General features: G+C 39.0%; 1 protein-coding gene across 2 annotated transcripts; it reads right to left on the bottom strand.

Moving 5' to 3' along the window:
• Positions 1-27,429: 27,429 nt before the first annotated feature.
• On the bottom strand, positions 27,430-127,105 carry PLOD2 (procollagen-lysine,2-oxoglutarate 5-dioxygenase 2). Of its 2 annotated transcripts, XM_008266286.5 has the most exons (20): positions 126,430-127,105; positions 83,974-84,065; positions 81,297-81,433; positions 68,368-68,531; positions 63,876-63,988; positions 60,665-60,728; positions 58,522-58,619; positions 52,685-52,786; positions 49,236-49,361; positions 47,243-47,364; positions 45,674-45,778; positions 40,837-40,962; positions 37,769-37,910; positions 36,012-36,074; positions 34,968-35,081; positions 31,675-31,740; positions 30,629-30,733; positions 29,263-29,409; positions 29,038-29,163; positions 27,430-28,871 (listed from the first exon to the last, which is right to left on the bottom strand). In XM_008266286.5, the coding sequence occupies exons 1-20, from the start codon at positions 126,548-126,550 to the stop codon at positions 28,716-28,718; spliced, it is 2,289 nt and encodes a 762-aa protein (XP_008264508.1). In that variant the 5' UTR covers positions 126,551-127,105; the 3' UTR covers positions 27,430-28,715. The 2 variants fall into 2 exon arrangements, with proteins under 2 accessions (XP_008264508.1, XP_008264509.1); XM_008266287.5 differs by lacking the exon at positions 36,012-36,074 and having other exon boundaries at positions 126,430-126,956.
• Positions 127,106-144,179: the final 17,074 nt, after the last annotated feature.

The following is a 144,179-nucleotide window of genomic DNA, read 5'->3' as shown; positions in this document are numbered from 1 at the left end:
CTCAGAAATAGACAGATCAATAGGACAGAAGATCAACAAGGATACAGTAGATTTAAACGACACTATAGCCCAAATGGATCTAACAGATATATACAGAACTTTCAATCCTACAGCTAAAGATTTTACATTCTTCTCAGCAGTACATGGAACCTTCTCTAGGATTGACCACATACTAGGCCATAAAGCAAGTCTCAGCAAATTTAAAAGAATTAGAATCATACCATGCAGCTTCTCAGACCATAAAGGAATGAAGTTGGAAATTAGCAACTCAGGAATCCCTAGAGCATACAGAAACACATGGAGATTGAACAACATGTTCCTGAATGAACAATGGGTCATAGAAGAAATTAAAAGAGAAATCAAAAATTTTCTGGAAGTAAATGAGGATAACAGCACAACATACCAAAACTTATGGGACGCAGCAAAAGCAGTGTTAAGAGGAAAGTTTATATCAATAGGTGCCTACATCAAGAAATTGGAAAGGCACCAAATAGATGAGCTTTCAATTCACCTCAAGGATCTAGAAAACCTACAGCAAACCAGACCCAAATCTAGTAGGAGAAGAGAAATAATTAAAATCAGAGAAGAAATCAACAGGATTGAATCAAAAAAAAAAACATTACAAAAAATCAGCCAAACGAGGAGCTGGTTTTTTGAAAAAATAAACAAAATTGACACCCCATTGGCCCAACTAACTAAAAAAAGAAGAGAAAAGACCCAAATCAATAAAATCAGAGATGAAAAAGGAAACGTAACAACAGACACCACAGAAATAAAAAGAATCATCAGAAATTACTACAAGGACTTGTATGCCAGCAAACAGGGAAACCTATCAGAAATAGATAGATTCCTGGACACATGCAACCTACCTAAATTGAACCAGGAAGACATAGAAAACCTAAACAGACCCATAACTGAGACAGAAATTGAAACAGTAATAAAGGTCCTCCCAACAAAGAAAAGCCCAGGACCAGATGGATTCACTGCTGAATTCTAACAGACATTTAAAGAAGAACTGACTCCAATTCTTCTCAAACTCTTCAGAACAATCGAAAAAGAGGGAATCCTCCCAAATTCTTTCTATGAAGCCAGCATCACCTTAATTCCTAAGCCGAAGAAAGATGCAGCATTGAAAGAGAATTACAGACCAATATCCCTGATGAACATAGATGCAAAAATCCTCAATAAAATTCTCGCCAATAGAATGCAACAACACATCAGAAAGATCATCCACCCAGACCAAGTGGGATTCATCCCTGGTATGCAGGGATGGTTTAATGTGCGCAAAACAATCAATGTGATACACCACATTAACAGACTGCAGAAGAAAAACCATATGATTATCTCAATAGATGCCGAGAAAGTATTTGATAAAATACAACACCCCTTTATGATGAAAACTCTAAGCAAACTGGGTTTGGAAGGAACATTCCTCAATACAATCAAGGCAATTTATGAAAAACCCACAGCCAACATCTTATTGAATGGGGAAAAGTTGGAAGCATTTCCACTGAGATCTGGTACCAGACCGGGATGCCCACTCTCACCACTGCTATTCAATATAGTTCTGGAAGTTCTAGCCAGAGCTATTAGGCAAGAGAAAGAAATTAAAGGGATACAAATTGGGAAGGAAGAATTCAAACTATCCCTCTTTGCAGATGATATGATTCTTTATATAGGGGACCCAAAGAACTCTACGAAGAGACTATTGGAACTCATAGAAGATTTTGGCAGGGTATAAAATCAATGCACAAAAATCAACAGCCTTTGTATACACAGACAATGCCATGGCTGAGGAAGAACTTCTAAGATCAATCCCATTCACAACAGCTACAAAAACAATCAAATACCTTGGAATAAACTTAACCAAGGACGTTAAAGATCTCTATGATGAAAATTACAAAACCTTAAAGAAAGAAATAGAAGAGGATACCAAGAAATGGAAAAATCTTCCATGCTCATGGATTGGAAGAATCAACATCATCAAAATGTCCATTCTCCCAAAAGCAATTTATAGATTCAATGCAATACCAATCAAGATACTGAAGACCTTCTTCTCAGATCTGGAAAAAATGGTGCTGAAATTTATATGGAGGCACAAGAGACCTGGAATAGCTAAAGCAATCTTGTACAACAAAAACAAAGCCGGAGGCATCACAATACCAGATTTCAGGACATACTACAGGGCAGTTGTAATCAAAACAGCATGGTACTGGTACAGAAACAGATGGATAGACCAATGGAACAGAATTGAAACACCAGAAATCAACCCAAACATCTACAGCCAACTCATATTTGATCAAGGATCCAAAACCAATCCCTGGAGTAAGGACAGTCTATTCAATAAATGGTGCTGGGAAAATTGGATTTCCACGTGCAGAATCATGAAGCAAGACCCCTACCTTTCACCTTACACAAAAATCCACTCAACATGGATTAAAGACTTAAATCTATGACCTGACACCATCAAATTATTAGACAGCATTGGAAAAACCCTGCAAGATATAGGTACCGGCAATGACTTCTTGGAAAACACCCCAGAAGCACAGGCAGTCAAAGCCAAAATCAACTATTGGGATTGCATCAAATTGAGAAGTTTCTGTACTGCAAAAGAAACAGTCAGGAGAGTGAAGAGACAACCGACAGAATGGGAAAAAATATTTGCAAACTATGCAACTGATAAAGGGTTGATAACCAGAATCTACAAAGAAATCAAGATACTCCACAAGATCGAAACAAACAACCCACTTAAGAGATGGACCAAGGACCTCAATAGACATGTTTCAAAAGAGGAAATCCAAATGGCCAACAGACACATGAAAAAAATGTTCAAGATCACTAGCAATCAGGGAAATGCAAATCAAAACGACAATGAGGTTCTACCTCACCCCAGTTAGAATGGCTCACATTCAGAAATCTACCAACAATAGATGCTGGCAAGGATGTGGGGAAAAAGGGACACTAACCCACTGTTGGTGGGAATGCAAACTGGTCAAGCCACTATGGAAGTCAGTCTGGAGATTCCTCAGAAACCTGAATATAACCCTACCATACAACCCAGCAGTCCCACTCCTTGGAATTTACCCAAAGGAAATGAAATTGGCAAACAAAAAAGCAGTCTGCACATTAATGTTTATTGCAGCTCAATTCACAATAGCTAAGACCTGGAACCAACACAAATGCCCATCCACAGTAGATTGGATAAAGAAATTATGGGACATATACTCTATAGAATACTATACAGCAGTCAAAAACAACGAAACCCAGTCATTTGCAACAAGATGGAGGAATTTGGAAAACATCATGCTGAGTGAATTAAACCAGTCCCAAAGGGACAAATATCATATGTTCTCCCTGATCGGCGACAACTAACTGAGCACCAAAGGGGAAACTTGTTGAAGTGAAATGGACACTATGAGAAACAGCGACTTGATCAGCTCTTGTCCTGACTGTTGATGTACAATGTAATACTTTATCCATTTTAGTGGGTTTTTTTTGTTCTAGTACCAGTGGTTGAACTCTGTAATTAACACACAATTATTCTTAGGTGTTTAAATTTTAACTGAAAAGTGATCCCTGTTAGGAATTTGGAAAACATTATGTTGAGTGAAATAAGCCAATCACAAAGGGACAAATACCACTTGTTCTCCTTGGTAGGTGACAACTAACTGAGCACCAATAAGGAAACCTGTTAAAGTGAAATGAACACTATGAGAAACGGTGACTTGATCAGCCCTCACCCTGACTGTTGATGAGCTGCTTAATATGTTATCCCTCTTAGTATTTTTTTGTTTGTTCTACTTAATACTTTTGGTTGAATACTGTAATCAATACACAATTCTTCTTAAGTGCTGAAACTTAACTGAAAAGTGATCTCTGTTAAATGTAAGAGTGGGAATAAGAGAGGGAAGAGATGTGCAATTCGGGACATGCTCAAGCTGACTTACCTCAAACGGTAGAGTTAGAAACATACCAGGGGATTCAAATTCAATCCCATCGAGGTGGCATGTACCAATGCCATCTCACTAGTCCCAGTGATCAATTTCTGTTCACAATTGATCATAATGTTAGGACTAAGAACCAAAGGGATCACATAAACAAGAATAGTGTCTGCAAATACTAGCGGATAGAATCAAAAAGGGAGAGAATGATCCAACATGGGAAGTGAGATACACAGCAGACCCATAGAATGGCAAATGTCCTAACAGCACTCTGGCCTCAGAATCAGCCCTTAAGGCATGCGGATCCGGCTGAAATGCCCATGAGAGTATTTCAGGCATGGAAAGCCAAGACACTCTGGGGGAAAAAAAAACCTAAATGAAAGATCCCCACGAGTGAGATCCCAGTGGAAAGAGTGGGTCATCAAAGAAGGGGGTACCTTTCTCTGAAGGGAGGAGAGAACTTCCACTTTGACTATGGCCTTGTCTAAATATGATCAGAGTCAGTGAACTCAGGGGGCTTCCATAGCCTTGGCAGCTCATGACAAGAGCCTAGGGTGATTACTGAGGCCATAAACAAGAGTGTCAATTTGTTAAGTCAACAACAGGAGTCACTATGCACTTACTCCTCATGTAGGATCTTTGCCCTTAGTGTGCTGTACATTGAGATTTAATGCTATAACTAGTACTCAAACAGTATTTTTCACTTTATGTTTCTGTGTGGGAGCAAACTTGAAATCTTTACTTAATGTATGCCAAACTGATCTTCTGTATATAAAGAGAATCGAAAATGAATCTTGATGTGAATGGAAGGGGAGAGGGAGTGGATAAGGGGAGGGTTGCAGGTTGGAGGGACGTTATGGGGGGGAAGCCATTGTAATCCATATTCTGTACTTTGGAAATTTATATTCATTAAATAAAAGTTAAAAAAAAAGAAAAAAAAACCCATAAACTTTGCAAATTTGGATAAAGATATAAACTTACGTATTCAAGAAGTTCATCCAATCCTAAAAAGGATAAATTCAAAGGAATTCATTCCCACATATATAATCAGCAAACTGATGAGGGCAAGATATACAGAAAAAAAAATCTTGAAAACAAGCAGAGAAAAATAATGTATTACATGCAGGAGAATCGTTACTCAAATGATTGTTGATTTTTCATAAGAAGAATGGCAGTGGAGCAAAAATTTTGCTATACTGAAAGCCAGGAACTATCAACCCAGCATTCTTATCTAGTAAAAGCAACTTGTATTCACAAATGAAGATGAAATAAAGACATTCTTGGGCCGACCTTGTTGCATGGCAGGTAAAGCCGCCTCCTGCAATGCCAGCATGCCATATGGGCACCGGTTTGAGTCCTGGCTGCTCCATTCCAATCCCACTCTCTGCCATGGCCTGAGAAAGCAGTGAAAGATGTCCCAAGTCCTTGGGCCCCAACTCCTGACTCCTGGCTTCAAATCGACTCAGCTCTGGCCGTTGTGGCCAATTGGGGAGTGAACCAGCATATGGAAGAGCTCTCTCTCTGTCTGCCTCTCCTCTCTGTGTGTAACTCTGACTTTCAAATAAATAAATAAATCTTAAAAAAAAAGAAATAAAGACATTTTCAAATCTACCACCAGCAAATCTGCTATGAAAGAATTTCAAAAAGAAGGAAAAAGGTATCAAAGGGAAATTTGGAACTTCAGGAATAAAACAGAAGAAACACAAATGGAAAACATTTGCATAACATTTTCCTCATAAATTTTGTAATATATATATATATTTATGTATATTTATATATATAAATGTATATATCGTAAACTTTCCAGCAACCCCTGGAAGGATATTTAGACAAAATACCTATTCAAAAACCTAACAGATAAACCACAATGGAATACCCAATTGATTTAAATAATATAAACAAGCCACATATGGAATACACAATTGAGTTAAATAATCCAAAAGAATACACAGACAGTGAAAGGTAATGGTGGACATACAGCCTAATGTCTAAGATGCCCACATATCACATTGGAGCACCTGGGTTCCATATCATCTCTAGCTCCTGACTCCATGCAGACCCTAGAAGACAGTAGTGTTAGGTCAAGCTGTTTGGTTCCAGCCGCCCACTTGGGGGACCTGGATTGAGTTCTGGTCTCCTGGCTTCTCCCCCATCCACGACTACTGCAAGTATGTGGTGGAGTGAACCACCAGATTGGGAGCTCTCACTTTCTGTTTCTTTGACTCTCAGAAAACATTAAAAAAATTAAAAGGCACTACTACTCTTAACTATGCACACAAAAGTAAAGGAAACATATGCCACACAAAACATGAATCTAAACAGATTTATTCATGATTACTCAAAACTAGAAACAACCCAAATGTCCTTCAATAAACATGTACTGTAAATGGATTACTTAGCAATTAAATGAAATGATTTCTACATACAACAGCATTGATGAATCCCAAAGGTATACACGAAGAAGAAATCTCAAAATGTTACACAGTGATTGATTCCATTTATACATCAATTTAATTTTTTTTAATTATATTTATTTATTTGAGAGGTAGAGTTACAGACGGGGAGAGAGAGAGACAGAGAGAAAGGTCTTCCACCCGCTGGTTTACTCCCCAAATGATCGAGATGGCTAGAGTTGGGCCAATCTGAAGCTAGGAGCTTCTTCTGGGTCTCCCATGTATTAGCAGGGGCCCAAACACTTAGGTCATCCTCCGCTGCTTTCCCAGGCCATAGCAGAGAGCTGGATCAGAAGAGGTGCAGCTGGGACTAGAACCAGCTTCCATATGTGATGCTAGCACTGCAGGTGGAGGCTTAGCCCACTATGCCACAGCACTGGTCCCTATGCATCAATATTTAAAAAGGCAAAAATCTATGGAAGAAGAAAAGATGTTGCTGCTAGCAGTTAGGAATAGAAGGGAGCTTAAGCTACAAAAGGGCAACATAAAGGAATTGTTTAATATTATTTGGCTGTAGTATATTCTGATTATGTTGGTTTTTACATGAGTCTATATGTTTGTTAAAAGTTATAAAATTGTACCCCAAAATGAAGTTTTTTTTAAAGAAAAGCTTAAATAGATTGCACAAGATCATGTGATTTTCATGTAATATGTTAGAAAAAAAGACAAATCTTTTTCTGATAGGGCCTTCAAACATCTCCTGAATGATATGGATTCCTAAATTAAAAAATCACCTTACTAGCACATATGTCACAATACTAATTTAGTTATGCATTAATTAACTCTGAACTTGCAGTCATAATTTTTAGTGTAACTAAAAGACTTTATGCCTTTCCACAACATTTGCTGCTTCAAAACTTACCGCCATATGATATTTTTTGTTCCTCCTACTAAACGTTCTAAGTATATTTCTCCATTCTTTAATCTGGATTCAGCTTATGATTTGCCTAGGAAAAAGAATAAAGTGTAGGTGGTCATCTGCCAGTTCAAAGCCTGGACACTAAGAAGCCTTGTATGTTCTCATTTGCCATCTTCTACCTCTAGTACGGCCATGAAGAAAACATTTCTGGTGGGGTTGGGGGTAGGGAACAGCATTGTGGTGTAGTGGGTTGGGCCTCTACCTGCAATGCCAGCATCCTATGTGCATGCCAGTTCCAGTTTCAGCTCCTTTGCTTTCTGTACAGCTCCCTGCTAATGAGTCTAGAAAGGCAGTGGAGTATGGCCCTGGTGCTTGGACCCCTGTACCCACATGGGAGATTTGGAAGAAGCTCCCGGCTCCTGGCTTCAGTCTGGCCCAGCTCCAGCCTTCATGGCCATTTTAGAGATGAACCAGCAGAAATTCTCTCTCTCTCTCTCTCTCTCTCTCTCTCTCTTTCTCTTTCTCTTTCTCTGTGTGTGTATGTGTGTGTGCATAATTAATGCATAAATAAATAGTAGAGAGATGAAAGTTATATAGCAGAGAAGAATCTCACTAAGCAAAGTTTATTCAACCTGTGAGATTAAATTATTAGAATCTTAAGGCTCTGTGTATTGGAGGTGGCTTATTATGTTCTATTTTTGCACGTGGAAAAGGTTAACTGCTATCTTCAAGAAGCATATACTTGACTGTAGTCCATAATAGTATCCCCCATAGTAGGATGACAGCCATGAGAATCAAGATTCCTAGTAAAATGTTCAGCTGAAAGGAACAAAACAAACCCAGTTGTTGAAGGTAGGCTGTATGGCTTACCTATAGGTTCAAAATATACCTTGGTTGGCAGATATGAAGGGACAAAGTTAAATAAAAACAAATATCCATGCTGTCACCATATTTAACTTACTTGGGTCTTTAAGCACAGACAGAATTAGAACTCAGAGTCGAAAGCAAGACTAAATCTATAAGTAAAGGACTACTGTATACAGATCTAGAAAAAGATGATGGATAGACAGGGAGAGAGGAATAGCTTGGCAGCAAGTAAAGAGTTCTCTCTGTAGATAACCACAGTGTTACTTTTGGGTTGGCTGTCAAGAGAGCTTAATGATAAGTTTTGTATGCAATTACAACAAGCCTCTCTCACTGCTTGCTCTACATGTTTTCTGTCCTTTCTTAACTCCTGTTTCATAGTATTAACATTATCCCTTTGGACAATCTAATTCATCTTAAGTGGGTATGACAGATGCTATGAATTGAATAATTTTATCCATGAACTAGTGTCTTCAAAGCTGGACATCATGCTGTGGAGTTTCCTGAGTTCCTTGTATATTTTGGATATGTATCCTTTGCTGGATGAATAATTGGCAAATATTTTTCCCATCATACAGGTAGTCTTTTCACTGTTTATTGTTTGCTATATAGAAGTTTCTCAGTTTTATATAATCACATGTGTCTATTTGTGCTTTAGGTTCCTGTGTTTTTGAGGTCACACCCAAAATAACATTACCTAAATTGATGTCTTGAAGTGATCCCTCTAATACAATTTTAAAATGGCGAACTGCTCTGAATAGACTGTTATCAAAAAATATCCAAGGGGCCAAACAAGGATATAACAAATGCTCAGCATCCCTAACCATCAGGGAAATCCAAATCAAAGCATAATGAGATCTCATCTCACCCCAGTTAAAATGGCCTTAGTCAAAAGACAAAAAACAACAAATGCTGGCATAGATATGGCAACTTTCTTCACTGTTGGTGGGAATGTAAATTAGTACAGCTATTATGGAAAACAGTAAGAAGTTTACTTAACAACCTAAAAATAAAAGTATCACGTGACTCAGCTATCTCACTATGGAGTATATAATCAAAGAAAATGAAATCAGTGTATCAAAGAGGTGTCTGAACTCTCCTGTTAATTGCGGCACTGCTCAAAAGAGGCAAAATATAGAATCAGCTCAGCTGTCCATCAGTGGATGAATGGATGAAGTATGATAAAAACACAATGTAATGTAATATTATTAAACCATACAATGAAAAAAATCCTATCATTTGCAACCACATATATGGAACTGGAGATCATTGTATAAGTTGACATAAGGCAGGCACAGAAAGACAAACCATGTATCCCAACTCATATGTAAGCTAAAATACCGATTTCATGGAAGAAGAAAGTAACATAGTGAGTAAACAGAGCTTAGAAAGCATAGGCAAAAGGGGATAGAAGGAGCTTGGACTATGAGGACCAAAATAAATGTTACAGGATGATTAAGTTCTAGTGGTATACAGCACAGTAAGGTTACTATAGCTCATAGCAATTTATTATATATTTTAAAAAGAACTAGAAGAAGGAATTTGAAGATTCCAAACACAAAGAAAGGATAACTGCTTAAGGATATGAAAAGTACTAATTACCATGATTTGATCGTCACACATTTTATACACATAATGAATTGTCACTGTTTACTCAATAAATACATACAATTATTATATGTCAATAAAAATTGTACATCATGGTCATCATCAACAGTGAACTCAACATTCTAATAATAATGGGGAATACTACATGGGGGTTGCTCTTTGCTTTTTAAGCAAAGGGCTATTAACAGTGATTTTTATAAAACTCTATTCCCTAGGCAGTAATACTAAGGCAATGTTAACAACTTTGAAAAAAAAGAAGACGACTTTGCCAAATGACCCAGGGACTGAACTTTAAATCGTTGCAGTTGTTCTAATTAATTCTTATGCAATACAGTGATTAATTTTAGATGTGACAAAGTTTTCTGCCAAACTTGCTAAAACAACACTTATTTTAACAGCTGAAAGATATCAAAAGCCAAAAGAATTAAAAGTATTTTATTTCAATTATGGCCTAAAACTCCATGTTTTCAATAAAATGAGAATCAACTATCATGGCATTTCACTGTGTATGTGTACCATATTTTCTATTTTCCATATATCAGTTAATGGGCACTTAGGTTGTTTCTATCTCTTGGCTATTGTGAATGGTGCTACAATAAACGCATGGGAATCTCTTCAACAGAGTGATTTAATTACCTTGGAAATATAGAGCCAATAGTTGGATTACTGGATCACGAGGTAGTTCTAGTTTTAATATTCTGAGGAACCCAGAGGCTTCTCCCACTAAGGTTCTATTAGTTTACATTTCCACTAATACTGCATTAAGTGTTTCTTTTTCCTCTAAATCCTAGCTGGTACCTATTATTTTTTCTTTGTGGAAACAGTCATTTTAACAAGAATCGGGGGACATTTCATTGCAGTTTTGATTTATATTTTCCTGATGATTAATGAGTTTGAGTATCTCTGTATATCCATCGGCCATTTGTGTGTCTTCCTATGAGAATGTCTATTTAGATTTATTACCCATTTTATTTCAGCTATTCTATTTTTTACCATTGACTTGAGATCCTTCTATATTCTGGATATTGAAACCTTTTCAGACCTATATATTTTGCAAATAGTTTCTCCCATTCCACAGGTTACCTCTACACTCTATTGTTTACTTTGCTGTGTCTGTTTTTACTTTTGTTTCCTGTGCTTTTGGGACCTTATCTAAAGAAACAAACAAAAAATCCTTTCCTATTTCTATGTTCTAAGTTGAAATATTTCCCCTATGTTTTCCTCTAATAGTGTCAGTTTCAAGTTCACACCTAGATTTTCCATTCTTTTCCAATATTCCATATCATTTTAAAAAATTTACTGAGACAGAGAGAGAGAGAGAGAGAGAGACTGACTCTCATCTGCTGGTTCACTTCACACATACCTGCAATAGCTGGGATTGGGCCAGGATGAAGCCAGGAACTTGTAAATCAACCTCAAGGACCCAACTACTTGAGCCATCACCTGTTTCTTCCTAGGTTGTGCATTAATAGGAAGTTGAAATTAAGAGCAGAGCCAAGACTTCAAACCAAGGCACGTAGACATGAGATGTGGGCATCCTAAGCAGCATCTTAACTACTATGCCAGATGCCTTCACTATGTCTGGTTTTTTTTTTTTCCTTGACAGGCAGAGTTAGACAGTGAAAGAGAGAGACAGAGAGAAAGGACTTCCTTCCGTTGGTTCACCCCCCAAATGGCCGCTACAGCTGGCCCACTGCGCCGATCCAAAGCCAGGAACCAGGTGCTTCCTCCTGTCCTCGCTATGCAGGTACAGGGCCCAAGCACTTGGGCCATCCTCCACTGCACTCCCGGGCCACAGCAGAGAGCTGGACTGGAAAGGAGCAACCAGGACAGAACCGGCACCCAAACCTGGACTAGAACCCAGTGTGCTGGCACTGCCAGCAGAGGATTAGCCTAGTGAGCCACGGCACTGGCCTATCTGTTTTTATGCCAATACTATGCTGTTTTAATTTCTATAACTTTGCAGTATATTTTGAAATGTGGCACCATAATGCCTCTTTCTTTGTCTTTTGTTTTAGGGTGTTATGCTCTTGCTCAAGATTTTTTTGCCTAACCAGGGTTGTTTTTTTTTTTTTTTTTGCCTCTCCATATGAATTTAATGATTAATTTTTTTATTTCTGCAAAGAATGTCATTGATGTTTGATAACATTGAATCTGTGCATTGCTTTGAGTAGTATGGTAATTTTTTTTTAGTATGGTAATTTTAACAACATTGATTCTTCTAATTCATGAACCTGATATGACTGTACATTTATTTATGCCCACTTCTATTGTTTCTGTCAATATTTTGTATTTCTCATTGTAGAGAACATTCACCTTTTTGATTAAATTTATTCCTAGATATTGTGTGTGTGTATGTGTTTGTGTGTTCTCTGTCCATTATAAATGGACTTGCCTCATTGATTTGTTTTTCAGATAAGTTGCTATTATTTTAAGCAATGCTACTAATTCTTGCACGTTGATTTGCTATACTGCAACTTTTTTGTATTTATTTATTATTTTTAATAGGTTCTTTTTGGTGGTCTTTGGGGTTTTCTATATTCAGATTGTGTCATCTGCAAACAATGACAGTTTTACTCCTTCCGTTGCAATTTGGATGTGCTTTATTTCTTTCTCTTGCCTGATTCCTCTTGCTTGGATTTTCAATTCTACATTGAAGAAAAAAGTGGTGAAAGTGGGCATTCTTGCTTTGCTCCAGATCTTGGAGAGAAAGCCAGTACCTTTCTCCGATTCTGCAGGATGTTAGCTGTGGAGCTTATTTGTGGCCTTTGTTGTGTTGAAGTAGATTCTTTCTACCCTAAATTTGTTCAGAATTTTTATCATGAAGCAATGTTGAATTTGACCATATGTGCTTTCAGTATCTATCAAGATGATCAAATGGCTTTCGTCCTTCATTCTGGTGATGTAGTATATCACGTTTATTGATTTATGTATGTTGAATAATCCTTGCACACTTAGAATGAATCCCACTTAATCAGGGTGAACAATATTTTTAATGTGCTGTTAGATTGTTTTCTAGTATTTTGTTGAGAACCACTTATCTTTTAAGTCAATGTGGTGTGTTCCAGAAAAAAGAAGATAAAATCATAGGCTTCATTTCCAGAAGTGTGGTGATATCCAAGGAGATAATCAGGGCCAAATGGTTCTATCTTCAATTCTAGGCTAGTCACTTTGAACTGTGAGGTTGAAAAGGAGATAGAAGCAGGGAATCACAAGGGACAAACTGATGATATGATTGTGGAATCCTGAAATGTTTACCTTAAGGCACAGACTTAGGAAAATCACGATCTATTGCTAACATAGAGAAACTTACTCTGGGTTTCTCCAGGAGGCAGAATTAAAGTGAATGGGAAGAAGTTAGCAGGGCAACAGATATCTGCTTGATACACTGAAATGCATTCTGATAACAAGAGCTTTTCAACCACAGATGAACAGTCTACAAAATGTCCAGGCAGGGTCCATAGACATGGCAAAGAGGTGGAACCAAATGAAATGACATCTTCTTTCTCATTGTACTAATATTGTAAGAGAATATCTTTAAGCTTCATGAAGTTTATCAAACTGGAGTTTTTGGAACTAAAACAGAAAAAGTCCATGCCTGAAGGAACTCGGATTATTTGGTGGAATCAAGGTTGTTATGGGAAAGCTGGTTTTCTCTTGTGTGATTTCACTAGATCTAACATGACGTCCTCAGCACTGGTCAAGTCTCTGGAAGCAGCATACCTTCAGGGAGAAGTGGATGGGGTTTTTATTTGTTCTGCTTTGTTTTCTCTTTCAAAATAGAAATATACATTTCACTTTGATTGTTATTTAGCAACTGACGGATCAGATATTTTTCCTTTAGCATGATCAACTAATTAGCTGGAAACTCTCAAACAGTAAGCTCAGTGTAGGCAAGGAGTATTATGCAGTAATAGAAGTAATCATGGACCTTTGAGAGTTAAGTTAGGTCAGATCCTGCCAAGCTTTACTGCATATTAGAAGCATTTGGGGGCCAGCGCCACGGCTCAATAGGCTAATCCTCCACCTAGCGGCGCCGGCACACCAGGTTCTAGTCCCGGTCAGGGCACCGGATTCTTTCCCGGTTGCCCCTCTTCCAGTTCAGCTCTCTGCTGTGGCCTGGGAAGGCAGTGGAGGATGGCCCAAGTGCTTGGGCCCTGCACCCCATAGGAGACCAGGAGAAGCACCTGGCTCCTGCCTTCGGATCAGTGTGGTGCGCTGGCGCAGCGCACCAGCCATGACGGCCATTGGAGGGTGAACCAACGGCAAAGGAAGACCTTTCTCTCTGTCTCTCTCTCTCACTATCCACTCTGCCTGTCAAAAAAAAAAAGAAAAAAAAGAAAGCAAGCAAGCAAGCATTTGGGTAGTTTTTCAATAGCTGATGGCCCTGTGGTATCGCCAAAGAATGGAATTTAATAGGTCCAGGTTAGAATTCACAGTATTAAATGCTATAAAATTTTTCACAGCTAATTCTTAAAAAAATGTATTCACTTATTTAAAAGTCAGAAAGAGAGAGAGAGCAGAGAGAAAGAGAGAGCAGAGAGAGATCATCCATCCACTGGTTCACTCTCCAGATGCCTGCAACAGCCAGCACTGGGCTAGGATGAAATCATGAAATTGGAGCTTCCTCCAAGTCTCTCACACAGGTGGCAGGGGACTAAACACTTGAGCCATTCTCTACTGCTTTCCCAGACCATTAGCAGGGAGCAGGATCAGCAGTGGAGCAGCTGGGATTTGAACTGGGGCCACATGGAGGCAAGCATCACGGATGCCGACTCTACCCACTATGCCACAATACCAGCCCCTACCAGGTGATTCTAATAGAAGGGCATGGCTAAGAGTCACTAAACTCTTAATTCTAAGTTAACTTTCGAAGACTTCAAGGCTCAGTATTTTATTTTCATTTAACTGCAAATAAGTGTATTCCTTTAGGGGGAGGATATCCCCACTGTGGGAACTAGACTCTACTCCTACCGTGCTGCACTCTACTTGCTAGTTTCAACAGCGCATCATCCCATCCTTCACCTGTGCTTATGCTTAGTCAATGTGCTTCAGCATTGTGACTGTATGCTGGCTACACTGCTTGTTAGAAAGCTCTTTCTCATAAAAATAAATTGGTTTGAAATGACACTTTCACCATCACACACACACACACACACACACACAAAAAAAACTTAGTCATAATCAGCACTCTAAATCGAAAGTTTAGAAGAATACAGGAAGCAATTCCAATCTCGCTTCGTCTTTCTGAACAGTTTCATAAATTACCAAGATGTAGTTATTGGCTTACCCATCTTTTTGGGTGACGTGAGCTTAGAGAAAAATGTAAAATTCTGTTGAAAGAAAGAATCAGCTTTCACAAAGATTCCAAGACACTAAAATCGTAATTTTAAACCAATAAAAATAAAGTCTAATTTTTTAAATTTTATTTATTTGAAAGAGTTACACAGAGAAGAGAGGCAGAGAGAGAGAGAGAGAGAGAGTCTTCCATCCACTAGCTCACTCCTTAAGTGGTCGCAATGGCCAGAGCTGAGCTGATCTGAAGCCAGGAGCCAGGAGTTTCTTCCGGGTCCCTGACATGGGTGCAGGGGCCCAACAACATGGGCCATACTCCGCTGATTTCCCAAGCGCATGAGCAGGGAGCTGGATTAGAAGTGAAGCAGCTGGGACTCAAAGCAGCGCCCAAATGGGATGCCGGCACTGCAGGCCAGGGCTTTAACCCGCTGTGGCAGGACGCCAGCCCCTAATTTAATTTAATAGCATTCTACAGTTGACTTAACAAAAGCAAGAGAACAAGTCAGGGCACAACAGCTTATAATGTGAAGGAAAACACAATTTTACCTGACTACACACTGCTAGTACCATAATGTAAGAACAGTTGCGACGCCCCACCAAAAGTAATTGGATACTAAACTGTGTTAACAAAATGTGAAAGATGAATAACTCTTCTCTTCGTTTCTATACATAGATATAGCATATTGAATTCAGATCTGCCCGTCACGTTTCCATGTTCATACAGGCAAATGATTCCAAGGGGAGAAGAGTGTGCCTCAACAGACATTAACACGGAGTCCAGCATGCCACCTTCAAGGGCAGGAGCTTCCAAAGGTGGTCATACGACAACCAGTGAAGAACGACAATGCCGTAGAGGAACGCTTGTGATTACTGTGGATGAATACCTAATAAACCAACATCAAAATGTATTTTCTTCATATCATTCCCATGGGCACAAATATGAATTTGAAGTATAAACTGCAAAAACACTTCCACATAGTTTGAAAGCACTTTGCAATTCTGTATCAGAATGGATTGAATTGCCTGTAGTGGATTGCAATGATGTTTAGGCCACATTCATAATTTCATATGCACTGATGGGCATGTAACTGATACTTAATAAACAGTCACTAACTGAAGTTTACTTTATAAAATATTTATTTGTATATGTTTTTATTCGACAGGCAGGTTGACAGACAAAAGGAGAAGGAGAGAGAGAGAAAGAGCGCAAGAGAAAACCTTTGATCCACGGGTTCACTCCCCAAATGGCCACAAAAGCCAGGATCCAGAAACTTCATATGGGTCTCCCACATGGGCGGCAGGGGCCCCAGCTTTTGGGCCATCTTCTGCTGCCTTCCCTGGCACAGCAGCAGGGAGCTGAATCAAAAATGCAGCAGCCCAGACCTGAACTGGAGCTCCATCCTAGGATGCCCACATCACAAGTGGTGGCTTGACACACTGCAGTACAACACTGGGCCCCTCAATGAAGTCTTCAAGTGAGTCTGAATGCCTAATAACCACGAAAGTTTGAACAGCAATTTGTTTATAGTGGGGATAAGAAGAAATAGCTTGGAATATCTATCCTTGGATCCTACTATTAATTGCCACAAATTAAATCACAACACTCTGATAATTCTTATTTGAAAATAAACACAAACTGGCCGGCGCCGCAGCTCACTAGGCTAATCCTCCGCCTTGCGGCGCCGGCACACCAGGTTCTAGTCCCGGTCGGGGTGCCAGATTCTGTCCCAGTTGCCCCTCTTCCAGGCCAGCTCTCTGCTGTGGCCTGGGAGTGCAGTGGAGGATGGCCCAAGTGCTTGGGCCCTGCACCCCATGGGAGACCAGGATAAGTACCTGGCTCCTGCCATTGGATCAGTGTGGTGCGCCAGCCGCGGCGGCCATTGGAGGGTGAACCAACGGCAAAGGAAGACCTTTCTCTCTGTCTCTCTCTCTCTCACTGTCCACTCTGCCTGTCAAAAAATAAAAATAAAATAAAATAAAAAGAAAATAAACACAAACTGAAAACTACCTTTTCCAAATAAAGTATTATGGGAGTACTTCAAAAATTTCATGGATAAATAGAATTAAAACTATGGGTTTTAAGGTAGGCTCTTGGTCCAATGGGTAAGCTGTTGGTTTTAGGGCACCCAGGTCCCACATCCAAGTTTGGGTTTGATGTCCAGCTCTGGCTCCCGGTTGATTTCCTGCTAATGTGCACCCTGTGAGGCATCAGTCTGCCCACCCATGTGGGAGACTAATTAGTTCTCAGACCCCAGCTTTAGCCTGCTGATCTCAGAACCAGCAGATAGCAATTCACTCTCTCTCCCTGTCTGTTTCTTCCCCCACCCTCACCTCTCAAATAAAAATAATAATCTGTTTACTTTGTTGCAATTTATTTTCATTAGTATGTGGAAATGGATATCAAAAACAGTTCTGCACCAAAATAAATTCAATTCCCGTTTTCCACAACTTTTGAAAGTATCCTCTTATCTTTCCTCATACTTGTGTTTTTGTATTAGGTTAAAGTTAGGTGTCTTGCAGACTTAGAAATTTCAGTGGCTTAACATATAAACTGAGAGAAATATCTCTCTCACATAAAGCTGTTGTGGCCTGGCAACTCTTCAGGACAACTCCCCTCAAACTGATTCCAGGCATCTCAGTCCAAGCATATATACTTCAAAGTCTCTGACATGGATTCTTGAAGACAGATGTTTGGCACAGTGGTTAAGATACTGCTTGGAACACCCACATCCCATATTGGAGTATCTGGGTTCAAGTCCTGGCTCAGCTCCAGATTCCAGCTTTCTGCTTGTGAGCATGCTGGGAGGCAGCAAGTAATAGCTCAAGTATTTGGGTCCCTGCCACCAAGAAGGAAGACCTGAACTGAGAAACTGGCTCCCAGCGTCAGTCTGGCTCAGTCCTAGCTGATGTGGGCATTTGGGAAATAAATCTCAAGATGGAAGGTTGTTCTGTCTTTCCTCTTCTCTCTCTTCATCTTAATACATAAATAAGTAAATAAGAGCTCTAATGCTCAACTTTGGGAGCAAGCCACATCATTTCTGTCCATTGGACACTGGCCAAAAGCAACAGTATGACCCCATGAACTGTAAGTGGCAAGCGACTCTAGAGAGCACATGTGTATGCAGTGAGCAGTCCATCTACTGCCCCAAGAGAAAGCTACAGTGAAGAGTAAGATTCAGGGCTACGAGCAGAGGGCAGCCACACAGACAAGTACATGTTTGGTAATTCTTGTTCTGTTGTCATTTTAGGCCTTAAAACATACTATAATCTATAGCTAAATATTTGCAGTAGAGTCTGTTGGAGGATGAAACTATTTGAAATACATGGCAAATACCATACTGTCCAAAAACAATGTAATAATATGAAATCTTTTAAGTCTGTTTTAAAAAGTTTGCTTATTTATTTGAAACTCAGAGCTACAGATACAGAGAGAGAGAGAGAGAGACAGAAGAAGAGAAACAGAGATCTTGCATTCACTGGTTCACTTCCCAGATGGCTGCAATAGTCAGCATTGGGTGAAGCCTGACATCTTTTTTTTTAACCTACCCGCTAACATTTTTTGCTAAATATTTATTTATTTATTTGAAAGTCAGAGTTACAGAGAAGGAAAAGCAGAGACAAAGACAGAAGTGGTTCAGGGCCAGTGCCGTGGCTCAATAGGCTAATCCTCCGCCTTGCGGCGCTGGCACACTGGCACCGGGTTCTAGTCCCGGTCGGGGCGCCAGATTCTGTCCCGGTTGCCCCTCTTCCAGGCCAGCTCTCTGCTGTGGCCCGGGAAGGCAGTGGAGGATGGCCCAAGTGCTTGGGCCCTGCACCCCATGGAAGACCAGGAGAAGCACCTGGCTCCTGGCTTCAAATCAGCTGGGTGCGCCAGCCGCAGCGCGCCGGCCGCGCCGGCCGTTGGAGGGTGAACCAACGGCAAAGGAAGACCTTTCTCTCTGTCTCTCTCTCTCACTGTCCACTCTGCCTGTCAAAAAAAAAAAAAAAAAAAAAAAAGTGGTTCAGTCCCCAAATGGCTGCAACAGCCAGGGCTGGGTCAGGCCAAAGCCAGGAGTCAGGAGCTTGCTTGGGATCTCCCATATGGGTGCAGGGGCCCAAGCACTTAGGCCATCTTCCACTGCTTTCCCAGGCCATTAGCAGCAAGCTGGATTGAAAGGAGAGTAGCAGGGACTAGAACTGGCGCCCTTATAGAATGCCAGCGTCTCAGGCTATGGCTTTACCCATTACACCACAGTACTGGCCCCAGGCCTGACATTTTTTTTTTTTTTTTTTTTTACCCCACAGGCAGAGTGGACAGTGAGAGAGAGACAGAGAGAAAGGTCTTCCTTTACCGTTGGTTTACCCCCAATGGCCGCTGCGGCTGGCACACCGCGCTGATCCAAAGGTAGGAGCCAGGTGCTTATCCTGGTCTCCTATGGGGTGCAGGGCCCAAGCACTTGGGCCATCCTCCACTGCCTTCCCGGGCCACAGCAGAGAGCTGGCCTGGAAGAGGGGCAACCGGGACAGAATCTGGCGCCCCGACCGGAACTAGAACCGGTGTGCTGGCGCCGTAGGCAGAGGATTAGCCTAGTGAGCCGGGGCGCCGGCTCCAGGCCTGACATCTTAACACCAAACAACTGTCCCTGGCTAGTAGATACAAGTCTTCTAACCAGTGGCAAGTTAGATGTGGATTTATATCCACTTAATTCGTTCACCTTTCTCAAGTCTTCCTTAGTACTTTGCACACTTAACTCACATTTGTTACTTTTTTAATATGTTAGATTCACCAATTCATTCACCAATTTAAAAAACTTGAAAATACCTCAATGTTTATTTAAAAACATTACTTCCCGAGTCTGTTTTTCCTTCAAACTACCATTTACAAGCAGACAAAAAGTTTCTAAGTTCTATTTTTCTGACACCAATCCCATCCAATTCTTTTAAGTAATTAATTATGGAACAGATTTATGTAGGCTGATTACTTTAAAAATTATAAAGCTTTATTTTTATTACTATTACATTACTAAGACCAGAGTAAATGTAGTTAAAGTGATGTTTGGTCAAAACAAAAAGGCCACATGGGGTAGCAATGCAATCTGTAACCAAGCTAACAACAGTAGTTTCAGGACAACCAAACATCAAGACTACACTCTCCCTGTCATTTGAAAACCCACTCTCTTCACTTGCAGACTAATTTAGGTCTATTTTTCAGCCTAAAGTTAGTATGGATTTTTTAGTATAAACATAATGCTTTTAAAAGCACTCAGCTGGGCTCTTGGTGCAATGGTTAAAACTCTGATTTGAAGGCCTGCGTTACATATTGGAGTGCCTGGGGTTCAGTCCAGGCTCCATTCCCAATTCCAGTCTCCTTTTTTTTTTTGACAGGCAGAGTTAGACAGTGAGAGAGAGAGACAGAGAGAAAGGTCTTCCTTCCATTGGTTCTCCCCCCCAAATTGCCACTACGGCCGGTGCACTGCACCGATTTGAAGCCGGGAGCCAGGTGCTTCCTCCTGGTCTCCCATGCAGGTGAGGGGCCCAAGCACCTGGGCCATCCTCCACTGCACTCCCGGGCCACAGCAGAGAGCTGGACTGGAAGAGGAGCAACCGGGACAGAATCTGGCACCCCAATCGGGACTAGAACCCGGGGTGCCAGCACCACAGGCGGAGGATTAGCCAAGAAAGCCATGGCGCCGGCCATCCAGTCTCCTTCTAATACGTACCCTGCTAGGCATCAGGTGATGCTACTGGGAACCTTATCACCCACCTGGATGACTGGATTGGGTTCCGGCCTCCTGGCTTTGTCCCTCCCTGCCCAGCCCCAACTGTTAAAGCCATATGGGAAGTGAACAAGCAGATGGAAGATCTCTATCCATCTATCCACGTGTATCTTTCAAATAAACCTTTTTTAAAAAGATGTGTAAAACCAAATTCATTCAACTCCAAATAACTGTTGAAAGTCTAGTATGTGTAGTTACTAAGACCTTACGACTAACCTGATCACTCCCTGTCCCATGCTTTGGCCCAGAACGCCGAGGACCACAGTGAGCAGTTCCTTCTTCATAATGTACTAGTCTATCACTTTTCCCAAATCAAGGCCCCCCACATAGCTTTGTTTGGGAACAAACCACACAATCTTTCCCAAGCCTTCACTTCATACATTATATCTAAAGTAAACATAGACATATTTCTACTTTTGTCTACATGTTAAATTAGTTTCTCCTCTCCCCCCTCCCCAGAGATCGTTTTGATTCAAATATAATAAAATGTCAGACATAAAACAAACTCCCAACTACCCATCATTAGGCAAGAGCCTACTGTGTGGCAGACTGTCTGCAAGGCTCCAGAAGTGAGGACTGAGTAAAAATCAGTTCTTGCCCTCAGAAGTCATGGCTGAGAACAAAAGGTAAGTGAACAACCCACTCCCTTGCTCAGAGGACAGTCTAGGAGAAATGCACTATAGGCAACTATTCCCGCTTCTGTTATCTATAACTTTGTAACAAACCATGTACAAACTTAAATGACTTGAAACAGTAAGTCATCATTCTCGCATAGCTCAGTGGATTGACTGAGACCACACGGATGGTTTTCCTGGAGTCTCACGTGGTTATAGGCAGATGTTGACAGGGCGCATTTTAATCTGAGGCTTCGCTAGGACTGATGCCTAAATCATTCTTGTGCATGGTGAAATCTGCACAGGGAGCTGAGCTGTTCTATCTGAGGACTTGCTAATTGCCCTGCCCTGTGGCACAGGCTTTCCCTAGCGCGGCACCTGGATTTTAGAGGGAGTGGCTTCAGACATTCCACAAAATCAAAGCCACAGGCTTCTCATAACTTTATTTGGACGTTTTTCAGTCATTATTTCATTCTATTAGTCACAGAAGATTCACCTGGATTCAACACGGCGAGGCTGTGAGATGAATATACAAGGATATAAGCTCTAGAGGCACGGCTCATTGAGGAAAGTCTTTGGAAACTTCATGTCCCAAGCACAAAATCATGTCAATGTTAACATTTTTTTTTAAGATTTATTTTATTTGGAAGGCAGATTTACAAAGACAGAAAGAGGGAGGGAGAGACAGAGAAAGAGATCATCCACTGGCTCACTCCCCAAATGGCCACAATGGCAGGGCATGGGCCAGGTCAAAACCAGGAACCTGGAACTCCATCCAGATCTCCCACATGGATGACAAGGGCCCATGTACTCAGGCTATCTTCCACTGCCTTCCCAAGCACAATGGCAGGTAGCTAGACTGGAAGAGGAACACCCAGGACTTAAACTGCTGCTCATATGGGATGCCAGTGTCAAAGGCAGAGTTTAACCCACTGCGCTACAAAGCCAGTGTGAGACTACATACATTTTATTTTTATTCTCTCTCCTCTTAGCTCTTAGAAGAACAATAAGAGGCTGGCGCCGTGGCTCAATAGGCTAATCCTCCGCCTTGCGGCACTGGCACACTGGCACCGGGTTCTAGTCCCGGTTGCCCCTCTTCCAGGCCAGCTCTCTGCTATGGCCCGGGAGTGCAGTGGAGGATGGCCCAAGTAATTGGGCCCTGCACCCCATGGGAGACCAGGAGAAGCACCTGGCTCCTGCCATCGGATCAGCGCAGTGAACCAACGGCAAAAGGAAGACCTTTCTCTCTGTCTCTCTCTCACTGTCCACTCTGCCTGTCAAAAATAAAATAAAAAAAAAGAAGAGCAATGAGGAAAGTGTTGTGGCATAGTATGAAAATTAATGATACCACTATAGAGTTAGTTGAGGATCCCCCTCCATTCAGTCCAGCAGCCAGGGCACAAGGTGACCCAATGGATGCTAAGGGTGATCAAGAAGGATGTGTGATTAACATCAGAATATGCAGGAACTGGTATGAATCAGAACCACCTTAGGGCACCTCCCTTCAACAGCTACAGCAGGACCAAATACAATTAATCTTCATAAAGCCAGAAGAGATAACGTCCTGTGTCTGAATCACCCCAATTGTTGTGCCACTGGAGTCTTGCCCCCATGATTGCACTTACCAGTCATGTGACAATTACAAAGGCAAAAAAAAATAAAGATTTTCAAATAACATTATTTTTCAGTAAGGTCCTAAGGAACAGCTCTTGTAAGATTATGTCAGTTACGTTATTCCAAATAAATTGCTTTTCCAGTTGTAATCGATCAAACTGTTTCTATACCAACCTCATTATTAATTCAGGCACATATTCCATATTGAAAATAGAATAGCAGTTTAAAAAGTATATTAGAAAACAAGTCACTTCAACAGTGCTAAATGGAAATGTAACTTCTCTTATTTCAGAATATCACACTCCCTCCTTTTACAAATTGTCATTGTATCAGAACACAGAGGTTTAAAAAAATTCCTGAAAAAATCATGTAATTTTTATAATTTTAATTTGTGTAAGGCATTGAGCAAAAATTTTAAAGCATGATTTAGAAAGATGAGAAAATTGGCAGACAAATTTCCTGTTGGGATTTTTACATGTGCTGAAATACTGCACTGTACCTCATAAAGATGGACAAGTATTACATGTTAATTTAAAAAGATTTATTTATTTATTTATTTGAAAGAGTTACAGAGAGAGAGAGAGATCAACCTTCCATCTGCTGGTTCATTCTCCAAATGGCCACAATGGCCAGGGTTGGGCCAGACTGAAGCCAAGATCCAGGAACTTCATCCAGGTCTCCCAGGTGGGTGCCACGGGCCCAAGAACTTGGGCCATCCTCCATTGAGTTCCCAGGTCATTAGCAGAGAGCTGGACCAATAATGAACAGCCCAGACACATAAACCAATGCCCATATGGGATGCCGGAGTCGCAGGTGGCAGCTTTTCTGCTCCACCACAATGGCAGTTCCCAATCTAAATTTTTTATAAAATAGTTTAAACTAACAAACATTTAAAGCTCTTGTATTTTGCTTTTATCTATTCTCACCACAAGGTGGGGCTGTGATGTCACAATTTGGCAAGATTTATACACCATATAAACACAGATGAGTAAAACAAAGTTTAACACGACAATCTCTTCTTCAAATCTGCACTGTTTTCAATCAGTCAATTACCTAATCTTAATGCTAATTAGAAGAAAATATGCTTTAACTTATCTGGTTCTGCGTTAGTGAGTTTTGTCAAATCTAAGTGTCCTTAGTAGGGGTTGTTTCTACCATAGCACATTCCCATTCTAAAAGAGCACTAAGAATATCTTCAAAAATTATTTTGTAATTAAGCATTACCCAGGACTATAAAATTACTTTTTTTCCTCCTTCTCTTTTAATTATATTTTGTAGTCTAGTATTTACTTAAGGACAATTTGAAAAACAATGTTTTTGGTATGCATTATCTTTTTCATCTGCTAACATTATTCTTTAAGTTGATTATTTATGTGCTTTGTATTGTTAATAGGTAGAAATTCCTTTCTAATTCCCAAAGCAGTACAAATATTCAGATTTTTAATCAATGACTTGTCAGTGGTGACAACAGTATCCAAACTAATCACTGTTTCTTGATTTATCAAATAAACATCAGCACTTTGTCAATAACATGTTAGCAATGGAGGCACTCTTCTAAAAAATACTTTTCAAACCATTTTAATATACCAAGAAAGAAACAAAAGTATATTTTAAAACAAATAAAAAAATGCTTATGATTCCACAAAGCCTACCTGTTCACCTTTTCAATTTTTCTATTTTCTTTATCAAAACAATTTAACAATTTTTCCATTTTAAAGTAGGTCAACATGTACAATTTTAAAATATTCATTACTAGTTACTATACTTTTCCCAATTCTTACTCGAAACTCCACGACTTCCATGGGGTGACTTCCACAGTGATTAGAAACTGCTTGGGATGCCGGCATCTCACGTGGAGTTTCGATTCTGCTTTCAATCCAGTGTCTCATTCAAGTGCATACCGTAAGGCAGCAAATGATGGCTTCAGTACTTGGGTTCCTGCTCCCTGTCTGACACCCAGACTGAGCTGCAGGCTCCTGGTTTTGGTCTGGCCCATCCCTGGCTGTAGCAAGTATTAAGGGCGTGAATCATTGGACAGAATCTTTCACTCCAGTGAAAATAAATTGGAAAGTTTTTGTCACTGCTTTCATCAAAGAGCTTTATATATGTCACCCTATTTTTCTCCCCAATGGTTTTCTTTTTAATAATTATTCTAAAAAACAACACACAACACATAGCTTGTTATTCTAAAAGGCTACAGAAAAATTGCTGCTTAACAAAGTCACTCTCGTGAAGTCTTAAGAAACAAATTTTCCAAAAGTACAAAGAGTTATTTGTAGACTGATTCAATTGTGACTAAAAATTCTACTATGCTTTTCTGTGGAATAAACCACTTCATACTCTAAGTGAATGACAGATCCAACAAATCTCATGTAAGATGGGCTTTAAGGCTTAGCAAGCACAGCAATTAAGAAGTCCATAAAACTGACAGGAAAATAGGAGTGAGGGACTATATAAAGGTATTCTGTCACCAGGATGGACCACCCAATTCATATTTTTATTACTTTACATATTTTTATTCTGTAGGGTATGTGACAAGTAAATTAGTAGCATTTTTCAAAAATAAAGCAGAATGAGGATGATTAATAGGCTAGATTACTGCTGAAATATCTGTATTAGAGAAAATTATTCATATTGATTCCTGCATTCATAATAAACTAGAAAAAATGCCACCGTGATAGGCAAAGTTCCTTGGTAATGTATGCACACACACATACGAATAGTTACTACTGACATCAATATACTTCCCTTAACTCAAATTAAATTAGTTATAAGAATATTATCCTTTGCTTACTATTTTTCTATTAAACAATTTATCCACAAATAATTTCCACAGGATTATAGTAGCGAAGGTAGAAAATGTAAAAGGTATAAGTCTCATTTACTTAGTGTCTAGAGTGTATTCCCGTCTTGAATATTTTCCAGAAAATTCTATACACAGATGTGTTAGGAAACTGGCGCAGTTTTAGCCAGGTGGCCACATGGCCCAACCTCTGTGGTCAAGCTCCACCCCCATCCTAATAGGATTCGCTGCTCCTGCTTCCCTGCCAGCCCTCAGGTGAAGTTTTAAAAGGGCCTGTTCCTGAACACGTGCTCTCTTGGCCCTTTCCTCTGCACTCTCTTGGTTCCTCTCTCTAGCCTCCTCCTCTGGTCTCTTGGCTCTCTCTCTCAGCTCCTCTCATCTCTCTTCTCTCTCTTCTCTCCTTGCTAGCTCCTCTCCTCTCTCTCTCTCTCTTATACTCTTTCTCTCTCTTTCCCTTCGCCACCCCTTCACTCCTGTCTGTTGGGTGTTCCCCAATAAACCCTTTCCCTCACTCTGGTGTTTGGTGTGTTTTGTGACAGCTAACAAACATTAATATATAACAACATGTAATTTTGTTTTTAATTTATATGATATCATATTCTAAATGGTGTGTGTGAGACAACCATTACAGATTTATCTCTTAGAGATATATGATTGCTATATATTCTGTATATATGTAGATGAATGCATATAATTCTTTAGAAAGACTACATGGTATTTAATACAATGAATGAATCAGTCTTCCGATGAGTATGCTTCAAGTTGCAGCTTTCTCTGTCTATCAAACCCACTTGCTTTCTATCTTTCAAAATTTTCTGATCCAATCATGAGCAGTTTTCTTATTTTCCTCCACTAATTATGAATCATTTTTTCTAAAAGTACACTTTATATTCTTTTATGGAATGTGAATAACAAAGATGAAAAAATATGTTTGGTCAACTGCCTTGATCCAACTTCTGGAAACATAGCATAAGATGAAGAGTCACAATAGCTGACCTCTCATAGACATCACAGGTAAAAGGAACTGCAAATAGGGGACGTTAAACTGGCTTGCACAGGTTTATAAACCAGTCTGTTTTGAGTGAGTGGCATCTACTCTATACCAATTGTTAAGGACTTTGAATATAATCCCTGAAGCACAGTAATGTAATTCAAAGTCATTACTAAAATTCTTTCTCACCCTAGATGATGGATAGGAATTTATTTTAGTGTTAAGTGTCACCAAAGAAAAGAACAACAGTAGAACACAAGTTCTTTATTTCCTAAGTCCATCTCCTAGTAATTGTAATGTCTTGTTCATCACTATTTGCTCAGTGTTGGGAACAGCAACTGGCCTATGGTAGAGACTCAAAATACACCACTAACTTAACATATGTTGAATAAACATTTGATCTCTGTTTCCCCATTTGTAAAATGAGTTAGACCAAATCCCTATTCACTCTAAAGCTGAAGGTTTTGCAATTCAATTTATAATTAAATCAGAGGGATTTTGCAAGTTAGATATTATTAAATCCTCCCAGCAAAATGAAAAAAACCATAGCCTTTACACCTAGTGCCCTTTCAGACTATTCCAGCATGCATCGACTTCTAAAGACGTCACCAAAAATAAGCAGAACAAACACTCATTTTAAATTATTTTATTTTTCATAATTTTCCAACACACAGTGTTAGAAAAATGAATTTTGGCACCATGATTAAGAACTTATTTCAAGTTTAACCTTTAAATTAAAAACAGTAGCTACAATAAGGATATTTAAACCTCACTCAGAGAAATGGCAAAAAAAAAAATCAAGTCAACAAATATTTTTGCTGGATAATTTTTTTAAAGTGAGATAGAGGGAAGAAAATAAAAACTTCAATGGGTAAAACAGATTATGCCTGGAAGAGAAAACAGCAAATAACCCTTCTCTCCCTCCCACCCTGCCCCTCTGCAGAAAAAACTGAGAGAGGACAAGGGCAAGAGGGAAAAAGCAAGGCTCAATGATTTTATTTTCCTGATACAAAATTCAAGTACTTAAAAATATCATAAAATGCACTGTTTATCTCAATGATTTTTTCTTTTTTCTCACTCTTTTCTAGAATGAAAAAGGAAACAAAACTTTAAAAAAAAGCTGTTTTGACCTAAGGACACTTGCTGATCTTGATACCTGATATACTTTAAGGAAAGGCCTGAACGCTTTCCTAAATCCAACATCTACTTACAAGAAACCTTTTGGGAGGATCCATCTGCTGGAACATAAGATTTGATTTCTAATACAAATGTAAGATAATTTGTCTATAAAATCTCAACAATGTTTTCAATGGATATGCTTCTTGGTTGTGTTTGCATTTTCTTGAGGAAAAACACTGCAATATTTCTTGTGTGTTCCCATAGTAATTATTGTAAAAGATCTGTCTGGATAGGTGGTCAAAAGTGTAATTAAATAACTGCATACAAATTTAGTCAAAATCAAATTTCTAAGGTTTCAAAACTTGCTAATTTTCATTTATATCCATTGTGTCTACATTTCCCCTACATATTGATAAATAACATTCTCCCCAGACTTGTCTTAAATAAGAAAATATTATTTGTCACTTGACCATTTGTACCTGAATATTTTATCAACTTGAAAAACAAATTCAGAAACTCGTCATCATTCTCAGAGAGAGTAAAGCATAGAAATAAATATTTACTTTTACTTTTTTTTTCTTTCTTTTCTTCTTTAACCTGTATTTCGAGGCTCAGAGCAGACATTAAGAAACATCAAACATTTTTTTTATAAAAAGTTTTTCAAATGTTTGGCCCAAAGTGAAGTTGTTCTGTTGAAGTTATTTAAATATTCCTCTCATCTTCTCAAGCACAACTTCAAAGACATGTTCATGCCAATCATCCATTGCAAAAAATCCAATTCCATGAAAAGTAAATAACTTAGGGATCTATAAATGACACTGCAATGTATCTTGTTCCATTTTTAACAGGAAGTCCTTCATGCAAATGTGTAAGTCTCCCAGGATGCATGAAGCTCCAGCCTTTTCTTGGTGATTCAATAGAGCAATTGTACCTTAGAAATTTGCATCCACCTCCCTACAAAAGTTAAAACAGATAAATATATCAGATAACTATTTTTAATTTTTAATCAGCAACAGAATTCAAATCATGCTGTCTGAAGAGAATCTAAATAAGAAGCTAAGGGAAAGCCTTTTTTCATAATGACAGCTTTTGAAAAATCTAAAATAAAAGTCATAATTACCTGAAAATCTTCTCCCACGTTATTGAGTGCAATGTTGATGGTAAAGGTAGAAGCGTCATGGTGAGGACGGAGAGAACGCTGTCTTTCAGGGGAATACTTTACTACAAAATTCAGTAATGCAAAACCCTAAAAAGCAAAATAATCCAGTGGATTTGCTTAGCGATAAAAACAAGAAAAAACTAAAAACTGGTAAAGAGTAGGCAGGAGTGGTTGAAGAATTACTACCTTTGTATAATATCCTGCAAAGACCTTCAATGTAACCGGTGCAATAAACTCTCGGATAAAGTGAAGCCATACATTTTCCAGACCAATTTGCTTCATGTGGATATCATCAGTCGGGACATTTTCATAACCACCAGATATACGACTATCCTAGAAACAGCATCAGTGACAACATAAAGTGTAACCCCACACGCAATTCACATTATCTTAGTATTTTTTTCAACCACGGTCATTATTGTCCATTGTCATAATGGACAATAAAAGTTAACAGTTGTTCAATTATGACATACCATCTGCTTTAATTGTAAAACTTTTGAAATAACCTAGATATCATGGCTTTGCAAATATACCAATGATGAAGCAAAGTATTGCAGTGGCAGCAGCCTCCTTTCATATTTTATTAAATGAATATATGAGGTACAAACAATAAATTCGCTGAATTAACTTCCTAAGTTTTCATATTTCCCCTGAAAAGGAGAGTGCTTTAATTTTGTTTTTTTTTTTTTTTTATATGGCCCCTGCGGCAGCCTTAGCTGATGGATGGGTAGTTCCTACTCACTACCCTATGGTCCACCAACCATTGAAAATAAGCTTTCCCTGCTAACGTGCCTCACTCCTATACGTGACCCCAAAGTCTTACAACAACTGCTTTTCATTATTCCACAAACTACTGACTTCAAATTCTTCCTCATACTTTGAATTTTCCTCCCTGATCTGTTAACTAGTGGGGAGACAGAACTGAGCAAATGCAGTAATATTCCGAGTATTGTATTAAGACGCCTTTGCACTGTTAAACAACCGGCATCGGTGAGTTTTCACAGGAAAAGAAACACACTGAGCCACCTCCAGTCATATTTCTTGCCAAGTCTTTGTCAGTGAATTCACGTGCAAAACTGATTCACACCAAAGGCATTCAAATGCATGCCTCTTTCTTGCATTAATACAGAAAAACAGTTCTGACAGTAAACCGAAGAGTTTATCTCAACATCATCACTACAGCTCACTGTGAAAATGCAAGGTCCACAAAGTGGCCTTGGAAAAGAACAGCATTACCCAGTGAGGACACACATCCTCTGGCCATCTGCAGCCTCAGGACAAGGACCCTCTCAGACCATTCGGTATCATCAGGTGCATAAATGAGAACCCAGGACCCAGACAGACTAAACGACTTCATCAGAGTTTAATAATCAGCTAGGAGTAAAATTAGACTAAAACTAGAGTTCTCTGGAAACCCTTGCCCATGCAGTTCATTTAGGTCAAGGACTCAGCGAAATATAAAAACGAGGACATATCCCCCCTGAACCCTCTGATTATTTACCCTCTGAACCACAGAAGACATTTCAGTTCTTCATGTGAAGTTTCAACTTACGTGATGTTTTCCCCCAGACCACTGGCCGTAATGCTCCATTTCCTGTACCAGTTCATCACAGGCTTTTTCAGAAAATATGGGGAACCAAAAGACATCTGGACAAGGCTATAAAACACAACATCCTCATGAGAAGGTTCACTACATCTGTGTCTTAGTAAGTCTAAAATACTCCTTCCAGTATGCATAAACATTCTAAATGATGAAAACACATTGTGCCATGGTTTAATTGGTAGAACTTTTTTTCTTAAGGTGCATAAAACAATGGTGCATCTCAGAATTGATGATACCTTATATCCTTGAAAATAAGACCTTACCAATACTCTTGAGGACGACACTAAACTATGGTTCACATTTTAAAATACCTGAGAAACGAATCCAATTTCTTTCAAACTTTCATTGATAGAGTTGTATACCAGAGATATGTCAATGATTCCTTATTTTTAGCAGTTTCAGAAAGCCACAATACTTGACAGGATTAAAAAAAAAAAAAAACTGATGTGGAGTCAACATTTCGTCCAGCAGTTAGGACCCCAGCATCCCACACTGGCTTGCCTGGCTTTATTACAGACCTTAGCTTCCTACCATGCAGGACATGGGAGCAGCAGCAAGGGCTCACATAATCGTGTTGCTGCTTTCCAGTGGGAGGCCTGAATTGTTTCTGACTCTTGGCTCAGAGTAAGGCCCCATCTCTGATGTTGCAGACATCTGAGGGGTGAACCAATAGAGTCGAGTCTTCTGTCCTGCCTTTCACTGTCTCTGATTCTCAAATAAATATACTGCAGGAAAAAAATTTTAAAAACAAAAGGCATGATCTTAAACTAACTGTTAAACGCCACAGTCTACATTTTTACAACAATATGATTCTTAGGACTATATAGTTGGTAATTACTAATTAAACCATATAAATTTAACCTAAAGGATATTTCTCCAGTTTCACATTTTCCATTATGTTCCAATATTAATAATATTGCCTTCTGGAAAACACAACAAAATGGCTTATATATATATATGTAATATATATATAACATAATAATTTTAATACAAACCTGTTCAACTATATTGTCAGTGAAAATCTTGGAATAATCACGGTTTATATACTTTTCCTTCCAGTCCTACCAAAAAAATAAGTATTTGCATTAAGGCCTTTTTCTAAATACTTGACTGGCAAATATAATCATAGAGGTTAAACAAATTGTAAATAATGTGTGTATTGGACAAAACAAAATTTCACAAATGTTAACATTTTAATCTTTTCCTGATTTTTTGTATGCTCACATCATCTTATGAAACATAAAATTTTTATTTATGCAGTATTATACCTCAAGATAATTAAAACTGAGTAATCTTACAGTGACTAGATTTTTACTCTAAATATGTACATATTTAGCATATATGATTAGAAGTGAATAAGAAAATCCTACCAACAAATAACAGAAAAAAATAATTAATACATTTTCTGGCCTTATTTATACCTCTATGGTAAATTCTATTTTTATTTTTAAATGAATTTAATATTACTGCCTTCACTTTGGTTTTTAATATTTTCAAAGAATGATTATGGGGTAACTAACACTTTAACTTCTTTTAATTAACAAAAGTAAGACATAAGGCCTTATGCTAAAAAATTATTCCTCTTTATTAGCATGAACTTGATTTTCTTATTTGACTCATCTCTGACACATAAACCAGAACCCATGCTATCTCGATTTGGTTTTCAAGTATTAGCTAAAAAGTTGTTTCCCTGGGTCATTTTAAAATTCAGTATTTAGTTGGCATATATTAAAACATGAGTGATTTAAAATTAGAACAAAACTAAACAAAACAAAACAAAAAACAACAAGTGACCTGCATTATGGCACAGAGTGGTAAGCTGCTATTTGTGATGCTGCTGGCATCCTATACTGGATCAACAGTTCAAGTCCCAGCTGCTCCAGTGCCAGTGCAGCTCCCTGCTAATGTGCCTGAGAAGGCAGAATGACCCAAGTACCTGCGCTCCTTCCACCCAGGTGGGAAATCCAAATTGAATTCCACATCCCTGGCTTCAGCCTGGCCCAGCCCTGGCCAGTAGGGCCATTTAGGGAATGAGCCAGCAGATGGAAAATCTTTCTCCTTCTGCCATTTTGCCTTTCAAATAAATAAAATGGATCTTAAAAAAAAAAAACCTAAAAATAATCTCTTCCATAATGTAGGCTGTTTAACAAAATTCTGAACTTTCTCTTTACAAAGTACAGAAATAAGGAGCCATTTACGAAAAACTGAAGCATAGACATAATAATCACAATCAAAATATGCTTCCAAAAATATTGTCTAAAAATACACCTTTAAGGAAAAACAATTTAAAAATAAAAAATAAAATAGTTTTAAGGCTAGGTTTCAGAGGGGCTAATTTTTTACTAGGAATTTTTGCCATTGTTAGCGTTGTATATCTTTTTACATATAACTCAGATATTTCTGATGTGGAGGAACCAAAACTCTCTTTAAATTCTTTAACTGATTTTGATACATACATAGTATATAATTTGAAGGATCAAGTTATCTCATTATTTCCTCTAAAATTTATTAGTGTTTTGATTCTAAAATATGCAAGAAAATGAAAAGTGAGCATTGCATGTAAGGAGCTACATTATTATTTCCTATATGTCATTATTGATTTTTTGGAAGTTATAGATAAAGCTCCCGAAATTTTACATTAAGGCATTCACACTAAATTCTCATTTCAGACCATATTTTAAACTGTGAGCACAAGTGACTCCACTAATTTCCTAGGAATCTGATAATAGGATAATAAGTATTTTATCCCTCAGCATATTGATTAAGCTAATTTAGCAAAGAACAAAGAAAGTAATGAAAAGTAAATTCGTTTCTATTCAATTCTGCCATTTCATCTAATACTCTCCAAAGACTGAATTCTTACATAAATGTTCACAATTCAGGATATGATTTAGTACATCTTACCTGGAAGCTAATATTATCTAAACAAAACCAAATAATCCTTGTTCTTAAATACCAAGAAAGTCAATGCCAAAGCAAAATATGGAATTTCACCTGCACTATAAAAACAAACCTCTTTTCAATTCTACTAGTATGAAAAGTGAAGAGATTCAGCTAAAATGGAAAAAAAAGTACTTTCAAAACACTAAAATGTCAAAAGATAATCTTTTTTACTATTGAACAGAGTATTTAGAGGCCATTAGGTTTATTACTTCCAGGTCTCAACTATTCCTACAAAATAAAGGGCAATTCTTGTCAGGTAGATTTAGTCTCACTAATTTAAAGTTTTCATTATTGGCAACAGTAATTTAGAAGAGTGTTTTCCCTTGAATAAATGTGCCAATATAAGAAAAGATGTCCCTGAAAAACAAAACAAAAAAAGCCCTAATTATTGTATGAGGAACTTGAAATACTTCATGGGGAAAATGGAATAAAAGAGTAAGTATATTTTGAGTTAAAAATTTTGAAATCTAGCTTTTTCATAAAAAGCACTTTCCATGAGTTTTCAAAGCTCTCCTATCACTCAAATCTGATTAAAAAGAAAGGAAAGAAAGAGAAAAACTTTTAGACTTAAAGGAAGCCGTGTCCTCAAGTGCAAGCCCTCTGCATATGCTGAATCAGCTTGCTCTGTAATTTTCCTGTGGCTCTTTGTTATAAAAAACTTGGGGCCAGCGCCATGGCTCACTTGGTTAATCCTCCATCTGCAGCACCGGATTCTGTCCCGGTTGCTCCTCTTCTAGTCCAGCTCTCTGCTGTGGCCCGGGAGGGCAGTGGAGGATGGCCCAAATGCTTGGGCCCCTGTACCTGCATAGAAGACCAGGAGGAAGCACCTGGCTCCTGGCTTTGGATCGGCGCAGCGCCAGCTGTGGTGGCCATTTGGGGAGTGAACCAACGGAAGGAAGACCTTTCTCTCTGTCTCTCTCTCTCTCACTGTCTGTAACTCTACCTGTCACATAAATAAAAAAATTAAAAAAAAAAAAACAACTTTTCAAGAACAAAATAACAAAATGATAAGATAGCAAGTATTTTCCCAAACTACCCTCTTAAATTTTCTTCCTAAAAATCAATTATCATTATATATGAGCTATTTGTAAAATCCTTCTGAAATTTCAATTAAAAATTTGGGTACTGTTTTTAAACGTATAAAGCCAATACTGAGAGAAATTAAAAAAAATATAATTCCCTTCCCTAAACCTAATATATGTCTTTATTTATTTCAGTTTAGATGTACTCTATAGATCATGAAATATATTATTTCACTTTTTAAACATTCTCTTACCTAATTTTCCTATTATTACCCATTATAGGAAAACTAGAAAAGCTATAAAGCTGGATATGAAATACATACCACAGGATTTTCAAATATTTGCCAGAGGTCATTGTTATAATGGGATATATTGTAATTTGCAGTTGATAATATCCTTCCAAATTCATGTCTGTTAGAAATGTACATAAACATACCCTATATGTCAAGAAATAATAATATTAAGCTTAGAGAAAAATACAAAGAATAAAAGTAACCTTAGAAAAAGTATACAGATGTTAATTTCAACTTTTACATTTCATTCAGAATATAAGTCTTTCTTTTTCAAGTAAAACATGCATGACAAGATAAAAGAAAATTTTGATTGTGAACTTGGTCACCACACAAGACTAATTTATAGTAGCACTGATGTACAACTGAAAAAAGGAATGGATTGTTTTTGTGCCTTTCTCATTGAACCTAGAAAAAATTCCTGTTTGAAAGCAGAAATACTTTTGATACACCAAAGTGAAATGAATTGTCCTTCTTTTGGCTTCTTTTCACTCCAGAGAAGACAATATCACATTTTTAACAAGAATCAATATTATTTCATCAATCTACTTAATTATGTTATTGTTCTAATATTTATAAAGACTGAACACAGAAATTAATCACATACTATAAAAGCATCTACAGAAAACCAGTTTCATATCCTTGCCCTAAATCAAATCAGTGTGGCAAACAGCACTGAGGACAAGTGGTTTCTATTTTGCACCTGTTTTAATGATAAAAACAAGTTAGTGATTAATTAAAAAAAATGATGAAGAGTACTCAAACTTCATTTTAATCAAGATGTATTTTATATCATACCTATTCCTAACTCATCTCCCCCTTTAAAAAGAGAAGATACCTAGAAAATCAAGTACAAAGGACATTTTATGGTTGACCTGTCAATCACCTCAAAGAACCATGCATTGACAATCACACAAGGTCACCCACTCAATCACACAACACACATTGCAGATGGCTAATCCATGAATACTAAACATTTTACCAAGCTAAACCAAAGAAGGCTCTTAAATAAAGTTTACTCCTAGGTAATATACCAAATCTATCATTAATTAAATAAAAAATAAATAAAAATAACACCTTTGGGGGGCTGAGCATTTGGAATGTTTCCGGAGTAGGGGAGTCTTTTTCCCTTTGTAGGGTCTAAAATGAAGAGAAGCATTGGGTAAGTCGACCTGTAATACTCTCTCAGGTATTCTTTGGCAAGTGAAAACAGCAGCTCTTGAACAAAAGCTGACATTCTGAAATGTCCTTCATATCAACATGCAGAACAAGCAAAGCTTATAGCGCGTACAAACAAAACCCTCAGCCTTTTCAGCCCTTTATTTCCTTTTTTTTTTTTTTTTTTTGCGGGGATGTGTGTTGGGTGGGGGATCACATATACATCCAAGCTCATTCCTTAGTAGAACTTTCATTAGACACATAATTAAGACAAAGAAAACATGAGTGAGAAAGGCCATTCCAGGATGCGCTGTTGACTCAAATCAGCCAAAGATGAGCACAAAATACAGTCAAAGGTATGGAGGATGTTCAATAATAATAATGGATATAGATTTGTAGGAAAACAAACATCCAAACAACACATGCCTTGTTAAACTAAGAAAAAAAAATACTCGCCAACTTTTCTGATTTTTCTTGAAGCCACAATTGCCCACAAAAATTTGGAAATAAAATAACCCAATCATTTCTAAAACAGAAAATCATATAAATATGTCTTACAACATATTTATACATTTAAAGAAATGTTTCCTTCAGTCAGTTGCATTTTATAATGAATGTATATTTGTAGAACAGCAATGCATCACTAGTTTTTCTCACAGATGGAATATACTATGTATCTCAATCCTTCTCTCAATTTAGTAGTAAAGAAACTGCTTTTTCAGAATTGGTGTGTAATGATGATATAAAGTAAACCAAGTTACAGACAATACGGACACTGGTTTCAAAACAAAAATGCGTTCTTAATCCATTAGGTCCCATCATCCTATATATAAAATTTTAATTGAGCAATAAATATACCGCATGGTAACTTTGAAATAAATATTGTATCACTGAAATATTTTCAGAATTGAAAACTTGGTATCTTAATGGGTTAAACATAAAATGATTATTTCACCCAGGCTTAGTCTAATTGATTTTAATTAGGTTGAATATTCCATACAGAATTTCATATGGCAGAAAAGATGTATTCCTAAAAGCAAAGCTCATTTGTAACAATTCCATCTTTGTTACCTGAATCTACTGGGTTACTTAAAAGCCCGCCTGGGTCAGCGCCATGGCTCACTTGGTTAATCCTCCGCCTGCGGTGCCGGCATCTTATATGGGCATCGAGTTCTAGTCCCGGTTACCCCTCTTCCAGGCCAGCTCTCTGCTGTGGCCTGGGAGGGCAGTGGAGGATGGCCCAAGTGCTTTGACCCCTGCACCTGCATGGGAGACCAGAAGGAAGTACCTGGCTCCTGGCTTTGGATCAAAGAAGCGCCGGCCATAGCGGCCATTTGGGGAGTGAACTACCGGAGGGAAGCCCTTTCTCTCTGTCTCTCTCTCACTGTCTATAACTCTACATGTCAAATAAATTAAAAAAAAAAAAAAATTCTAAAAAAAAAAAGAATGCCAGCCTGACCATCTAATCCAATCTTTCTGAAATTGTTTCTAAGGTAAATGTTGACAAATTATTCTCCAAAATTGTTCTCAAGTTTTCAATATACAATCAAAAAAATTGGCTAGTACTTACAAATTAGAAAGAAAAAGGGCAAAAAACACAATGACACAACCACTGCACTGGTAAAGCAAGCCATCTCCACGGCAACATTCAAGCCTGCCATCACTGCTTCTCTTACCATTTCTCTAGCGTTTCGGCAAAGAGCCATATCTGGATCCAATTTATCACGAACAAAGTAGTTTCTTTCATTCATCTCTGAGCGGAGAGTCTTTCCTTTAATTAAGTACACATTAGCTATGTAGGGGACATTCCATATTCCTCTGAAAGCAAACAGAAGACATCCCAAAATACCACACACACAGAAATTTTAAGTTTTACTCTATTTTTAAAATAAACACTTGTGTTTTTTAATTATATAAACTAAGGGACCAACATCGCCTTTAATATTTGACATTATGTGAGATTTCTTGGTATCTACAATATTTTTATGACATTTAGGAGACAAGCCACTCTCAATCTAGACAAACCTGAGTTTAGAGTTGGTATTTCTTTAGTGTTTTTGGCTGTCATCTCTTAATTATATTGCTGTTACAGCATACTATTCCACTGCACAGAATGTGTTTCCAATTAACATTAAAAGTTTGATAGAAAAAATAGTAACCAACAGTGGCACATTACCGCTGACTCATAAGGCTGCCCAGAGCTGTTAGTGTCAAGTCCATGTGCAGTGACTTCACACTGGAAACTTGCTATCAGCCAGGGTAGAGGTATTTATACCACAGAAATTGGCAAACACTATAAATGAGGGCATAGAGCCAGTTGTTAGACATTTACCAGGACACCATTGATGGATAAAGCCTAAAATTATCCTAAATCATACTGTCTTGAAATTCATTAAGTCACCTGAAATCTTCTATGGAAAGGGAAGAAAAGAAGAAGTACAGCTAGAAAAGTAAAAGCATTTGGAGACTCTGTCCTTCATTCTTTCCCACACCTACCTCCTTACTCTGAAAATGACTCATTTCCTCAGAACAGAATAAGAAAATTGCTTGAAGGGCTGTGCCTGTTTCTTTTAGAGAACAGAAAGGGAAGATCTTGACCAAGAAAATGTAGCTGGGTATTAAAAGGAATATGGTATCATTTTGTTTTACAATACCAGCTTTAAAGAAAATATCTTAAGTACCCAAGGTATGAGGTGAACTCAGAAACTAATCACTGGTGAAGTGTGCAGTGCTTCAATTTTGAACGGAAAATACACACACACAAACATGCACACATCGTAAGTTATCATTCCTTTTTGTGGCTTTTGGATCGAAGCTAGAGTAAAAACCTCTACCATATACAATACTTTCCGTACACATTAGACAACACTGAGAGTGAACAAAAATAAAGAAAGAAAGAAATCACCAGTGCCCGAGAAAAAGTGAAAGATACATTCTCTATTGCACTTTTGTGAGACTCATTTCTGCCATACCTAAACATACTATCAGGCATACAGCCTATACAAATCATCCTGAAATAATAATAGAAAAAAAGACTATGAACAACAGAACAGGATCTCAACAGTGTTTTCTGCACCATCAAGCTTTTTAACTGCAGCCAACAAAAGCCTTTAGCATATTTACATCACTCCACTTTTAAGTTTTCCCAAACAATCAACATTTTCCAAGCAAAGTAGATTTTCATCACCCAACTGTACAAAGAAAATCTGGTTGATTTTTCTAAGTATAAGGGTACATCTTTTAAGTTATGAGAATATTCTTTTCCTATTTAACTGGGCTGACATGCTGTAGAATGAAGGCGAAGCACTTGGAGACTCAATCACTTCAGTCCATTATCAAGTTTAAAAAGAGAATGAAGTTCCTTCCTGTTAATATCTTAGCAAAATCATTTCAATTGTGATTACGTTTCTGTTCAAAAAGCACCCACTGTGGGCTTTGAAATAAGCATTAACCATGCACACTCTTTGTAGCATGCACAATCTCTGTAATCTCTAAAAATGAAAATCAGAAATTGGTGAAGAAAGAGGGAGGTGCCTTTCTCTGAAGGGAGGAGAGAACCTCCACTTTGACTATGACTGTGTCTAAACAAGATAAGAGTCGGAGAACTCAAGGGGCTTCCATAGCCTTGGAAACTCATAACTGGTGCATAGGGAGATTACTGATGCCATAAACAGGAGTGTCAATTGGTAAAGTCAACAACAGGAGTCACTGTGCACTTACTCCTCATGTGGGATCTCTGTCCTTAACGTGCTGTACACTGAGGCTTAATGCTATAACGAGTACTCAAACAGTATATTTCACTTTGTGTTTCTATGGGGGTGCAAACGACTGAAATCTTTACTTAATGTACACTAAACTGATCTTCTGTAAAAAAAAAAAAAAAAAAAAAAAGAAAGAAAGAAATTATCAATTCCCAACTTGACTCTCACTGGGATTAAACATGACAATAGGTCTGATCTGATTTCATCATCATTTTAAAAAAAAATCATCTATTATTTTTCACTTTATGTTTCTGTGTGGGAGCAAACTGTTGAAATACTTACTTAAGGTATACTAAGCTGATCTTCTGTATATTAAGATAATCGAAAATGAATCTTGATGTGAATGGAAGGGGAGAGGGAGTGGGAAAGGGGAGGGTTGTGGGTGGGAGGGACGGTATGGGGGGGGAAGCCATGGTAACACATGAGTCGTACTTTGGAAATTTATATTCATTAAATAAAAGATAAAAAAAAAAGAAATTGGTGAAGAAACCTATCTTTAAAGCAGATTATTAGCTGGTTCACATAAAAAGCTCACATAACAATGAAGGCTAGAAAGTTTTGGTTATTGGTGCTACTATTGTTTACTTATTTATAAATTTTAAAAGCTTTCAAAACAACCCTTAATCGAGGCTGTTAAATAAATTAGCTGAAATACATGTGCTTTTCAAACTGTTAACTAAAGAACATTACTTTTCTATGAATCATGAGTTGAGTGCCCCAAAGTATACAATTATTATCTCTCAGTATTTCCCACAATGAATCTGTTCCTTTAAAGATTTAGAACTTCAAAAGCATTTTTTTTAGTTTTATACCAGGATTTCAGGAACTCAATTTTGAGACCAATATTTCAGGAATTCAAATATATGTTAAATTTCCATTAAACACAAAAGACCTAAATAGCAACAAAATTGCAAGTATTATTAGTAAGGCTGCATCTTTAGATTATGGTATTTTACATCAAAAAGTTAAATCAAGTAACCTACACTCTTTTCCCCTGCACAATGTCCACATAATCTTCAGATCTAGCATAATAGCCATCAGGACTCAATGCGCCCCAGAAGTTGGACCAGAGCTTTCCATGCCGAGTTACAAGAGGAGCAATGATCTTCCTAAAGAGAGAAAAAATGGTGTAATTACTTATTTTAAAATTAGCAAAGAATCATGTGCTTTGGGTTTAGCATAACAGATAAAATAATAAAGCTCATTTAACATATATGAAGTCAATCCAAAAGAAGAAAAATTTATTTCTAGCATCTTTTCTTAAATGAGCACACACTAATTTTCAATCATTTTCCTAATAAGAGTAACAAAAAGGAAAAAACTATTGAAAATGCTAATAAAATATAAAAATGACTTTTAAAGGCTCCTCGCTTACATCTAAGAGAGTGAAACTGCCTAAATTACTTATTTTTGTGTCAATTCAAGTATTTCAGAAATTATGCTAAGTGAAATCAAATACTTTCATAGTCAATGAGCAGACAGAACAGCCTCTGGTGCGTTAAAGAATCCAATAAATGTTTGCTGAATGGAAACACAATGAATGAAATAGGCTGGGTCTTTGGTAAGTAGGTCAGTTTTCCTAAAATTAATTCAGAAATTATTTTAAAGTATGTTTCCTTTTTTTTCTGTTTTTTTTTTAAACGTTTAAAATGGGTTGTAGTTATAATAATTAAGCCCTAGCAACACTGAACACTTCTGGTTCTTTAAACAAACTAGAAGATAACTGTCTGCTTCGTGGCTTGAATGTCTCCTCTAAAACTCAGGTTGAAATGTAATTGCCATTGTGATGGTACTGACAGGAGGGACGTTTTAAGAGGCAATCACAGGGCTGGCACTGTGGCTTAATGGGTTAAGCTGCCGCCTGCAGTGCTGGCAACCCATATGGGCGCCAGCTCAAGTCCAGGCTGCTCCACTTCCAATCCAATTCTCTGCTATGGCCTAGGAAAATAGTCGAAGATGTCTCAAGTGCTTGGGCCCCTGCAATGATGTGGGAGACCCAGAAGAAGCTCCTGGCTCCTGGCTTTGGATCAGCACAGCTCCCAGCCATTGAGGCCACGTGGGGAGTGAACCAGAGGGTGAAAGACCCCTCTCTTTTCTCTCTCTCTGCCTCTCTGTAACTTTGCCTTTCAAATAAAATAAATAAATCTTTAAAAAAAAAATAAAAAAGAGGAGGGGCCTGTTCTATGGCACAGTGGTGCAGTGGGTTAACACCCTGGCCTGCAGTGCTGGCATCCCCTATGGGCAACAGTTCAAGACCCGGCTGCTCCACTTTCAATCCAGCTCTCTGCTGTGGCCTGGGAAAGCACCTGGAGGACGGCCCAAGCGCTTGGGCTCCTGTACCCGTGTGAGAGACCCGGAAGAAGCTCCTGGTTCCTGGCTTCAGATCGGCGCAGCTCCGGCCGTTGCCTCTCCTCTCTCTGTATAACTCTGACTTTCAAATAAATAAATAAACTTTTAAAAACAATAAAAAAATAAAAAAGAGGCAATCATGCCACAGGAGCAGCATCATACATCGTGAATGGATGAAGGGCTATCTTAAGAACGGGTTAAGACACAGAAAGACGCCCTTCCTCAGATGTAGCCTCTCGATCTTGGACTCCCCAAACTCCAGGACCATAAGCCAAATAAACGTCTATTGATGACAGTTGACACGATGTGCGGTTTTCAGTTATAGCAACAGAAAGCAGATTAAGCCACTGCCTTAGTGTTCGTCTCATTAGGATCAGGAAAACAAGGGCTCCTTTGAGACAACACATGTTACAAATTTAAAACATCCAGATTTCTCTTCAGGGAAATGTAATTTATAATTTCAATATTTTCCAAATGAGATAACAAAATCTGAGGTTCCTGTAGAATTCTAAATCCAGCAGTGCCACCCATTTCCCTACAAAAGTTTCAGCCAATTCCTGCAAGAGGTTATGGATCAAGTAGTCTCAAAAAAAAAAAAAAAACTGTTTCACAATATCTCAGTCTTATGAAGACCAGATGGCTTTTTCTCTTACATACACAAAAGTTAAATAAAACAGATAAATTCACAACATGCAGAACAGTGATTTGGATTCATTTTCCCATCTCTTTTAAAATAAGACATTAACCCAGAAACACAAATTTAGCTTGATTTAGAATGGCTACAATTTTAGAAATAGCTTTAATTAGAATAAACATGTATACATTAATTTAGGAATGTATTAATCAATGTCAATAACATCCAAGATCAAATATTTAATAGAAAAAAATCTAGAAATTTGTAAACTCGGTGCCTCCTTAACAAGTTTGGACCAAGAAAGCTAGAAAATCAAAATCCATCTGATATATGCCTCTATATTTTGAGATTGGAAATGTAAGTCCAACAGGAAGAGAATGAATTGTACAATAATTGAAGGAGTAAAATTTGGAGCAAGGCAGAAATAATAGAGATGGGAAGAGATGTGGGAATAAAAGACATACTGGAAGCCACATGCCCAAGATGCATCTCATTCTCTCTCCGTCTACCCTTCAGTCAAGTCCACTAAATTTCTCATGGAAACAGCATGCGTGGATTTGAGGTAAGAACTCTAAGGTATCACATGAACTAAACCTTTGATAATCATCAGAAATATGTGGAATTAGAGATATCACCTGCATTTTACTCACTCTTCAAAGGGCAAGGGACCAAGAAGACAGCTGAGTTCCTTAAGAAGGAAATTTTATTTTCAGAAGGTTTAAGACATTGAATTAATTTTAAGGAGGGGATATTATTAAACACATAGCATGAATTCATTACATATTTTATAAAGACAAGAATTAATCAATACCTTACCAAAATGTCATAAAATAAAAAATGTTAAATATTAAAAGCAGATGTGCACTTCACATTGGTGCATTTCAAATTAAGAGGAAATCAGCAATGGAAATTCAGGAAACTAATACTGAACTTCACCAGGTTTTAAGAACAACAAATTCTATTCTGTCACCTATCTCCACATCATCCAAACTGATTTTCCTTGCCAAGTCTTATTCATGTGCCTTGGAAAATCACCTGCAATTTACTGTCAACAGAGATAGGTTAAGTATCTGTTGAAAGTTATATAAAGAGGCTAAACTACAGAGTGCTATTGAGAGGTCCAGTATCTTGAAGTAAAAACTGAATTCTCAAATTCAACCATTTCTAGTTATATATCAGGATAACATAATACAGCATGATACATTCCCCATGCATAGTTATTATGAAAAACAGTTCTTTAATACATATAAATATATCTCCAACATAATAAGCACTCATTAAAAGTAGAATATTATGAGTAGTAATAACAGCATTAAGTAGTAGTAGCAATAATATTAACAAATGAAGATTAATATGACTAAGCTGACATATATGCTGTATTTTTTCCACTTCAATTCAGTTAAGCATAAATAGGCCGTGTTCAGTGGTAATTGATTCAATAGTAAATAAAGCTACAAATCTGGCTTTGAATGATTTGTATCTCTAAAATTTCATTCAGATTAGAAAAAGTATAAATCTGTATTCAGGGGGCCGTGCTGTGGCACAGTGAATTACAGCCCTGGCTGGCAGCACCAGCATTCCATATGGGTGCCGGCTTGAGTCCTGGCTGCTCCACTTCCAATGCAACTCCCTGCTAATGTGCCTAAGAAAGCAGTGGAATTATGGTGCAGGTCTTTGGGTCTCTGCACCCACGTGGGAGACCTGGAGGAGGCTCCTGGCTCCAATCTGGCCCAGCCCCGGTCATTTCGGCCACTCAGGGAGCAGACCAGCAGATGAAAAAACTCTAGCTCTACCTCTCTCTGTAGCTCTACCTTTCAAATAAATGAAATAAATCTTTAAAAAAAGTATGCAAGCTTTTTTTTTAGATTTCTAATTTATTATAGAGGCAGATAGACACCTCCCATCCATTGGTTCACTCCCCAAATACCCAGAATGGCCAGTGCCAGAGATAAGAGTCAGAACGCAATTCAGGTCTCAGTGTGCAAGGAACCCAATTACCTGACTCATCAATGCTTCTCCCACGTTTCCATAAGCAGGAAGCTAAAGCTAGGAGCTGGAATTGGGAACCAAACTCAGGGAACTACAATGTGATTCACTGGCATCTTAACATCTAGGCTAAACACCTGCCCCCGCAATAAAATTTTAAATTACAAAGGTTGGGAAATTCTACTTTTAAAATAAAACAAGAGAGGGGCCGGCGCTGTGGTGTACTGGGCTAAGCCTCTGTCTGTGACGCCAGCATACCATGAGTGCCAGTTCTAGACTCAGCTACACCTCTTCCTATCCAGCTCTCTGCTATGGCTTGAGAAAGCACTAGAAGATAGCCCAAATGCTTGGACCCCTGCATCCGCATGGGAGACCTGGAAGAAGCTCCTGACTCCTAGCTTTGGAACGGCCCAGCTCCAGTGGTTGCGACCATCTGAGGAGTGAACCAGTGGATGAAAGAACTCTCTCATTCTATCTCTCTCTCTCTAACTTTACCTCTCAAATAAATTTTTAAAAAATTCTTCAGAAAACATCAACAGAGAATAAAACAACTCTAAATTTTACTAGTATCAGATATATCATAATCTCATCTAGCTTTAAATAGAAAAATTTGCCAAGAATAATTGGCAAACATTATATTTATAATTATAGCTAACATTATATACATTACAAAGTTCAAGCTCTCCTAAGGTTGTTTTCTTCATGACACACTGAAAGTAATTAATTAGAATTGAAAGTTACAGAAAATAATACAAGTTTCCTCAGTTTACTAAACACAGATAACAGTGTATGCATGAAGATGTGTAACATTATGATCATTTTAAAAATAAGTTGATACTGAATCATAGTACCTGTTTTGTTCAATCAATATTTTTAAAGTCCTTGGGTTTGTCAAAACAACATCTGCATCCAAACTAAAGTAATAATCACATTTTTCATCCTGGCGACAAAAATCCCTGACATCAAAAAAGAAAATGAAATAAGAATTAGATAAATCAATTATCCACTGGTGGGAAAATGTTAACACAAAGCTTACAAGTAAAATAAGACTTCTCCAACACACTTTCAAATCAAACCAGTAAAACAATATCCTTTTGAATATAAGTTTCAAATGGTTAACTTATCAACACAGGTATTCAGTTAGATCTACACACAATTTTAGGCTAGGCAAAATGTATTTTTAATCCACTAAATATTTTAAGGCATAAAACATCTAGTCAGAATGGAAATTTGCGTAAAAAAACCTTTTTAACTCATATACACAATACAAATCTTAAACCTCCAACAAGCCAGTTTTAAGTGAATCTTGGAGATCTAAGTGCATGACTCTTTAGATATTTCTAAACCACATTTTCCTGGAGTTCTTTCTAAGATATTTACTCCCCTGCCTTCTTATCAGGAGGCTATGGTAGTGTCTGCAGTGTTATCAGCAGAATCCCCAGGAATGCCCCACTCCTGACCCTATGATGTCATGTGAAAGCTTCCACCCACTAGGCCCTCTGCATCTGGGGCTCGCCTCCGTCCAAGTTCCGAGCTCTGCTCCCTAATTCTCCCAGTTACCACTTTCTGTTCTTGTCACCATGGATCTACACACTACAGTTTTCTACGCTCCAGCCAAATGACACCAGATAGGGAAACTTGCCACACTTGTGCAACAAAAATTCAGAGAAAATAAGTTCTGAATATGGACTGAGGGAGTCTCCACTGAATACATTATGAAAACATTAGCACTAACATCTGTTTGGCTTCGCAGGGCCTCTTTTCCTGCTTTCTCTCATGCCAGGAAGAAATCATCACCCTGAGGCATGAGAGCCGGTGGACCACAGAATTTCTCCTGATGATAAGGCACCATGTCTTCACCATCATGCCAGCGTGTCTTAACACCCTACCCGGCACTTTCAATTATCAATGACTGAGTGAGGGATTGTTCTTAATTATGACCACAATTTTCTCAGTAGTCTGTATGAAGTATTGAAAAGGGCTAAAATATCTCTTCTGGGGGTTGCAGCATTAGCGAGATGAGTAGACAAGTGGAAAGTAGGAATACATTTTTCTCCCCACAGACAGTTTGTTTGGCCATGCACAAACCTCAACAGGAAACCAAAATAAAAGTCAGTGATAAAAGGCAGTGATTCTCTTCATTTTCCATTTTTTTTTTTGAGGTGAAGTTCCATTCATTGCTTATTTTAAAATAGTTACTCCTAGCTATTAAAACAATGCTTAGCTATTAAAACAAGGCCTTTTACAAGTAAATGCATACACACAGAGACATAGTCCAAGAGTAGACACACACACACACACACACACACACACAAATAGCTGAAACACCCAAGGTTAGCATACAAATTTTCAGACAAAATGTCTTTTCTTAAAGTCCTTTAGTAGAATAATTTAATTAATTCGAATCTATTAAAACATACATTCCCATGTTTCTGGCTTTGGCTTGACTTAGATTTTCTTCGGGTCCTACTATTTTTATAGTACTGATTTCATGTTTAGCTTTATCAAAAAATACCTTGAGGTCCTTTTCATGGTAAACTTCCTGTAAAATATTTAAAAATCAGAAATTAGAGAAAATAAGACAAGAAGATGAAGGAAGTGCTTTCTACTCAAAGTTCTGAATCCCACAATTCACATATTTATTCAATAATGGATAAAATAAGAACCATCTTAAACATGTGACTTAAAATGCAAACATATTATGAAAAGATAAAATACTTCAAAATTATTTAAACATCTACCTCTAGACAAGGTTTTGCATAAATATTTACATTTTTACAGATCCTTCCAGAAATATGTAATCTAGCTATTATAATAAGATATTTCTAACATACAGGAAAAAAATGTAGCCCCTGAGAACTTAAGACGTGTGTTATAAAATATCCAGAAAAATGTCTACTAAACCATATATATGTTTGTGTGCATTATAAATAAGCAATTTTATAACAAAATGTGAACAATATTCTTTGAAATGAAAAGAAAAATAATGTTCACATATAAAATTTTGTTCTTAGAAAAAGAGAATTTTATTTTATTGAAACAAACTTAATGATAAAATCATCAACATGAACACTGTCAATTTAGCTAGATTCAACTTTGCTAAAATTCAGATAAGATCATTGCCATCTCTGGAGCACTGGGGAGCACTGCATGTATCCAACTTCAATGCCTGTCCTGAAAAGCTAATGCTTACCACAGCTTGTTAAAATCACTTATCACATAAACACTATGCAGAGTTGATATTAAACGCAAGATAAAAACTACTATCAAGGAGCTTGAGGCCCTATGAAAGCAGGGAAAACATAAAAACACAATACATAAAAATTAAAAATATTCACAGGTGCATATATTACAACACATTTTACAAACCAAATATTCAATGTTTCACTCTTTTTTTTTTTTTTTTTTTTTTGACAGGCAGAGTTAGACGGTGAGAGAGACAGAGAGAAAGGTCTTCCTTCCGTTGTTTCAACCCCAAAATGGCTGCTACAGCCAGTGCACTGTGCCAATCCAAAGCCAAGAGCCAGGTGCTTCCTCCTGGTCTCCCATAGGGTGCAGGGCCCAAGCACTTGGGCCATCCTCCACTGACTTCCCGGGCCACAGCAGAGAGCTGGACTAGGAAGAGGAGCAACCGGGATATAACTGGTGCCCCAAGAGGGACTAGAACCCTGGGGTGCCAGCGCCACAGGCGGAGGATTAGCCTAGTGAGCCGCAGCGCCAGCCAATGTTTCACTCTTAAAATTAAGTTGTTCTGCCAATTAGAAATATTACCTGGAAAAAGTGAACTATTAGCTGAAATGTACGTGAGGACAAAGTGTTAGGATTGAAGAGAAAAAATGGAATACTTCACAACTATTGAATTCTAAATCACATCAAATACCAATACAATGATGAAAAAACGACTTTAACTTAGATTGTATGTAGGAGGTGTTTTGGACACTCCAAGTATTTCTCAAGGATATGAAAGTATCAACATCCTTTGGGAAAGAGCATATCGTAAGTGATTAATCACAATACCATATCTGGAAGCTGTTCAACTTTTGAGCTTATCGCATTATCCCAAGTCGCGAACAATTTACTGGACAGTTAGTTCCATGAAAGAAGGTCCCAGACTAACACAAAGGCAGGAATGTAAGACCGTCTGATATGAAGTTGAGCCACATGAAAATGGCTGCTTACTCAACCATTTTTTATTTACAAAATTTGGCAGTTTTATGTGATTTATCCACATATTATGATGCTACACTCCAGAATCTAAAATCATTAGGTCCTAAAAAGGCAGTGCAGTGGTTACTACAAAAACCATCTACTGAATTTAGCTCAATGAATTTTTTAGTCAGAAATAACAAACAGTCCCCATCACCACCAATAAAAAAAGTTTCCACATAAAATATTCATTTCTCAAATACTTACTTTGTTATGAATAAAGAGTTTAAGTGCTTCTTTAGGGTAATCCAGTGTCAACAGTATGTCCAGAAATCGAGGTAGGAAAGGTGTGGGTTGCTCAATGAAAACACCTATTGTTACATTTGGATGGACCTTTGTATTATATGAGACATAAAAACAAATTATGCTTAATATCACCTTTATTTTCAATTTTATTCAAATATTAACCAGTATAAAATTTAAAAAAAAAAAAATCTCAACTCAATACCATTTGCTAGGTTTGAACTGCCCTATGGAAGTTCTCTAGCACTTGAAGTAAGTTTCAGTTGACATCAAAGGCTTTTACTAAATCACATCTTGACATTATAACTTACAGAGGAAATTCACTATCACATCAAATTATAAGGATGCAATTAAGAATTTTGCCACCTCTGCAGTGAAATATTTCCTTTGCAATAGCCCTTAAAAAAATTTCAGATCTGAATGCTATTTTGAAAGCATCATCCAAGAAACCAGAATGGTAATTGTATTTCCTTCTTTATTTTTAATGGCTTGACACTCAGCATTTACTATGTAGCCCAGTTAAAGCAAGCATGATGGCTTTGTCTTTATACTTGAATAATCCCTTTAATTTCATTTTACTGCTAGCATTTATTTTCACTCATATATGTTATTTTCTTTCACTAACATTCTTTCCTTAATATATTGCTCCTATTTTTAAGTATTTTCCTTAACTCTCTTTGGGTATGTTTTAGTACATAGTTTTGCATTAAAAGCATGAAAACGCCTGAAATAGTCATTATACATGCCAGTCCTTTTGATGAGCAACATTTAGGAAAGGGAATGAAAGTTCCTGGTTTGAAAAACTTTCAATTGGATGAGATAGAAACATTAAGTAAACTCCTTGTAAAAAAAAAAAAAAAAAGTAATTACCAGAAATAGATGGAAGACTTCTTTAGAATGTCCTGAATTTACGGGCTACAGATTTTTTTAGACGCTAATGTTTTAAAATATGTTAAATGCAGAATCAGATACCTCTTCCCATCATTTCACACATGGTACTTCACACATTCCTTCACTGTATATATTATAACAATGTTTTTGCTTTGATGCAACCTTGTACACTGTGGTACTATATTAGTCTATTAATTCATTCATCTGAATATTTATTCATGTATTAAAGATTTATGAATTTAAAAGGCAGAATGATAGAAAGAGGACAGACCGAGAGAAAAGTCTTCCATATATTGATTCACTTCCCAAATGCCCATAATTTCTGGGGCTGGGCAGGCTGAAGCCAGAAACTCTATTTGGGTTTCCTACATGGGTGGCAGGGACTCAAGTACTTTAGCTATCATCTGCTGCCTGCAAGGTGCATTAGCAGGAAGCTGATGGGAAGCAAAGTAGCTGGGACTGGAGCCAGGCACTCAGATATGAGATATAGGCTTCTCCACCTAAAGCTTAACTCACAGGGCCAAAATGACAACCTCCGCCCACAAACATTTATCATTAAAGGAATAAACAAATGCAAAGAACTAAAATACCTGCTGTTTAGGAGTTCTAAATTTAATAAAAGAAGTAAGAAAAAAGTAGATTACAATTCTCCCTTATCAAACGTGAGGATGTATTTCATTTAAATTTCATAATTGCCTTTGAATTTACTTATAACCTCAAATTTACACATGAGGAAAATGGAGCTGGAGAAGCTAAGTGACTCAGAATCTAAACTAGTAGGTAAAAAGCTATGCTTCAACTTGCAACATCTCCATGTGTAATCCAACTTTATAATAACAGATAAAAATAAACAGTTGACATACATTAAAGGTTGAACACTTCATAAATGTGTAAATATAAAATTTAGAAATATGACATCATTTTATATGTTCCTCATATTTATTCCTCATACACATGTGTGTGAAATATTGCATTTAAAAAAACCCTCTAAATGGTCGTTATTGCTTTTACATACAAAGAAACTGCTAAGGTCCACATCTAAAAATATGGTAGAGCTGGTATCTCAATTACCTACAGAATTTTAATTTTCATATCTCTATTGCATAATCCCTACAAATAGAAGGTAGATTTTATTTTACATGTAGGGATGAATAATTTTCTCTTCTAGCACATTTTAATAGGCTGTAAGACAAAACAGCTTAAGAGCTAAGTGATTTACATGCAAAAAATTAATGTAAATATTTTTCTATCCTTGCACCAGAAAGTTTATAAAAAAGGAAACAAAGAAGATAAAATAATTAACTCTCCCTCCAGGATACAACACTACTCTCTCTATGCAAAAAAGATCCTGATGAATTTTTAAAGATCTTCATGATGCTGCTTCACTCAGAAATATTCTGGCATTCTTTCCAGATAAGAAACATTGTTTGTTATTTGAGAGACTGGCCAAAAAGTATCACTTTCAAGTAAAAAAGGGCTCTATTCAGAAGTTCTTAAATGTATACAAGTTCCTCTTTATTCTCCTCTTACACAGTGATAAGAAGAGAAACTATTTAATTCAGAAGCTTGGGTGTACAACACTGAAAGTATTTTCCATTTGCATGAGTCCAGAAGTTACCCAAACTATCTTCCTGGGAGTTTTATTTCTGCCTATGTGCTTCTACTTCTCTGGTGTGCTACAGGTACTTAATAATCCCAGAACCCAACTGTTCATGCACATAATATTCTTCCCAGTTACTAGATTAGTTTTGTGGAAGAATAATGTTACCACAGGATGTCCTAATCTGCTCTTACTGGTGACAGAAGACAGAGCCATAAATATGTTATGTGGATAAATAATAAGTATTTCCAACTGCTTGCTCACTCTCAAAGTATCAATGATAAAATATAGCCACAACTCTCTATGAAACAGAGATAACTGGCATTTATCAAAGAATAAACACGATATTCAGGTAAAATTAATAGTAGTTAAGAACACATGACCTGAATTGAAATCTCCGACACTTAGAAACTGTACATCTTTAAGGAAGTTACTAGCCCTTATATAGCTCTGTTTGTTTTCTCATCTGTAAAACTGAGCCAATAGTGCCACTAACTTTAGGGACTGTCATGCTTAAATGAGTTACTGTGCTTGCAGAAAATGAAACAATTCTTACTTATATAATCATACATTATTATTTTTAATCACTAAATAAAACACAGACAAAATTGGTCAATAAAATGTTGAAGCACTGTATTGCATTTTTTTTCTCAATGGTTTGGCCAGGTCAACAGACAGCAAGCTATTAAATACTAATAACCAAGTCTCTTTCATTGGGCTCAATTATTAGTTAGTTTTGCATTCAAAAACAGTTCAGAAATAGACAAATCTAACAATTTTCTGAGTCATCATGTTTTAACACTGTAAATTCATTATTTGCAATCAAAGCTATAAAATAATCTGACATGTTGTTCACTATAAATCACTGCATTTCATGACGATGGACTTTTTATCACCCCATTTCACAGTCAATTCTACTTACATCTACTGCAGACAAGTCAATTGTATCAAATTCACACAGCAAGCAGCCATTATTCTGTGTCCACAAATTAGGTACGTAGTTTCCAAAATAATTCAGGACAATCTAGTAAAGGAGAAAACAGTATGAACAAAAAGACACCTCTTCCACTAGTGTGCTTTTACTCTAAGATCATCCAACTTTAAAGCGAGTTTTCTGTGTTAGACGCATTCCTTTAGTAATTCTAATATTTTCACATAGAGATATACACAGAAAAAAAGTTTTCTCCAGACTTTATATCAAAGAGCTGGGTAAATTATGTCTAGAAATGCCAAAACAGGTCTTACAAATCATAAAGGTCACATTTCATTTTCTCTCGTAAGAAATGATACTGGAAAAGACAGCAAGAAATATGTCAATGAAACACAATTTTAAATGAACAAATGAAATTTATTAACAAAAACGGAAGATTCGCATTAATGTCAGGTGAATAGTAATGGGGCAATAAGTACGTTTAAAGGCCTAGCACAAACACCAACAGAAATGGGACAGTGACAATGTAACCTCTTAGAATCTCATCACCACACCAAGTGCTGAGTAAAGTTTATCATCAAAAGGCACTACGTTCTCCCAGACAACTATGCTACTATAAACAAGACTTCTGGGCAGCGATTCAGGGGCACTGAATCAAGATGTTCTGCAGCTCCTAATTACAGTCACCCCACAAACCCTACCAACACTAATCTGGGGCAAGCATTTGGCACAGTAGTTAAGACCCTGCCTGGAAAAGCCACACCCCTCGGAGCGTCTGGCTTGAGTTCCACCTCCCCTTTCCACACAGCCTCCTGAAAGTGCACTATGACTGGCAGCAATGATGGCTCAAGTACTTGGTTCCCTGCCACACACATGGGAGACCTAGCTGGTTCTCCTGGCTCCCGCCTTGTATTGGCATGGCCCTCAGTGTTATGGGAATTTGGGGAGTAAACCAGTGGATGGAAGATCTCTCTCTGCCTTTCAAGCAAAAAATGAAAATAATACTAACAATAAAAGCAATGAGCTAAAGGACAACATTGCTTCCCCCACCTTGCTTTTTAGGTCTCTCAGAAGATCTGCTTTATAACTTATCACACCCTCTCGAGCAGCTAGAGACATTCATTCTGTCTATGTTCCACTCTGTGCTTGGGGGTAACATCAGTGAGGGAAGATGATGGGGAACACAGGTAAACACATTAAGATTTCCTCTGAGCACTCAAAAAACACTTTACTCCAGAACTTGAAAGTTTTAGAGAAAATTCTGTTGGCAAGTACAAAATAAGGGGTCAGGGTCGTGGCATAGCAGGTAAGCTGCTGCCTACAATGCTGATTTGAGTCACGGCTGCTTCACTTCCATTCCAGCTCCCTCCCTGATGAGCCTGAGAAGGTGGCAGAGGATGGCCCAAGAATCTGAATACCTGCACCGACACAGGAACCCAGGATGGAATTCTTGGCTCCTGGCTCCAGCCTGGCCCAGACCAAGATGTTGTGGACATCTGGGCAGTGAAACCGAGGATGGAAGAGATCTCTCTCTCTTTCTCTACCTCCCTCTCTCTTTCTGTTGTTGTGCTTTACAAGTAAATAATATTTTAAAAAATAAAAAGTTACTATACTTTCTGCAATGCTCCCTAGTAGTAATGTGAATATTTTAATTATTATTATTTCAACAAACTATAATTTGACCTCATGAAAGTGAAGCTGTAACACAGCTTTGGCTGTGATTTCACATTACAGTTAAAAGGAAGTACCTAACCTCCTCAATATGATTATATAATTGTTAATTTTTCACTAGAAAGATAAGTTAAAAATCCAAAGAAAACATATATATGTATTAAATATGGATGTCAAAAAATATCCAGCAATGCAAACTAGATGTTTTTACCTTCCTAAAGCCCTAAAAGAGATCTTAAAGTGTAGAACAGATGAGCTTGCTAGTCCAGTACCATTTTATGAGTCTCCTTCCAAATATTTCTCTTGTCCTGAATTTCTGAAACAAGCATGCTATTAATTAAAATAGGAAGGTATTTATGTTACATAGGTAACTTAGTCTCCACAGTAAAATTAGAAAACACAGACAAGTAACTGATCCACATTTCTACAGGGTTATGTGGTAATTCAGATCACAAGCTATAATACATAGTCATGACATTCATTAATGACATTTCAAGAGTCAACGTGACCATTTTAATACGCCTCTTGAATGAAAACAAAAAATTTATAATCGTGAAATGAAAAACATAAATGTTAACTTAATCATTCATGATCTGTAAAATATAGGGTTTTGAAGAAAAAAAAGATTTCTATGAAGAAAGGCTCCTTATCCTAAGCAATATTTTTTAAAGAGCAAGCATGAAATGCAGTTTTGTTTAAAATATCCAGGGAAAGATTTTTTTTAAGGGAAGGGAAAAATATCCTAAGTAGCCAACCACATATAAAATCCTCATCATATATACAAGTTTTCCCATTTCAGAAAGCTCATAAAATATTTAATAATTATTTTATGAATAATTGATTAGCCTCTAAAATCCCTACATGAATATGAAAATAATCAACAGTTTTAAAACATCAGTGCAAACAAAGGCATTAGTGTCAATTATCAGGATTAAAATTTGACTTCGCAACTTTCCTACTTTCTTCTTTTCACCTCAATTTGTTTCATAGGTAATTAAGATTTTCAGAACATTGCTTTTGACTGGAAACCTCCATTGTGGGATACCTCTGCACACAGACAGAGATTATCCACCACCTCCGCCTTCCGTGCACATCTGTTTTCTTCATAAAACCTGCAGACATCTCTGCTGGCAACATTAGAAGGTGCAGAAAGCTGTTTAGGTCGTTAGGCTGCTCTGCACGCTCCCCAGCTACTAGGTGGTAGTATTTTCCTGATTCTTCTTTCACAACATCAAATGTTTCCAAGTATGATGCCACTTTCACTGGCAGAGAAACTTTCCAACTAAATCTTTGCTTTCTTTCTTCCTTTTTAAAAAGCATCCAAATTTTCAAGGTCATGGTGACCTAAGTACTGGGGTTCTTATGCACAAAACTAAGGTCATGATTTTCATTACAAATCAAATTAGTGGCAGAAATGACATTTTCATGTGCAAATTGGATGACTTAATCTTTCCCTGATTAACTATACTTTATGTGAGGGTACTTCAAAAAGTTCATGGGAAATAGAATTAAAAGATAAGTTTACTTTGGAGGAAAAATTCTAAAGCTTATTGCATAGGAGGGCATCATCAAAAATTTACAAAAAATACATACTATAAGAAAACTATGCATGGTTTTCAAAATTATTTTGCACCCTATAACCTAATCTTTTCATTCCATTTTCTACAAAGTTTTTGATTATCTCGTAAAAAATGAAGACCAATTTATAATGATGTATAATATCTATTACTTTAAAAAATGGCCATTTTTAAAATAAGCATCTAATGATATACTACTACTAATAAATAAACTTCAAGAATAAAAAATAAATCATCAAATTAGAATTCACAGCTTCAACCTAAAAACTTATTCATCTTAGAATATATTTAGAAAAGTATGAAAATAATAATTTAGAATATATGAAGTAGTATATTACAAGAAATGCTAATAAAAATACAAAATCAATTATACACAATTCTATAAACAAAGGAAAACTGTAACTGCTCATAGATATGCAGAACTATGAATGTAAACCATATGGAAACTGGATTATAAATTGTCTTAAAATTTATTTATAACTTTATTTTGAAAAACACAGATTTAGGGAATGTAAGAAGTAAACTCATTTGATGTCCTTTGATACTATAATCACACTATATAATTTATAATTTATAGATTATTTTTTAAAATAAAAATGGCTTAAATATTATCATTTATGCAATATGACAGCTCAAATCCACTGACATAATCATCTCTCTTAACCAAAATAATTGAAACTAACTTATAAAAATTCATATAATGAAGTCCTTTTATATTTTATAAAAGCTAAAAAAATAAAGGCTGCAGTAATCTGCTTTTTTTCCTCATCAGCTTGGACAAGACGAATACATGATATACTCATGAAAATCTACTATTTTTAACATATTACTATAAAACAGTATTAGTTGAACGCTTATTTGTGTAATTTTTTCACAGATTATATATATACCAAATACAATGTTTGAAATGAAACTTGCTTTTTTTTATAAAATACACTTATAAAAAAATGGACTAGACAGGATCATGTCATTGGTTTGGGGGTTAAATGGGATTATCATAGCCTGAAATGCCAGAAATAGTGATAGTTCAAACTAAAAATATTTCCTCAAATTAAAATTTCTTGGCAGACATAGACTTTTCTAAATTATTCAAGATTACGGCTCCCTTTCTTTTGATAATCTTGTTAATTACTAATTTAAAGATCCAGTCAACATCATCCTGTAAATTTTGAAGGATCTGATGATCACACTGATATCACTTATCATCGGGTCTTTATGACTTTATACATACTCTCAGTACCAAGCTTCCCTTAACACACATTTAAATTAGATTCAACTATTAGTTTCCCAAGGAACAATAGCACACTAGTTAGCTAGAGGACGTGCTGGGATGCAGCATCCCTTGCCTCAATGGCACTGAGATGTCATAGACAAAACTAAATCAGAAACTACACAGGGATGGGCGCTGCAGGGGCCAGCACTGTGGCACAGCGGGTTAAGCCTTGGCCTGCAGTGCCAGCATCCCATATGGGCGCTGGTTCTAGACCCGGCTGTTTCACTTCCAATCCAGCTCTCTGCTATAGCCTGGGAAAGCAGCAGAAGATGGCCCAAATCCTTGGGCCCCTGCACCTGCGTGGGAGACCCGGAGGAGGGTCCTGGCTCCTGGCTTTGGATTGGCACAGCCTCTGGCCATTGTGGCCAATTGGTGAGTGAACCAGTGGATGGAGGACCTCTCTCTTTCTTCCCTCTCTCTCTCTGCCTCTCCTTCTCTCTCTGTGTAACTCTTTCAAATAAATAAATAAATCTTTTAAAAAGAAAAAAAACTACACAGACAGTGAAGAGCTTCATAGACAAAATGCATCCATTCATCAGATTTATCTATAAACAGTTACTGTAACTCTCAGTAATTTTATGATTATTTTGCCTTGTCAGGAAAAAAGAATTGCCTTACCTCTCCCAAGAATAATGCTAGGTTACTAGATTGTTATAGACTGTGACATTCAGTTAAGATTCACAGTTACATACGTGCTAGACTGTGAACAGTGAATGAGACAGACTGATTTGTCATTTCTAGCCTAAAGGCCTGATAAGTAAGACAGACAGGAAAGCAAGTAAACGTCATCTCTGTCTCGTATGTGGTATGGACCACAATGAAGAAACACTACAAACTATGAAAGCACACAGGAGACTTGAGCAATATAGGAAAACTCTTCCTCTATAAATTTTGCCAGCAACACTTTAATCAAGCTCAACCGCAGACAGATAGACAGACAGACAGATAAATAGGTAGACAGCCAACAGGTATTTAGGAAACAAAAAACATCTAAAATGATCCCTTAACGGCTTGAACAAGTCATATTCAGAGAGGATATCATATATATGGGAAACATGACTCAATTTAGCAGCTATTATTAAATAAATCACTAACATGAAATGTGTGACATACTCTAGTAAGGAAAAGTCACCAAGTTTGATTAATAAATATGAAAACAGATGGTATAATGTATAAAATAGAGTATTAAATTGCTGGCACAACATATGGTATTATAAAACAATTTTGAAAAAATAATAAAGAAGACAACATTCTCCATAGCCTATTGCTAAGTAATGCATGGCCAGGTAAAAGTCAACATGACTCACCTTGGTGGGTCCATTTCCATTAATTACCACAGGCAATGTTTCATAAAATGTATTCTTAACTCGTGTTTTGTTGTTTTCAAATTTTAAAACAACTTCATCTGGGTCAAAAACAGAAAAAAGTTTTAATAATTTAAAACGTGTGTATGTGTAAGTGTGTTGTAATAAAATTTCTATTGGATACAAAAAACTCTTCCTGTGTTTGGGGAATTTTGCCTTCTCTAAGTCAGCAGAAATGAAATGAAGGGAAATTGCCACAGACACAGAAGCTGATTCGAGCCTGCCTCATGCACACACTCCCACCTGGCGTCAGCAAAACAACGGATGTTCTAAGCCACTGCACTGTCTGGTGGAAGGAAAGCATCTTTGAAATCCTGCTTCTGCTCCTTGACTGATTTGATCCTCACAACATTAAATTATTGTCTCAATTTACTCATCTGTAAAAAGGAATCTTGTGCCTACTTTGCAGGGTTATTATGAAGATATGAGCAATGTATATATGACAAATAGGACACTGCTTGCTATAAGCAAAGTTCTCACAATTGGCTACAACTGATAGCTTTTTCCAGTTCTGTTGGGACTGGCACTGTGGTGCAGTGGGTTACGCTGATGCCTGTATATTGGTGCTGGTGCAAGTCCGGCTTCTCCACTTTGCATCTAGCTCCCTATTAATGCACCTGGGAAAGCAGTAAAAGATGGCCCAAGTTGCCTGGGCCTCTATGCTTTTGTGGAAGACCTGGAAGAGGCTCCTGGATCCTGTCTGCCTAGCCCTGACCACTGCAGCCATTTGGGAGTGATCTAGCAGAGGGAAAATCTCTCTCTCTTTCCCTCTTTTTCTCTCTCTCTCTGTAATTCTACCTTTCAAATAAATAAATAAATCTTTTTAAAAAGTTAGACACTATACAATAATCCAGAAATAGAGAATTCAGAGGGGAGCAGAATTTTTTTTTTCTTTTCAGGCTTCTTTCTTCATACTTTTTGAGCACGCAATTAAATTTTCCATTCAGAGACTCATTTTACTGTATGAACTGACTTGAAGTACTGTATTGAATTATAAGGTATTTTTTAGTTTTTAAGGCATTAATGAATTAATGTATTCTGATTTGTGATGTATTAATTACTTTAATGTATTAATTTGTTTTATCAAGATAGGTGTATCTCTGAGAGAACACACACAGGCACACCTACACAAACACACAAATGCATACACACATACACACTTCCAAAGTCTATCTGTCTAGTGTTACTGAGACAGGGAGCCACTGAGTCACCAGGGGTTTTCCTGTTATCTCAAGGCCAGCAAGATATGGGTTTGGTTCCTCCTGCTGCTCTGAAGATAATCAGACCCCCTGCATAGACAGGTTCATAGCAGTTTAGGGACACGAAAGTGACCTATACTGACCTACAGCTCATTATATGCTCATAATACATCTGTATGCTTAGTGGCATATCTCCCAGCCATCATGACAATGAGGACAAAAACAGGACAGTAGCTACATTCTGGGAAATCTCCACCTACTTCCCAGAAAAACTAGGAATACCCCTCCCCCTTCTTAGAATGTACTTCCCCATTCATTAAACAACCCATGTAATGTCCAATTCACTGCAGGTGAGCCTGTACTCTAACTTGGGAGTGTATTCTTTCATTTTCTCCATGAAATGTGTGCTACATGTTATACACTGTTCCCAGACTTGCTCATGAATTCTTTCTTGCAGCAAAGATGAGAACTTGGTTGCCAGGCAGCACTAGCTCTCTGCACCGTTCCCGCCTTTCAACTGGGTCAAAAGGATCTACTCTAATACTCCTGGGTAATTCTCAATACAGGGAACTCACACTGAAAAATATGTATTAATTTCGTGTAACACATAAATATTTTCCACAATCCCCAGATGATGAAAACACTAGATATTAAGGAACCTAAGGCCAGAAGCATATAATTTCCACACTAGGCTTATTAGATAATAATGATAACTGAATGTACTGAACATTATTATGTTAACCTCAGGTTCAATATTATTTTAAAGGTTGCAATATCTACACTATAATCTTACCACAGCCACAAAATGTATATAACAAAAGAAAGACAGCTAGAAGCATAGATATTCATTTGTAGACATGAGCAACCCATATACCGAGGACACATACCTACAGCTCCATTTAAGGTTTGAAAAATTTTACATTTGTGATCCAATGTGATGTTAAAAGCTTCCTAAAAAATAAGAATAGAGATAATGTTGAAAATGACAACAACAACAGCAGCAGCAAATACCACTATTATATTAATACAGTTTGTTCTTTCAAGGAATTTAAAGTTTAAAATTTTTAAGTATCTAAAGAAAATAGTTGCAAGATTGAGGTATTTATGTGAGACACAGAAATAGTGGAGTTCAAAGCACTGTAAACCATACTTTAAAAATCTTATGGTTCCTAAACACAACAAACAAAATACGTAATTTAGAAAATTTTAGAGCTATATCTGTTATACACGGTAAATTTATGAAACACAAATAAAAACACCATTGGGGGCTGGTACTATCACATAGTAGGTTAAGCCTCTTCCTGCAGAGCCAAGATCTCATATGGGTGCTGGTTCCAAGTCCTGGTTGCTCCTCTTCTGATCCAGCTCTCTGCTAATGGCCTGGGAAGGCAGTGGAACATGGCCCAAGTGCTTGGGCCCCTGTACCCATGTGGGAGACCCAGAAGAAGCTCCTGGCTCCTGGATTTGGATAGGCCCAGCTCTGGCCATTACGGCCATGCTGGGAAAGAATTAGTGGATGGAAGACTTCTCTCTCAGTCTCTCCCTCTCTATATAACTCTGCCTCTCAAATAAATAACTAAATCTTTAAAAAATTAAATTAGAAAATTTTGTTTCACTTTTCCCCAAAGATCTGCTTGAATCAATTTCAGGAATGTGCTCATTAGAACCTGTTACAAATGGATTACTGTCTCCAGTCTTCTCCCTCTTAATAAAAGAACTCAGATTCTCAATACTATCCTATTGTGTAGTTAAAATAAAAAACAAGGCCAGCACCGCAGCTCACTAGGCTAATCCTCCCCTGTGGCACCAGCACTCCGGGTTCTATTCCCGGTTGGGGTGCCGGATTCTGTCCCAGTTGCACTTCTTCCAGGCCAGCTCTCTGCTGTGGCCCGGGAAGGCAGTGGAGGATGGCCCAAGTGCTTGGGCCCTGCATCCACATGGGAGACCAGGAGGAAGCACCTGGCTCCTGGCTTCGGATCAGCCAGCACGCTGGCTGTAGCGGCCATTTTGGGGGTGAACCAACGGAAAAAGGAAGACCTTTCTCTCCGTCTCCCTTTCTCTCACTGTCTAACTCTGTCTGTCAAAAAAATAAATAAAATAAAATACAAAATAATCTTTGTATATTGTATGTAGTGTCATAAATACGTTGTGCTCGAGCCGGCGCCGTGGCTCAATAGGCTAATCCTCCACCTTGCGGCGCCGGCACACCGGGTTCTAGTCCCGGTTGGGGCGCCGGATTCTGTCCCGGTTGCCCCTCTTCCAGGCCAGCTCTCTGCTATGGCCAGGGAGTGCAGTGGAGGATGGCCCAGGTGCTTGGGCCCTGCACCCCATGGGAGACCAGGAAAAGCACCTGGCTCCTGGCTCCTGCCAGGATCAGCGCGGTGCGCCGGCTGCAGCGGCGGCCATTGGAGGGTGAACCAACGGCAAAGGAAGACCTTTCTCTCTCTGTCTCTCTCTCACTGTCCACTCTGCCTGTCAAAAAAAAAAATAAATAAATAAATAAATAAATACGTTGTGCTCAAAAATGTATGATAAAGTATTATGAGATTTCTAGAAAAGCTACTTATAGAAAGCTGACTACACTGATGGTCTGTTTTGTTTATGATTCTACCTTTTAGCTATGTCAATGGCTAGAGCATCATCTTGAACAAGGAGTTTACATGGAAAATGGTAAAGAAAAAAAGAACTAACATTTTGACACCATAAAGCTACCATAGCAACCTTGTGCTCTCTACCTTTTAGGGTTCTTTTAATGTAATAGAGGAAAAAATACATAAATAAAATACCGATTTTATTTAGGTCACTCAATTTGAGTTGTTCTACATGACAGCTGCCATATTCTTGGTAATAAAGGCGTCAGAGTCTGCCAATTCCACTACCCTATGGATCCTCCAGCTCAAATCTTTTTGGGATTTAATTATAATCTCTTTACTGCAGGATCCATGCAATCAAATATCCCAAGTGCTCTAACTGGCTGTAACGCACTACAAGATTCCATCAAAGGGTCATACCCAATCTACTACATCCACAGGCTCTACACACTCTGGACACTCTCCCCAGTATCCATGATCTCACAGGGAGGTATCTAGGTTCAGTGGCATCACAGGCCTTTTAAAATGAAACAAAACGAAAAACCAACTTCTTGGAGTTTCCTTACTCACATGCTATTCCAAAGTGTTTTCTAAAATGAGAAGATTGTAATTAAATTTAACTAACAAGAGGTTGATGTGAGCACCATGTGAAACAGAGGTTAAGTCTTGCTGTGGGTTTTCAGAGAACTGAGGATCCAGCCTCTACAATGCTTCTGACTGAACGTGTGGCCTGTTACTCTAATGGCTAAGTGAGTATAGAGGGTCTGGCTTGTCACCTGTCTAGGAATAAAGAATCTCATAAAAGCACAAAGGGCTTTAACAAGGTTAAAGGACTACAAGTGAGAACACACTTCACTTTTTAAATAAATAAAAAAAAAAAACTTGTGTCAAATAGCTTTGGAGTAGCTTTTGTGAAAAAAATATCATTACAGACACAAGACAGAGTGAACACAAGAAGGCATATTTCTATTCTGTTGTGACTTACTAAGTGACAGCTCTCCAAGATTTTAGCAGATATCATTCTCTAGAGTCTTCAGGATTTCATTATTGTCTTTTCACCTCCCAGCAAAAACTTTTCGATGCTGTAACTGATTCGGTTACTAAGAGGTCAGCATGGAAGTGGGTATGCAGCGGAGGTGGGGCTGGAACACTGGGCTGAGGGCAGACATTCTGTATCCGGTGCTTTCAGTATAACTAAGCACAAGTGGTAAGGCCCTGCATCTTTATACCTCTCCTTCTTCCTGACCCACCCAAATTTGGCAATGCTGCTAACTTGGCCAACAAAGAGGAGGCACAAAGACACATAAAAACCAGTCTCACCTACTCGCCGTTTGTTTCACTGACTCATATTATTTTAAAATACACCACAGATGAGAACATTTTGAAGTTAAGTTTTCCATTTGCCAATTTGTAACTGAAATCCTCTGTTTTTAACCTGTCCACATTAACAAAATATAAAAACAAAGCAGCCAAAACAATAAAACAATGAGAAAGTATGGACTATTACCCTTTTCAATGGATCAATGTATATTTTAGTGTAGAAGAGCTGGTCGTCATCATTATCTTGGAGAGTCCACTGTTGTACTATACGATTGATATATGGAGCATACCCGATAAAGCCTGCAACACAGCAAAAAGAGAAATGAATTTAGCATTCATAGACCAAGGTCTGCGTCTAAGTTAATTCCACTGACCAACAGCACAGCATTGTGAAGCTAAGAGACCTTATTCTCAGATTGCAATTTCACAGCTCATTGTGAAAGAAATATGTTATTGAGTGCCCTTTGTTTTTTTTTTTTTTTTTTAGGATTTATTATCTATTTGAAAGGCAGAGGCAGAGACAGAGACAGAGAGAAAGAGAGACATCTTCCATCTGCTGGATCACCCTCAAAATGGCCACAATGGCTGGACCTGGGCCGATCTGAAACCAGGAGCCAGGAGCCAGGAACCTCCTCTAGGTTTCCCACATAGGTGCAGGGACCTAAGGTCTTAGACCATCTTCCACCGCCCTTCCCAGGCAACAGCAGAGAGCTGGACTGGAAATGGAGCAGCCTAGACTAGAAGGATGTGGGCACCGCAGGCAGCAACCTCACCTGCTATGCCACAGTGTTGGCCCCCTTAATTTTCTATATCGCTACAATTTGGAAAACAGAAAATATTCAGAGAGTCTTTTTAAATAAACATATCCCTAAAATTGACACAAAAGAGGAACTTACTCTTTCCAATGTTCCTAAGAGAAAAAAAAAGATTTACTAGTTAAAAAATAAAGTAAAACACAGGAATTTTCCCTCTGACCTTCTAAAATGCTCTTTTTGTATCTTGTGCAGGGGATTCACTATTTCTGAAAGAAAAAAAAATCTCTACAACTGTGGTATTAACATCAATGCCAGAGATGCTAATGTAATCAAAGGAATGTTGGATTTGTCACTGTCTGCAAACATCCCAAAGAAATTTTATAACCAGGACATTTTGGGAATTTTTCCATTACTTGAACCAGTCATTATTGTGCCTGCTAAACCATTTTCTGGCTAGGTTTTATGTGTCATAGTCTGGAAAAAGGAAGTCTAAAATTGGAGTGTTCCCTTTGGCTTACAGCATAAGCATTAAATCTGCCAATAACACTGCTCTATAAAGGAGGCAGACAGCAGGATCACTTTTCCTGTTTGAGTCGTCCTCTGAATTTCACAAACCCAGCCAATCTACAATGTTTCATTGACATACAATACTTTTAAAAGGGGACCAATGTTACTCCTGTGAATTGAAAGGAAAATTAAAATTTCCTCATAGGAGCAGAATTAAAAGAAATAAAAGAAGCAGGCTCAAGAATCTAAGAAGACAAAATGAAAATATAACAAAAAGCAGTCACTAGTTGCTCACTTTTTGTTATTCTTACCAAATTAAAAAAACCTAACACACTGAAAGTTAATATATATTTAATTCCTGTGATCAATCTTCTGTGAAGAACATACCAAGTGACAAGTAACATTTCCCAATGGTTCATTTGACTGTTTTTCAAAACTTATGTTTCCATATCCTTTAGTAAGCCCAAAATTTCCTCAAATAAATGAAAAGGAATTGTATCTACTTTCATAGTATATGATACATTATTTGTTTTTCTATTAACATTATTTTTTAAAACTAAACTACATACCATAAATATAATTATTTAAATAACTCTCAATGCATCATCCATGAAATCAAATAAAGTTTTATGGAACAAATTTATATTTTCTGCCATTGCTCTACTTACTTGTACTACAGAAAACCTAAGGACCATGCTTTGATTTTTTTTTACAATGACTTTCTCACTTATTAATACCTTCTCTTTCATTAGACTGATTTACAATAGGATTTACTTCCTCATTTTTTTGCTGCTGCCCCAACAATGTAAGTCTGTCTGAAATTTAGCCACTCTCTAGATAAATTCATATATGAAACTTCACTACGCATGTTATCTTCAGAAAAATTTTAATAAGTATAAAATAAAACCTATTCTAGAGTTCCACTGCTGAATACTTCCTTTTTTTTTTCAAAGATTTATTTATTATAAAGGTAGAGTTACAGAGAGGCAGCTGCAGAGGCAGAGGAGAGAGAGAAGTTTCCCATCTTCTGGTTCACTCCCCATTTGGCCTCTACGGCCAGAGCTGTGCTGATCCAAAGCCAGGAGCCAGGAGCCAGGAGCTTCTTCTGGGTTTCCCATGCAGATGCAGGGGCCCAGGGACTTGGCCATCTTCTACTGCTTTCCCAGGCCATAGCAGAGAGCTAGATTGGAAGTGGAGCAGCCAGGACTCCAACTGGTGCCAGTATGGGATGCCAGTAGTGGGCCTTTGCCCACTATGCCACAGCACTGGACCCAATACTTCCTTTTAAAAAGTGGTATTTAGGCTGGCGCCGTGGCTCACTAGGTTAATCTTCCGCCTGCGGCGCCAGCACATCAGGTTCTAGTCCCGATTAGGGCGCTGAATTCTGTCCCGGTTGCTCCTCTTCTAGTCCAACTCCTGCTGTGACCCGGGAAGGCAGTGGAGGATGGCCCAAGTGCTTGGGCCCTGCACCCGCATGGGAGACCAGGAGGAAGCACCTGGCTCCTGGCTTGGGATCGGCGCAGCGCACCGGCCGTAGCGGCTACTTGGGGAGTGAACCAATGGAAGGAAGACCTTTCTGTCTGTCTCTCCCTCTCACTGTCTAACTATGACTGTCAAAAACAAAAACAAAACAAAACAAAACAAGTAGTATTTAAACCATGTAAGATTTGGGGTCAAGTTAAAAGACCAGCCATGTGTCACTGAAAGCTTGACAGCTTGGAAGCTACAACAAAGAAGTAAACCTAGCCATAAGCCTAGCGCACAAGCAAAGAAGTGAGAGTGGGCACTTATCACTGAGAAAGGTTGACAGCATTTGAAACAGACATCCAAGGGAGAACCACTGCTATGGCAAGAACAGTGACCAGCACAGTAAAGTGGTAGGTAGATTGGGAGAAAATAAAATGGCCAAGAGATCCCAAATGCTATGAACTACAGATGTATTGAGATGGAGAGAAAAACAGAGCCAACTAAGGCAATACAAAATGGAATTTAAGGTTTCAGAAGTATAGTATCTGTCCGAGTTGACCAAGTTCCAAGGTACAACTAATGGGAATACATTGCTAAAAATAAAGTGCAGGTGAAAAGAGCTGGAATTGAGGCATCAGAGAGAAATAAAATTATCTGTTAAAAGTTTCATGCTGACGAAACCCTAGAACTCAGATATGATGCTACCTCAAGCAGCACTTATCTTAACTGTCTTAAACAGATTACATACACATGAGTAACTCAAAAAGATCCATTTGTACCCAACTTCTGTCTCTAACATGTCTCCCATCTTTGGTTATCTGTTTTGGTATTATGTTTATGTTAATCTTAGCATAAGAAAAACATATTTTGGAGTCATAATTATGTCAACATCAGATTTTATTTTATCTTTTACTGGGGTCAGCATCATTGCAGTGGGTTAAGCTGATGCCTGCAATACCAGCATCCCATATGAGGGGCTCAAGTCCCAGCTGCTCCACTTCTGATCTGCTAATGTGCCTAGGAAAACAGCAGAAGATGGTCCAAGAGTTTGGGCCTCTGCCATCTTGTGGGAGACTTGGATGGAGTTCCAGGCTCCACTTGGATGGTGTTCCAGGTTCCAGCTGTTGTGGCCATTTGGGGAGTGAACCAGCAGATGGATGATCTGTCTGTCTATCTTTCCCTATCTTTTCACTTTCTGTAACGCTGGATTTCCAAATAAATAAAAATATTCAAAAAATTTTATTTTTAAGGGAGGGGATGGTATATGATAGTTTGCTACTTGAATCCCTGGTGACATAGATAATGCAACATTTCAAGTAAATCCAGATGCTCAATGTTGAATCTTTTTGATTGCAGATTCCAAGACAAAGCATTTATGTACTCTATTTCAAAATTGGATGAAATTTTATGTTTAAACATTACATGGTTATAGATTGAGAATTAACTTTTTTCACATAAGGATACTTACTAAATCTATTATCCTGAAGCTACATACAACAGGATCAATGAAACCACACTCAGCAGACCTTGGTCCATGGGTTTTTTTTTAAACTGATACATGAAAATTGTATATATTCATTGGGTACCATGTATTTGACATGTATACAATCATGTAATATTTGAATCATGTTTGTCCTGTACAACTAAATTTCCAAAGTCACCTAAATCTGGAACATGAATTTCCACACTTCCAATATAGAAAAAAAAACAGCATCTACATTGCCTAGTGTTGTTAGGAATATTAAATGAAATAATGCATGGGAAAATGCTTTGACATCTGTACTACACACTGTGGATTTTAAACGGATGTTAATTTCAATAGTAATAATAAAGTAATAGTGACATACAACTTCAAGTCTACAGGTTTTTTTAACATATGCAAAGAAAGACTATTACAAGAATATTCATCATTTACTGTGACTTTAACTTCTTAGTCAGAATCTTACCCACCTCCAGAATTCAGGTAGGGTTTCCCACTGTGCACAATGGGATATTTTTCTGCTAATCTTTTATCTGGCCATAGAAGTCCATCTGCTGCAAAGACCACTTTGTGGTTTGTCTTTTGGAACTTTTTTAAAACTTCTTCAGGACCACCAGCAAAAATGACGTGAAAGCTGTTTAATGCAGGGAAATCAAAAGAAGTTTTAAAATACACTCATCAGAATTCAGGCATATAAAATAAGAAAAGGACTATAATAAAGCTCAGAATTTAGAATCCACCACCAGATTAATAACATTATATATAGAATACATCAAATATTTTTCTTCATTTAAATTATATGGGTTATATTGAGTTATTAATGTTTATATTATATTAGCAAATGAAATCCAAATAAAAGAATGCTTTTTAGTTTCAATTTTAACTTTTTTCAATAATCATTTATCCCCAAAATCAAATTCTTAAGCAATATTTAAGTATTAGAAATTTAATTACTTGCTATACAATTTAATAATACAGACACAGTCATTCAATAATACTGTGCAGTGGTAGTAATGTAGCCAATATAGTTTATACAAGATGAAGCATTGCCAATACAATTTAATAATACAGACACAGTCATTTACAGAAGTTGCCATCAAAACTGCCTAATATTTCAATTCAATTTGTGTCAATCCATTATAAGGTCTGAAGATTTCATTATCTCTGACAAAATGTGGTTAGCCACTAAGTGTCATCAATATACATTCAATATATGAATCACTATTTAGCCTAACAACATTAATGTGTTCAGATCAGTATGTTTTTTTAAAGCTCAATTAATTAAAAAAAGTAACAATTAGCACTAACTTAATGTTTACAGTGTCACTGATTCCACAGACTGTATTCCTCAAAGTTCATTCATAAATTTATAATCACTTAACAAAATATGAAGTGTCAAAGCCACCATCTAAAATGTTTCCAACTGGTAATAAGTTCTCTGTTTATTACAAACACATATTCTTCAACATTTTTCTGTTCACTTCTGTGTACCTCAAGGCCAAGGTTTACATAGAAAATAATTTAGTGACTAACCATCTCAGATGGTAAATAATTAATGTTCCTGAATTGAGCCCTTAGATCTTCCTATAGTCGAAACTGGAGTCACTGCTGTGATCTCTGACCAGAGAAGTAAGTAAGCTGCACCAGGTGCCTTTTTTCCTAAATTCGCTCTCAAGGAAGTAGTAGCAAGCCAGGCCAGTGACTAAACACCAGGCAAGATTCATTAAATTTCTTTATATGAATTATTTTATCAAAACAAAACCCACCACTAATCACCTTTTAAATATCTATTTATTTGAGAGGCAAAGTTACAGACAGAAGGAGAGCCAGAGAGAGTCTTCCATCTGCTGGTTCACTCCACAAGTGGCCACATTGCCCAGAGCTGGGCCAATCTTAAGCCAAGAGCCAGGAGCTTCTTCCAGTGTCCACGTGGGTGCAGTGGCCCAAGTGCTCGGGCCATCTTCAGCTTCTTTCCCAGGCTATCAGTAGGGAGCTGGATCAGAAGTGGAGCAGCAGGAAATAGTACCTGCGTTCATACATGATGCTGGCACCACAAGCAGAGGTTTCACTAACTATGCTATGGCGCCAGCCCCTATTGCTCATCTCTTATGTTGGTAAAAAGCCCACAGATTTTTTTTTTAACTTTACTTTAACAAGAATACTGTTACTATTTGGACTTGCAGCAGAGATGCCAACTGATCCCCTACATCTTCCCATTTCTTTACTTTAATAATGTATTGCTCCATTGTTAGCTGGGCTCTACTACTTAGAAGCTACGCTGGGCCAGCACCGAGGCTCACTAGGCTAATCCTCCACCTATGGCGCCAGCACACTGGGTTCTAGTCCTGGTTGGGGCACCGGATTCTGTCCCGGTTGCCCCTCTTCCAGGCCAGCTCTCTGCTGTGGCCCAGGGAGTGCAGTGGAGGATGGCCCAAGTGCTTGGGCCCTGCACCCCATGGGAGATCAGGAGAAGCACCTGGCTCCTGCCTTCGGATCAGCACGGTGTGCTGGCCACAGCGTGCTGGCAGCAGCGGCCATTGGAGGGTGAACCAACGGCAAAGGAAGACCTTTCTCTGTCTCTCTCTCTCTCACTATCCACTCTGCCTGTCAAAAAAAAAAAAAAAAAAAAAAAAGAAGAAGAAGAAGAAGAAGAAGCTACTCTGAAGCTTGAGGTGTGACACAATTGGCTCTGCCTAACAGAATGTGAGTAACACAAAGTGTATTTAACCTCCAGAACCTGACCTTCAAAAGGGAAATTTTCTGTTCTCTGCTTCTTCCTTCTCTCTTTGTCCGCTTCATCATGAATCACAATTTATACCCTCACCATATAAGACACTTCAAGTTACACACACACACACACAGAGAGAGAGAGAGAGAGAGAGAGGGAGAGGGAGGGAGAGAGAGAGACAGAGAGAGAGAGAGAGAGAGAAACAAGAGGACTGGGTGGGGCCAGTGTTGTGGAGCAGCAGGTTAAGCCATTGCCTGTGTGTGACACTGGTGTCCCTTATGTATACTAGTTCAAATCTCATATACTCTACTTCTGATCCAGCTCCCCACTAATGCACCAAGGAAAACACAGGAAAATTGGACCTTGCCACCTACCTGGGAAACTGGGATGAAGTTCCAGGCTCCTGGATCCTGCCTGGCCCATCCCTGGCTATAGTGGCCATTTGAGAAGCGATCCAGAAAATGGAAGATATCTGTGTATGTGTGTGTGTGTTTTCCTCTAACTCTGCCTTTCAAACAAATAAATCTTTTTTTAAAAAAAATAAAATGTTACAATGTTGACAACATGCAGCTAAATTTTGTAATTAAACAACTTTTTTTTAACTATGCTAAAAAATAGGTCTGGAATCAGAGAGATATAGACTTTTTTATTTCACATTTCTCTAGGGATTTAAACTTCATAATCTGTTTTCAGTTATTAAAAAGACTATTTCAAAGTTAAAACATAAACATAAATCTATATCTAGTATGTAGACAATGTTGCTACTTAGCTTTTTTTTCCCCCTTTCACAATAAATCGCAAAAAACCGTAACATAATCTTCAAGTCATTCACAGCACACAATCTGAAGTTTGCCAAATTGGTGTCTTACCCAATTCTGCCAGCTCCTATCAGAATAATCTGAGACAAGTTATTTAACCTCTATGTGTTTCAGTTTCTTTACAAAATGAAAAACAAAATATATCAAGTTATTATAAAAATTAAAAATTAATAACACAAAGCACATTCTCAGCACTCAACAAAGTTAACAAAAACTAAGATTATTATTAACTAGAGGTAAAGGACAGCTAGGAAGAGAGATATGGAGAATAACTCACTATTAAGTTTTACCGAAATGTAAGCTAAAATAATTTTATTTTTAGCCAGAGAAATTATTTTTAAAAAAGCCCTTTAAGACAGAATAAAATTGTTCCAACTAAAATCTCAAGCCAACTTCTTCTCTTCTATTTTAAAAACTCCATTAATCTGATAACACAAAACATTAACAAATTTCTCCTTTTCTTCTAAGTACAACTAAATTCTTCAATATTATTTTTTTCCAAGAAGCATTTTTCCTCCAGCTAGTAGTTATTGATAATTTATTTAATGTTAAATAATAGGAAATAAAGCCATGAGAGGTCAGGTAAATAAACCAAACCCTCAGAGAGAGATTGTCATGCCAGCTACAGAGGAACCCCTATATACTGTCTAGAGGTGGGGAAGATATCATTTTAATGTCAGAGAATCACGTGACAGAAACAGAAGCTGACATGATTCAGAAAGTTTGCAGGAAGCTTCATATATCCCAAAGCTATGCAGTTTGTTTTCTATCTGAGTGAAGGATACTGATATATACTTGGTATGTCTTGAACAATTAATAAATAAGTCAGCAGCTTGAAAAAGAAAAGCTGTATCAACTTTTACATTGAGAATTTACTATTTCACAAGCATATGCATTACATTTATAAACAAAATGAATTTATTTTAAGGCAGATGGTGAAGGGAAACATTATATTTGCATAATTCAGTAAGAATTTGACTTTAAAGGCCCTGTGTTGTAGAGCAAGTGGGTTAAGCCACCACCGGTGTACTGGAATCCCATATAGGCACGGAATCATGTCCTGATTGGCCCACTTCTGATCCAGCTCCCTTCTAATGGCCTGGGAAAAGAAGCAGAAGATGCTCCAAGTGCTTGGGTCCCTGCCACCCACATGCAAGACCCAGATGAAGCCTCCTGGCTCCCGGCTTCAGCCTGGCCCAGCCCCGGCCATTGTGACTATTTGGGGAGTGAACCAGCGGATAGAAAATTTCTTTCTAACTCTCCCTCTCTCTCTGAAACGCTTTCACATAAGTACATAAACCTAAAAATAAAAAAGAATTTGACATTGAATAAAATCTTAAGGTTACTGAAATGTTTCCCATTTCATTCTGGTAGCATTCTTAAATCTATGTTTAAGTACTTTAGAAAATTCTTTTGAACTTATTTAAAAGTTCTCAAAGGGCAAGCAAGTTTTTATACTTAAAATTATTTTGGCTATAAAAATTCTAATAGTCAATTTGAAAAAGAGAGAATGCACAAAGGTCATAAAAATAATTCTCACAGGAATTCAGTACCTTTAAATGCTAAGTATAAAATAAAAATTTCCACACTTAACTCGTGAATTTTCCTGGGCCCTGCAAAAACCATAAGATTCCACCCTATGTGGTCATATTGAGGTCTCTACCAGACATGTCAGTGTTCTATCTCCAACAGGTCATCGAGATTTTTACAAGTGTTTGTCCTTCTGTGTTTTCTGCTTCTGTGGCACCATTGACCGAATAGTCACCCAGGTTTAAAATCTTTCATTCAGCTTCTACTCTTCTCGTTCCATCTCCTCTCTCATCAAATATTTTGTCAAATTCTATTGATTCCATCTACTTAATCTATTTAGCATTCACGTCTTTTCCAGTCTCTCCAGTCTCACTAGAAGTCCCTGGCATAGATTCATTCAAAAACCCTAGGGGCCTACAGGCCTCCGCTTTACTCATCTCCACCCCTCCTCTAATTGGGACCGTCTGACAAACGCCCCTGAAAACCACTCTATGGCAGTCCCCAGACTGAATCTCTGGGTTTTCTAAAGCAGAAGTCAACAATATTTACTCTCAGCCCTTCTAAAGCAAGTTTGAGGCTTTGAGGGATTCCACTCTGCCACTGTGGTGCATAAGCAGCTACAGACAATATGTAAACAAGTGAACAGAGCTGAGTTCCTATAAAACTTTTTACCAAGAAACAGACGGTGGGCTGGGCCATAGTTACTGACCCCAGTCCTGTAAAATAAAGCTTAAATGAATCAACCTGACATTAATAAGCTTCCATTAAATAGCATGGTCTAATGCCAAAATGGATTATTTGGTCTGCCATCTATGCCTTCTTCAGTCATGAAGTCATTCCTGCTTAGCACATCTTTTCCCAATCAGTTCCAAACCATTCGTCTCCAAGGCCCACTGCCAACACCTCCTCCTCTACAAACCTCTGGCTGATCAGCACAACTGAAAAAGGTCATTTTCTTCCTCTTAGTTCCCACAGCTCTTCTCCTCTTCCCTTTCAATGAGCATTTCATTGGCTGTTCTTCTTGCTAAGAGTGTCAATTATTCATCTTTTTATGCTGAAGATAATCAATAATTATGTGCTCAACAAATGAGTGAATCAATGAGTGAATGAATCATCTCAACATGATGCAAAAGCTACTGAGTAGCAGGAGGAAAGCCGCTCCAGTGTTCCCTAACTTTGTTATTCTTCCCCCATCCACTACTTTCTTCATCACAGGCAAAAACTTGAGTAAAAACCTATGAGCATCCAAACTATTAGCTAGTTTCTGAAAGCCTGAGAAAAGTCAATGAAACTGAAGCTAATTATTCATTCATCACATCTCCACCTCAATACACATACATATTTCCAGGCAAAAGTAACACATCTTACCTTAGGAAACAATCAAAAAAAGCAAAAACAAAACAAAGAAGAAACAAAACTTCAAATGCCCACCCACTCAGTTTATCTTGCAGAATAAATTATAAGAGCATCACTGAAGAAATGACCAAATTTATTTTAGGGATTTGGTGGGGGGAGGAGTTCACTGTTATAATGCAGGCACTATTTTTTTTTTTTTTTTTTGACAGGCAGAGTGGACAGTGAGAGAGAGAGAGACAGAGAGAAAGGTCTTCCTTTGCCGTTGGTTCACCCTCCAACAGCCGCCGCGGCCGGCATGCTGCGGCCGGCGCACTGCGCTGATCCGATGGCAGGAGCCAGGTACTTCTCCTGGTCTCCCATGGGGTGCAGGGCCCAAGCACTTGGGCCATCCTCCACTGCACTCCCTGGCCACAGCAGAGAGCTGGCCTGGAAGAGGGGCAACCGGGACAGAATCTGGCGAATGTAGGCACTATTTTAAGAACTAAATATTACTTGAGAGATTTTTCTCTGTAAGTGATATATAATTTCATTTCACTGTGGGTAGAGGTGGGAGTCAATGAGGACACTGTCCAGCTATAGGGTAATTTCCTCAAGACCATTTTCTGACAGTAGCCTAAACATTAGAACACTAGTATAGCAGGAGAGAGCAAAAGGCAGAGATGGAGGGCAAGCTGCACAAGCCGTCAGCTAACCACTGGCACTTCTTTCTCGGAGGGTCAGTCTCTTTATTTATGAAATGATCTGATAAATTAAATAAAAATGTATGCCTAGTTTTTTTTAAGATTTATTATTTATTTGAATGTCAGAGTTACACAGAGAGAGAAGGAAAGACAGAGAGAGAGGGAGAGGTCTTCCTCCTCTGGTTCACTCCCCAACTGGCCGCAATGGCTGGAGCTGCACCTATCCGAAGCCAGGAGCCAGGGGCTTCTTCTGGGTCTCCCACGCCGGTGCAGGGGCCCAAGGACTTGGGCCATCTTCCACTGCTTTCCCAGGCCACAGCAGAGAGCTGGATCAGAAGTGGAGCAGCCGTAACTTGAACAGGCATCCCTGTGGGATGCCAGCACTGGAGGCAGGGGCTTTACCCGCTATGCCACAGCGCGGGCCCCTATATGTCTAATTTTAAAATGACAGTTAAGTATATCTCTGTAACATGTGATCTGTCAACTCTCACACAGTTTTGTACAAGTATTCATTTAAGTAACGAAGAAATAAAGTTAAAAAAAAAAAACTCTAGCGTTTCTTATGATATAGGTACACTGTGACAAATAAAACATGCAAAGCTGTTGAAAGAGAAATGTATCCAGAGTACAAGGTTTCTGTCCTAATCAGCTCCCAAACCACAGCAACTAGTACCAAACTTTGCACATAACAGATACTTAAGATATGTTCACAGAAAAAAGAGTAAGGCGCAGGAGCAGACAAGCTGACTTGGGAATGAATACACACATTCAGACAGACACACGAAAGTCAGCCAAGTAATCACACAGTGCAGCACCTGCAGACAACCAATCTGGACACTGACTTGTATGAATACCCAGTGCTTCCTTTGTGTATCACCTTCTTCACCTTCCTTCCAGCATTCCTAATAATAAACTCCGTCAACATTCAGTAAATACTAACAATAAAATGTGAACAATTTGAAAAAAAAATCACTCGTTTTGAACTTAATTCCTATACACATTATGCATTATTTTAGATGAGTCAGAAGGCACAGCAATATATTTAAGTGACAGCTAATGAGTTCAATCTTTCCTTCAAAAAAGAAAGAAAGAAATGCCATGGAAGCTTGGAACCATGATGTGTTTTGGCTTTCCTTCATCCTAAAATAGTGAAATGTTGCCTGTTGTTAATGTTCTTTGTGTCTGCCCACTCAAACTGCCATCAGCACCAGGAAGGAGGAGATCATCAAATAAACCTGCCAGTGTTAGGTAAAATTATAGATGTCATATTTGAAAAGCTTTGCTTTCAGGAAATTTTTACTCTGGTTTCTGTAAAACTATGTATGACAATATAAAAGGCAAGAATACTGGGTATGTAATGTGAGTTCTGAGAGATGTAAAATGCTTATTTCATGGAACACAAGGTAGGATCTATTCATCTTTAGAAAAGCAAATAACACTTCCTCAACAATAACAACGAAATCAGAAAAAAGTATTGTCACAAATTACTTGCTATGTGACCCAATAAAACATGCCTTTTCGTAATTTTCTGAAGGCACATTGTTCAGAAGAAATTACGCCCAACACTCAAGTTTTTCGGAAGATGTGCATTCCTCTTCCACATTAGTTCACATTAGTTCAGTTTTTTGTTTGCAGAATCACTGTGATATAAACTAGAAATCCTTGAGGGCAGGATGTTTCTCTCTCTTTCTATAGTGTTAAGTTCAATGCCTGCAACACATTTTGTGCTCAATAAATGCACACTGAAAACAGTGAAAAACCTGCCCCCTGATCTTACTTTTCAGCAAAATAATGTTCTAGCAGAAGCCAAAAGAAACAAACATTTGCTGATACATGAAAGGTCAAATGGAATAGTATCATATTCATAGTTTCTAACCAAAATTCAACTTTCAGGTAATTTCAAGGTTTTGAAATTCAAAACAATTAGATATTTTCCTGCCTTTAGAAGTCACTTTCTCTCCCAATGAACAAAGAAAAATAAGTTTGAAAAGTAATTTCAAACCATTCACTATGATTTTCCCTCTTGTTATTGTACCTCGAACGTAAGTTAAGTCAGGCACAGACTCAGCTCCACTGTGTGAGACACACAATTCCATTCAGCAAAATAGCTGAAGAGAAGCTAGCCAGATAAAACCAATCTGACCAGGCACACAAGCAAATAGCAGAGATGTGTGTGATGAGACAATTCCTCCATTTATTAATTTTGCCAGTATTTACTAATCTTGGACTAACATCAAAGACTACAACAACCTGGAAAACTGCTGAAAAAAGATTTCCCTTTATATCATTTGAATTATGTCTACCAAGTTTTGCAGGGAGCCAATGAATACCATTCTGGTTTTGGTTAAGCTTACTTTTCCTTACTGTTATCTTTTGATGACAACAGCCAATTCCTTCATCTTACCCTCAAAGTTGTAATCATTTTTAAATAAATTCCTTAACACATTAGATAGTTTCTATATACCAAAATATTTCAGTAAATATATTCATTTAAAAATGCAGGTGCTCCTTGATTAATACTGGGATTGCCTCCTGAAAAAATCCATCCTAAATTGTAGTTATCATAAACTGGAAATGCATGCAATATTAAACACCATGACTTAGCAACACAGTCGACTGTAGAGTAACAGTTCATGGTTACTATGGAGTTGACTGATAGCTGCTGCTGGCTGCTGCCGCCCAGTCTCATGAGTAAGGTACTGCACATCACCAGTGCAGAAAAAAACAAATTTCAAAACTTTCTACTGAATGTGTATCACATTTACACTTTTGTAAAGTCAAAAAAGTCTAAGTCAGATCATCATTCAGTCAGGGAACATCTGTATTCCTTCTTTGTAGGGACAATAACCACCACCAAATCTATCTTTGAATTACTATATAAACTGCAAGTCTTTATGATGTTGCACACCTGTATTCTAATTAATCAAATCATACACAGTGCTGTCACTGTTACTGTACATTTCTTCTCTGTCCCAAGCTCAATGATTCTGACTTTACTTCTAAATAGCTTCCTTCTAAATAGTTTTCTTAAGTCTAAGAGAAAAGAAAAAAACAGCCAAAATTTTTATTAGATGACTTTATCTGATATTCCAAAATCTGGAAAAATTATTCTACCATGTGCTTTAGGGCCTGGTTTATATTTCACTCTATCCAGCACAGCAAATTATGTGGAGATATTCAGTATGCATCAAGTTCACTCCAAAGAACAGAATCATTGCTTGTTTCCTTGTGGTTTATATATTATCCTTTAAAAAAAAAAAAAGAAAAAGAGCAAAAAGAAACAACAACAACCAAAAAAAACCAAAGGTCAACAAATAATAATTATGTGTGACCATCTGTCTTCAACTTATTACAGTAAAATAAATGCTTGCTTTATACTATAATTCCAAAAGTATGAAAAGTTATCTTAATATAAAACTCAAAATGCTCATTCACTTTGATTGAAGTGTATTGTAAAAGCATCATAGAATCATTTTGCTCCATAAGGAAATCTACCATCACCGACTTAAAATATTTGTCCCCAAATTGTCATTAGCTTATTTCAAAAGAACCCATCTGCTACTCATAAAATTAATCATATTTATTGATAGTTGTTCTAATCAATAGGAGACTATGAAGCTTTACAAGTCATACTAATTAAAAGGAAACACACACAGACATACACATGTCCATGCACTCACAATTGTATAAAATAGTTGAAAAAGGCACCTTCCCATATGTAGATATTCAATTCCATTTTGTTTTGAAAAAAATCCAAAACCATGGCAATCATTTATTTTTATATACATCAAATATGATCAATTTTACCCTAAAAAGTATATTTATAAGCATCCAGTCTTTAACTTTAAATGTTCCAGAAGTCAATTTGGAATATATATTCCCATGGAAGCAATGTTATAAAATTGTTTCAATTAATTCACAAAAGACTGTCTAAGTGGACACAAGGGATCATTATGGGATATTGGAAATGTTCTAAAACTGAACAGTGGTGATGACATGCAACTCAGTATAACTTAATAAAAATTATTAAATTTTATACTTTAAGTATGCCATATTATGTAAATTTTACTTCAATAAAGATTTTTTTAAACAGCCTATCTAAAGTAGTATGTACATAAAATTGTGTAAGGTGATTTACCATAGTGACTTATGCATCAACAGAACTAATTATTACAGTTAAATAGTAATTTGTTTGCTTTATTAAAATGAATGCATTCGGAAATCCGGTCCTTGGCCAGAGGTAAATTTAATTAGCATACCTAGCAATTTTATTATAAAATGGGCATTACATTAAAATAATTTATGACCAGCCTAATTCATTTGCCCTAGGCCTTAGGTTACCTATGATTTTCAACAAAATTTCACTCCCTAAGATAACACACACACACAAAAAAAGGAGAAGAGTGTTACCTTTAAAAATACAATAAAAGAAAAAAGTTCCAGTTGGCACCAACTGCTTACCCCTTTTACATTCTCACGATCCCAAAGTTTTTGCCAAGAACAGACATTGTGGGTGACCATGAAGAAAATCTGAATGACTTCCTACAGAACAATGACTTGGCTCTTCTAACAGGAGGAACAGTCAGAAAAGCTGTCACTAGGGCTGGCATTTTAACTCAGCAGGTTAAGTTTCCACGTGATACACCAGCATCCCTTATCTGAGCACTAGAGCCCCAGAGCTCCACTTCCAATCCAGCTCCCTGCTAATGTTTCTGGGAAAACAGCAGAAGATGGACCAAGTGCTTGAGCCCTTGTTACCCGTGTGGGATCCCAGATGAAGTTCCAGGCTCCTGGCTTCAGCCCAGCCCAACCCCAATCATTGCAGCCATTTGTGGAGTGAACCAGTGGATGGAAGATCCCTTTCTCTGTCTCTTCCTCTCTCAGTGTCACTCTTCCTTTCACATAAATAAAAATAAATCTTAGGGGCCGGCTCTGTAGCACAGTAGGTTCATCCTCTGTCTGTGGCGCTGACATCCCATATGGGCGCCAGTTCTAGTCCTGGTTGCCCCTCTTCCAATCCAGCCCTCTGCTATAGTCTGGGAAAGCAGTAGAAGATGAAGTGCTTGGGCCCTGCACCCACATGGGAGACCAGGAAGAAGCACCTGGCTCCTGACTTCAGATGGGTGCAGCTCTGGCCATTGCAGCCATCTGGGGAGTGAACCAACGGAAGGAAGACCTTTCTCTCTGCCTCTCCCTCTCATGTCTGTAACCCTACCTTTCAAATAAATAAATTAAAAAATCTTTAAAATAAATAAATAAATCTGAAACAAAATGTTGTCGCTAATATATTCAGACACTCATAGTGCCTGGAGGACGCTAGACCTTCCATTAAAACTTCCAGATATCTCACAGTATCTACAGCTTTCTCATTACAGACAGGCCTCTCATATACCAGTTCCTGCAAGACTAAATCAAACACTGAGGGGAAACGGCAGGGGATGGAAGAGTAAGAGTGGAGAAAAGCAGTTCTTCCTAAAACCCAAAAGGAGGTTTGAGAATCTAAAATCATTATTGGCACATATGTGGTTTACTTTTTAAAACTGAATGTGCTCCAGAATCAAAGTCAAAATACACATGTGGCGAGTTCAGGTTGACTAATGTGATTGCTGAAATCCGTGGTAATTTTAAACAAATACATACTCAGTATAGTAGCTTACCCTAAGCAGTTATTATGACAAACTTCCTAATATAAAAAAAAAATACACAGTAACAAATAATATATGAAAATCCACAGTATGCAAGCCCCACACACCTCATCTTGCAAGAACAAGTGTAACTTAGTATCTTTGTCTAGGAAACACCAAAAGAATTCTAAAGGTGTATGTATTATGGATCCTGTTATAAGGTAGAGGGGAAAATTCAATGGCTTCTGAAATAAGCAACCAATGGCAAAGGGGGAGGGCAGAAAGAAAAGAGAGAAGAGAAGAGAAGAGAAGAGAAGAGAAGAGAAGAGAAGAGAAGAGAAGAGAAGAGAAGAGAAGAGAAGAGAAGAGAAGAGAAGAGAAGAGAAGAGAAGAGAAGAGAAGAGAAGAGAAAAAAATAGAAAAGACAAAGAATGGAAGAAAAGAAGTGATAAATCACAATTCAGAACAACTTGATATTAACATTAAAATGTAAAACGATGGTCAAGAACAATAGCAGATACTTCAAAGTAATGAGGAGAGTGAAACAGTGTACAAAAAGATATTTACACATTAGAAAGGTTCTTCTTTCTTAATAACACAATAAGTACATAAATCTTAAAAAAATTAATATAAATTTAGAAGACCATCATATATTTTTCTTACCACTCTGTAAACAAGATAACCAGATCATCTTGATTGCCATAATGTTCCATGACTTCTTTCATTAATCTCACTTTTTGGCCACCTCCAATACTATTAATTCCACCACCACCTCGCCACTCCTCTCCTTGACCAAGTACCTGTAAATGAGATCAACATTTTATCCCTGAGCAAAACTCAAATTAATAGTACCATAAAACACAGAAAGTCATCAGCAACTTGAAGAGCACTGCATCCTAACCACTCTTTAATGTACTTCAACGTTTCATCAAATCATTATGCTAGAAAGAAAAAAAATGTAGAGACCTAGGTCAAGTCATAAATCTTCAATGTTATCCATCTCAAAAATTTTCTATTTTATTATTTCAAAAGTTGAGTTTAATCAATGTAGATGGACTCAGAGGTATTTATCATACTTTATTATCTTATTCCTATTTGTGAAGACTAAAATGAACAAGAAAATGAAGAGACCTTCAATATCATGTTTTTTTTTGTTTTTGTTTTTGTTTTTTTTTTTCAATCTGGCAGGAAATCTGTATGATGAGCACTGAAATCTCTGGAATCTCGGTGACTCTTGAATTGGGCCCTGAAGCAAATTTGAATTGTTCAGGGCCATACAAAGGGCAGCAAGTGAAAAATCCAAAAATTATTTTCTTTAGATTTGAAATCTTAAACTTACACAATCCTCAAAATCTTAATAAGAATTTATCAATGCAAGAAATTGTTCATACATCATCAGTGAGAACTAAGCCTGTGCCCTTGTGTCCTCATAGTTTTATTTGCCTTAGCTCAGCAGATGCCTCCTAACACTGTTGACACACCTGCCTCTGAGGGAGCAGGAAGTACCTATAATACATGCCATGCCTCCTCACACACAATGTTTATCTTGGTTTCAGCAAAACAGTATGGAAAGAGAAGGAATGAAATTAAAAGCAAATGCAAAAGAAAAGGATAAAATCCATTTAGAGAATAAATACTATTAGTTCCAATTTCATTTCACACTGAGCCAAATACAAATCTATCTGGCAAGGTCTGTGGGGCTCCCAGCCTGCAATCTCCTGTCTTGGCTTCATGGACAGCTATCCTGAAAGTTGTAAGATAAATGTGATCCAAGAGAACAGAGGCTGTTTTGGAGATTAAATTGGGGCTCCTCTGGTTGAATGAATCCTTTTTGCCCTAAAATGTGGTATCCTCTGGCTCTGAGTTTTGTGCCAGAACCCTTCTAGACTCTCCAGTTCTGCAAGTGTACTGTCCCCGAAGCACGTATGAGAGACTGACTACTCTGTGCAGTGCACTACATCAACCATCACTCTGTTCTCTACACCGCACCAGTGGTTGTCAGAGTTCAGTATGCATCAGAAACACATCAAAGGCTTTTGAAAACACACGTCTGGTGCCACATCCTGAATTTGTGCTTCACTTGGTCTGAGGTGGGGTCTGAGCATTCTCCTTTCTACTTCCCAGGAGATGCAGATATTGGTGATTTTGATTCCACACTTCAGAAACCACTACATTAAACAGTGGGAAGACAGCAGGAGGTTCCTAAAATCTAGGGTCAGTAAAATGGTGCTGGTGCTTGGGGTCCAAGATCTGACACTTCCTCACTATGACCCCGGGACAAATTTTCCTCACCCATAAACAAAGTATTATCTACCCTCCATGGTTAATGAATCAACTGCACACCACATCTAAAGTTCCTAACCAAGTGGCTGTTTCTAAGAAATAGTCCCTGTCTCTTGGGTCTGAATCCTAAAAATCCTCCCTAAAGGTTTCAGCATTACTTTATCCTAATGTGTCTATTACTTCTATAGCATCTCCAATCAGTACATGCTATTATGTTTATTACCTATCCTAACATAGTCCCAACATATTTTTCATTTGTCCCATGTTAAACAGCTAGTTGTTACTATTAGATCTCTTAGCCAGCAAAATTTAGCCTCTTTATTAGCTGCCCTATGGTAACATCTGTACCTAGCATTCCAGTGGTTATGTAATGAATCCTACCTTTTTTCTACATAACATACCAGAACAATCCAATTTTTTCCGCAAGCAGGAAGCAATACTTTTTCCTACTTTAAGTTTTTTTTTTTTAATTTCCTACCTAAATGCCTCCTCATTCTCTTATTTTTACTAAGGATTGTCTGACAGATCCTTTTTCTATCAAAAAAAAAAAAAAAAAAAAAAAAGTAAGTAATGATGGCAGGCCTCCCACAGCTCAGTTTAACAGGTGTCTCAGTTTCCTCTGCTGATTTATCAGCAAGATGTCCCCTGCAGCTAACTCTTCTAAAGCCCTTTCATAGCTTTACAAATTCCTCTAAAACTAACAGAAAACAGGAAAAGCAACTCTCAGTAAGGGACCTTCACAGTCATGCAGTCATACTTACAACTTTCTGTAAGCAAAGGAACATTATGGCATACAAATCCATGATGAAAAATTACTCACAAAAGTTTACTACTGAACATCAGCTATACTGAGAGTATAAGGCCCTTAGCAAATATTAAAAAATTACTACCTGAATAACAGTCTTACTATAGCCAAAATTTAGCTTTAAAACTAAGCATTAAAACTAATAAAACCATAAGGATTACAGGCTATGATGCTGTCTCTATTATAAAAATCGTATTTAGGCACATAATCTAATATCTCTAACATCTCCATAGATTAAAGAGTATACCATACCTTCACAGTATAATTGAAATATTTGGCAGACTGCATAAATCGATGGAATCCATCATTTTCTTTGGTTGCTACAGTTATGACTAATAACTTATCTGCAAAGATAGAAAGAAATAACATAAGAAGACTTACCAAGAGATTAAATGCTAACAACTTACAATTCAGTATAGTGACCAGATACCACATTAAATCCATAGGAATGTTCTGGTTTGTTTATCTATATAATAATTTTTTAAAAAAGAGCTGTTGAAAAAACCAAGCACTTAAAATTGATTGCTTCAAAATTGTGAATCCAACAAATGACCAGTTTAAAATAAATCCATTAATTTCTAAGAAAAAAAGCATGTTCTCCTGGAGTATTTCAATTTTATAAATAAAAAAGCTTTAATAAAATGCACATTTTTAAGCTGTAAAGATTAAGACTCTCCTAGATATCGTCTAACTAACCAAGTTCACTGTCACCTTTAAATCATCCTTGGTTTATGATACACATGAGTGAGGTTGTACAGTATACTGCATTTATCAGATTGGGGTGGGCATTTGGTGCACTGGTTACGTAGCCAGCTGGGATGCCTGCATCCCCTATCAGGGTGTCTGGGTTCAAGTCCTGCCTCTGCTTCCAATTCTAATTTCCTACCAATGTACATCTTGGGAGACAGCAGGTGATAGCTCAAATAGTTGCAGCCCTGACATCCACTTGATAGATCTGGATTAAGTTTTGGGCTTGTGGCCTGGGCCTGGCCCAGCCCTGACTGCAGCATGTATTTGAAGAGTGAACCAGGAAATCAATCTCTCTCTCTCTCTTTCTCTTTCTCTCCTTCAAGTATATATACATATTTAAATATACTGGAAAAAAAGGGAAGACTCTTTTGAATCAAATATGTAGAGTGAAATCTTAGTGTTTACCTCCAATTCAAAAATTTTCATATGGAACCACTTTTTTTAAAAAAAGTTTTATTTATTTACTTGAAAGTCAGAGTTACATAGAGAGAGAAGGAGAGACACAGAGAGAGAGGTCTTCCATCCGCTGGTTCACACCCCCAGTTGGCCGCAATGGCTGGAGCTGCACCAATCCGAAGCCAAGAGCCAGGACCATCTTCCGGGCCTCCCACGTGGGTGCAGGGACCCAAGGACTTGGGCCATCTTCTACTGCTTTTCCAGGCCATAGCAGAGAGCTGGATTGGAAGTGGAGCAGCCAGTACTCAAACCGGTTCCCATATGGGATGCCAGCACTACAGGCAGCAGCTTTATCCGCTGTGCAACACCGCCAGCCCCAAATATGAAAACTTAAAAACTATAATAGGAGGGTACTTTAAATTTCATGGAAAGATAGCATTAAATGTTAAGCATATTATGGTGCAAAAAATTTTTCAAATGCATGCATAAGTTTTTAATAATATGCATTTCCATGAACTTTTGAAGACCACTGGTATTTATATCACTTATGTATTCTTTCATCTCACTTTAAAGAAGAATGGAATCAAAATCAACACTGCCCTAATAGGAAAACAGATTTTAGTTACCAGTTTAGGGTGAATTATTGTTTTTAATACAATATAATGTCTCTGTGGATAGAAGCTGGTAGACTTAGATTTATCTTAAATTACCTAGAGAAGCTATGAGGGATAATGATTCTCAGGAAAAGGCACTTCAGAAGTTTAATAAATGAAACAAGTGCACCAGCAAATGACATAGGGCTAGGACCTTTTTTTTTTTTTTTTGACTCAAATATTTTCAACATTCTGAGCATTGAGTTATATGAGGATATTATACACATGCATACAAGGGTTCTTCAAAAAGCTATGAGAGGGGCCAGCATCGTAGCATAGAGGGTAAAGCTGCTGCCTGCAAGGCCAGCCTCCCATAAGGGTGCCAGTTCATGTTCGGCTGCTCCACTTCCAATCCACTCCCTGCTAATGGTCTGGAAAAAGCAGCAGAAGATGGCCCAAGTGTTTAGGCCAAGCAGGAGACAGAGATGAAACTCTTGGCTCCTGGTTTTGGCCTGGCTATTAAGGCCATATGGGGACTGAAACAGTAGATGGAAGATCTCTTTGTCTCTCTCCTTTTTTCTCTTGCTTTCCCGCTCACACTTCCTGTCTGTCTATTCTGACTTTCAAATGCATAAATATTAAATTAAAAAAATGGGAAATAAACAACATTTAAAAAATACTGCATGGATTTCAAAATTTCTGTGCATCAAAATAAATTTATCTCAATTTTTTCCACAAACTTACTGAGGCACACTCAGTCACTTGGTCCTCATCTCACCATTATTAATAAGAAAAAATTCAGAAGGTGTAAAGCGTCCCCAAATCTAATAGTTAAGGGACACAGCCTCAATACAATAGGACAATCAGTTAAAAATAATTTCTCATAGGGACCAGCGCCGTGGCTCACTTGGTTAATCCTCTGCCTGTGGCGCCAGCATCCCATATGGGTGCCAGGTTCTAGTCCCGGTTGCTCCTCTTCCAGGCCAGCTCTCTGCTGTGGCCCGGGAGGGCAGTGGAGGACGGCCCAGGGGCTTGGGCCCTGCACCCGCATGGGAGGCCAGGAGGAAGCACCAGGCTCCTGGCTTCGGATTAGCGCAGTGCCAGCCACGGCGGCCATTTTGGGGGTGAACCAATGGAAGGAATACCTTTCTCTCTGTCCTCTCTCTCTCTCACTGTCTATAACTCTACCTGTCAAATAAAAAACATAATAATAATAATTTCTTATGAACCAACTCTCCCACAAATTTTTAAAATAATTAAAACAATAAAGCTTAAATAAGTGCCCTATGCTTAAAGAAACAATAAATGAAAACTCATTGGTCAAGCAATAAAACATTTCTATGAAGATAAATATTAATATCCTTATAAATCTTTTTTAAGAATTTCTTCAAAAATTATGTAAGAAATCATTTTAGAAATCATAAATTTAGGGAAAATTATTTCAGGAAAAATAAAGCCATTTTCATTAAAGCTGTCAAGGCTCAAGTAAATAATATTTGTTAAATATTTTTAAGTTAACTGTTTTTTTTAAAAAGAAAAAATATTTGTTACAGTTTCAAATAGGACTTAACTAAGAAAATGTTCAACTTTCATAACAAATTCCAAAGTAAGTACTACTAGATTTTACCATATAAAAGAGTACACTTTCTAAAATCTTTTCTCTGTTATAACATGACTATTTAAAGATAACTTTCTGACATAATTTTCCTACATAAATTATAAGAATAACTACAGGTTTGGATTTGGACTGCATGGATGTACATTTACCAATTTCAGTATAAAATTAACAGACAAGATTTCATCATCCTTAATAGGAAAAGTAATGTTGGCCAGGCCTTTCGGTTGACAAAAATGTTACTGAATCCAATGACTCAGTAACCAAAGCTTAAAAAAATGTGTAGTCTGACAATGTCTAGCAATCCTATGCCAAATAAGGACTCTTGTTGTTTCAGTATGGTTGCTAATACTAGAACAGAACAAACAAATCTGAAAACGCATTGTGTTGAAATGTATGCTCAGGAACGTGGTGTAAAAACAGCTATTCATTATTACCTACTATTCACTATCATCATTATGATGAGCAACAAAGCTTAGAGAAAGTGAAAGAAGAAATTGCCAACATATACCACTAAACAACCTTTTATCACCAATTCAAGAATCCAGCTTTCTTACGATTATAAGGTATCCATCTCAAAAAAATTTAACCTAAATTTGATAAACACTTCAGATTTCACTACAACTTATTCTACAAATACTAGAAATAAGGAATCAAAATAATGAAAGTGGGGCTGGTGCTGTGTTATAGCAAGTAAAGCTGCCACCTGCAGTGTCAGCATCCCATCTGATCCAGTTCTCTGCTATGGCCTGGGAAAGCAGGCCATAGTGAGCTAAAAGAATGTAAGTGACAGAAAGACATATCAATAAAATCCATACAGGGAAATTCTACAGGACAAATAACCTACAGAATCGATGGGAAAAGTTTTTAAAAAAGGAAGGAAAGTTACAGAACATTAATATTATTTTTAGCGATTTATTTATTACTTATTTGAAAGCCAGACTGACAGAGAGAGAATCTTCCATCTGCTGTTTCTTACCCCACAAGGCCAAAGAAGCTGGGGTTGGGCCAGGTCACAGCCACAAGATTGGAACTCTATCTGGCTCTCCCACACGCATGGCAGAGGCTCAACACTTGGGCCATCATCTGTTGCTTTCCCAGGCATATTAGTAGGGAGCTGGATCAGAAGTGGAGTAGGTGGGGTGAGAACCAGCAATCTGAGATGCAGCATCACAAGTGGCAGCTTAACTCACTGCATCACAATGCAGGTCCTATAATATAATTAACAGACATTTCAGCCCAATACCAGTCCTGGGCTGTAGGTGGGTCTTGATTTGAAAAAAACTAATTGTAAAAAACCATTTATAGCCGGCACCGCGGCTCACTGGGCTAATCCTCCGCCTTGCGGCGCCAGCACACCGGGTTCTAGTCCCGGTCGGGGCGCCGGATTCTGTCCCGGTTGCCCCTCTTCCAGGCCAGCTCTCTGCTGTGGCCCGGGAAGGCAGTGGAGGATGGCCCAAGTGCTTGGGCCCTGCACCCCATGGGAGACCAGGAGAAGTACCTGGCTCCTGCCATCAGATCAGCGCGGTGCGCCGACTGCAGTGCGCCCGCCACGGTGGCCATTGGAGGGTGAACCAATTGCAAAGGAAGACCTTTCTCTCTGTCTCTCTCTCACTTCACTGTCCACTCTGCCTGTCAAAAAAAAAAAAAAAAATTATGAGGGCCAGCGCTATGGCACAGCAGGTTAACACCCTGACCTGAAGCACCCGCATCCCATATGGGCGCTGGTTCTAGTTCCGGCTGCTTCTCTTCCATTCCAGCTCTCTACTATGGCCTAGGAAAGCAGTAGAAGATGGCCCAAGTCCTTGGACCCCTGCACCCGCATGGGAGACCCACAGGAAGCTCCTGGCTCCTGGCTTCAGATTGGCACAGCTCCGGCCGTTGCAGCCAATTGGGAGTGAACCAGCGGATGGAAGATCTCTCTCCCTCTCTCTCTGCCTTTCTTCTCTCTGTGTAACTCTCTGACTTTCAAGTAAATAAATAAGATCTTTAAAAAAATTTTATGAGAAAATGGGGAATGTGAACTCTAATTGGATTTTACATGCTAATGGCACTTAGATGTTTTTTAAAAAGACTCCTTATAATCTAGGGACACATTATTGAAGTATTCACCCAGTGAAATGGTAGACGATCTGCGAACTGTTCCAAAGCTATTTGTGGTAGATGGGAACAATGGAGGAGGAAGATGAAGATTAAACAGGACTGGCCATAAGAGCATGTGATGGCTGCTGAAACTAGATTAATTTTCTACCTGCTTGAAAACTCTCGTAATAAAAAAGACAGAGTTCAATTTTGTGGAAATCCCTAAACTTGCAAACAAAGAAATCATACAAAATTAATGAATATAGTTATCTTAATATTTGAATCATTTAAGTAAAAGGAAAGAAATGCAGCCTTTTTTTTAACAAGCATTGTGACTTAAATAACTAATTAAAACCTTACCCAATCCACTCTTCAGAAACACAATGACATGAGATGACTGAGGGAGAGGGCTACAATAATAGGCACCTACCAGCCACCTCCAGAACCAATCTATAATAGCAATGGCTATTTCATTATCTTCTGAGTTACAGCAAGATTATCTAGCAAGGTGATGTCAAAGAACAAACAGACTTAACTGCAATCAAATGTAACAGTTATTGCCACCCAGTCATTCTATTAGAAAACAGATGAATAATGTTTAACATGAATAAGAGATACATAATACACTACATAGTGTGGTAGATTTCAATAACTACTTATCAAATGAAAATCACTCTGTGACAAAAAATAGAAACAAACTTCTGTAAACACCCTAAAATAGTCTCCCCGAAAAACCTAGCTGTTTTTTTTATATACTGCTGGTCAGCAGTATAAAGTGCCTGCATTCCATTCCCTCTGCCTCTATACAAATCAGAGGGAATTACCTGTTCCATTTCTGCTGAATGTGAGAATTCTTTTCATAATCCAAATACTTTTACCTTGTTAAATAAATACATTGCAAATATTTAAACCCGTTCTTCAGGATGTCTTCACTCTGTTGATTGATGTAATTCCATTTGTCGGGTTTTGCTTTTGGTGCCTGTGGGTATTATTAAAACATCACTTCCTAAGCCAGTGTCTTGACATGTTTCTTCTATGTTTTTTTCTAGTCTAATAATTTCAAGCTTTACATTTAGTTAGGCTTTTAATCCATTTTGAGCTGCTTTTTTGTATATGGTGAGATAGCATCTGGTTTCAATCTTTTGCACATGGATATGCAGTTTTCCCAGAACCAATTATTGAAGTAATTGCCCTTTCTCTGGTGTACATTTTTGGTGCCTTGCTTGAAGATCAGTTTGTTACAAATGCATGGATTTATTTCTGGGTTCTCTACTCTGTTTCATTGGGGTATATTTGCTTTTATGCCAGGGGCATATTGTTTTGGTTAATATAGCTTTGTAGCTCAGGTATTGTGAAGACTCTCACTGGTTCTTTTTACTTAACATTGTTTTGGCCTGTCAGGGTCTTCTGTAATTTCATATGAATTTGGGACTAAAAAACTGTACACATGGTGTTGAACCTGTTTATTGAAATAATTTAGCACATAATTGTAAATGGTCTTCTCAAATCTTTGTATCTAATTCTCCAAGCAAGTTAGAGTGCTAACTCAAGTTCAAATAATCACTGACACATGTTTCTGCAATAAATAGCCTCCTAAATTCACTCTGCCCACTCCATTCATATTTTTACAGGGCAGCCAGAGAAATCTTTCCAAAACACTTATCTATCTGATCCTGTCACCCCATTACAACTACCCTTAAATGGCTTTCCACTGCTCATAGGATAGTGGCCAAATTCTACTACCACAATATGTTCCTTGATAATATCTCTTTCCTTGAAACTCTGCTTCACTGGTTTGTTTTGTTTGTTTTGTTTCAGTTTTCCAACAACGCCTGCTTCCTATCACCCAAAGAGATAAGCCTATGCAAGACCATAATCTAACACCCCTCCCTGATCTCCTGATCTAGCCACTGCCTACATAAAGCTGAGTGTTACACATGTCATATCTTCAAGGAGTCACTCTCTGACCTACTAGAATAGGTTCAGTACCCACTATATATTTTCACTAAACTCTCTACTTCTCTTTCAGAGCACTTACCATCAACTGTAACTATATATTAATTTGCACAGTTACTATTTGAGATTAAAGTCTCTCTCCCAAATTAGACCATAAATTCCAGAAAGGTGGGGCATTGTTTTGTTCAGCATTAGAATACCAGGGTTTTCACAGCATTCAGAATATAGTAGGTTCTTAATAAACATTTTCAAATGAGTGGATTCAGGGACAAGTAATAATCTATGTCAAGTGTATATGCATGTACAAAATAATTCTTCAACAAAATCTCTATATAGTCAGAATCATTATCTAAAATTCACTGATGAAGAAAGTAAAATTTAAATCTTTTAAACAACTTAGTGAAATCAACTAATAAGTTACCAGCAGAGCCAAGAGTGGAATTTCATAGCTAATCCTCAAAGTCTATTTTTTTTTCCAATATCTCATTGTGGGCTCACTTGGTGGCAACAGGTCAAGGGTCTAGAAGCAAATGCTGAGTTATACTAGGTATCAGAAAAGACACAGCAAGCCCAAACCTCCATCCTCAGAAAGACCTGATTGCAGGGCTGGTCCTCGGCCATCTTCTGGAAAGTGGACTTCCAGATGGCTTCCAGATGGTTTTCCAATAAGAAAAGTTCCCAGCACTCCATGGTAAGGATTGCTCACTGTGCCTAAATTGGACGATGTAGTTTATGTCAACCACCTGCTTTTTTTCTGGAAGTCCAGAAGTTTGGTACACAGGCTGCCTATGTGATGGGTCCACAATAAAAACTGTGGACACTGAGTCCTGAATGAGCTTCCCTGATAGAGAAAAATTCACAATGTTGTCACAACCAATTTCTGGGGGGGAATTAAGCAATATATATGATCCTACCAGGAAAGGCCCACTAGAAGGCTGTGCCTCATCTTCCCAGACTTCATTCATGTGTCCTTCTTCCATTAATTTTTCTTCATACTGTTTTGTTGTAGTAGCCATGAATACAACTATATGCTAAATCCTGCCAGTTCTAGTGAATCACTGAACCTGGATATGATCTTGAGGATGCTTGAAATATTATGCCTCTAGCTCTAAGCAGCAAGTTTTTATTTGAAAGAGGCACTCATGGATTAAATGGCCTTGTGTGTGACATAGGACTGGGTATAGATTCTGAGCTAGGAGTGAGGCTTGAAAGATGCAGAAAAATTCCCTAGTAGATTCCAGAAGAGAAAGCCGGCGCCGTGGCTCAATAGGCTAATCCTCCACCTTGCGGCGCCGGCACACCGGGTTCTAGTCCCGGTTGGGGCGCCGGATTCTGTCCCGGTTGCCCCTCTTCCAGGCCAGCTCTCTGCTATGGCCAGGGAGTGCAGTGGAGGATGGCCCAGGTGCTTGGGCCCTGCACCCCATGGGAGACCAGGAAAAGCACCTGGCTCCTGGCTCCTGCCAGGATCAGCGCGGTGCGCCGGCTGCAGCGGCGGCCATTGGAGGGTGAACCAACGGCAAAAGGAAGACCTTTCTCTCTCTGTCTCTCTCTCTCTCACTGTCCACTCTGCCTGTCAAAAAAAAAAAAAAAAAAAAAAAAAAAAAAAAAAAAAAAAAAAGATTCCAGAAGAGAAAGAATACAGTGGTACATAGGTGAATCACACCCTGCTCCTCCACTGAGTGAGAATCATCTCATTGTACTGTGAAGTATGACCCCAGAGATAGTCTAGCAAAGCCCACTTCTTCCATAAAGGAGGAAACCAAGATCTACAGAGAAAACAAGAATTCTCCAGGATCCTGCAGCAAGCTAGGTAACAACCAATCTAGGATCATTTCATGATTTACAATCACCAGAAAACTTGGTTTCCCTAGTGCAATTTTGTTGCTTTGTTAAGAGGTGAGTCACCCAAACACTCTGACAAACTGAAATCACAGAGTCTAGGTGGCAAGGAAACAAGTTATATTTTGTGAAATTACTGAAAGAAATTCAAGACAAAAATTGCTCAAGAGGAAGCCACATCACAATTTCAACAAGGAAGAAAACCTAAAAAGGATGTGTCAAAGAGACATTGGGGATGCTCTAGCTCTTTTTTTTTTTTTAAGGAAAAGGAGGAGAAAAGGGAATGATTAAAAAAAAAAGATAACTTCCAACCACATGTGCTACATACTAGGCATATTAACAGATGTTAGCATTCCAGTGGAAGCATGGGCCCACCCTGGACAATGTACAGCCAAATAGCAAATGCAGAGGTAAGCTGGGTGGATAAACGATGGTATGTAGGGTGATCAACCATTCCCAGTGTGCCCAGGGCTGAGGTTCTGACAACACTGGGGTTTCAGCTGTGAAGCTAGGAAAGTCCTGGTCAAACCAGAAGGATTTGGTCACCATCGCAGTATGTGCAGCAGGACTGGAGGTGGTGAGTGTCTTGGTTATTTAAAGAAAGGCTGATGACGGGCCGGCGCCGCGGCTCACTAGGCTAATCCTCCGCCTAGCGGCGCCAGCACACCGGATTCTAGTCCCGGTCAGGGCGCCGGATTCTGTCCCGGTTGCCCCTCTTCCAGGCCAGCTCTCTGCTGTGGCCAGGGAGTGCAGTGGAGGATGGCCCAAGCGCTTGGGCCCTGCACCCCATGGGAGACCAGGAGAAGTACCTGGCTAGTCCCGGTCAGGGCGCCGGATTCTGTCCCGGTTGCCCCTCTTCCAGGCCAGCTCTCTGCTGTGGCCAGGGAGTGCAGTGGAGGATGGCCCAAGTGCTTGGGCCCTGCACCCCATGGGAGACCAGGAGAAGTACCTGGCTCCTGCCTTTGGATCAGCACGGTGCGCCGGCCGCAGCGCGCCAGCCGCGGCGGCCATTGGAGGGTGAACCAACAGCAAAGGAAGACCTTTCTCTCTGTCTCTCTCTCACTTCACTGTCCATTCTGCCTGTCAAAAAAAAAAAAAAAAGGCTGATGACAAGGAACCATTAAGATAGACTCTTCTAGAACCAAAAGGTCAATACCAGACGGCAAGTAAAGCAGGATCAGATAAAGACTCTCAAAGGTGATAGATACCTAAAAGATCAAGGTAAGGTACACTGAGACCATCTTCACAAATACTTCAAATCATAACACCAGGGGAATTTAACAAAATTGTGGAAAATTGAATTTTGAATATTGTGGTACCAAATATTTTAAATACATACATAGATTTTTATAATATGCAGTTCCTATGACCTTCTCTATGCTTTATAAATGTTTTTTTCCAAATAAAAAGTGTACACATGGTAAAATCAATAATGTTTTAAAGATTTCTTTCATTAGGGTTCCCTTTTTGTCGCATACACACATTTAGTTCTTCTATTAAGTAACCTAATATTGAATGAAGACAAATTTCAAGACAAATACAAAAAGGATACTAATCCTATGATTGAGAACTTCTGGTAGCTAACTGCTTTCAGTGTTATAATAGTGTAAAGGCATTAAACACAAACAAATACACACACACAAAGAGAGAAATAAATCATCATATTGCAATAAATAGCAAAATTAGTGTATTTATAGTCAATAAAACTTATTAGGCAAAAATTAAATTTTAAAACAAACTCAACTTTCCTACTATGAGGTGTAATTTTTAATATAAAATATTGTGGACCATTTCACAACCATAAGTATAGCAACCACTGATCAAGAAAACTATAATGAGAAAACCTTGATACAATGACACATTTAAATTATATACTCCTTATCTCAGCAGTGTCCATACAGTTTAGAAAATTAATATATCAGGGCAGCACTGTGGCTTATGTGGGTTACGCACTGCCTGCAGTGCTGGCATCCCATATCAGTACCGCTTCAGGTCCTGGCTGCTCCACTTCCAACCCAGCTCCCTGCTAATGTGTCTGGAAAGACAGTGGAAGATGGGCCATGTGGGAGACCCAGAGGAAGCTTCTGGCTCCTCGATTTGGCCTGGACCAGTCCCAGCCATTGCTGCCATTCAGAGAGTGAACCAGCAGATGAAAGATCTTTCACTCTCTGTGTCTCTCTTTCACCCTCACCCTCTCTCTGTGTAACTCTGCCTTTCAAATAAATGAAGGAATCTTTTTAAAAAAGAAAATTATATAATATGAACCATATAATTTATTCAAAATAGAAAAACTGCTTTGTTCAGAACCCCTTTGCAAACTATCTTCAGTAGCACCCCTCTCTTCCTCACCAGCTGTACACATCCCCATTTCTACCTCTCAACAACTACCTATGATCTAAGTGTTAAGAATTCAACCAAAATATAGTAAGAAATAAAAAGAAAACAAAGGGGACTCACTCCTCCACATCCATGCCAATTCCCTCCCCAAAAAATGGAGACAAAAATGCAAGAACTGGACGGCAGCCAAGAACTATACACTGAGTTCCAGCAAATATTTTCCAGAGTTCAGAAGGGGAAAGTAAATCCACACATGAAAGACAGACCATGCCATCAGGCACTGCGATCAAGTAAGGTAAAAGTAAAACTTGACTTAAAATTACTGTAAGAAACAAAGTGTGCTCTGCACCATACCTGAATATAAGCTCACAATGAGCCAATATATGAGCCAGCTGGCCAACACAATCTTAACAAGAGAAGTGAGGACCCCACTGTAATCTGTGTGGAAAAATTATGAGACACTTGGCATAACATATGAATTTAGACAATCGTGGAGTCAACCCATGGTCAGACAATTAGTTCACATACTGAATATGAATATATTGAATATAAAAGGCTGAACAATTGTTTTTCCCACCTGAAAAAAACAATTCAGTACTAACACACTCATCACATTTGGATAGAAAAAAATTAGATGCATCTATATTATTTCTGGCTGGGTAAGATGAGAAAAATTAATTGAGACTCACAGATTTTATGCAAAGTACAAGCAAATATATCCAAAATGAAAGGACTATCTTGGAAAGCCAATTGGGTTTCCTATGTTTATAAATGTCAAAGCAAAGAGAATGATAACATTTTCATGAATGTATGACTTGGAAAGCAAATTTACTCTGCTCAAATGTCATGAAATTTATACATTAATACAATTTTAATGTCAAAAAGGAAAATATGTGTCCCCTTCACAAAATGGACATCAATCTGTTGAATTCCAAAGATTCAAAGATTTCAACAACTTCTAAAACAGAAAGATGTAGACATAATGAAAACCTCCTTTTAATGGGATGGGATAACCAATCTGCTGGCCAAATACTGTATCAGAGACTACGAACTGCCTGCCAGAAATCTGGTAGCAAGATTGTAAAGTTTGTTGAAACATATTTGATCTGTTACTGTTTATCCTCTATTTTTCATAATACTAAAAATACTCTCTAGACTTATGTTGTTGATGCAAATAGCATCAACAGTAAAGTTAGGAACCAGGACAAAACTGCAAAGGTTGAAATAATATATTTCTACTAATTCATGCAAATAAGAAAAAAATCTGGGTTAAGCTTTGGCTGTGATGCAGGCATCCCATATGAGCACAAATTCAAATCCAGGTTGCTCCACTTTCCATCCAGGTCCCTGCTAATATTCCGAGGAAAGCTACAGAAGATGGCCCCAAGTCCCACGTGAGAGTCCTGGATGGAGTTCCTGGCTCCTGGCTTCAGCCTGGCCCACCAGAGGCTTGTTGGGGCCATTAGGGAAGTGAATCAGCAGATGGAAAAATTGCTTTCTCTTTGTCTCTCACTTTCCCCTCATTCTGCCTTTCAGATAAATAAAAACAAAGTCCCCCTTGGGCAAAGGCCACATTGAGTGAGATCTGTGGTTAAGCAAGCCACATTACCTGAACAAAGATAACCTTTACTTCTCCACAATGAAGAAAAGAAAAAATTTTTTGTCCCAGACTGCCTAACCTAAACGAATGAAAATAAATGGATCTAGGATAGAAAATTAAAAGCAGACCTGATAAAGTGAGTATGACTGAAATGGGAATGAAAGAAAAGTTAAAACTTTCAACTGTCATTTTCAATTACAATGAAACATCTGCTTCTTCTACCCCACATTGCCATGAACATATTATAATATTGTAATAGGGGTATTTTCCATCTACACTGTGCAAAAATGAGTATATTAAACTGAATGGCAGTCCATCCTCACACAGCCTTAAAGTTCCGATGGCATCTATTTTGGCAGCTCAGAATCCTCCCCAAAAACTTGCTAGCTCTTCACACTATTCAATAAATGGAAGTTGCCATAAGATATTAGGAGAAAATTGAATCTGCTTTATTAGATACTTTTTTGGACATGAAATTAAATGTATATGATTTGATGGAGTCAACTACAAATGCAATCTCCTATGAGTTATTACAGACATCAAAGCATGACTTACTTCTATTGCAAATGTCGTAAGCACTCATCTTCATGTACGATATCTTATCTTCTTTTGGAGTAATTCCCAGAAAACATAAGAAACATCCTAGCATTTGGTGTGCCACGATAAAGTTTAAAAATATAGATTCATACACAAAACTTATTTTTCCTTCTTTATGATTTAATTTTTTGACTAAGTGATGGCATTGTTTTTATCAGCCATTCATTCTTCTTCTTGGTATTGTGCCTCATACTTTAGAATTTCCACATGCTCTAGTTGTGAAATGATCCTGCTTTATTTTCTCTTAGTACTGTGATAGCTCCATTTTTAAACAGTGGATTCTTTTATCATGTGATGTTGAAGAAATGAAATGCTGAATATGCTGAAGCTTTGCCTGTATTATCCCAAGCAATGAAGTCCTTATGTTTTACTCAGAATTACATACTCACATGTTAACATTTTAATGAGAAATTTTATTTATTTCAATTAATTTGAAGATGACTGATTAAAAAAATTAACCAAAATGTATTTTAGATATCTAAAAGTATACAAATTCTAAATACACTAAAAAAATAACAGGAAGATAATACAATCCCATTTGTTCTTCCCCTTAATTAACTGATGTTATATAGCACTATTCTGATTAAACAAACAACTCTAACTTCCGAGAAATAATGACCCCCGACTCAAATGCCCGATTTTCCTCCATTCCTATTTCCTTCCTCACTTTGCAATACTGACTCCCTTGATCCAAATAAAGTCACATGTTAAAAAGACCCACATGAGTCATCCTTTCGGACAAGTCATTGCTAAGCAAGCCTGTCCTGTGTCTGATTAACCTATGGACTTTGAGAAAACCATGCCCCACCACAGCCTCAGTCACCCCAGGCATGGCTGGAACAGACTCCCAGATCTAAGCCAATTCCATGAGATGGAGATGGAGTGGCCTGAGTAAGGCTGCACCTCAACAAAGGAGTCAGAAGGCTTGAGGTCCAGCAGGAGAGTGTGTGAAGTACAGCTTTACCCAAATCCAAAATTAAGGGGGCAAACATCAAGGAGGTTGGTAACACTTGGTATACGCAGAGAGAGAAATCAAATGATTACTTATAAACAGCAAGTTATTATTAAAGTGTTGGATTTGGGGGCCACTACTGTGGCACAAACAGTTGGGCAGCATCTGCAGCACTGGCATCCCACATGGGCACTGGTTCCTGTCCCGGCTGCTCTACTTCCGGTCCAGCTCCCTGCTGATGTGCCTGGGAAAACAGTGGAAGATGGACCAACTGTTTGGGCCCTTGCACCCATGTGGAAGACCAAATGAAGCTCCTAGGGAGTGAACCAGTGAATGGAAGATATCTCTTTCTCTCTCTCCCTCTCTCTCTCTCTCTTTATAACCCTGACTTTCAAATAAATAAATATTTTTAAAGCAGTATATTTTAATCTATGATCATTTAGGTACCAAAGAGAGAAGTCTGTAATGGGTAGATAACCTGTCTTCCAGTAAAACATTTGATCAAAATGACACTTTGGTTGTGCCTTTTAATGATTTATGTGACAACCTACCCTTTTTGTGCTTCTAATCACCACACCTGATGTCATTTAATCTTATTCAGAACAACACACTAACCCCGTTCCCAGAATTTGGGTTCTTCCAATTTCAGGCTGTTCTACAGAGATGTACACCTTCATTTACTGACTGTGCATCCTTTCCTCTCCTTTTTCTCCAGAAGCACTTAGATTCTTTGACGACACAGTCTTTCAACAAATGACAAGATTCAGATTTTGCACCTTCTCCTTCACAGTTTAATTAGAGTCTTAGAGCCAGTGCCCCACTCACTCACTACCCACAGTAGGACATACATAGTGCTTTAGCTTTCCCAAGACTCACCATCCTCAACATTTTCAGTGCTAATCCTCACAGCTTCCCAGACCTCCATTAACCATCTGCTGTTCAAAGTATATTCAGAAGAAGTAAATCTGAATCATAATTTGAGCATTAACTAACAGATTTCCATTTCACTATCCCCTACCCTGTAGGCAGACTCCCAGTGTGTGATAAATTTCGCAGAAATGTTTTCGTTCATTCCTTCATGGAACATTCTAGGGTTGGCTCCCTACTCCTACTTTACTTCCTGCCAACCCTTAGAATTACTGAACCCTGAAGATTCAACTGGACTCTCAATCTCAGAAGGCTAGTCCATCATACCAATACCCTTACCCAGCAGCTCTCTAACACTGCTGTGTACCAGAACCACCCAAAGCCTTGTTAAAACGGATTGCTGGATCACATCCCCAGAATTTCTGATGCCATATGCATGGGCAACTTCTGGAACAGAGACTTCTCAGCGTTAGACATCAGTGCCAGGAGACACTGATGATGCTGGACAGTGATCACCTTATAAGAATTATCATCCCAGGTAAGCCAATGAATATACACAACTAGGTATCTCTGATTCTAGATTACAGATCAATGAAGAGGGTAAACAGTAAAGCACAACAATAATTCAAATTAGAAAGAAAAGTGTCATTATTTGGGTAGTATCACAAAAGAAAAAAAAATTTCAAGTGGATCCCAAATAATAAGATGTGGCTACTTAGCAATGAAATGGAAACAATGGTGTTCTCAGGATTCAGAAAGACAAGAAGTGGTTAATTTCATCACCATTTAAAATTGTGAGGGAGTGGGGGCCAGTGCTGTGGCACAACGGGTAAAGCCTCTGCCTGCAGTGCTGGCATCCCATATGGGCACTGGTTTAAGTTTGACTGCTCCACTTCTGATCCAGCTCTCTGCTGTGGCCTGGGAAAGCAGTAGAAGATCATCCAAGTCTTTGGGCCCCTGCACCTGCATGGGAGACCAGGAGGAAGCTCCTGGCTCCTGGCTTCAGATCGGCACAGCTCCAGCCACTGAGGCCTCTGGGGAGTGAACCAGCAGATGGAAGATCTCTCTCTCTCTCTCTGCCTCTGCCTCTGCCTCTCTGCAAATCTGCCTTTCAAACAAATAAATAAATCTTTAAAAAAAAATTGTGAGGGAGTGGCTAAAAGCCATGGACACACAAACCACAGAGACCATATAAAAGAGAACTAACCAGTAGGATCTGTAAGGGAAAGATGCTGCCACATGAGGTTCGAGTAGAAAATTAACATCCTTAAGGTGCTATAATTTCACTCATTTTTCAATATTTATTGTACAACTACTATGTGACAATGATCTAGGCTCAGTGTTTCCGAGTGAATAAAAGAAACAAAGTTAGTTTCTACTACCATGGAATTTATATTCTAACACTGGGGAATAAAAGCTAAACAAAATATTTTAGTCTCTCTTTCAATCTTTCAGGGCTGGAGAGAGACAGAGAAACACAGGTAGTCTTGAAATTGTGTTGAAATTTTGGCTCTCCTAACCAAGATTTGCTGAGAGTGTGGCCTGGAAGCAGAGAAGTGAGCTATGCAGATATCTGAGGGAAAGACTTCCAGTATGAGGAAACAGCAAATACAAAGAATGTGGTAAGTCTCAGGCTTCATGTATTGGCAGGAGAGAGAGGGGTGGATAGAAGAGGCATCCAGAGTGCCAGATGCGGCTCAACAAGAGAAAGCAAGATGAGTGCAGAAGTCACAGTGAATGGACTGTGCTGGGCTAGAACATCATTGCAGACTGTGGCTTCTGCTCCAAGTGCAATAGGAAACTATGACAGAATTTGAAACAAAGAATAGCTGCAGAAAATAACATCTTCCAGAGAAATGTTCAATCCAAGTACCACTGCTCATTTAATTTTCTACTTAAATAAGGTGTCTACAATTAAATATATTTTCACTGTAGGGCCCAGATTTGCAAATAGACAGCCCAGCTGTAGAGTGGGTGGGCCTGACTGCTGTTTATCTCATAACTGCATGTGGGACACGATTACGCTGCTTGCTATCACTGAAAGAAGTCTAAGGCAAAATTAACAAGAGTATTTGTAACAATATGCTGGGCTACAGAGTAGCAGTGAAGGAAGTTAAAAGTCAGCAGTTTGGCTTTGTTTCAAAGGCAGAATAAACAAGATTGACAGACTAAATGGAATTGCAAAAAGAGGAGTAAAGAAGTCTTCTAAAATGGTTCATCTTAAAAGACAAGTCTGCTATATGTGTAAAATTTGGATAAGTAAATGCTTACATTAAAAATAATTATTGTGACTCAATTCTGAAGGGAACACAGTCCCTACAGCTTCTCTTATATTGATATTCATTCTCTGTTGACAAAGTTGTGGACATCAACTAGCAGATAAACTAAATGTGATATTAAAGATTTTATTATAATATCTAAAAGAGGAACAATGATTGAGGTCACCCTATTATGTGAAGTTTTTCTACATTTCACAACATTTTATTTAGGTTTTTCACTGGAGTTAAGAAGAAATCATTACACATTAGTTTTTCTCTTTTTTATACAATTTATAGAATAAGCTATAGCACATTTCTGTATAAATGCCATTACTTTAAGTCACTAGTAAAAAATCTGTTACAAAGATTAGAATGTCTACATTAAAAATCAACTGTGGGAAAGAAATATTAGCTGTTATCAGGCTAACAGCACTGTTATCAAGTCTCTGTGAAAAAGCGGACCTTGCTTTTACTCACTCTTCTCTAGCTCCTGCCCTTTTTCTTTCCCTGTGACTTGTACACTCGTATTCAATTAATTCCTACTTGCAACACATTAGAAATGAATGGATCAGCAACTGGTTCTTCAACACTTATGACAACTCCACAAAAACAAAGCAAGGCATTAATTGGTCATAACCAAGACACTCATTTAAAGCAGCTGTTCATAAAATAGCTCTTTTGAATGCAATCTAATCTCAGCAGTATAAACCCACAAAGGGCAAGATGCTCCCATATATTGGGTCAGGCTGTATCTGAAAGAGCAGCTATTCAGAGAGCTTGTGTAGCAAGAAATAAGGATTCCCTTATTGGAAAGCTCAAACAATTCCACAGCGGGGTCAGTTCCTTTGAGGAACCCTAAAAATCCAAGCTCTCAAGATGCCTATACACTACAAAGCCGAACAAGAAGACAGTCCCACTGCTGAAAGCGGTCAGGACATGACTCATTATGTAACTGCTCCCCAGCGGAGTCTGATTTCACCATGACCTAGAAGCAGGAGTAAATATTTAGGATTTTCTCAGCATCAATGACCTCTCCCAACCCTCTTCTCACACTACTAATTTCAGAATCTCTCAAAGTAGAAGGAAACTCACAATAACTTCATAAACTAGTATGTCATTAAAAACTTAAAGCTCAAAGATTCTAAATTAAACTATACTATATGTGTTTACTTCACAAATATCCAACATGACTTAAAATGAGAATAGAAAAGGTTTCTCAAACTCTCAAATTCTGCATTTTTAGTCATACAATATTTCAGGTAAGCTACAGTGCCTTTGATCTATCTCTAAACGCTATTTAATAGAAATCATTCTGTAAAGCACTGTAATTAAAGTCAAGGCACCAATATAACCTCTTCTTGAGGACTCATGATCACTGCTTCCTGCACTTTCCAGTGATACAGAAATACCCTGGAATGCATCCAATTACACAGAACTGTTTATCTCTAAAAGTAGCCCCAAACAGAATGTTTTTCACATGCTGCCTCAGATTTTTAATTTCTTGATTCTATTTTTTTTGACAGGCAGAGTTAGACAGTGAGATAGAGAGACAGAGAAAGGTCTTCCCTTTTCTGTTGGTTCACCCCCCAAAAGGCCGCTATGGCCGGCGCCTTGCAGCCAGCGCACTGCGCCCTTCCAAAGCCAAGAGCCAGGTGCTTCTCCTGGTCTCCCATGCGGGTGCAGGGCCCAAGAACCTGGGCCATCCTCCACTGCACTCCTGGGCCACAGCAGAGAGCTGGAATGGAAGAAGAGCAACTGGAACAGAATCTGGCACCCCGACCGGGACTAGAACCCGGGGTACCAGCGCTGCGGGTGGAGGATTAGCCTAGTGAGCCGCGGCACCGGCTTTGATTCTATTTCAATGTTGAGTGTCAGCCCACCTGCTTCCATCAACAACACTGCATGTTTCTTCATTCCCTGCTCCCTTACAGTTTCTGTAATATAATATGTATTGAGAGGTAAACTCACTTATTCATACAGTGTTATTAAATAAAGTTAATTCTTGCCTTTCCCATTTTTAATCACAAGTAAAATACAAAACAGCTGGATGTGTAGATTGACTATGGTTAAGAAAGTAGGAAATTAAACTAAAATTGATCACTGTTTTCCACAAATGTTCAGCAATATTTCATACACTTCCCAAATTCAACTTATAAAATGTTTCTAACATTAGAGAAGTTCCAGTTCTTGCTGAAAAATCAAAGTCAAGCTAACTTAAAACACTTCCAGGCAGAAGCAGTGAAAAATATCTCAGCCGTCCATGGTATCTGGTGAAAAATGATGCTACATTGATAATAATTAGAATGGCATGGAAAAAATTCAAAACTTCTGGGGAAACCAAAACACTTCTATACTTACGCTGTACCTATAAATTCCTTGGCCAAAATAAAACAAGTAGCATTTAAGAAGAGAAGACTCTACACATAAACTGCACACTCTTCTTCCTCTAGTCTGCAATTCTGAACCCTGAATGTGTAACACAAACACAGAAATTGTTTTCACTGTTGAAGCCCAGGACTCATCGCTCATCAATTCAGAATCTCTGAGATAAACTTATTTTTCTTTTCAGAAAGGAAGACCACTGTGATCACACAGAAACTCACATACTAGGGATGCCCCGGGAGCAGGGAGGCTTGGAAGTGTCAGCCTGTGCTAGAAGAGTGCCCCCCCCCTCAGGGAGAAGTTTGTGTTCTTCATGTACAGATTTAATTTCTCTTTCTTTTTAAGATTTACATACTTATTTGAAAGCCAGAGTTACAGAGATGCAGAGGCACAGGCAGAGAGAGAAGTCTTCCATCCCTGGTTCACTTCCCAAATAGCCACAGCGGCTGAAGCTAGGCCCACCTGAAGCCAGGAGCCAGGAGCCAGGAGCTTCTTTGGGGTCTCCCATGCAAGTGCAGGGGCCCAAGCACTTGGGCCATCTTCTGCTGCTTTCTCAGGCCATAGCAAGGAGCTAGATCAGAAGTGGAGCAGTCAAACTTGAACCAGTGCCCTTATGGGATGCCAGCACTGCAGGCAGTAGCTCTACCCACTACGCCAGGGCGCCGGCCCAGATTTAACTTCTGATTCTGCTCCATCTTTAAGCTGTAGAAATAATGCCCAAACATCTTTCATCTTCATTCTTTGAATAAATACTGATGTTCACTGTGATTCAGGACTACGCTACATGTAATGGTAAACAAAGCAAGCATTAGATTTTAGGAGAATATGAAGTTTGTATATGTATGTATGTACTTGACCAGCAGGGTGAGGAGCAAGATAAACCTTGTATGTTGCTTCACTCCAAATGCCCACACTCACAATGGTGGCTTTAGAACCAGGATTAGGCCAGGCTGTAAAGTAAGGATCCAGGAACTTCTGGGGACAGGAATCCAAGTACTTAAGCCATCAACTGCTGCCTCCCACACACACATTAGCAGGAATCAGGATTGGCAGGGTGAAGCAGCCAGGACATGAACCAGGCCTTGTGATACGGGATAAAACTTCTAGTACATCCCACACACACAGGAGGCACTCAGCAAACACTTTTGAAATGGTCAGTCCCTACTTTCACAGACCTTACAGCATACTGGGACTGGCACACGGCAAGCAAATAACTCCACAAACAAGTAGAAGTGGAAACTGCTAAAAACAAATTTGAAAACAAGAATGAGATGAGGGATTTCAAGAGGAAGCTGTTTTCAACTGGGAAGGTTCAGAAAGAATTCTGAAAAATTTACAGTAAAACTAAGGCTTAGGGAAAGATATGAGCTCACCAAATGAAGCAATGTGTGTAGGAGGATGAGAGTTACAATAAGCCAGAAACACAGATGTCTCAGGACTCCCCCCACCCCGACTTTGCCATACATTCTGGAGTTTCCCATTTCTATCCCTAGAGGATACAGGACTGGAAATAATATGACTGACCAGATAGTCAAGTCAGAGAAGAAAACTCCAAGTTATAATTTAACACCATCCCTTATTTTCACAAAGATGATGAAGAAACGATCTCTAAAAAAAAGAAAAATGAAATCACTATTAAGGTTCTTTTAAAAGTCACTAATTTTTTTTTCTATGCAGATTTTTGTCACCAAGAAAAATATTGCTGGCCAGCGCCGCGGCTCACTAGGCTAATCCTCCGCCTTGCGGCGCCGGCACACCAGGTTCTAGTCCCGGTCGGGGCACCGGATTCTGTCCCGGTTGCCCCTCTTCCAGGCCAGCTCTCTGCTGTGGCCCAGGAGTGCAGTGAGGGATGGCCTAAGTGCTTGGGCCCTGCACCCCATGGGAGACCAGGATAAGCACCTGGCTCCTGCCATCGGATCAGCGCGGTGCGCTGGCCGCAGTGCGCCAGCCGCGGCAGCCATTGGAGGGTGAACCAACGGCAAAGGAAGACCTTTCTCTCTGTCTCTCTCTCACTGTCCACTCTGCCTGTCAAAAAATTAAAACATAAATAAATAAAAAATGAAAAATATTGCCTAAATCAATGTGCTTTGTTTAGTAAACAGAAAATTATGTAATCCAACAAATTTCCTTGTTTAAGTAAGCAAAATAAAATAGAGTGCCATATTCTCAGCTGCACGGATCTGTTTCTCTCCCTTTTTGTCATCTCTTAGACTATTCATTCTAAGACTCTTTTCTAGCTTTTGTTCCTTCATCCGCTTCTGAAAACTCAGGAGGGCACTTATCAAAAGCATCAGGGACCCTTTTCCAACCACAGCGTAGCTGCGATTTTATGTGAAAGAGGTCAGTAAAATACCGCGACACTCAAACCTCCTGGACTGCAGGCTGAGTGTTCCCACTGAACTAAATGGAAAGTGGGGTGAGAAAGGAGTGTTTTCCACATAAATCTCACAGTGCTTTACTTTAAACACAACTTAAGCATAATAAACATCGACAAAAGATAAAATAAAGCTTTTAAATTAATATACTGCATCAGATTATTTAAGAAGGGACATCATCAGCACATTCCAACCTCCTGTCAGATCAAATATACTTGATGCCCAGGTACCAACCGCAGCTGACTCAGGGCCTCTCCAGCAGCACTGACCTCACAGGCCTGCAGCCAGACACTTTCCTCCATTTGTCCCCATCTTCCTTGCCTTGATTTTATGTCAATTTCTGGTAAACTTTAAAATCTGCGTCAAGCTGCTCTGTAATTTTTCAGTGCACTAACTAATGCTTTGCAGAGTGCGCTCTCCCAAATTCACAGCTCAATGAATCACAGCAGCTGTTCTGGCCTTCTTCCTGGGATTTCATGCTGCAACCTCCTTTGCAAAATTTCTGCTTCAGGGGCCTGTTTTTCACTTGGATCACATCAGAGACACAAAACAGACTGTAAATGTAATAACGCTGATTAACGAAGTATGTAAAATATTCACCAAAGTCCCTCAAAGAAGTTGTGATCAATTGCAATGAGCGAGAATCTACAGAACGGCGAGTGTAGTATACACCTAACCGGTGTGAACTCATAACATGCAAAATGGCATGAACAAATCTCAGAGTCCTTCGTAACACCTATGTTCCTCCCACATTCCTCATCCAATCTGTCTGGAAATTTTATTAGAATTGCAGGATCTAGCCTCTCCTGACCATTTTTTTGTGTGGCTTAAACCTGGGTACCGGAGTCTGGTTTTGTGGCATAGAACTAACCTGCTGCCTGCAATACCAGCAACTCATATGAGCGCCAGTTTGATTCCTGGCTGCTCCACATTAGCACCTAGCTATTGCGCTGGGAAAGCAGAGGGAGATGGCCCAACTGTTTGGGCCCCTGCCATCCACATGGGAGATCCAGATGGAGCTCCCGGCTCCTGGCTTCAGGAGGCACAGCCCCAGTTGTTACAGCTCTTCAGGGGAATGAACCACCAAATGGAAGCTCTCTCCCTCTCTGTAACTCTGCCTTTCAAAGAAATAAATTAACCTTTAAAATCAAAGCCACCCTTTCTTGCCTGGACTACTGAAATCCTGTCCTACAGGACCTCCTTGCATTCACCCCTGCCGTCTCCGATCTGTTCTTCACAGTGCTGCAAGACTGGGATGGCTACACCCATGCCAACTCGGGGACACAATGTATAGTTGGGCAATTATACTGCACAGGCCCACCCATTAGGGAGCAGGATGAGGCTCAAATCCAGCCTGAACTATGTTCACCAACCATATGTAGAGAGAAAGTAACTTATTCTAACTCAGAAGCAAAACAGATCTTGTCTCTTTTCTCCTTAAACTTTTCCAATGGTTTCCCTCGTCTTCAACAAAATCCACACTCATTACCACAGTCTCTAAGTAACCTGGTCCTGAATGCCAGTCAGATCTCTCCAGCCCCTGTCTACTCCGTGACCTCATTCCAGGCACACTGAACTTCTGGTTGCACTGCAGATACACCAAGCACCTCAGTGGCTCAGAGTCTTTGTAAGTGTGGTTTCTGTTGCCTATAACCCTTCTCTCCCAGAAGCAACCTCTCCTTCAAGTCCTATTGAAAAATAACCAAATACTCTGTGTCCCTACCTCTCTATCTTTTTTAAGTCTATGAAAATAAATCTTAAAAAAAAATAAAAATAAAGGGGCTGGTGCTGAACGCATTGGGTTGAAACCCCAGCCTGCAGTGCCAGCATCTCATTTAGGCACTGGTTCAAGTCCTGGCTGCTCCACTTCCAATCCAACTCCCTGCTAATGCACCTGGGAAAGCAGTAGAGAATGACTCAAGTCCTCGGGCCCTTGCACCCATGTGGGAGACATGGAAGAAGCCCCTTGCTCCTGGCTTCAGATCAGCTCAGCTCCAACCATTGCAGCCATTTGGGTAGTGAACCAGCAGATGGAAGACCGCTCTCTCTCTCTCTCTCTCTCTCTCTCTCTGTCCCTACCTATCTCTGTAGCTCTGTCTTTCAAATAAATTAAAAATATATCTTAAAAATATATTTATATGACCAGATGTGAAAGTTGGATCATCCCTTCCTCCCGCTCCCTTATCCACCAGGATACATTCCAAGACCCCTGGTGGAAGCCCGGAACCCTAGATAGTATCTAACCTTGGTAAGATTTTTGCATATATATATATATATATATATATGATAGTTTAATTTAACAATCATAAAACAAAACAATTATGTGTTTTAAATAAAACTAAAATAATAATTTAAACAATAAGTGTTTTAAATGAACACGGTCTCTCTTCAAATGTCTTACTGTATCATATCAGACTTGTGATGACATGAGACAAGGCCTGTGTGATGAGATGCAGGGGGATGAGCAAATAAGCACATCTCACACACTGTGGCCACAACTTTTGCAATTTACAATCAACAGCAAAGCTGGCACAAATTTCTTTTGTCTTGCACAATTTCATGGATAGATGACTCATTCTTACTGTAAATTTTAGGAAACTCAGTATAGAATTTTTTTCTTTCCCTACTGAGAACTTTCACCTTTTCATGTAAAGGAGGCATTTTATACCTTCTCTTTTACATATCAGAATTTCCAGCATCACTACTCATTCATTTTAGGACCATTACTAAGTAAAAAAAGGGTGACTTGAATGCAAGCACAACATTAGAGTTGATCCAAAATCCAAGAGAATGACTAACATATAGAGTGCAGATATGCTGGACAAAGGGGTGATTCGTGTCCCAGCTGGACGCTGTGAGAGTTCATCATGCTACTAAGGGCGCAGAGCTTTAAACTTATGAATATTTACTGCTGGAATTTTCCATTTAACAACTTTGGACTGTGGTTCAGGGCCAGTGACTGAAAACTTGGAAAAAGAAACCACAGATAAGGGGGAACCACTATACTGAAAATGGCATTCCCCAATCTCATCACTCCTGCTCCAATCTCATTTTATTTTTCTTCCTAGGATTTGTGGCCACCCAAAATATCTGCCTCATTCTTTCTCACTCCACTAGAATGTACAATCCATTGATACAAACATGCAACTTGCAGAGGAAATAGCAGAGGTGAAATGAGAGGAGGGTAAGAAGAGCTTTTATTTTAGCAAGTAAAGAAATAAAACACTGTGGATTTAAGAAATATAGAGGAGGATTAAAAAGAAGATATCATTCTCCCTGAAAACTAGAAAAGAGACAATTAAAAAGTAATTTCATACAACAGATCATCTTGTACACTGCTGGTAGAAGGAACACCCATACCACCTTCTGGAAACAACACAATAATAATTAAGAAGAGATATTAAAGAGTTCATATTTTTGAATTAACTATTTTGTTTCTTCAATATATCCTATTAAAATAAGTAAAAACAGAAATCAAAGTCTAGTTTCAATAATATCCTTACACTATTTCCATTAGTGTAAAGTAATATCCAGCAGTCAAGTAATGACTTACAAATTACAGTATAATCCCTCAGCAGATCTCAAGATACTACTTTAAAATTACATGAGGAGTATTCAATACCGGGGCAAATGATCACAACATAGTGCTTTGTAAATAAGGAAGAATACAAAGTTGCCTCTTTATGACTGTTAATAGTATTTATGTCCCTATTTTATATTGAAGATATATGAAAGTATAAAAACAGAAAAAGGAAGAATATCACCAAGTTTTACATGGTTTACTGTTGAGAGTGGGATCATAGACAAATTTAATTTATTCTTAACAGTACTTATTTACTTATAAGCACTGGTTTCATTATAATCAAAAATTTTAATTTTTAAATGAAGTTACACTATCTTTATTAAATCTGATATATCCTAGTTCTTACTAACTCCTACTTTCACTTCAACATTTCTTACAAGAGATCTGTCATTTATTACTAGAGCTTTCAGAATGATTTACATGTGAAAACATTAGAATGGGTGAAACTGACTGTACACAGGACACATGTTGCTGTACCAGGCACATGCTATCAAAATAAATCCAGATTCATCAAACATCTATTTTCATCTTCATCAATATGAAAGTAAACATTTTTCAGATGTCTACTGTAAACACACACACACACACCTAAAATGTCCAGGGCAGCATATTAAATCCATATATGAATTTATTCATCTAATGTATCCTTCCCAAACTAGTTCTCTTTGTTCATTTTAACACTGAGGTATATATGTCTGCTTATCACCTGGAACTGTTCACAAATAAAAGTAAAACAAACGAAACTTTAAAATAAATACATGCCATGTGTAGTGAACTGCAGAAAGCCAGAAAGTCCACGTAAAATAAAATAATCATTGCAAGTGCCAACCCCAAACACTGTGAGGACGACAAACACTATAATTCTAATGCAAGACACTCCTCTATAGAATTGTTCAGCAGGAGTTTCAGCTGCAAGCTTATTGATAGTTGCTTGAACAAAGAAACCACACATGTAAAAATCAGTTGCATCAAAAGCAAATTTTCAATTAAAAAATCACTAGAAATTAATTTATTATCACAAAGTACAGTTATGATATTTCACCACTTATTCCTTTGTACTTCTGCTTTCATGAATGTTTAAGAGGCTGAGTCATATGAAATCCTTCCTTCATGCATGAGCCTGGTTTCTCCTGTTATCTTTTGACTTTTTCAAATTCCAGAAGCCTAGAGAAAGCTCCAGTTGCTTCATCTCAGAAAAGCGACTTCAGCCAGCTGAGAATTTACTGAAAGCTAACAGGATACTGTATTAGATGAAAGCATTAGATAATAATAAAATGAATAGTGGAAAGTCAAAACACCATAAAATTGTAATTAGGGATAATCTGCACACACTGTCACCCACATAAGTTATGACCTGTGAGCCTAAAAATGGAGTGAGGAGACAGAAATTCCTATAGTTCTCCTCTGTTCTACAGTTTCACTTGATTTTTCCCATTACTTTCTTCAACAACGCTTCTTCTCAAAACTTGACAAAACATTCAATAATCTTAGAACCTTATAATTTGGGCCCACGTTACTAAGTAGAAGATGCATTCTGTGTAATAGTGAGCCCATACCTAGGCCCCTAATTGTCAAAAAGACTTATCCATAAAATTCTAAAATCACTGAATGATTTGTCAAGCTTCAAGAAGAACAATTACTGAAAAAGTCATAAAGTTGTTTTTCTCCAGCTCCTTTGGAGCCTCATCTGTGCTCCTCCTTTCAGAGGTACTCCTGTGAGATGCGAAAGATAGAGGACCCTACCCACTGCCACCCATACCCATTTATGGTCATTTCTATTGATAAGCATATTCAGGGTCAGTGTCTCCTTTTGTGAGTGTTGAGGAAAAGGGAAGGGGAAGAGACAGGGTGCAAGAGAGGGAAACATAGATAAACACATATGAGAGGCAGCTGTTGAATTCTGAGCTCTAGAGTCCAGTCAACAGCCCATGGGTGTAAGGAGTCAGTGGGCGAAGCCTCTTGATCCTTGGATTATACCTCTTAGTGAGTTCAGTGGTTCTAACGGTGTCTCCTGATCTGCTTCCCCACACCAGGGCCAGACACTGTACCCTCCTTGTTTGGACCGCCCTCCCAGCTGTTGTGTTAAGTCCCTGCCAGAGGCCCAGCCGAAAGCCCACTCTTCCAGCCTTCTCAATACCTGTGTGAGCTTGTGATCACTTTTATTAAATCCCCTTCTGCTCAACCTATCTAACGTGGATTCTTTTTCCTAAATGGAACCCTGACCCGTACAGGTGTCCATACCTCTCATTATGTGACTTGGGTGACCTGAGTGAAGCTTCCAGAAGCTTCCCTAAAGCACAGCACTTCACAGGCTTCTTAACCGACAGTAAGAGATGCTGGCTCTGCCCTCTTCCAGGCTAAAAATCCAGCCAAAAGCAGGAAGCTAATTCACAGAAAAGACTGAAAGATCCGACTACATCCCTCAGGAAATCACAGATTACATATGACCACAAGACGCTGCAGGGGTTCAGCAGGGAGGGGAGAACAAGAGATGAGGAGAAAGCTTGAATCTTTCTGTCTTGGGTTGGAGAAGCAGGGAGTGCAATGAAGAAAAACGGTAAAATAGATCTTAAAGAAAATTTCAAGTTCTAATAAAATGGCTCTTGAAAAATACTATATGATCACGTAGCATCAAAAATGGTTTCACAAGGCCAGTGCTCCGGCGCAGCAGGTTAAGTCACTGCCTGCAGCACCAGCATCCCATATGGGTACCAGTTTGAGTCCTGGCAGCTCCACTTCAGATCCAGCTCCCTGTTAATGCCTCTGGGAAAGCAGCGGAGGATGGCCCAAGTTCTTGGGCCCCGGCATCCATGTGGGAGCTCCTGGCTCCTGGCTTCAGATCTGCCAAGCTCCAGCTGTTGCAGACATTTGGGGAGTGAACCAGAGGGTGGAAGACCTCTCTCTCTCTCTCTCTCTCTGTAACTTTATCTTTGAAATAAATAAAATAAATCTTTAAAAAAAAAGAATGGTCTCATAAGTGGGCTTAAAGGGGGCCTTGAAAATGGTAAGTAGGATTTTGACAGTCAAAGACTTGGAACTATTACCAAAAAGGGAGGATAACTGCCTTATATGTAGCTTAGGATAAATAAATAAATATATATATATATATATACACATATATTTGATGTGAATATTAAACATGAAAATAATTATAGACACACTTGGAAATGGGGGAGGCACTGGAAGGAGGGAAGTAAAATTAGAAATGTCTATTCAGACAGGAGCTGGCTCCCAATCTCAGCAAATTTGCCCTGGGGCCAGGCCAGATCACTCGTCCTTGTAGGGGGCATGCTGTGCACTGGAGGGTGTTTGAGCAGCATCCCTGACCTCTACTCAGGATGCCAGTAGCATCTACCACTCAAGAAAGATGAAACAAGAGAAATAACTCAAGAACTAATTATCTCATTTGGTACATGCCATGGCCTGGGTTGCAAACGTTCACCAGTGAAGAGGCAAGGTGGGAGCTATGGTGACCAGGAATGCACAAGCAACACCAGTCAGCCAGCTGTTGCTGCCATGTGGGAAGCAAATTAAGGACTGCCAGACTTTCCTTTCTTTTTTTTTTTTTTTTTTTTTGGTTCATCCAAGGAAACATTGATTTTCATGCCAAATTTCCTTATCGTAAAAGCATAGCACTGAGGTTGAGATTTTTGAAACACAACATAAGGCTGGATTTGTCTATCAGGCTGCCAGAGTCCTAACACCTAGACCAGGGCAGCTCAGTGGAGTATTTAAGAGAAATTCATGATCTGCATCAAATCAACCAATCACAAAAAGGCATCCTTGAGAAAAGAAGGTAAAAGTGAATTTAGATAGGTATTAGATGACATTAAAGAATCATTGTTGAGTATAATTACAGTATTTAGATTATGGATGGGACCGGTGTTGTGGCACAACAGGTTAAACTGCTACCTGTAACACCTGCATCCCACATGGGCGCTGGTTCATTTTCCAGCTGCTCCATTTCACATCCAGCTCCCTGCTGACACACCTGGGAATGCAGCGGAAGATGGTCCAAGTGCTTGGGCCCCTGCACTCCTGTGGGAAACCTGGATGGAGTTTCTGGTTCCCAGCTTCAGCCTGGCCCAGTCCCAATTGTTGCAGCCATTTGGGAAGTGAACCAGCAGATGGAAGCTCTGTCTCTCTCTCTCTCTCTCTCTCTCTCTCTCGACTCCCCACTCTCTCTCCTATAACTCTGAATTTCAAATAAATAAAATAAATCATTTTAAAGATATTTAATTTAGGTAAATCCAGATTATTTGATAATTATTTTATTAATAATTTATAAGATAGTAACTTTTAAGTAAGAATGTATCTTAAAAGTTTAAAAAAAAACTTCCAGAGTTATCAGAAATATTTCTGTTAATCTATATGACTCCAGGAGTCAAGAAGGAAACAAAGGGGCAAGCACTGTGTCTCCTTGGGACATAAAATCCCACACTCCAGTGTCTGTGATGAAGTCTTGCCTCAACTTCCAAAGTAGCTACCTGCTAACGGGCTTGGGAAGCAGAGGGTGATGACCCAAAGTGCTTGGGACACTGCCACTCACATGGCAGACCCAGACTAAGATCCAGCCTCCTAGTTTTGGCCTGGCTGGGCCCTGGCTATTGCAGGCATTGGAGAGTAAAGTAGAAAATGGAAGACATTTATCTACCTGTCCGTCTGTCTTTCTATCTATATCTCTCTCCCTCTCTCTGTTGCTCTGCCTGTCAAATAAACTTTAAAAAAAAAAAGTAGCAAGCAGAGGAACATAAATTTATTTTTAAAACTGCTTACATTATTTAAAATGTTCTGAAGAGAATATTATTCCTCAGAAGACAGAAAATAGTTTCATATAAACATCAGATTTGTTTACTCCTTTCATATTCAAAAAATGGAATATTTTTAAATGGAAATTTAATTCTAATTATTCTTGGCCTTACTTTCTTACTTCCAAATCAAAAGCGAATTAGGCAAAAAGCAGTATCAAGTTCTGGTCAAGGTCAGTTCCTGATACAAGAACTAGAAGTGACATTAGAAATCAAATTACAAATTATCTGGTATTTATGCTTCCTTCAGCCTAACATACAAATGCTAAGTTTCTTTGAGGTCATTTATTCTGATTCCTCCAGCACTATCTTGCCCACTTACCCATGATACTTAGAACCCAAAAAGTATCAAATAACAGAGCTATAAAGATCTTAAAAGTCTAAAAAGGCTCACTAATTGGCTCAGGGTTGTTGGGTAGATTAATTGGGCCTCAGATGCAGACTTCCTGGTGCCAGACGTCTGTGCGTTTCCCTGTAGTCCAATTGCTTCACCATTAGCACTTTGATTTCTTCACTTTTACCTATGTATCATTTACCCCGTTAGGATCTGAGAACTTCACTGCGGAATATGTTTCTGGGTTATTCATCTTGTTCTCTGTTTCTATTTTTCCTCCACACAAGGCAACAGAGCAAAGACTAGTCACTCAATAAATACATGATATATTGAAACACTGTCACATTGCAGAATATTACACAATGAGAATTATTCTTGGCATACATTTACGTCTATGAAGTTATATTCTGGTTAATACCACCAGAGAAAGTGTATTACAAAAAAAAAATTTGAAGGTTAGTTAATTAAATGTAGATGTATTAAATTACATGGATTAATAAAATCAAATGCAAATTACTACTCAAAACCAAGAATGAGATCCAGGATTTTGGCACAGGGGGTGACGCTGCCACCTGCAAAGGCAGCATTCCATGTGGCACTGGTTTAAGTCCCAGCTATTCCACTTCTAATTCAGCACCCTGCTAAGGCCTGGGAAAAACAGTGGAAGGTGGCCCAAGTACTTGGACCCCTGAAACACATGCGGGAGATCTGAAAGAAGCTCCTGGCTCCTGGCTTTGGCCTTCCCAGCCCTGATCATTGAGGCCATTTGGGGAGTGAACCAGTGGATAGAAAATCTCTCTTTCTTTCCCCCTCTCTGTGTCACTGACTTTCAAATAAACAAACAAATATTTAAAAAAAAAAACTGAAAAGAATGAAGGCAATACAAAAAAAGTTATGAACAGAATATGAACAGAAACATAAGAATTTTCACCTACAGCTAAGGGTCAAGGTAATATGTTTCCAAGAAACCACAAATAGGAGCAGGCTTGGTTAAGATCCTGAATCCCATATTGAAGTGCCTGGGAGCAAATTCTGGCTCCACTTTTTTTTTTAAGATTTATTTTATTTTATTTATTTGAAAGACAGAGTTACAGAGAGAGGTAGAGAGAGAGGTCTTCCATCCACTGGTTCACTCCCAAATGGCCGCAATGGCAGGAGCTAAGGGGATCCAAAGTCAGGAGCCAGGAGCTTCCTCTGGGTCTCCCATGTGGGTGCAGAGGCCCAAGTACTTGGGCCATCTTCTGCTGCTCTTCCAGGTTCATCAGCTGGGTGCTGGAATGGAAGTGGAGCAGCCGGGACTCAAACTGGTACCCATATGGGATGCCGGGACTTCAGGCCAGCAGGCCAGGGCTTTAATCCACTGTGCCACAGAGCTGGCCTCCTGATTCCACTTCTGATCCAGCTGCCTGCTAATATCCACTTTTGGATGTAACAAGTGATGGTTCAAGTACTTGAGGTCTTGCTACCTGTATAGGAGACCTGAACTGAGCACTGGGCTCCCGGCTTTGGCCTGACCTAGCACCAGCAGTTGCAGGCATTTGGGGACTGAACCAGCAGACAGAAGATCTCTGTTGCTCTGTTTCTCCCTACCTTTCTACCTTTCAAATAAATCAATTAAAATGTTTTTAAAACTACACATACCTATGCCATCTTACCAGCTATCAATTACTCATGGACTTCAAGGACTCCAACCACTGGGAAGTAGTAATTGCATAAAAGAAAGTGGTAGGAAGAAGTGAAGAGTGGAGAAAGAACATGGGCAAAAACAAGTTTGAAAAAATGCCCAATATCATTAATCTTCAGAGAAATGGAAATCAAAACTGTGCTGAGATACCATCTAACCCAAGTTAGGATGGTTTTCATTAAAAAGATGGAAAAAAAAAAAAAAAAGCCATGCTGGCAAGGATTCAGCGAAAGGGAAACGTGTGCACATTTTGGAGGGCATGTAAATTAGGACCACTGTTGTGGAAAACAGTACAGAGGTTCTTCAAAAAATAAAAATAGAACAATTATATGATTCAATTATTCCACTTTTGGGTATGTATCCAAAGGAAAAGAAATCAGTATGTCAAAGAGATATCTGCATCCCCATGTCCACTGCAATACTATTCACAACAGCCAAGACATGGAATCAACCGAAGTATCTATTAATGAATGAATGGATAAAAATATGTAGACAACAATGGAATATTATTCGTTCATAAAAAAGAATGTGGCAACAGGATGGAAATGGAGGATATTATGCTTACTGATACAGCTAGGCATAGAAATCAGTACCACATGTTCTTGTTCATTTGTAGAAGCTAAAAGAGTCAATTCCATAAGAGCAGAAAACAGAATAGTGGTCATTAGAAGTAAGGAAAGGTAGAGGAAATGAGAGAAAGAAGAATGAAAGACAAGAAGCCCAAAATACAGTTAGATGGAAGAAGTAAGTTCTAGTGTCCTATAGCACATTACAGTGACTATAGCTAACAACAATTAGTATATGTTTTATAAAGTACAAGAGGGGAGTTTGAGGTTTCCAAGCACAAAGAAATGATCAATGTTTAAGAAGGCAGAAATGCTAATTATCCTAATTTGGTCATTTCACACTGCATGCAAATATTGAATTTTATATGTAATATGTAAATCTGTATGCTGTATTACACATATAATATGTACAATTATATAACCATGTAAATTACTATAGTAAATAAAAATGTTTCTGGACAAAACAAAAATGAAAGGAAAAGCTAAGCAAGGACACAGAATTATAAACCTCCAAGGAAGCACCAGGTGTTTGGGAATCTAACTATACTCAAGTCAAAATAGAGTAAGAACTCTGAGTCTACTTTGTATGTCTGTTCATTTATTTGCTTTGGTGATTTTCCAGTTGGGAGTTGTGTTTTGTTTTGTCCTTGGTTACCTAGTAAAGTCACTGCTTAAAAAATCCCAGCCTTGTCTAAACCAAACCAAGAAGAAAAGGAGAACTGTCCTCCGCTAGATGTGGCCAACAGGAATTCGGAGAGGCTGGAGGAACAGCGCATTCTGGTCACAGTGGTGCTGCCAGCTGGAGGCCAGAGAAAACCCAGCAGGGTTAGAGCAGAGAAGGGGACCTGTGAAGACAAGGGGCCCAGTGCTGCCTTAGACAGGACTGGAAAATCCCATCAAAGAAATCTGCATAACCACTCTGTAAAACACCCCGGGTGATGGAACTGGGGTGGTGGTTTTAAGTTTGCCTGAGGAGCTGGTAGCCAGTCCATTCATTCTTTCCTTCCCTCCTTCATTCTTTCCTTCCTTCCTTCCTTTCTCTACCCTCCTCCTTCCCTCTCTCTCTTCCTTTTAAAGAAATGATTTAAATTCTATTTATGCAGTTTTTTCAATCAAAATAGCTGTTGATGTTTAATATGCTGCAAAACCAAAAAGGAAAAAATTTTAAAAATGTTCTTCAAGTTTCCAAAAGTAACTGGCTCCCTTATTAACAGTGTGTGTAGCACCAACAAGTAATTAGCACTCTAAGGCCCCATAAAAGTTGTGGCTTCAAACCAGTCGAAGCATACTCACCAATGACTGAGTTTTGTCAATGGGACACTGTCCACTCGGGCTGGAACGCAATACAGCTTTAGGACTTTTCCTCTTCCAGGTCAGAACAATGCCCTGTATCAGGAAGCCAAGACTGGCAGGATCTCCATACCCCTTCTACTTGCTACTGTGCATGTCGGAGGGCCAAGCTGTGCAGCAAGATGCATATTAAATATCCACTCTGTGCACTTGAGTGTCTGGAGCTAACCAACAGTACCAATGAGGACAATAAAACTGAATGTGCAAGTCGGTGTTCAGTGCGGTGGTTAACTCTGCTTGAGATGCCTGCATCCCACTTCAGAGTACTGGATTCAAGTCCCAGCTCCTCACTTTCAATCTAGCTGCCTGCTAATATGTACTGGGGGTGGGGGGCAGTAGATAATAGCCCAAGTACTTGGATTCCTGCCATCCATGTGGGCAATCTGAATTGAGTTCCTGGCTCCTGGCTTCAGCCTTGCTCAATTCTGGCTGTTGTAAACATTTAGGGAGTGAACCAAGAGATAGAAGATCTCTCTGTGTGTGTCTCTCTCTCTGTCTCTCCCTCTGTGTGTCTGTCTCTTTTTTGAATAAAATGAAATAAAAATAAAGATTAAAAGAATATTTGTCCACAGCACATTGTGGACCACATAATCACAGCATTTATATCAGAGAAAAAAAGTGCTATCTCTACTACCCTCTGCAAACTCAAAAACGAGTTAGCAGTAGCTAGAATTTTTCATTTCGTTTTTAAAAAAATTGAGACTATAACCCTAAATAAAATGAAAAGGTGATAAGTTAACATAATAAAACATTTAGATGACTTGTGAATTCAAAACAGTGAAAGAAACACCAAAATCAATAAACAGTCAATACAACAAATAAGATTTAATTGTAATTCTCGTTCATTTTTCCCGTCCATCTCACATCTTTTAGCCCTTCATTTTAGCTGCACATTCACCGAAACTCTTATTTGTATACAAGTGTTATTAAACAGAGTAATAATACTATTCTTTCAACTCTATTATAATTTTAATTTTTTTTTTCATTTCTAGTGAAGATTTTGATTATAGACACAGTTCTTCAGAAATAGAAGTGCTCAGCCCAGAGGGAGAGGACCCGCGGAAGTAGAGGACCCAGTCCAGTCCGCCTGTGTTGACAAGGTGGGGGAGTGTCCCTGTTACTCAGAAACTTGCTTAGGTGCAGACATTCTCCAGTGAGAACAGGAACGATCAAACAGAGCACTAAAGGAACAAAGATTTCAGTGTGGATTGTGCTTCAAATGACAAAGACAAGACTGCCCAGCTGTAACAAACACTTCTCCCTGGCTGGACAAAGGTTGAACTCTAAACCTCTACAAACTAAATTTTAAACTAAAAACGTGGTAAATGTGGTAAATGTGAAGTGTATTTCCACAATGAGAAACTAAGCATCTTCTCAATCACTAAATTCAAGAAGAGGCAATATATCCACACATCAGTAGGAATACAAAAACAAGAACTGTCTTCCCCAAACTGCCACAAAATGCTACTAAAGGAATCAAATATCTGAATCAATCATAAGAGACTTTTTAAAAAAATTAAATGAAAATTAACAAAGTAGAATTCCCTCTTTTAACAAAAAAAAGTCATCAAATTCTTTCTTCTCTGTATAAAAATAATACACCTTTGCTCTTCAACTTTTTTTATTTACCCCAAGTGAAAAACATTAAAGCTTACTTGAAGGTACTATTCTTTGAAATAATAAAGAATATTTTTAGAAGAGGCATCCTCATGACACAGTGAGGGTAGAAATCTGTTCTGGACTGCAACATCATCTGCTAAAGGTTCATTATCAAATACAGACTGCAACAGATACAGGCCTTACCGTAGCAAACACAGTACGAAAAAAATTAAAAAACCATCTTTAGTTCTACTTTTAATAACTATTTCTTGGCTAACTACAATTTGAATAGCTTTGACAAACAGCTTTGTTAAGTTTAGTTTAGTGAGACAAGCATTTCAAAGCAAATGCAAACTACTAAAATATAATGAAAAAAAAAATACATTCAGCCTAGCAATAAAGAGGAATTTAGGACAACAGCACACACTAGACTGCCCAGGTTTCAGATTCTGACTACATCTCAGTGCTAATGTAGAATTTGGAGGCCTTAATGATGGCTCAAGTAATTGTGTTCCTGCCACCCACATGGAGAACTGGATTGAGTTTCCAACTCCCTGCTTCAGCCTAGTCCAGGCCCAGCTCAGTCCTAGCTAGTGGATGGGAGAACTTGCTCACTTTCTTTCTCACACACACACTCTCTCTCTCTCCCTCTTTCCCTCCTTTTTCACAAATAAAATAATATATTTTTAAAAAATGTGTTGCTTAAAAGCCACCAGTTTTTCAGTTTAGAATAATTTAAAACATTAAAGATGAATAAAAATATGAACTGATAAAGGGAATAATTATTTCTCCCAAGAACTAAGTCACAAATTCATATTCAAATTTCTGTAATACAAGGGGTCTTCAAAGATTAAAGGAAAATGATTATTATGAAAAATTATGCATAGATTTCAAAATTTATTTGCACTAAAATGAACTGTTTTTAAATTCTATTTTCATAAACTTAATTAGTGCCTTTGCTACATAAGCTCTGAAGAGGAAACAGGCAGCTCCTTTCAGAGAGTTCCAATCACTTCTGATGCTGAGAAGACTATTATACCAAGGAACATGCCTAGTTAGCTTCAAATGCTGTGTGCAAAAAGAGGTAACAGAGAAACTCTAAGTTTGACTTCAGAATAGCATAGGAGTCATTGACAAAATCTAAAATGAGAAACAGGCCTCTGAAATGCCCAGAGCCAGCTGCTACTGTCCAAAATCTGGCTCTTTCCAGCAGATTTGTATCAGCCACAGCTTAAGTCGGAACATGAACTCCTAAGGCAAGGAGCAACACTTTTTCTGTACCAGGCCAGAGAGTAACATCTTAGGCTTTACAGGACATAGGAACTACTCAGTTCTGCCTTGTAGCATCGAAGTAGCCACAGTAATACATAAATGAATGATTGCAGCTGTGAGCCAATAAACCTTTTAATTTCACAGAATATTCATGAATATCAAAACACACACATTAAATTTCAACCACTGAAAAATGTAGAAAACTTTGTTAGCTCACAGATCATACAAAAACAGGTAGTTAGCTTTGGCCTGCTTTGTTTGTCAGAGGGTCATAGCCTGTAACCTTAGCCTTGGGCCCAGCTTTCCTTCACTCTGACTATCCCATTCCCTTTCATTTACATAAGCCTACAACTATGTTCTTTCTGTTTTAGCAAGGCAATACCTTGCTTCTCTAAGTCATTGAAGCTCAGTCTCTGTTTCTTTCACACAGGTCTCAAAATCCAACAGTACAATAATGAGGTCAGGAAAAATATAGAGAATAGTTGAAGACAAGGTACACATCCCTCCAACTATTGCTTTCCAGCTCTGTGATTCTGTGCAAGTTACGTAACTTTTAAAATCTCCATTTTACCGCCTACAGGAAAACGATCATGGCACACAATCACCTGAAAGTAATAGTGAAGGGGTCACTTTATGCCAGCCAAGTCAGTAGAGGGGGAAATATCACCTGTGGAGAACAGCTGTCAAGTAAAGTTCGCAAAGATTTACTGACATTTCATTAATAAGGCACCAAGTCACAGCTGTGTACGCTTCCCTAACTAAAGAAAGGAAGCTCAAGGAATTTATCCAAAGCCCTGGAAAAAAAGAACAACTGGTAATCTAATTGCACACCAATTTTCGTAACATTTAGAGTAGGACAGAAATTCAACATAAGCTCAGAATCTCTTTGTGGAAAATAACGGTGTTATGGACTCGCATCGTGGAATAGAAGGTTAAGCCGCTGCTTGGGACACCGGCATCCCATTATCAGAGTGCTGGTTCAAGCCAGCTACTGTGCTTCTGATCCAGCTTCCTTCTCATGGGTCTAGGAGGGCAGCAGGGCATGGACCAAGTCCTGGGGCTCCTGCCACCCTTGTGGAAGACCAGGATGGAGACCACTCTGGCTGCTGGCTTCAGCCTGCTGTGGCCATTTAGGGAGAAAACCAGGGGATGGAGGATCTCTTTATCTCTCCATCTCTTCCGTCATTCTGCCTTTCAAATAAATCTTAAATGCACAAACAAAAAAAAAAGAACATAAAAATAAAGCTTAGCCCTTCACTTCAAATGATTTATAATTTATTAAACAAAGCAAGTATAATTTGCATAAAGCAACTGCATTAAGAAGTTAGAAAGCCAAATAAAAGACAATAAAGGGAAGACACTCTTAGGACCTGGCCTTACACAATGAATAGACTTCCACTAGGCATTACTACTACATTGTTCTCCAAAGACATAGCGCTCCCAGCACAGTTTGAGAGGTCTCATCCTCATACTCTTTGATATAATCAGAATCTGATGCTTAAATGTTTTGTCCCACATTATAGAAAGAAGGGACGCTCAAATCAATTTTCATTCTTTGTCCCCATAGTGTCTAGAGTTGTTTTGATGTCCATTTTCACGTGTACTCTGTTGAAGATCAATACATAGTCCAGTGTGGCTGGACCCAAGACACAGAAAATCCAGAGAATAAGCCTCTCTTACTCTCTTGCAGTGGTTTTTCTAGGGTCTTGCTCTTTCCTTCTCCACCCTGTAAATTGCTGGTTTGCACCAGGAGACGAGGACAAACCTTTCCTTTCCTCCTTGAATGCACCACAGTAAATTAAAGAGTTTATAAATGAACATGGTTGAAAAATACTAGTCTTGACAGAAACATCTGAAACCATTGCCTTCATTTTTGCCCAAAACTGGGTTTCTGCTCAGTTTAGATCACAAAATAGTCAAGGTATCTCAGAACATACATATCATGTTGATCCAGGTCTGAAGCCTTGGTTACAAATTGGCAGGAATACACACAGCCACCCCTTCTACTCTCATCTACAAAGAAAGATAAATCAGGGTATGAATATGATTTAATGACACCGATTAGCAGGGTTCTGTCTGTAAAAGCTCCCATAAAGATATAATTTTCAATTACTATGTGTGATTCTAGGAGAAATTTGTTTTTTTAACTAAAATTCTGGTAGTTTATTTGCATGCTAAGAATAAAGTAGCAACCAGAAAGAAATCAACATAGCATGATAGCAGAACTCTCAGTCAATATAACAAAAAGCAGTGGGCTCAGCTCTGGTCAACACATAGCATCCAAGCTAAGAGAAACTATACTCCCAAATTCCATGAATATGATTCAAACAGCACATTCCCTATTACAGGGTAAAATGGAAAATCACTATAAATATTTGCTTTCAAGAGTTGTTATTCCAAAATCACTATTTTGAGATCTTCAAAAAGGTCACAGAAAATGTGCAATATGGAAAAACCATGCACATATTTCAAAAACTTTAGCACCAAATCAAACTTAACTTTTATTTGTATTTTCCCAAAACTTTGAAGTACCCTTATATAATACCACACTGTTTCAAATATGTACATAGATTTGACTAATCCAGTGATTCTCAACAATGGGCCATTTCACCCCACGGGCACATTTGGCCACTTTCCATTGCCAGACTTTCTCATTCTCCCATCTGGAGGTCAGTGGTACTGCTAAACACCACCACCACCACCCCCATGCACAGAACAGCCCCCAACAGCAAAGAAATAAAATGTCAATAGTGCAGAGAACTTCTAATCTAACCCATTTCTTTGTAGCTGGCAGGAACAGGCTGATAAATACAGAGGATAGAAATGATAAGCAAACTCAAAAAAAAAAAAAAAACTCCTATTATATTAGACAACTTAGAGTCCAAAAGAACATCCTATTTATATAAATAAAACAACTTCAAATAAAAATTTTCCATTGTAACACATGTTCTCAAAAAGTTCGTGGAAATGTACGCTATAATTTAATTCCATTTTCCCATGAGATTGCTGAAGTATCCTCACATGTAGGGGCTGACACGGATCACAGTCCCTGATTCTGGCCATGCTGTCACTCAGCGTGCCTTTTACATCAGGTAGCTTATCACACAAGCTATAAGAACATCCACCTACACCTACACCTATCACAAACTAATACAGGCCCACATTTGGGAATTCCCCACGCCCACCTACCAAAAGTGTCCTCAGATTTCAAAAGTGGGTTTAATGTGCTCTGTTTCTGAAGAAAGCATTCATATCTGAAAGTCCCTTTTTCTGATTTACAATTCATTAAAAGTTTACTGACCAGCTCCAAGAAATGTAAAAGTCAGAGAGGGAAAGGAAGCTAATTTTGACTATAAACTTCAAGGCATCTGCAAGCGATGACTTCTATAAAAAGTAAGGGGAGTTGGGAATCAAGAATAAAACACACACAGGTTAAAGAGACACTTCTAAAAATAACGAAGCCCTTAGTTACTTTATTTCCAGTAAAAGTTTCCTTGGGTATTTCAACAAAAACACTTTCTGGAGAAACACTTTTTAAAAGGTCTACATTTCCAAGTTTGCTGAAGGCATTTACTTGTCTATTTTCTAGATGATATGCTACAGGAAATATTTTTAAAGGATAAAAAACTTTAACTCAAATTTAGAGAATCATACGGGCTCAGAAATCCATTTTTAAACCGTCAAATGTACCTGAAAGAAAGAAAAGCATCGTGTAACTGACAGAAACCCATCTGTGTGTGGAGGAGTCTCAAACAAAGCAAGCACTGTTTGGCAGAAACGTGCAAAAGATGGGCAGCTTGTCCCGTTCAAGTTTTCTCAAACACTTAAGTCCAAAACCAGTATGACATGGACTACCTGGATTCTATCATCTTCTGAATGTAATTTTCCGATAGAACCTTCTGTTCTTAAGTAACATTCTGCTTAACTAAAGTTCAAGAAGAGAAGCATTCTGTTAATTTATAGAATTTAAAAAATGCCAAAATGATTCTAACGAAAGAAAAGGCACCACTGAAAAAAGAGAGAGGAGCAGACAGAGAACAGAGAGGAGGAAGGAGGGAGAAAGGAGGGGAAAATGCAGGGAGGGGGGAGAGAGGGAGGGAGGAGAAAGGGAGAGGGAGAGGGGAGGGAGGGAGGAAGGGAGACAGGGAGAGAGAGCTACATCAGTGGTGATTTAAATGCAAGATCCAATTTCAGAATTACGCACAAAACACAAAAGCACAGAACTCCAGGGATTTCTCGTGTGCAACAACTGGCAACAAAGTATGTTTGGAAAACATGTGGTGAGACTCCCTTTAATCTGGCTAAATGTAAGAAGTTTGTTTTACACGAACTTGACTAAACCATGTGTGCAGTTCCGGCTTCTGAGAGCCAGGCTCAGGAAAAGGGTGGCTCAGGGCGGGGAGCAGTGGACGAGACCCCCGGGGGCGTAAAGTGCCGCCCGGACGGACTGGGTAGCCGGGAGCCTTCGTGAAAACAAGCCAGGTCTCCGAGGGTTGTTCTTGGCCTGAGGTCGGTGTTAAGGCTGCTTCCTGGGGCGCTGGGAGGGAGGAATGTGTCACCATCAATCAGCAAACACTGAGCCCCGTGTTTAGGTCACAGAGCGAGCACTGGTGCGGATAAACCGTGCCAATTCCCGAAAAGGAGAGGAACCGAGAGAGCCCAGGAACCTGCAAGACCAAAAGGAAACCCCAACCTGCTCTGCAAGGGAGATTCGGGCGCGCTGTTTAAAAGACGGGCTCCGGGGCCCAGGAAGGCGGGCACGCCCGCTCGTAGCCGAGTCCGAGCGAGCGCAGCGCCGGGGGAGGCCCCCGCAGTCCTGGGAGCAGACCGGTCCCCTCCGGCTCTGCGGGCAGCGCCCCGCCAAGGGCCAGCGGATGAATGAATCGCGCCGCCCCGGCCGCAGGGCTGCTCACCTGGGGAGATGCTAGAGGGCTCCTCCGCGCTCGCCCTCCCGCGGGCACTCCACGGCTGGAGGACGAGCGCCAGCGGCAGCAGCGGCAGCAGCAGCAGGGGCTTCCGCGAGTCACACCCCATCTTCGCCCCCTTGAGGGCCGGCGCCGGCTTCGGGATCCCCACCGCCAGCGGCGGAGCACTTCTCGCGAGAGCGCAGGAACCCCCTGATCCGCCCGGGGCAGGCGCCTGCAGGGCGGGAGCGGACAGGCGAGGTGCGAGCCGAACCCGCAGCTGCAGGCGGAGGCGCGGAGCGGCGGGCGCCCGGGCGCCGGGGGGTGACTTATAGGCTCCCCGAAAGGGGAGGCGACGGGGCGGGCCGCGCCCTGGCTATTGGCCGCGGGCTGACCCGCCGCTGCGTGCTCCCGTGCGGTCGCCCGCGCTCGCCGCCCTGGGCCCCAAGTCTGGGGTTGTTTGCGCACCTCCGATCCTATTTAAGGAGCTGTCTGCGGCTACGTGTGGAGGCTCACGCAGCGCCCCTGGGTGGAACAGAGCAGGCTGTACTTGGGTTTGGGAGTGGGCCTGGGAGTGGGAGGAGGAGTCGCCGCGAGTCTGAGTTCTCTCCGCAGCTCCCACAGCAGCCTAGGAGGGTGAGAACTTGCTCCTCTCTGGACGTGGCGTCCCAGGCGCCTCCAACCCAGAGTGCCTGCAGATCCGCAACAACCCCCTGGCTGGGTGCGGCCACGCCGCTCCGGGCCATGGAACTGTGTCGCGCCCTCTTATTTCAGTGGCGGGGAGGGGGGAGAGGGTTTTATCGCCCTGTAAAAGCAAGGCCATGTTTTTATCCCACTCTGTAAGCTCGAAGTTTTTATTGTCCAATGAACATTTCTTCCCCCGCCGCTAGTGCCAGGAGAGCCCGAGACTCTTTCCAGTAATGAGGCGTGTAAACCCTGCAGAAGCCGAGCCCAGCGTCTGTAACCTGGGCCTGTGCCTTACAAGATCTCCCTGCAGTCCACATGGAAAAGTACTCCCAGGGATGTAGTCTGGGCCATCTCCGGGGCTCCTTGGCGGCTCCCTCTCTCCTTCCAGTTTTGACTTAAGGTCTAAGCAAATTCCTTTCTGTGTTACTTCTCACATTTTAGCTAGCCCAGCGTTTAAAGTGTTGAAGCGAGCAGGGGCAGAACAAACAAAACAGAAATTAAGGCAAAAGTTTAACAGTTTTGCCTCATGCATGCCATGACTTGAACTACTTTATGGGAGAAAGATAATCAGCCTGGGAGTATTCTGGAATCTTTTGCCTCAAATGGGAGGAGGGAAAATTCGATGAGCCAAAAGCCCTGTTAAGTCTGAGTCTTTGAATTTAAACAAGAAAATTATTGAAAAAGATAGATTCCATTATGATCGCATTTTGTCTGAAATTATCATGCTGAATCAAGATTGGAAGAGCACTAGCAGGTAGTAACAGGAAAACAACAAATATTTGTCTAGGGTGTGACATTTTAGGAAAGGAGTTATTTTCTGAGTCCAAAACTGTTGTGTTTTGAAAGTTTGGTTCCAGTTTTTTGAGAAGGAAAACTGGAGAAAGTTCAAAGAAGAATAACAAATAATTAAAGAACCGGAAAGTATGACCTGTGTAAAGAATGAAATAAGATTCGTTAGTCTAAAGAAGAATAAGTGAAAGGATGGATTCTTATATAACATCCTTGAATGGGTGACTAGCTCAGCTCCATACAGCTGGGCAAAAAGCAAACAGCATGGATGCTCGGAGTCTGAGGACTCTGCTAGGAATGGCTGGACCTTTGGCCAAATCTCAGAATTCCCAACCTCATTCTGCCAGACTCTTTGAACTGGACTTCTTGTTTCTCGGGTTCTCCAGTACTTTCCAGAATTTGCATGGCTAAAACCCAGATTTGTGTCTCCCCATGCACCCTCTTGCCCCTTGTGCACACTGAAAGGGTAGGTGCTCAGATTGCAAAATCCACCAGTAATTGCTGGTTGCTTTGATAGCCTTCATCCTCTGCTTAGAGTCACAAGGTCAGGATGGTGAGGCTTATATAAACTGCATCTGGAATTTTCAAAATAGACACTTGTGCTGCAGACTAAAGTTCTCCAGTTCTGAAACCAAGTCCTTCCTGCCACCTTGTATTTCCAGCCATCTGCTGAACATTTCTACTTGGATGTTCCACTGGCATAAACTCAGCATGTCTAACTCATCGACTGCTTATCCCATTCAGAACTTCCTCATCTTTGTTAGTGATACTGCAGGTCCCTAACTCATGACTGCAGACATTTATTCCCCCGCCGCTGCCCACACACCTACCACCTCACCGAGATTCCAAATCTTGTCATTTTTTCCTTTCACATTGTGTCTCCAGCTACTACTTCCTCTTCTCGCTGTCCTTTCACTAACTTGGGCAATGCTGAATGTACTCTAATGGCACTATGGTAATTGTTAGCCTCCTGGCCATGTTCCCTGTAGACTTTCGATGCTGACAGGACAGTACTAATATCTACCACAGCTAGATTCATCATACTCATGCCTTTTAATTGCTTCATCCCAAAACTCAAAGACCTCATAAATAACAATCCAAATTCCCTGAACTAGAATGCAAAATCCTCTGTGATGAAACTAAACTCTCCCAATCCTATACCAACAAATGTGGTTTGCTTTATTATCTCCCAAAACATACCAAATTCTTTATCATATTTATTCTCTAGAATGTGACTAGAAGTCATTGTCTTCACTTGAGTTCCTCCAGAAGCCAACAATGAGGCAAGACTCCATGACCAGCTGTTTGTGGGGATTTTCAAGGAAACAAGGTAGATGAGTGGAAGCAACACAGAAAAGGGAATACAGCCAACAACAGGTGCATATGTAAATCCACTACAATGGGTGATGCATCACAAATCTGATGCACAATACAGCCCTCAGAAATATCCTGGCAAGGTGCAAGAAAACTTGGGATTTGTAAATAAAGGAGTCAGAGAACATTTATTGATTTAAGGGCTGAGGGCCACTCCATTCCAAGGCATTCCCCCATCTGCTATGCTCAAAGGCATAGCACCCCTTCAATGATGACTCAGGTCTTGACCATGAGAAGCCAGGCATGCTCAGAAACAGAAAGGACAGGTGCACCAGCACCATTTGCCATGCGGCCAGTCCTGTGTTCATGTTACCCCTCGGTCTGAAATGAGCTGACAATCCTGTCCTTCTAAGTAGCTTGGATGCTACTTCCTACAGGAGGTCTAACCTGAGTATCTTGACCTACTTTGAGCCAGATTGTGTGTCTATGTCATGCTCTTACTCCTTACGCAAATCTCTCCCCTTTGTGACAGTTCTCATTATGCAGTTTGCTTATGGATGGCAGGATACAGTTCTTTCTCATTTTGTATTCTTTTTTTTTTTTTTTTTTTTTTTTTTTTTGACAGGCAGAGTGGACAGTGAGAGAGAGAGACAGAGAGAAAGGTCTTCCTTTGCCGTTGGTTCACCCTCCAATGGCCGCCGCGGCCGGCGCGCTGCGGCCGGCGCACCGCGCCGATCCGGTGGCAGGAGCCAGGAACCAGGTGCTTTTCCTGGTCTCCCATGGGGTGCAGGGCCCAAGCACCTGGGCCATCCTCCACTGCACTCCCGGGCCACAGCAGAGGGCTGGCCTGGAAGAGGGGCAACCGGGACAGAATCCGGCGCCCCGACCGGGACTAGAACCCGGTGTGCCGGCGCCGCTAGGCGGAGGATTAGCCTAGTGAGCCGCGGCGCCGGCCTCATTTTGTATTCTAAGTAACTGGTGCATCCTAGTATGTTTCTCTCATTTGCTCATTGAAAAACATGGACTTTGTGGCTGTATATCTTGGGAACTATTCTAGACATTGGTAAAAGCAAATATATAAATGGAAACAAAGCAAAATCCTCAATTTTTATGGAATTTTACTCTCAGGTACTGGATGAGATGACAAACATATGAGGAATAAGTGGTATAGAAAAAGTAAATCTGGAAAGGTATCTAGGACAGCCCAGGAAGAAAGTGGTATGATAAACCTTTAGTGGATTCTTGAAGGGATCACTGGAAAGATAACACTTAGGCAAAAACCTGAAAGTGATAAAAGAACAAATGAGCTGCGCTGTGGGGAAACTGTGTTCTAAACAGAAGAGACAGTAAGTGCAAAGATCCTGAGGCCAGAATATATCTGGAGTATTGTGCAAAGGAAATGTAGGGTATTGTTGTGGTGCAGGGAATTAAGCTGCCACTTGGGACCCTTGGCATCACATACCAGAGTTCCTGTTCGAGTCTATTCTACTTCTGATCCAGCTTCCTGCTAATGCCCCTGGGAAAGCAGTTGAAGATTACCCAAACATTTGGGCCCCTGTTACCCACATGGGAGACCTGGGCAGAGTGCCTGTCTCCTCATTTCATTCTGGTCTACCCTGGCTTTTGCAACCATTAGAAAGTGAAGCAACAGATGGAAGATCTCTTTATCTCTGTGGCTCTGCCTTCAGTTTAGAATAAAATAAATCTTAAAAAAAAAAAAAAAAAAAGAGGCCCTGAACGTTCAGTGATTATGAATAAGAATAGCAGGAGATGAAGCCTGAGCAGTCACAAGCAGGACAGAGACAAGCAGGTAAGAAGATGGGGTGGCAAGTATAGAGCCTGCTAACAGCCTGGTCCTTTATTCTGCTCTGCATGAACTAAAAAGCCCTGTGGACGGTTGTAATCAGAGCAGGGGCATGATCTGAAGTAGGGTATTAAAAGGATCACAGTCTAGCTGCTAGGTTAGATAGGAGGGTTGTGGGGAAAATGAAATGCAAGACCTGGAGATAAATATGGGGGCTGACACAGTGATCCAGAAGACAGATGATTATGGCTTCCATCAGATTGGTAGCAATTAACAAGAGTCAGTTGTGTCAAGATATGTTGTAATTGCACAGCCAACAAAATGTGATGGCTTGAATGTGGGTGTAGGAGGAAAAATAAAGGAGTCAGAGAATATTTATTCAATGAATATTTGTTGAGTGAATGAGAAGTAAAGCTTTGGGAACACATGTAATGATTAGGAGAAAGCAGCAGTAGGGGGAAGTTAAATGAAACTGATGAAAAGGAAGACAACCAGTGAAGAGCTGAAACTCGGTGAAGATGGAACCCTGGGAGGGAAAGAAAATGGAGTTTGACAAAGGAGACTGGTAGAGCCAGACAAATGGGAAATAAATGTACAAAAGAGAGACCTGGGAAATAGGAGGAAAGCAGAGAGAAGACCATGGATTTTAGGATGGGGACACAAGTTTAAGGTAGAAACATTAGAAAGCAGCAGAAACCACAGTGCATTAAGATGAGGCATGGACAGCACTGGAAGTAGACCTTCCTTGCTGTCCCCCTTCAATCTAACTCTGGCCTCTCCTGCAGCTGTCAGCAGGATCTTGCTAATTTCAGGGTGATCAGGCTGCCACAATTGGGAAGCTGTCATTTATATAAGAGAGGCTTGAAGTACACTCTATGGGCTGAGGTCCTGTTTAAATTCTTTAAACTATAATTGGAAGGGTATGGCCTACCAGGTGACTTTTGCAGTTGTATATCCTCTCGAACAAGAAGCTGTAAGAAAAAAATAACCAGCTTAACACACAGTATGCAAAATAGCATTCTTCAACAACAAAACCAGTTATTTACTGTGTGAGGAAGGAGCATGCTACCTTCTGCAGTTTTGAATTTGTTTTTTAACTCCCTGACTTCTTATCCTTCTACAGGAAAGGATAAGAAAACTTTAGTTATAAATCCTGGTTCTCATTCAACACTTTGAGGCAACATACCATTTCTTAAACCCTGCTGTATGTTTTAGTCATCTTTGCATGCTTCTATGGAATCTTCCCTAGGAAGATATGAGCTGTGAAGCCCTTGTACCTAGCAAAATGATGTCAGATGTAAACCAAAACTCAGCCAAGTTCAAAGTCAGAAGAGAAAGCCAGAACAGCATAGAGAGCCAGGGAGCACACACATAGTCTGAAGATGATCTTAACAGATGTTTTGTGAGTGGTCGAAAAGATGGGGCCAGAGCTGTCTAGGCCATGAGTCACCAGCTTGCAGGGCCAGCAACAGACGTCTGTGGTGTCTGCATTCAGACTTCCAAGCATGTTTTACCAAAGTCCTGTGCTATGATATATCTGTTGACAAAGGTAGCACCAGAATGGCATTTATGGTGATTAACCACAACAGACTGTCACATTTTCTCGTTCTACGGCAGTTTCTGTGATTCTTTTGAGGCTCTCTGCTCGTATAGTCCCTCACTCTCCTGCATCTCCAGACCATTTAACTCCTTGCTCTGGAATCAGTCTTCCCAGAGGCACATTTTCCCTGAAGCTAATGAAGCCAAAGTGTTAGTGATCCTCACGTTTAAGGGTCCCTGTGAGTGTTAGGAGTGGCTGGGCATTGTACAATAGCAGAAGTTGGGAAGAAAGCCAATTTGTAATCAGGAACAATCACTAAGAAAAAATTTCCCAGAGACTGCCTATGGAAATTTCAGGGGGGGAAAAGGGCCTGAGCTCCAGGAATCCAGTGATTGTTAGGTTTCTTTTCTTATCCTAAGTAAGTACTCACTTCTCTATCACATTTAATATTTGTAACTCTTAGAATCTTTTTTCAAAAAGATCTAGAATAAACAAGTTTTAAACTCCCATTAAAATTTGATTGGCTCCTTGTCTACTCCTAGAATCTCCAACCAAGTCATTCCATAAGTGTTGAAAATATCAAGAGTTTATGATCAATAATTCCTGGACCCAGCATGGAACTGGACCTTCCTCAGTCAGGTCTTATTATATGCTACACCCAATTTCTATTGTTTTGTTACTTTATTGCCTTTAGACTAAGTGCTTCCTTATGCACCTTGGCTCAAGCATTTTAGTCCCTGTCATGGATCCTGTCTGATAGCTGCATTGAACTGAGACTGAGCTCTCTCCTGCCTGCACTACCTTCCCACCTACTGTTGGATGTCTTATGCAGACGCTGCCACAGGACTCATAATTTCTGGTTCTGATCATCCTGATGCTGGCAGAGCTGGCCATGGCAGTTGTGAACTTAAAATATATTGATTCCAAGTATCTGATTCAACTAGAATACTTTTCAGTTGAAAATTGTAATTATAGTGCCACTTGGTTAGCTCTCAATGAATGCTAACTTGAAATGAAGCACAGCCTACCTGAGAAAATACACAAAATCTGTAATAAAAACAGATTCAAGAAACTCTAGTGGAATAAGTATAAAAAGGAAAGATTACATAATGTAAAATTAAGAAGCTTTGGTCTTAGGAGAATGACTGTTAACCAGAAGCATGCCATAAAAATGCAAACACTATTCTTTTTTTTTTAATTTATTTATTTGACAGGTAGAGATGTAGACAGTGAGAGAGAGAGACAGAGATAAAATCTAGAATGTGCGTTCTGTGGCAAACAATGGAAGAAATATTTTTGCAATAAGATTGAAATGAGAATTTACTTCTAAAGGTGTTCAAATAGAGAAAAAGCTTGACATTGACCATTACAAACCATGCCATTCCCAGTTTTAATGCCTTCTTTAATGTCTTCTTTGTAGTATTTCCCATTACATGTCTCCAAAAGGGATGGTTTACATCAGGTATAATTTTCTACATTATAGGCACATATCACTATGCACAGAGCCCCTTCATACTTTTTGAAGATTACAGTTAACAATCACAGAGTGCATTTGCTGACTGTATCTGAAGTGTTCAGTGGACTTCTTGTAGGCACCATATTTTGTAAAGTGCTCTGCATGATCATCATACCACTCTGGTATCAAAACGCAGTCATTTGGTGACTACCCTCTAATCTACCTTTTACTTCAATCATGGTATTTTTCTTAATTGTTGATGTAGTGTTACTCTTTTAATGTGTGTGGGAACTCTTTTTTTTTCCCAGCTGTTATTGTGATTCTTAAAAATCACAATAATACTAATTTATCCCGAAGTAAAAACACTCTTGATGTACAAAGAATTACCATTATTTACCAAACAAGCAGAAAAGTTTTAGGCACAGACTGTAACAGGCAAATGATCATTTAAAGAACAGTTTTTTAAACAAGAATGTTTTTCTTGAAAAATTTTAAAGCTTTGAAAATAAGCAATATCATCAAATTAATTACTTTGATGCTACATTTGAAATATTTGGTTTCTCAATGATTATAACATATTGCCTAGCACAAAACAAATACAGGTTACTACTAGTATCCATACATCAAAATAGGCCAAAATACACTATTTATATGGGGAATCTCTTTTACTCTTCATTTGTTTTGTGGTTTTCTTAAAGTAAGTGTACATTTGGTTATACCCTCAGTTTTACCCAAAGGCACCATATACATTTCTTTCTTTTGGAATACCTATATGAATCAGTAAATCGTGTGCTAAATAATAGATTAAATCATGTTACAAGTTTCTTTAGTCTACACTATATCTAAATTAAAATGTATTAAAGAAAAAATAAAGGTTCTGTGTTTTAAATACAATAATAATTCAAATTATATTTCTAATATTTTGTTATCATGTGGTAGTTCTAATTGTAAAGTGTATTTGATATTGTTAATCAAATGACAAAAATTATGTAATTTATGTGCTTTTCTGTAATTTTTTTCTTCATGCCAATTCTCAGTATCAGACATTTTTAGAAAGTGTGCTACAAGCCGGCGCCGCAAGGTGGAGGATTACCCTAGTAAGCTGCGGCGCCTGCACACCGGGTTCTAGTCCCAGTCAGGGCGCCGGATTCTGTCCCGGTTGCCTCTCTTCCAGGCCAGCCCTCTGTTGTGGCCAAGGAGTGCAGTGGAGGATGGCCTAAGTACTTGGGCCCTGCACCCCATGGGAGACCAGGGTAAGTACCTGGCTCCTGCCATCAGATCAGCGCAGTGCGCTGGCCGCAGCACGCTGGCTGGGTCGGCCATTGGAGGGTGAACCAATGGCAAAGGAAGACCTTTCTCTCTATCTCTCTCTCACTGTCTACTCTGCCTGTCAAAAAAAAAAAAAAAAAAAGTGTGCTACAAACCAAGGAAATAATCAATTTTGATATATTAGCTACCTAAAAAAAGCAGCAACCAATTAGTAATAAACAATTAATATTTTCTTGCAAGAATAAAATAACAAAAATAGTTACTGGAGTTTTTTGTAATCTTTACTGTTGATCATTAGGGCATATCATCCAACTTTGTTTTTAAAAAATATTTTTTATTTATTTAAAAGGCAGAGTTACAGAGAGGCAAAGGCAGAGGCAAAGAGATAGAGGTCTTCCATCCACTGATTCACTCCGCAGATGGCTGCAATGGCCAGAGCTGTGCCAATCTGAAGCCAGGAGCCAGGAGCTTCTTTCAGGTCTCCCACCAGGTACAGGGGCCCAAGAACTTGGACCATCCTCTGCTGCTTTCCCAGGCCATAGCAGATAACTTGATCAGAAGTGGAGCAGCCGGGACTGGAATCAGCACACATATGGGATGCTGGCACTGCAGGCGGTAGCTTTACTGGCTATGCCACAGCACTGGCCCCTCACCCAACTTTCATATGCTTTAATTTCTTTCTCTGTCACAAAGTTGATTTCCATTTTTAAAAGGATGTCCTGAAGTTAATTCAGCAATGACAATGTAACATTATGCATACTTCAGATCTATGACTCAGGCCAACCTGGTTTCCTGATGCTGTGAGTACCCCCACGCTCATTTTTTAGTGTCTTTATCTGGTTGAGATTAAATGAAATTTATTATTGCACATACAAAGTGTCCAGAGATAGGAAAGTTCCCAGGTATACTGCGATAGTTGTGTGTTTCTCTCTGATGCTCTTCACTCTATTCTCCTGTGATTCTTTTTTTTTTTTTTTTTTTTTTTTTGACAGGCAGAGTTAGACAGTGAGAAAGAGAGAGACAGAGAGAAAGGTCTTCCTTCCGCTGGTTCACCCCCAAATGGTCACTAAGGCTGGCGCGCTGCGCTGTTCCGAAGCCAGGAGCCAGGCGCTTCCTCCTGGTCTCCCACATGGGTGCAGAAGCCCGAGCACCTGGGCCATCCTCCACTGCCTTCCTGGGCCACAGCAGAGAGCTGGACTGGAAGAAGAGCAACCAGGACTAGAACCCGGCGCCCATATGGGATGCCAGCGCCACAGGCAGAGGATTAACCAAGCGAGCCACTGCGCAGGCCTCTCCTGTGATTCTTGAACTGCAACATGTCTACATTAGTTCTGGGCATTATGTTGACAAGAAGTTATCCAGAAAAAAAAAATAGAATGCCTTTATTTCCATTTTGTCCAGAAACTTGTCACTGCACTGGGCTAAATTAGGGCTAATGGTGATTACTAAACCAATCATACCAGGTAACAGCAATTGGCACTCATGCTTAGTGCATCAAGATCTATCCCTGGACTGAGGATGGGGTCGCCATTCTCTGAATCACATGGGAAAGAGTTTCGGAAGATAAGCAAAATATAGGACCATTACAAAGAATGTGTAATATAGTACATTATATATTTTTCAATTACTTAACCAAGAAAGTTGAGGATTCAGTATTCTTACCATCTCCAACTCACCCACCCACCCACACACACACACACACACACACACTGTCTCCAATTCCCCCAATGTGTGTCATGATTTCAGTTGCATTAATAACTAGGGCTCATAAGATTATGGCTGTTCAAGGAATATTCATTATTCAGCTAAGTAATTTGTACTGATTTAATGTTCTTTCTTTAAAAATGTTTTTGAAGGGCAGAGAGAGGGAGAAACACACACACAGACACACACACACACACACAGATTCTCCATCCACAAGTTGGCATTTTAAATGACCACAACAGCCAGATTTGGGTCACATTGAAGCCAGGAGCCAAGAACTCCATCCAGGTCTCCCATGTGTGTTTCAGGGACCATCATCCTTTGCCTTCCTAGGTACATCAGCAGTAAGCTGGATCTGAAGTAGAGCAGCCAGAACTCAAATCCGCATTCTGATCAGGGCGCTTAGCATCACAAATGGTGGCTTAACCCACTGTACCACAGCATCAGCCCCTAATGTCCTTTCTTGTATGGTTTCTGCTTTAAAAAAATATTTTTCCTTCGTTAGTATTCAATGAATCATCACTAGATTCCTTATTCAGTTCCTTAGTTTTCTATATGCCAAAACTACTTTCTGTGATATGCTATAAAACTTCAACTAATGTGGTCAATCACATCAAGCAGTAGATGCCTCTACTTTAACAAACATCTATTCTTCTCCTATCTAGGCTGGTTGAGTTGCTTTCTATTCGCATGGAATCTCTCCACCACAGTCCATGGAGTCCCTAACCCTATCTCCTGTACTAGATCCCCTGTCTCCTGGTTAATTTCATGGGTTGGATGGAGCACACCCTCCAGAAAACTGAGAAAAAGTGCATGAGAGTTAAGTATTTTGAAACTTACATGCCTAAAAGCCCTTCAGTCCACTCCCATGTCTTAAATGTTGGTTTAGGCTGGATGTCATTTCTTTCCAAAATTTTGGATTGATTGTTCCATTATCGCAAAGTGTCAGCCAATATTGAATTTATAATCTATTCTTTCTCTTTCTCACTACCTTCCCTGTTTCACCAGTGTCGCTAGCTTTCCAGTGACATAGGATGCAACACATTAATGTGTGTGTGTTACTGTACCGTGTGTAGAGATCCACCTCCCTGTCATATTTTCTATGAGTTGCTTTATATTATACTCATCTCTTGTGGGCCCCTGTGTTTACACTCTTCTGTTCCATATTCTGCGGAGAATAAATCTCCCTGGAATTGGGAGCTGGATTCAGAGGAATAGAAGGTTTCTTGCCAATCCCAGTGGGACTAGGAATCTGAGGCCTACATTTCCCTGTACAAAGTTCAAACCAATGCTTTTGCTTTTGGCCGTGTCATTTTGTCTCACATTCCCAGGTATTTGGTAGCTCCAAATATCATCCCTAGCAAGAATTTCTTTACTTCTCTTCAGAATTATCATCTGCAAGCATTCAAATTTCATCTTTCTGAAACTGTACAAAGGATCTGAGTGGTCAACACAATAAACAGAGGTTCTTTTAAAATCGTAGCATCACGACGAACTGATCACTAAAGAACCTGTCTGGTGGTATCAATATTCTGTAACAAAAAGGAAGCAATTAATAAATTTGTCACCACTGGGCTTCCCTAATCCTGGCTGCTGCAAGCTCCCTCCCTCTCAGCCCTGCCTGGCATTTCATTCACATCCCTACGTGGCACTTGATATCTCAGAGTGTGCTTAGTTCCTCACATAAGGCATGGATTCCTGGTTCAGGCAGGGCTGTGCCTAATTCATGTTTGTATTCCCCCAACGTCTTGGCAGGGTGCCCTGAGAATTGCAGGCATGTAATAACCACCTGATGAATGAATGAGTTCATTTACTTTTTTTCCTTCTGCTGGCACATATAAAGACTCAATTCACTTTTTTTTTCTTTTTCCCCTAACAAGAGTTTCAGTGATTCGTATATACTTACTTTACTTACTATACTGGGATTAATAAAACAGGGTTTTAACTTTCCTTAAATAATTTTAAATTCCCAATCCTCAATTTAAAAATTGTTATAATTGTATTATGCATTTTCAGTTGTTCTTCTCTTTTGTATCATTGCATATAAATTTCTACTTCTCAACTTTCTTCTGCTTCATAGGCTAGGAAACTGGTGTTACATAAGTTAACAAAATATTGCCTGCCTCCATGTGGTATCAGACGGGAAGAGTGACTACCAGACAGCACACCTTTCCAGTCCTGTGAGACATGTTCAGTTCTGTCATAATTTTTTCCCTGAGAAATTCTACAATTTCACTGTAACTGAATTATAATGACCCTCCACAGTATTATATTGTGACTTACTGTAAATATTACCCAAGTTAATCAGAAACTGGCACTTAAAATTTATTACTCAAAAATAAATTTGAGGTACCATCAAATTAAAAATAATAATATATAATGAGAATCAAAATGTTTTCTATGGGAGCAAATCCTTCATTTATAATAGAAATCAATAGGAAAACAAGAGGATATGCTCTTTGTAATTTACTTTACAGGATATCTCACAAAATTATAACTGGTTTATAAGACATTTTCTTTTCTAAGAAACTGCATATGAGTACTGTGTAAAATCAATCCTGACTAAGCATCACTAAGAACATGATATCATGTCAATTTCCTGTGAAAGCATTCATTTTCTTTTTTTTAAAAGATTTATTTATTTACTTGAAAGTCAGAGTTACACAGAGAGAGGAGAGGCAGAGAGAGAGAGAGAGGTCTTCTCTCTGATGGTTCACTCCCCAGATGGCTGCAATGGCCAGAGCTGTGCCAATCCGAAGCCAGGAGCCAGGAGCTTCTTCCAGATCTCCCATGCAGGCGTAGGGACCCAAGGACTTGGGCCATCTTCATATGCTTTCCCAGGCCATAACAGAAACCTGGATCAGAAGTAGAGCAGCCAGGTCTCCAACTAGCACCCATAAGGGATGCCGGCACTTCAAGCCAGGGGGTTAACCTGCTGCACCACAGCACCAGCACCCAAAGCATTCATTTTCTATCCACTGCTTATCACAAGGTGTTTGTCACTTCTCCAGGATATTCAGTTTAAAATTTTAAGGACAATAGATTGTGTGTTTTGATGGACTAAATAAAAAGTGATTTGGGGTAGCTGGAACATGCTGAAACACTTGCTTATCTTCTTATTGTGTAGATAAGCCATTCTTGGTGTGCTTCTAACAATCACATTATATGTGATAATAGACGTGATTGCACTGAGGGAATTAGAAATCTTTTAAAGTGAGTAAAGTATATCACATGAAGTTTGCAGGAATAAGAAGTATTTAAAATAATTTTTAAGGTGATAATCATTTTTATATTTTTAAAAACATTGCAATAGAATTTAAAATGATCAATGAGAGTGAGGTAATCTGGAGAAAATGCTTTTCTGAGAAGTCTACTAGATAGTCCATGTTTGTTTTATCTGTTAATAAGGACTGATTTGTGTTCCAACTAAATTACCCTGCTTTATTCATGGTGCTTTTTGAAGAAATAAAATGTGCTAAAGTGGTTTTACATCAGCAGGGCCAGGAAGAAAGTATATTTTATTAAACCATCTTGATGCCTTATTAAATGCCAAGTGTTTTTGTGTGACTGTATTTGCAAAGCCGTCTGTACTGAGTGTATCCTTAGTACTGGCATAGAGTGCATTACACTAAGCAAAAGCAGTTTCAGTCTTCCTGGAACCTCCAATCTATCAGAGAGGACAAAGGTGAATTTCAAACATGATAAATGCGATAGAGTAAGAAGCACAAAGTCCTTAGAGGTAGGCAGGCATGGACAGCTATCTATCTAGTCAGGGAAGGCTTTGATAAGAAAATACTTAAACAAAGACTTGAAAGGCAAGATTTACATGATGAAGGAAGAATTAGGGAGAGGGTCCTCCAGGGATGGGGCAGTCTTAAGAAAGGAACACATACCAGTTGCTGACCACAGAGGGCAAAGGTGTGTGTGTGAGAGATGGGACTACAAGACACGGGTGGAGACTGTGCGACTGGTGAAGGAGACGTGGCCTTTGTATCAATGTCAACTGAAAGTCATTGAAGAGTTCCTATTAGAAGAGAGGCATAATCAGATTTGCTATTGAAATTTATCATTCCAATTGCTAGGTAGGTAAGAAATTGGAGGAGATACTACCTTTTGGATATGGTCCAAGGATAACACAAATCTTTTATTTCCTTCCATAAAAGTCAGTACTGGGGCCGGCGCTATGGTGCAGTGGGTTAATGCATGGCCTGAAGTGCTGGCATCCCATACGGGTGCCAGTTTGAAACCCAGCTGCTCCACTTCCTGTCCAGCTCACTGCTATGGCCTGGGAAAGCAGTAGAAGATGGCCCAAGTCCTTAGGCCCCTGCACCCATGTGGGAGACCTGGAAGAATCTCCTGGCTCCTGGGTTTGGATGGGCACAGCTCCGGCTGTTGCTGCCATCTGGGGAGTGAACCAGCAGATGAAAGACCAATCTCTCTCTCTCTCTCTCTCTCTCTCTCCCTCTCCTCTCTCTCTGTGTAGCTCTAACTTTCAAATAAAAAAATAAATCTTAAAAAAAAAAAGTCAGTAGTATTAAAATAAAACAGGGGGCTGATGCAGTGGTGTAGTAGGTTGATCCTCCACTTGCAGCATCCCATATGGGCGCTGGTTCTAGTCCCTGCTTCTCCTTTTCCAATCCATCTTTCTGCAATGACCTGGGAAAGCAGTAGAAGATGATCCAAGCATTTGGGCCCTTGTACCTGCATTGGAAACTTGGAAGAAACTCCTGGCTCCAGGCTTCAGACGGGCCCAGCTCTGACCCAGACATTTGGGAGTGAACCAGCAGATGGAAGATCTGTTCTCCCTATCTCTGTCTATAACTCTACCTCTCAAATAAATAAATAAAATCTTTTAAAAAAAAAAGTGTTTGCTTTCATTATAGTAGGTAATATTTTTGAGAATTGGCTTTTTTTCTTCTTATAGTTCTTATAATCAACCATCACAGAAAGGAAGTTACAACAGGGAATGGAAATAACTTTCACACTCCATGCTGGGCAGAAGTTTAGTGCATGTTGTCTAAATACATTCAGAAACAGCTATTTAATTGCATAAATATAATTATATAACTTTCTTCAGGCTTCCATTATCATAATTGTCGAGGATTAAGTATTGGTATAAATATTGTGGATCAATTTTTATTTGTAATGTTTAAAAACTTATTAAGAATAATATATTGATGCATCCAACTTAGAAAATATAACATTGCGTTTGTTTTTAATGTGAACTTCACATGGAGGCACTGATTCCTTAATTGTTGAATTGGAAAGCATTTTCTATTTATTTAATTTTGTAAGAACTGCCTTACTAAAATGGGTTTTACAACAAAAATATTTTTCTATTTATGTTTATACTAATTTGTGGACTTAATACCAAGAAGATTTATAGACAATAAAGCCATGCAGAGCATTCATTATGTAAAACTCCCCTTACCTCATTAGAAACAGAAAATTTTGTGGCTTCAGTACAACTAATAAGAATTTACACACATTTAAAATTTAAACAGAAAGATTATAGGTGAAATGATAGCCTTGTTAGGAGTGCTTTTTAATAATATTTAAATTTAAGATTTGTATAAGTAAAATTTCAAGGCTTAATTACAAAATGTTTCACTCTTTTCAATAACTCATCATAAAACAATAATATGGAACTTCCATATTCTATAAATTCCAGTTAATATTAAGGGCTATTATAGTTCAAGGGCTGTTAATGATATGTAAGTTTGCCTTCCCATTCTCCACACAATGAGAACCATAGGACTCTGCATGGTAGCATTGTTCATTCGCTGGTCTTGTGAGGGGTAGAGTAGGATGATCAGTTATACACATGCTTTGCTAGTATAATGATGTCACCACATCTGAAATCCAGTTATTGAAAGCAATATGACTAACATGTTTTCTGGGTAGTACATGATTTTTAGCAGCATCTATGTATTCAGAAACCTTGGGAGTACATTTAAATTATTTTAAACATAAATTTTATTCAGCTTTCAAATTTTAACTGAAAGGTGTAGGGGCTCAAATTCAGTATCATTTTTAATAAATTGTTTCCCCAAGCACAAAACCTTTACAGCCAATGGAAATCAGGTTTTCCATTGTCTTAAACTCTACCCGATGTTTTCTTGTAGTGGTTTGAAGACTGATGTAAAAGGGAACCTTCACAGAAAGTTTATCCCTTTTGTTAATGTTGGCATTAATTTGCTTTTTACAACACTTCAAGAAAGTACAGCCTAGGGGCCGGCGCCATGGCTCACTTGGTTAATCCTCCGCCTGCGGCGCCAGCATTCCATATGGGCGCCAGGTTCTAGTCCCGGTTGCTCCTCTTCCAGTCCAGGTCTCTGCTGTGGCCCAGGAGGGCAGTGAAGGATGGCCCAAGTGCTTGGGCCCCTGCACCTGTGTGGGAGACCAGAAGGAAGCACCTGGCTCCTGGCTTCAGATCAGTGAAGCTCCAGCTGTAGCAGCCATTTGGGGTGTGAACCAACAGAAGAAAGACCTTTCTCTCTGTCTCTCCCTCTCACTAACTCTGCCTGTCAAATTAAAAAAAAAAATTTTTTTTAAAAAGTACAGCCTAAATACTGAAACAGGTCCAGATTCCAAATTTACTATGATGTCAAGATACGTAGTCATATTCTTACTGGAAACACAAACATGAAAATGAGGTACTCATAAACACTCATAAACACCTAGAGTCATTATCAAGACTAGCTGAGTCAATACTGTGTCCTTTAGTTTTGCTGAGAATTTCTCCTGCCCATCTATAAAAGGAATTGAATGTGATTTTTGGCTGCATGACTTGAAGAAGCTGCTTTTGGTGTCATGACACTGTGAGGGGGCTGTTGTGGAATGTGGCCTGAGGGTCTGCAATTTCCCTGTATCATCACAAGGCTCTGCTAGTACAACCTGACAGCATTGATGCCACCACTAATTACTTCATGTATGTCAGCAATGAAACACGTAGCCTCTCCTAGAAGGATGTAACAATCAAAGATGGCTCCATAATGATGGAAAAGGCCACCTTTTGTGTCTTGGGATTATCTACTTCCTTAATGAATTCTCACCAGAAAATGCATTCTCTTATCTTTTGGGTCCTGGATACAAGGCAGACACAGAACTACACCAACACCTTCTATCTATCTGTTTATTTGAAAAACTCTCAACTAACTACCTCAGCCTCATACAAACATGTAGAAGAAAAATAG

This window comes from Oryctolagus cuniculus, chromosome 4, assembly GCF_051225735.1.
Source record: "Oryctolagus cuniculus isolate XC-2025 breed Fujian yellow rabbit chromosome 4, ASM5122573v1, whole genome shotgun sequence".
NCBI lineage: Eukaryota > Metazoa > Chordata > Mammalia > Lagomorpha > Leporidae > Oryctolagus > Oryctolagus cuniculus.
The sequence above is the reverse complement of the archived record's forward strand: the minus strand, read 5'-3'. Positions and strand labels throughout refer to the sequence as shown.

What these genes read in the sequence shown, in the direction of transcription:
- PLOD2 (XM_008266286.5), bottom strand. Translation starts at nt 126,550, where the DNA reads ATGGGGTGTGACTCGCGGAAGCCCCTGCTGCTGCTGCCGCTGCTGCCG. An exon ending in AAAGCCAGAAACATGGGAAT is followed by an intron (nt 45,779 to 47,242) that starts GTATGTTTTAAT and finishes TTTTGATGTCAG; the next exon opens with GGATTTTTGTCGCCAGGATG. An exon ending in ATTGTGCAGGGGAAAAGAGT is followed by an intron (nt 37,911 to 40,836) that starts GTAGGTTACTTG and finishes GTTTGCTTTCAG; the next exon opens with AGGAATATGGAATGTCCCCT.